At 45.2% G+C, this 142,369-nt stretch overlaps 2 protein-coding genes and 1 long non-coding RNA gene across 3 annotated transcripts; 2 read left to right on the top strand and 1 right to left on the bottom strand.

Moving 5' to 3' along the window:
* The first annotated feature begins 26,866 nt into the window (after positions 1-26,866).
* On the top strand, positions 26,867-104,833 carry LOC119453975 (ATP-binding cassette sub-family C member 2-like). Its single transcript, XM_037715998.2, is given in 27 exon segments — positions 26,867-26,906; positions 29,151-29,297; positions 29,831-29,932; positions 32,055-32,192; positions 40,892-41,026; positions 42,027-42,094; positions 43,033-43,149; positions 45,297-45,425; positions 47,630-47,792; positions 50,901-51,104; positions 54,010-54,156; positions 55,091-55,187; positions 64,103-64,323; positions 66,132-66,308; positions 67,553-67,720; positions 68,194-68,378; positions 68,665-68,740; positions 70,931-71,093; positions 74,203-74,513; positions 76,735-77,061; positions 78,590-78,691; positions 88,956-89,123; positions 90,020-90,178; positions 96,810-96,976; positions 99,776-99,914; positions 99,916-99,971; positions 100,567-104,833. Coding segments are annotated over 27 exon segments (4,038 nt in total). The 5' UTR covers positions 26,867-26,885; the 3' UTR covers positions 100,718-104,833.
* LOC125945549 (uncharacterized) lies at positions 34,239-36,249 on the top strand. Its single transcript, XR_007466978.1, has 2 exons — positions 34,239-34,418; positions 36,064-36,249. It is a non-coding gene; the product is annotated as an uncharacterized LOC125945549 (long non-coding RNA).
* Positions 104,834-106,463: 1,630 nt separating the features above from the next.
* On the bottom strand, positions 106,464-136,970 carry LOC119452976 (mucin-17). The gene is made up of 7 exons (XM_037714941.2): positions 136,693-136,970; positions 132,456-134,496; positions 121,822-122,085; positions 118,930-119,039; positions 115,188-115,305; positions 110,296-110,481; positions 106,464-108,170 (listed from the first exon to the last, which is right to left on the bottom strand). Exons 2-7 carry the CDS (start codon positions 134,211-134,213, stop codon positions 107,889-107,891), a joined length of 2,718 nt encoding a protein of 905 aa, XP_037570869.1. The 5' UTR covers positions 134,214-134,496; positions 136,693-136,970; the 3' UTR covers positions 106,464-107,888.
* Positions 136,971-142,369: the final 5,399 nt, after the last annotated feature.

Genomic DNA, 142,369 nt, shown 5'->3' with positions numbered 1-142,369 from the left:
TGCTGCCAAAAATGAATTAACAAATTATTAAGGATTCAGTTGATAACTAATAAATTTTCCGCCCATATTGCAATTTACCAATTTAGCTGGTAAGAATGCATCTTGAAACCAATTCTGAGGATGGAACAGGTTTCGAGATGTGCGCCATCAAAAGCAAAAATGCGTTAAAGTTTCACAGGATTATAATAATCTAAATAAATGAAGAAGTGGGTTCAATAATAGCGGCTTGAAAAACGACTTGCTTGAAATATCTTTCTTTATGAATGTAAATTTAACAACCTACTCACTTCCTTTGCTCAGACAGCATGGTGTTGGAGATCGGGTGTAGTTGTTTCGTACACAAGTGAAAGTTGGGCTTCAACGTGAATTGAAAAGAAAAAAAATGTTATGTCGCATCTACCAATCTGTACCACAGCCTTTAGTTTTAACGCGATAGCGTTTAGGACCCCGTGTCGCAGAAAATCCGGCGTCGGTAACCGGCGTGTGATCGCGGGTGGTGGAGAAAATCATCGAACCACATCAACGGCCCTCCACAGCCAGGCCCTCCACGTGGTGCAAGGTTTTAGTGAACAAAAATTGAATTTCTCATAGTGAAATCCGTCAGAAAAATGGTAAAGTACGACTTTACCATTCGGCGTTGGATTCGCCGTCTGATTCGCCGTCTGATTGTTTACCTGTCGGCGTCGGATTGTAATTTGAATGTACGAGAAAACTCAAACACAAACCCCTTTTCCAGCATTTCTACCAGACTTGCGAGCGTCGGGGCGATAGCAAATAATTAATGAAATAACAAAAAAGGGTGCCAGGGCCTTCACATTTTAATATAAAACTACTTATATTGCATCTGGAAAAACGTCTTTCCAGCAATGCATTTCAGTTTAAAAGTGAAACTGACTTTAAGGGGATCGGTGTAAGCTTGGTTATTGTAAGGTGGCTTTCCCACATCCAGTGTTGCAGTGAATGAAGCCTATTTGCCGTATGCGAACGATGCGACGCGAACGGGTCCCGATAACGTTCTCACGTTCTATTTTCTTTCTGGATAATAATAAACTATTGATCTAGTAACCATTGAACTAATAACGAGCACTTAATTGACCATATCAGTGATAAAGTGTGAAATTCAATCGGGTGGAAAGCGACAATAAATATCAGACTCGTATGTTTTATACATATAAAACTTCCGTCCACTTGGTTCCTATTGTCAACCACAAAACGACTACGCCTTCGTGATGCATGTCCCTCTTCCTGTTGTGCCTTTCGTTTTTGAGCGCTCGCGCGACAATCTTCTTGCAAAGACAATCAATGCAAAATGAATGAAAAATTGATGTAACACTTTTCGAGTGCAGATTTGTTTAGGTACGACGAAAGAAACGCTGGTGAACAACATGTCCGCCTTCTAACCGCAAAATTCGTGGGGCCACAACACTCATATGGGGGCGGATTACCAGCGAAGCTGTTTAGGCTGCATACATAGGCTGCATACATGGGTTGCATAGATTATCAAATGATACATTTTTTTCATACGGTACCCACTACGTCGACACAAGTTGAAGTTGAAGTTGAAGTTCGAAGTTTATTTCACCACAGTGTTTCAATGTTTACATTTTTTTATATTCATACATGAAGCAAAGATGCAATGTGTGGTGTGGAATGCGGGAAAAAATCTGCGATATAAACGCAGCTTGACGGGCCCCACATCCCAGCAATACAAGGCAGAAAAGTGACAGCATTCGTAATGTCATGTAAACAAGTAAATAGGCACAAAAATACATAGTGAAATTGGCACAATAAGGAATATAATTATACAGAAAATAAAATGCAGAAAAATTTGCACTCCTGGCAAAAAAAAAAATATCTTTCCTCTTTTTTTCCCTCTTTTTTTTTGAATCGAAAAAAATGCCGCATTTTATGCCGCATTTTTTGCACCGTGATCACCGCACCTCCCATGCATCTGCCGCAACCGCTACTGCAGCCGCGCCGGCACCTCCGACGCGCGTTACGTTATAACCACCGAAGCGCAGGCCATGTGCACAGGCGCCGTGGCCGCACTCTTTCCCACTCTCATTAGTCGTCAAACAGGTTTTGAAAGAAATAAAGCGCATGAAAGGCCAACTTGCTAGACTAAGTGCACTTTCTTATATCACCAGTCAGCCTCCAGAGTCTGTAAAGGAGTACGTTTATCTAGGTCAATTACTCACAGGGGACGCTGATCATGAGAAAGAATTTCACAGAAGAATAAAATAGGGTTGGAGTGCATACGGCAGGCATTACCAAATCCTGACTGGGAGTTTGCCACTGTCGTTGAAAAGAAACGTGTACAATCATTGCATTCTACCGATGCTTAACATATGGGGCAGAAACTTGGAGGTTAACAAAGAAGCTCGAGAACAAGTTAAGGAGCGCACAAAGAGCGATGGAACGAAAAATGTTAGGCCTAATGTTAAAATGCAGGAAGAGAGCAGTGTGGATCAGAGAACAAACGGGGATAGCCGATATTCTAGCTAACATTAAGAGAAAGAAATGGAGCTGGGCAGGCCATGTAATGCGTAGGATGGATAACCGGTGGACCATTAGAGCTACAGAATAGATACCAAGAGAAGGGAAGCGCAGTCGCGGACGGCAGAAAACTAGGTGGGGTGATGAAGTTAGGAAATTTGCAGGCGCCAGTTGGAATCAGCTAGCGCAAGACAGGGGTAATTGGAGATCGTAAGACTTCGTCCTGCACTGGACATAAATATAGGCTTATGATGGTGATGATGATGATGATGATGATGACGATTCAGCTCAGAACATCAGTTGCAAAGGCAATGTCGTAGGGCAACAACGGCTTTGTGTTTGGAGGTTGCCATTTATTGGCACTGCGGTCATAGCTGCACCGTGATTAGCACGTGATGGACCTGCGAGTATGTAGGCAGGGGACTGATTGTACATTATAAATTACCGCTCCTGCGTAGTTGGCGGCATAATTATTTCGGCTCGCACTTTAATGATGTCGCGCCGCTGCTCAGAGAAACCTTGCGAGAAAGGCGTGGCAAGCACTAAGCGGGAGGGAACGTGTCACCCTTGCCGCGACAGGGCATGAATATGTCAGAAAACCATGCGGGAAACGAAAATGAAAGAATGAGAAATGTTTTCGGGGCGCCTTGTGCTTCATGTTACTACATAATATATGCAGGATATAGCAGGATGTAGGGTGTACTGTGCACATTGATTCAGACGCGAACAGCGGAGCGTGTGGTTTTTCGCAGCGCATGCGAAAAGCAAAAGGCGCTACGACGTACGACCTACTTTCATGTGTCCAGGACACCGTTTGTTGCACATCAGAGTTGTTCTTACGCATCGTTGTGTTCACGCATCCCTTCTGTCGTAGTCTGCTTGCGCTGAAAATGTCCTCGTTCGTACACCTGCGCGCGGTCTTTGCTAATGCGCGAAAACCGCGCTCTACGCTACTCGCATTTGAACGTCAGCAGACATCTAAAAGTGCGATTTTCACTTGTTGTTGCAGCTCTAGCCTCAAGTACCAGCTGAAGTTACGCAAATGCACTGTGGAGGGGTGTATAAGTACGCCAGCACTATAGCACGCACACAATTCGCCTGCTGCATAGCCAGCCACTTGCGAAATGGGAATAATTCTCGCTTGCTCTACATTCATGTGTTCCTTTTAACAGTGGAGCACTCTGCAACCTCCTGATCCCAATTATAATAAAAGTAAAACGATACGCGGTGTCATGGGTATATCTGGTGTGACACGAAAATTTGAGGCAAAAACAAAACTCTGACGATGCTAACAGTTCGATGCAAACAGTTCCTAAAATTTGTTCGATATGTAGCGAGTTGTGTGTGCGTAAAGCTTCAAGGCCCGGCCCTATAGACGACTCGAAGCGAGCCATCGAAAATAAGGAGATAAATAAAAAGAATAAAACAAAACGATCGAAGGAAGATGCTCAGAGCATAGCTTGGCGAATTGAGTGGACGACCTTCGTCAAATCATACGCTCAGTAACGCACACGTCCCATTATCGACACTCGCTCACATGCATAACCGTCATACCCCCGACCGCTCTCCTCTACCCTCACTGATGCTGCACACGCGTTCGCTCTCACGTTTTGAAACTTACCCACATGCATAGCAGACGTAACCTTTCTGCGAATAATTTCAGACAAACTAGCTGAATACAGACTTTTCTCTGTACCTCCGCACAGAAACACGTATTCCTTGCTGATGTTCTCGAGGAGCACATGCAACCTGCCTGTTCCACAAACAAAGTGGTCGCTGCTGTAACTGCGCGCACCTCACTTACATGTACTTGCTTTCAAGTTTATTAACACACAATGTTTTACAAGAGCATCGCCGAACAAGCGAAATCAGACCAATTCTTATTCAACATCCAACATGATGGAAGCGCGAACAAAAAACCTAATTACAATGGCTGGGTAACGTTTGCATCGCCTATGGCACAGAGCCCAACACGTGACATGTAAAAAAGAAATACACTACATAAATTAAAGAACGAGTGGGCTATGGAAATACTTACATGAGTATCATTAATAACCGCCTAAGAACAACAGCAACCAAATCAGGTGGTAGGAGCACAGCGAACCAGTGTCGGTATACACAGCCGCTGTGCAGCCTGGTTTTAGTTATACGGCACCACACAATTAACTGTAGCAGTTATGCTTCCTACCATAAAAATGAGCAACATGTATATAGAAATATAACACGCATAAAAAAAAGAAAAAAAGAAATAGGGGCATTGCGAAAAAAAGAACGAAAAATAATAGCGTATTAAATGAATTACCGACTGCAGAAAGATTGCCCGCGTTTCATAAAAGTCAAAAACTAAACTTCATCGGTTTGATAACTCATTGAGCAAGTGATTAAGCGAAACCTAAGCGTCGATTTGCATTCTTAGTACAAGTTGTGCCAACGTTCCACATCAGGGTGACGAGTATCGTAAGGGCCAGTGTATCCTCTATTCCAGCGAATTGAGCTAAAGTATTACTTTGTAAATAATAGGTCGGACTCACCCTCTTGGTGAGACGGAGGGAATTTCCACAATGTTCGAACGTTGAAGTTACACCGCAGAAGAAGTAGCATTAGCATTTACAAGCTGCGCAAACTGCCACAAATGTACGCGTACAGCAAGAGACACCTGATACACCGTCCGACGGTCGCAATCTATCGCTATATCGTTATTAACAGCTGTAAACGCCACTAGTATCCTGCTCGTCGGGGCAAAATTGCGGCGATCAGTATAGACAGATGGTGGCACTACGGATAGAACAGCGCCCAGAATGCTACGCACAGAACAAATGAATCCCGAATTAACACGATTGAAAAGCGACGGAAGTTGAGGCACCGAGCTGTGCTTGTGGCGTGCGTGCGATTGCGCGCCGCCCGACGACATCTCAACGTGCGTGGCGGAAGGGGCGAGGAGGGGCGCAGTAAGCTGCAAACGATCAAATTCATGTTGAACTCTCAGGCGCCGTAGAGTCGTACATGTGAGAGACGGCGTGCTCTGTACTGTTTGCCCGCGCTCTTCGCAAGACGGCATGAAACGAACTTCTTTCCTTCATAATAGCTTGCCTCACCGAGTCACTTCAACCCGCAATACGAGAGCGTTTGTAAACGAACAACGACTAAAGCATGCAAGCAGGAGCGACGTGACCTGCGCATGTCGACAACGCGAGGAATCTAAGAGCTCGGCAGTATAAGCGTACACTCACTCATACTTACTCACCAGTATTTCTTTTCAGGCCTCGCACTCACCCGCGTTCATACTCACGTTCACGGTCACACCAACATATACTCATCGACACACATTCATGCTAATACTCGCGTTCACCTACACTAATCGGTGTTCACTAGCGTTCATACTCACACCTGCTCAGGCTCATTCTTGCTTATAGTCACTTTCAGTCATAAGGAGTTTTATTTCTCGAAATGAGCCACATTCACTCGCCCTGTACAAGAGCGCCATACAATGTAATCGAGGCAATATGACAGTCTCAGCACAAGTTGTGTTCCTTATTTTGTTACAGCCGTCAATGCTTCTCAAGAAAGAGATCATGTAAGAGATTACAAAGGAGGCTCCCTGTTTTTTCAAGCAGGCGTATTTGCTCTCCAAATTATTATTATTATCTGCTCTCTACAAAGTTTTCTTGAAGCAGTGCAGTACCCCTAATTGCCAATGTTCTAATTGCTTTTCTACTGAAATCACCACGGAACGTTTTTGAAAGATGTTCGAAACAAAATTTTTGGGCCAAAGTCGCATCAATTCGAGTGTTGCAAATCTGAAATCGTCAAATCACAATTTTAAATTCTAATATTTATCAAATGTGCTGCATCATTTTTCAATAGCTGTTGCTGTAATGTTGCTTTAGGTGACACTTAAAACAAATGTTGTAATTTCTTGGATAGCGTTGCATTTCAGTTCGAAAACTAATTTTAGCGTTTTTCTCGAATTCTGTTTACGTGGATTTTACTCATTTCGAAAAAAAGAACTCCTCTCATATTCACCGACACTCACTCGTGCACTACACTGCACTACACTGCACTACACTGCACTACACTGCACTACACTGCACTACACTGCACTACACTGCACTGCAATACACTACACTACAGTACACTACACTACATTACGTGATGCGCGTGACCAATTAGGGTCGTTTGGTGTGTCGAGGGGAGGGAAAGGCAAGGAAAGGGGGTTTGCGTGTGCTCCACCGGGCTTCCCTCGCCTCAGATCAGTTTCGGCGCCCGTATGGGATGGCCGCGCGTGGTGCGTTCCGCCGAGGAGCAGGTTGCGTTTGAGCAACGGCGCCGCGAACTCGCTCGGGAAAGGGCTCGTCGTCGACGTGCCGATTCTAGCGTGAGGGCTTCCGAAGCCCAGGCGAAACGTCAGCGAAGAGCCGCCGACCCTGAGTTCAGGGGAAACGAAGCGGAATGCGCCTGCGACAGCGTCGTCTTGCCACAAACTTCACTTACCCCCATTTTCTTGACAGGGGAAGAGCTCTGAATTTTTTCATCCTCTCGTCCATTGGGTTTAGGACAGCGTGATACCAGCACGAACGGATCTGAGAAAGGTTGATTTGAAAATAAGGTTTGATGACTTCGTTTTTTGTTTCTGCTTTAGAGGAGCTATGACATCAAATTTTGGGCTGGAATTATGCATTGCAAGGTAAAGTATAAACCTCATTTGAATGAAAAGCCACGCCAACTGACCTAACTCACTGTCGTGAAGGACGAGTTCGCTTTAGGGGAACATAGTACGTACGACTTTCCTTCTGGAGAACATCAGTGGAATGTTGAACTTGATAATTGACATTACGTGACGTTAATATAGGGGCACAGTCTGTCTTAGAAAGATAGTGATAGAAAACTCACGTACATACCAGTGGCGAAATTATACTGCGGTGAGGCCGACACTTTTGGTGCATTTCCATTGAAGCCCCGTCTGAGTGTCGTCACAATTGAAATACAAGGGTGATATTTGTCTGCTCGAGCCAGTTCTCTGTCATCGTGGGAGACATGCACACTTTTAGCGTTCAATAATATGTCCAATATGTTGCCATTTGAGTTCGGAACATGGTTCAACGCTAAAAGGTTGTTGAAAGACTTAAAATCAAGGAGAATACGTGGATCATGTATGTGAAAACCGTGTGTCCCAGCTATCGTTAGCGAAGCTTTTCAACAAAAATAAAGTTTACAAGAACACGACGCAGTGGTGTGCGCTCGTCAAATGCTGTTGCCGGTGTGTGACGAGACCTCTTATCATATCTCTGAAGACCAAACAGCGTAAGTCTTAAAATAGTATCTTGGATGGTGTTTTTGTAAACCTTTTTTTCCCATTTTTTCGTTCAATAGCTTGGATAACGTTAGCTGGGACACCCTATATAATTGTTAAGGTGAGCTTGTCCCATTGTATTCCAGGTACGCTAAAACTTCCAAGTACTATAAAGTAGTTCTTAGGGTGGGAAGTGATGATATTTTCAATTGATTGCTGACGCTCATGGAATAAAGATGGATTCGTCGAGGGTGAAATGTAAAATGCACCTAATAGCACATGCTCTCCCCCACCGCAGGACAGATCTGCCCGCACAGATTCAAGCTCGGATTCCAAGTGCGCGCGCCGCGCGCACACAAGCGTACTGAGAACAGCGATCAGGACTCCTCCTCCGATGCTCTTACCACCATTGCTCTCACAGTCACTGTGGTTGACGTTATAGTTAGGCGAAAAATAATCTGATGAGGATATAGCGGAAGAAAGCCACGTCTCTGTTAGAACTAATATAGAAGCGGATGAAAAGAAAGTGTAACGAAATTCATTAGTCTTCATATTGAGAATATTTTGATAGTAAGAATTTAGATTTCCATTCGTGATCATCATTGGTAAGGCTAACTCACTTGAGCGAAGAAGACTGTCGCGGAGAGGTCCTTCAAATGGCTTAAATAAGCAGTTATTTGGCCACACGAAGGGGTCTTGCAGACGAAGAAATGTTACTTCATCGGCGCAGACGTGGAACGAGGCGTACGAATCATGCTTCGTCTTGAGGCGTTTGCAGGCGATGGGCGGTAGTCCGACGCTTGAGAGGTGTGCATTCAGATCGGCCGACGAGGTTTCCGGAGAGGGCCCGAACACAAAAATGGCTTTCAGTCGCGGGGTGCTTTTCACCACCGAAATCTCGCTGCTCTCTGCAGCTCCAAGGTAGACTAATCAATCAATCAATCAATCAATCAATCAATCAATCAATCAATCAATCAATCAATCAATCAATCAATCAATCAATCACTCAATAAATCAATCAATAAATCAATCAATCAATAAATAAATAAATAAATAGTGGTTTATTTACCCTGCCCAGGAACAGCCCCAAGGTCTGAGTGATGGCGCGCATGCATACATTAAAAAAAGATGAAGAAACAAAAGAATAATCTACAGGGAAATAACGTATAAATACAATGAACAATTATTGAAAAGAAGAGTACATACAAGAAAGTGCAAGGTAAGTACAAAAGAAATAGGAGCAGGAAAGGCACTTGAACAATGTGTAAAACTTTGACACAACAACGCAAAGCTCGAAAAAGAAAAATGAGAATGAGTTATGATAATTAATTAATTAATCAATAATTCAATGATTTATTTATCTATTTACCGTGCCCAGGAACAGCACTCATGTCTGACCATCTGAGTGCTGGCGCCCGCATACATAAAATTAAAAACAGATGAACTACAACAACAAAAACTACACGGGAATATATTAAAAAAAATACAATGAATAAAGAGAGAATTATGAAAGGAGAATGTAGATAAAACAAAGGGCAAGATAAACGATAAATACAAAAGAACGATGGGGAGAAAGGCATTTCAGCAATGGGTGGAACTATGAATAATAATCAATCAATCAATCAATCAATCATTTATTTATCGTGCCCAGGAACAACCGTGAGGTCTAGGTGCTGGCGCATGTATACATCGAAAAAGAAATACAGCAGGGGAATATCAGTAAAAAAAGAACAATGAATAAAAAATAACAATCTTGAAAAGAAAAGTGTACATACTTGTAACCGAAGGCGCAAAATGCATACACAATAAAAAGGAGGAGAAGGGAAGTGGAATATGTGAAAATGAGACGCAACAACGGAAAGCTCAGAGCAGAACAAAGACAGAGGGTTGTGAAAATATCAAGGTCATGAAAGTGGGCGTTATAAAGACTGTTTTCTGTGGACGGTTGAGTGTTGGTGGTGACAGGCAGCGACATGGAAAGGTCTGTGTTATCTGGTGATCTTGCGCGGAATACGAAACTTGATACAGTTGAGGAGTTCGGGGCACATGAGGATACCGTGAAGGAGTTTGAAAAGGAAAAGCAGGTCAGCGCGATTACGTCGGCAGCGAAGTAAAGGCAATGGCAATAATCCAACATTGCTAGAGCAGGGCCCAGAGTCCGTGTTAGCAAAGCGGTGATGATATATGCTTAGAAACTTTTTCTGGACCCGATCTATAATGTCACTGTTGGATCTAGAAATGCCGTTCCAGACAACCGACGCGTATTCGATTTGAGGAAGACAGATTGTTGTGTATAACTTGCGGAACGGTGTAGGAGAATTGAATTCTCTCGACAGTCTGAAAACAGAGCCAAGAGTGCGCATGTCCTGCATTGCAACGCGTTTAGTGTGTGCTGAAAAGTGTAAGGATGTATCAAAAAGTACACCGAGATCATTGATCTCACGGACCTTATACAATGGTACCGAATCTAGTGAATAAGAAAAAGAAATGCTTGATGTATTGCGGGTGAAAGTCATGACTTTGGTCTTGGCAGCATTCAAGGTGAGGTTATTATCTGTGCACCATTTAGAAAAAGAAAGCAGGCCAGACTGCAGGATGCGACAGTCATCAACAGTGTGAATTGCCTTAAAAATCTTTATGTCGTCGGCATATAGAAGGAATGAAGAATGCCGAAAGGCGGAAAGAACGTCATTAACAAAAATTAAAAAAAGGAGTGGTCCTAACACTGATCCTTGAGGAACGCCGCTGGTTACCATGTACGATGAAGACGTTTGGCCGTTGACGTTAACAAAACATGATCTACCAATAAGATAACTCCGCAAGAGATTTGCAATTGACGAGTCAACACCAAAGTGCGTAATCTTGATGAGAAGCAGTGAGTGGCTTACCACATCAAAAGCTTTACTGAGGTCGCAATATATGGTGTCTACTTGCCCCCTTTGAAGTACCGGCGCGGAGATATGTGTCATGAAGCTTGCGAGATTTGTGATAGTGGAGCGGCCAGTGAGGAATCCATGGTGATTCGGAATCAATGTGTTCTTCACAGTACAAGACAATACGTTGTGAAGCGCAAGCTCAAAAACCTTACACGTGGCACAGAGAAGAGAAATCGGGCGATAATTTGAGAGATCGGTTTTACAGCCAGACTTAAATACAGGAAAAACACGAGCAGTTTTCCACATGCCAGGGAAAGTGGAAGTATTCAGAGAGCTATTAAATACAGATGTCAATACTGGGGCAAATATGCTGCCGTACGCTTTTAAGATTGCGGAAGGCATGCCACCAGGACCGCAAGATAAAGAAGGCATCATGCGCTTAAGGCATTCGCTGATCAGCTTTTCATCAAACAACACAGGATTAGATGTAGGAGCCGTTGTGCGCTGCTGACTGACACCAGCGTTGAAACCTGAAGGTTTATATAAGGAAGAGAAATGAGCAGAAAAACAATCCAATAATAATAATAATAATAATAATAATAATAATAATAATAATAATAATAATAATAATAATAATAATAATAATAATAATAATAATAATAATAATAATAATAATAATAATAATAATAATAATAATAATAATAATAATAATAATAATAATAATAGTTTATTTATTTGTCGTGCCCAGGAACAGCCATGAGGTCTAAGTGCTGGCGCACGCATGCATGTAGAGAAACAAGACAAAGAAATACAGCAGGGGAATATCAGTGAAAAAAAAAATGAATAAAAAATAACAATCCTGAAAAGAAGAGTGTACATACAACAAGGCGCAAGATGCATACAAAACAAAAAGGGCGAGAAGGGAGGTTGAACAATGTGAAACTAAGACACAACAGCAGAAAGCTCAGAACAGAACAAAGACAGAGTTGTGAAAAATATCAAGGTCATGAAAGTAGGCGTTATAAAGACTGTATTTTATGGATGGTTGAGTGTTGGTGATGACAGGCAGCAACATGGAAAGGTCTGTGTTCTCTGGTGATCTTGCGCGGAATACGAAACATGATACAACTGAGGATTTCGGGGCACATGAAGATACCGCGAAGGAGTTTGAAAAGGAACAGAAGGTCAGCGCTATTACATCGGTAGGGCAATGGCTATAATCTAACAGTGCTAAAGCAAGGCCCAGCGTCCGTGTTAGCCAAGGGGTGATGATACTTAGAAACTTTTTCTCCACCCGATCTATAATGTCACTGTTGGATCTAGAGATGCCGTTCCAGACGACCGACGCGTATTCGAGTTGAGGAAGACAGATCGTTGTGTAGAACTTGCAGAACGGTGTACGAGAATTGAATTCTCTCGAGAGTCTGCAAACAGAGGCAAGAGTGCGCATACCCCGCATTGCAACGCGTTTAGTGTGAGCTGAAAAGTGTAAGGTTGTATCAAAAAGTACACCGAGATCATTGATCTCACAGACCCTACACAATGGTATTATTATAATTTATTATAGTTTTATAATAATAATAATAAATAATAATAATTACTAGGGGTCACTTATGCTACAACTAAGACGACTTGAAGGCGAAAGCCCGAGTGCCGCTGTCTCAATGACACGATGACCACTTTTTTGCTGAGTCATCTTCACTCCTAAACCCATATCTTGCAATTAATTTTGCAAGTCATCTTTTATTCACCAAAGTCGGACCGTGACTTATAATTTTCTTGCTGATTAATCATCATTCTGAAACCACCATTTACAGTCATTTTTGCAATCATCATTTTTTTTTGCAAATCACCCTGCCTATGATTCACCAAACTGAAACCGTCACTCAGCACTTTTTTTGCTGAGTCACTTTCACTTGGACCCTCAAATCTCAGACATATTTCTTGCAAGTCAGTCCCCCACTCCATAACCTCATGATTCACTCTTAATTCACCCTTGATTCACTCTTGATTCACCCTATTACTGCTTGGTTCACCTTAATTCACTCTATGATTTCCGTTTTACTTCCATCACACTCGGTTTGCTCTATTACCCCACATTCCAATTTTCAGCACTCTTGATTCACCCTATCACCACTTTATTCACCTTCATCCACTCTCAATTTACTCTCATTCACTCTTCATTATCTTAGCTCACTCATCATTACCTTTCCTTTGATTAGTATCACCCAGCTAGACCCCTTTAATTCACCACCAATTCAGTCTTAATTCACCTCGTTCACTTCTCTGTATACCCATTTTTATCATTATCGTTGCCATCATTACCCATTACTATCATTAGTTTTCGGTTCTTGGCCACTTTTCGGGTTTTTCGACCCATTTTTTCCGCTTTGTGATGCTAATTATAATTTATTTATTGACTGTCATGATCATTTATAGATATTTATACTCCTCATGTAATTACCTATCGATTGAAATATAATGTTATGGGGTTTGCAATGATATTATTGAGTTATCGATTTCTTGTATATATATTTTACCAATTTTTCGTCCGATTTCTGGCTCCACATTTATTGCGATAACAATTATATGGACACTTCAACCGGATTTCTGCCGTCGCCGTCGCCGTCGCCGTGAGGTTCCGTATAGATAAAATCTTCGCCGCGCGCCGTATGCCCCAGCGGAAGCGTGCGGGGACGCGCGCTATCACGGAGAGCGAACGCACTCAATCTCCCACGCGCAAGCAAGGAAGCGGTAAGCCAGCGCCGGAGGGAGCGGGGGGGGGGGGGGGGGGGGCGCACTTCTACGCTGCCAACAACCGCGATCGTCGCTCGCTCGCACCGTCTCTTATCTCCACACGGCTCTGACCTTTATGCGCTCAGTTAGTTTCCGTTGAAGCGATAGACCGCACGTACGTTCGCCGCTGCGGCGTATCCGCTTGCTGCCAGAGTTTTGACGGTCGTTGTCTGCAGTCATTCAGTGTGAGCTATTCATGTTTGTTTGTGCGCGCTCACACCACACTTGTTCATTCAGTTTGTAATAGTCGGGCCACATTTTCCAACGCACGCTACACATGCAATGCTGCCCGGATCGGCAGTGCAGCGCTACAGATGTGTCCCTTCGCACGCGCTGCCCACGGGCAGCGCTTCTCATCAACACCACCGTTTCACACGCGCCTTCTCGTGGTCATCGAGTCTCTCTTCATGTCGGTCTACTTACGCCGCAGCACACCTCCTTACTTAATCAGCTCATGTTTACTACAATTCATATTGCTACCAAAGCCGCTCACCTTACTTCGTATGACATTGCTGTGTTGCTATCGCATTCATTGCTTCGCCCTTAGGGCGAAACTGTGACATTTTTTTTCAAGGTGACCTCAACACGAGACATATAAGGCTTTTGCCTTAATAATTTACCCGAAAATAAAGTGCGGAGAACTGCTATAATGTTGTTTCAATCGCACCAAAATAGGCTGTCCGCCCTGCATTCCCTCACCACTCCTGAGTGCGACTGGCAGCCGTACGAAGACAGGCACGCCTATTCTTGCTGCACAGCGGGAGGGGTCTGGGCAACTGCACAGATTTGCGGTGAAATTCTGATCGCCCAAACTTACAGTTGTAAAAATGACCTGGCCAAGGAACACGAACTTTGGTCTCTAAAGAGCACATGGGACAGCGATGACGTTGCCCACACAATGCGGACCATACACTTGCACACTTCGTTTTCAGCAAATCTTTACACAGAATAGAAAGCATGGTAAAATTGCATGGGTTGCGTCCACACGTGAAATGCATTCGACTGGTAGTGCTGGCAAGCGTGAACTTCTGTAGCAAACGAACCGGTCCTCGAATTCGTGTGCACTAGGCAAGAATCTCCGCCATTTAAAGCAGTCGAAACAGTGACCTGCCGCAAATAGTACTGCAGGGCTACAGAAAACAACTATCCACTTCCTAGCTCTTGTCAGAGGTTGTTCCTAAGATTAGTTAGCGTGGACCGTTTTCGTAAAACGCGTGCAACCAAAGCGTTGCCATATCTTGACCACGCCCCTGTCATAAAATCAGGTTCGCTATTAATCTCATGTTTTCTCCAAACGCACCCCTTTCCCCACCCACAAATATACACACACTTTTACACTGATGTGACCGACCCACGCTGCTCATTACGTGGGTCCATAGCCTCATTGAACAATATTCTCTGGGTCTCTAGGAAAGATCCCTCCCCGACCTGATCTCCTCGCCGCCTGAGGCGTAGGAAGCGATATTCCGGGACCCGAACCTGGAGGTTCAACTTCGGGCCATCAAAAGAGCCGAGGAGGTGGCTGCAAGGCATCGCCTGGTAGCCACCCCTCACTTAAGCCAAATTGACAAAATAATGTTTGCGCCACTTTGAAGCATACGTTATGGGAATGTCGAGGGATAACTAATGGTAACGGGGACGCAGCTTCTAGCGAAAACCTCAGCGCGCGCTATTATATATTATAAGTCCTGCGAGTTGGTGGGATGGACGAAAGGTCCCGCCTAGGTGGCGGCCAGGAGTTCTTGAGTCCTGGCGGCATATAATATATTATATGTTCCTCCTCCTTCTCCGTGTTTAAGTAGCAAATAAAAGAAAAGAAATAGTGTTAGGTATTGTAATTTCTTTATATTTTAGTAGATACAAAATGAAGAGCAGATTACGAACAATATATATATATATATATATATATATATATATATATATATATATTTCTTTGACGAGATTGACTTGGAAGATTTCCTAAAGCGTTCTAAGCAAACCACCTGCAGAATGAGGCTATTCAAGTTTGTGCTGCCCTCCCATGGTAGACACACAAAAAAGTGATGAATAAGGTTCGCAATAGTATTCATAGATAGCGCCACAACACCTGTATACGAGGCGCGTTCATATGAGACCACACCGACGTTAAGCTGCTGCATTATTTGTTCGATAGCTATCGGCTGGTCAGAAAGCATTAGAGCCTCCGTTTGCGCATCAGGTTGTGGTTCATTATCGAGCGGACGATCGGCCGTCTCGTCTTAGTTCGTTCGACTGCATTGAAATAATCGCGTGTGGCAGGTAGCGTAATTCTTATCGTTGAGCTGAGTTATTCGAAGAGGTGGACATTAGCAGCACGAGAAATCGAAACACATATTCAACTAATTAACTTCTTAGTTAATTACTTTACGACACGCATTGCAATTTACGAATTGTAGCCGGTGACATTGCAAGACGCATGCACTTGAAATGAATTTCCAGGATGACACCAGTTTCGAGATATTATTTCTCAATGTGTGGGACGAAATACATGGGCGTTCCAGTTACTTTTGTGCTTCAATGTATAAAACAGCATTTCGGTAAAAAGTAAGTGGAACAACAGTGCATTTTTACGGCGACTTTGATGGCGCATATCTCCAAACTGGTGCCATTCTGGAAACTCATTCCAAGTGGATACGCCTGAAAAGCTCACCGGCTATTCGTAAATTGCAAAATGTGTCGTAAAGTAAATAACTAAAAAGTAATTATAGATTTTTTTAATTAGTTGAATATGTGTTTCGATTTCTCTTGCTACTAATGTCCGCCTCCTCGAATAACCCAGCTCAACGATAAGAATTATGCTGCCTGCCACAGGCGATTTAAAAAAATTCCGTCAAGCTTAACTTTGAACACCCGGTATATTTCGTTCAATTTAGAGAGAAATGGGCTCATTTTCATGCCTACCGTGTACGCTAGTTCAAAAGTTCTGGTACCGTTATAAACGGTACCATAACCATTAGTATAAAGTTATGGTAATTTATAAACGCCCCTTGTATATGGGCTGTGCCTGGATACATTAAAATACTTCTGGTGTTTTAAGTGCCAAAATCACAATATGATTACGAATCATGCCGTAGTGCCCCTCCGGATGAATTTCGACCACATGGGGTCCTTTAATGTGCTCCCAATGCATTGGGACACATTTTAACGAGCATGCACCGGTGGGACGTCGATTCGCGGTACGGGCAGTAGCTTCTTTAGTTGGGCCTCAGATACTCGGGGGCATAGATGAAGCATTGAATGTAGTGACACGCCAGCAAGGAGCAGAATTAAACACATGAAGTTAAAAAACGCCGCACAGATAATAAGTATAGAGACCCTACGTTTTGCTACGTGAACAAGCAGGGTAATCGAAAGCAGGATAAGTGACTGGAAATTGAAACGCAGCTGGATGACGAGGCTATTAGAGTATAGGCCTTGGCTGAAACGCATCTAGGAGGTTTGGAGCTACCGCGGGTAATGGACAATTTTGTATGGGAGGGGTGCAACTAGGTCAAGCAAAGGCGTAGGGGCGATTATATTAGTCGAAGTATTAAGTGGCATAGGGTAAAATATAATTGTAAGGAGCATTTATGGATTAGCTGCAAATGGGATGAGGTAAAAGACGTGGTCGGGTGTAGCGAAGCCATGGACTGGTAGTGATATCGGAGAAGATGAAAATAAAGAATTAATTGCATGTAATATAAGTAATAATAATTGAGCAAAGCGTTGGTTCGGGCTAGTTGGTAATCCATACTTATTACTGTCCTATGTCCTATTCGTGTCCCTTTGTGCTTTTTTTGTAGATTCTGTGCTAAAACATTAATAAGTAATAATAATGATTCCAGTAAACCGGGTCAAGTGATATTAGCAGGAAATATGAGTGCTAACATGGGTGACCTAGCCGGAAAAACCGGTTACAGTTGTTCTATAGTACCGAATATTGGCTAAGAATGGAACCTCGTAGTAGTAAACAGAGAGAATAAGTGTCACGGACTGGTAACGAGGCAATGCGGAAATAGGCAGGTATGTATCTACTACGCATTAGTCTCAGAGACAGTTTGGGAACGACTAGACGAAATGATGAGGTATGATCGAATAAGGAAAAAATGGCCTGAATTGCGATTACAAACGTATAACCTTGAACTTTGGCAGAGATACCAACTCAAGATGCAAGAGCACCAGAATGAAATGAAGAATTGGACGGAAACCCGTCCTGTCGGGAACATACATGACAACAATTAAAACGAACTCCGACCACGAAAGTTTATAAAGATATGCGGTTTCGGATCCCGCACGGGAGCATTGTTCATTAGAGCGCCAGAATGTTTAAAACTGAATGAAAAGCAAGCAGCAGAGACTGCAACAAGCTGAAAGAAGGAAATGGAAGTCTCTCCGACAGCTGTAGGAGATTACAAGGAACTCGTAAATGTTTAGCAGCAGGAGATAAGACATCCACGCCTAAAAATTGTCTGAGAGGGAAAAGGACAGTATGTAGGGGGCGGGACAAGAAAATAAATCAAGCTATATATGAGTGTAAGCAGGTGTCTAGGAATCACAGAGAAGCCACAAAGTTGTGATTACACGAAGAGGTACTCTGTAGATTGAGCAAATACTGATAAAAAAAAGGGTGGCCAGAGAACTAGTGCAAGAGAACAATAATGCCGTGAATGCGGGGAACTTAATATTCGCAAAACAGGTAAAGGCGCACCAAAAAATTTTGAAACTACGCAAGGGCACTAGGAGCTGAAACTAAAAATTCGCAGACATTTATAAGGAATGAACATGGCAACGTCTTGAAAGGAAACGACGCGTTGCGGTACACGAGGGTCGTGATTAGCTTCGGCTATAAAGAAAGCGCCGTCTAGACTCAACCAGATCCAGTAACAGCAAGGCCTGAGAAATCAAAATTAACATTGAAAACTTCTACTGCGAAAAAGCACAAGAAAATGTTGCTAATAAGACGGCAGCATGACCAGATTCCCAATGCAGCTAATCAAACAGCTGGGTCCAAAAAGCAAGAAACGGCTTACTAGTGCCACAGAACAAGTTATTGAAACAAAGAAAATTCCGATTGGGTGGCGTGAAAGCAGGATGAACCTCATCTCTAAAGATGAAGGTAATAACACGAACTCGTACAGGCCTCTCTCTTTCACTCCCTCATCTCTCTCCCCACGTGCAGAGCAGCAAACTGGACATAGTCTAGTTTACTTCCCTGCCTTTCCTTCCTCCCTTCTCTCTCGTAGAGGCCAGTTACAATAACATCAGTGATATTATATAAGATGGCAATGCGAGCCATTACATGAGAAGTCAGCACTACGTTTATGCTGACGACATTGCTTCTCTTGCTATGGCTAGGGAAATTTACTGCCTCCCTTCACCAAATTTTGTAGTCGCATCTAAGGAAACAAACAGGAAGGCTGGCTGGATAGCTTGCATTTAAACCTGAATGCGACTAAGTGTGCTATCCTTGTTTTTCCCGTTAAAGACCCAGTGCGCATATCGTATAACTGTCATTTAAAAGATATCCCACAAGTAGAGTCACTCAAGTACCTCGGAGTTATTTAGAACAGATCTTTTACCTGGCAGCCGCAAATGAATATATTCCGACAAAAGGAGTTCGCGCAATGGGCATTTTGCGCAAGTTAAGCAGTCGAAGATCAGTTAGGCGAATAAAATCACTTTTGGTGGTATATAAAATGTACGTTCGTCCGGTATTAGAATTTGGCTGTGTATTATTCTCCGGTGGGCCACCATACAAGCTTCGGCCATTAGTTTTATTAGAACGAGAGGCACTACGTTTGTGCTTAGGACTACAAAAATACGTTGCAAATGCTGTAATATACCCGGAAGCGAGAATCCCAATCATTTTCTGCCGATTTCACCTTCTGAACGTCCAGGCTTGATTAGGACTACGTGAATCACTATAAAGCAGTCCTCAAACGATTGTCATCTCCGATCCAGAATTATTTTTTGCCGTTCATTGGCCCAGGTTTCACACACCACAGATTATATTTGTGCAAACATTACTTGATCCACTAAATGCACAAATTCGCGATGTGTTTCACAGAAATATGCAACCAAATTCCCTGGAAATTACGTTCGATGACATTTTTCCAAACCACGCTTAACTACTACCTTACGGCATCTTAAACGGCATATTACAAGACCATATAAACACATTAACAACAATTATGATTGCAACACATGCATCACAGTGCGAGGAAAAAACTGGCGTTGGAATATTTTGCCCCGCACTCAAACTGGTCTTTTTCTTTAAGGTTGCCTGATTCTGTGCCTATTTTCCGGCTTAGTTTATAACTGTAATCATAGCTGTACGTCAGTTAGACCAAACGACTATAACAGCTGCTATATTTACTATCTGTGTGCTCTTATGCATCTAATCATTTGCCCGTGCTAAATCTCTTTCACGTGCTAGTTCCTGCCTATCTGCAAAGTGTTAATTTGATTTGGGTACTCGGTCATAAATGTTTGTTTTTTAATGAAACCGCTGATTCCCTATCAACGATGTCACTTTTCGACTCAGTCCTTCCTGCTCTACCAGTGATAACACACGTCACGGCGGCTACATTTCGGATGCGATCAATTATGAAAGTCTTGTCAAACCCAGTGCTGACCGCTGCTCCAGATTATCAGCACCTGGCATTTACCTGTAGTAGTGAATCCTGTAACAGAAACATGCTTGAGGTCTCCCTCGCAAAATTACGTTGCCGCTTTCCTTCCCTGACCTTCTGCTTACACAAGTCGACTTCGGGGCCCTCTCCTCTCTGCTCGTTTTGTAATGAGGAAGAAAAAATCAATCCCTTCCTCCTGTCTTATCGCCGCTTTGCTGTGTCCAGAAAAATAATACTGGAAATAAAGTGAAGTCAAGTGAAGAAATGCTTCTCGAAGACTTAGAACCTGTTATTCTTTCGTTTGGGGCTTCCACGTTGGGATTCAGCCACAGGGACGTTTGCTCCGCTGTCCAAACATTTATGGAATCCAACCGAATGCCCTAATATATTCAATCTTCTCCTTTTTGTGTAATAATAAATTATTATTACGATATCAATTATATGGACACTCCAAGCGCATTTCTGCCGTTGGCGTCGCCGTGAGGTTCCGTATAACGTTCAACGGCGATAAAATCGTCTCCGCACACCGTACGCTGTGTGTGCGAGTGAAAGCGTACGAGGGTGAACTGGAAATCGCGGCTCAATGTAGCGCACACGAAGGAGGAAGGCAGGTCAGAAGCGCACGGTCTTCTATCGCGCACGAGACACAGGCGCCGTATCTTGAAAGCTATCTGCGATGTGGGAGAAGTGCGCGCCCGCGTGGGCCTCGTCTTCAAAGCGATCTGCGATGGGAACAAAGTGCATGTACCGAGTGGCGGTAGCTTCGTATGCGCTGTGCTTTCGATGTTTAGCTCGCGTTGAAGCGAGACGAGAGAAAGCGTGAAGGTCAATTTGCCCGCTGCTGCTGGCGTACTTTCTCACTGGCGTTTTCACAGCGAGTTTCCGCGCTCATCGAGCGAGATGTGTTCATGTTTATCTGTGCGCGCGTGACACCGTGCTAGTCTATTTAGTTAGTAAGCGAATGTTTACAACTTTATAAAGCCCATTAAACTACTATCCTAGCTTCTTATACCTATCTACTAATTTGCAATCGCAATTGATGCTTCGCCTTGGCGAAACTGCGACTTTTATTCAGTCGATGTGACTTTACTGATTTTATTTTAACAGATAATTTTGCGTTCTATAGCGATAAGTCCATAGATATTAGGAAATGTATTCTTCATTATGAATTGGAATAATCCACCGATTTTTGGCCAATCCCCCGTAGTGGGTAGGAAGATACTTGATAGTATATTACAACAGCAAGGGGTATTTCGGGTCCTTCGCAAGGAGACAGTCCGGTGCATCATATGAAATGATTGTGAAGTTCAAGTAGGCCAGAGAATGTGAAGGAAACCGCGCACCGGCGGCGTTGTTCACTGGTTCGTGTAAATTCGCCTTGTGATCGGTATTCACCAGGATATGTGCCCTGTCCTTGAAGTCTTACCGAATGCACAGTTTTACTTTGTTTCGTAGTGTCAATTCTGGTGTGCACAAGTATAGTGGTGTTAGACGACTTTGCTCAACGTCGAGTAAGAGAAGCTGGCGCTTGGTATTCTGTGGTCGTTGCTTGATCTTCCTTGAAACAGTGTGAATGTCTTCAAGAGATGTGCAGCTTCGGTCACGTTCTCGGTGAAACAGACACCTTGTTCTGTATTTGCACTGCTTTGATATTGCGCGGAAGATATCCGGTCTCTGATGCATCGTCGTCCTTGCTTAACTGGATATCAGCGCCAGTAGTAGTCTTAACGGTTGGACGTTGGTTGTTTGCTTCACGTAGGATTCTTTGAGAGTTGAGCAGTTAGTTATTACAGCTGGAGACAGGGTAGTGGCCAGAATCTCTTATACGTTGATTGCGCAGTGACACTCAACGGGTCTCCTGTTGTCCGCACCTGTACTGGCTGGAATTCATTTCGCTTCGGTTTGTGCGTGCGTCTTCGCGGTCATCAATACAATGAGTATGCGTCCCCTTGCCTGGACGGCACCGTGACTCTTCGGGGAAAATTAGGTATTCGTGGACTCCGTGAATGCTCATAAAGACGTTGTCGAACCGCGTGTTGCTGTTTGAACCGTTCGCATGCCCTGCACACTGTACGAAGGCTCTTTCGGTAGCCCTGTGGCTACAAGAGCTACTTCTCGTTCATCCTTCTGCTTTCGACACGTCTCTAAAGTCCAAGATAATGACAGCAGTTGATAGTTCTCTTCGGTTCCGTCATCCACGTCACTAAAAACAGGGGTTTAGACACGGCAATATTGTCTTCAGTGGGTACTTCCGTGTCACAGAAGATTTCTATCTGTATGCCATTCTTTCTTTTTATTTATTTTATTTACAAATACTGCCGTCTCACTGTGAGACATTGCAAGGGTGGGTACATAAGTAGCCTAAATAGGCAAAATCAAACATTATATAGCATACAATCAGTAGAGCATGTTACATATGTGCATGATCAGTACAAACAATATTGCGTGTAAAGAAAGGCATGTATTCAAAGCTACAAAAAAAAAAAATAAATAAAGAGTACACCAGCAGATCTTAAAACTAATGAGAGATGTGGTAGATTTCTTTCACGAATTGTGCGAGAGGTAACTGTCGAAGTGAGCCGTCAAGGCCATTCCAGAGCTCGACTGTTGACGGGAAAAATGAAAATTTAAAATTGTTCAAGCGTGATTGAAATGGAACAAGGTTAAGGGGGTGAGTGCTTCGAGTTGCACGCGCAGGACACTTCACAAATGAAACCGGTGCCGCAATAACCGACGACCCGTGTATGTTTTTATGCAAAGTGATAAGACGCTCACACGTGCGTCTGTGTGCAAGTGTGTCAAGCGATAGGTGATGGGCATGTGAAGAGGGTGAAAAACGGTGGTCATATCTGTTGTAAATATATCTTAACGCTTTGTTTTGCAGAGATTCCAATTTGTTTGCGTCACAAGAAGAATACGGGGACCAGACAACGGACGCATACTCCAAAACTGGCCTGATCAGTGTCTTGTATGCAGTTAGTTTGCAATCCTTAGTAGCGTCTTTTAATGTATGTTTTAAATATGCTAATTTGCGAAGTGCCTTCGACTGGATGAAGTCTATGTGTTTCTGCCATTCCATGTTATGAGCAAAAGTTACCCCGAGGCACTTGAATTCATCTACATGTGCAATTTTAGTCCCACATGAAACCATAATTATAGTGCAAAGTTGTTTTCTTATTCGTGAAGGTCATCGAGACTGCCTTTGTTAGGTTAGGTGCTAGTTGCCAAGTATCGCTCCAAGCGCAAAACTTAGAAAAATCTTCATTTAATACTGTCTGGTCATTTGCATTCGACACTTCGGAATGCAGTACACAATCGTCTGCGTATAACCGTAGCTTAATTGGCGAGTTTTCAGCGACCTTCACGGCGTCATTGATATAGATTATAGACAAAAGCGGGTCTAACACAGATCCTTGGGGCACATCAGATGTAACTTCGATAGTATTGGACTTACTTTTATTAAAAGAAACGTACTGGCTTCTGTGATGCAAGTAATCAACAATCCAAGTAATTAGTTGGTCATTTTTAATAACCTCACGAAGCTTCAGAAGCAGTTTTCTTTGACAGCAAGAGTTGAAAACTTTAGCATAGTCTATGAATATAGCATCCAGCTGGCCTCGGCTATTTAGCACCGTAGCAATATCATGCGAAAACTCAATAAGTTGTGTTATTGTCGAGAAACCGGGCCGAAAACCATGTTGACACGCCGAGATAACGTTGTTCTAAAATTAAATTATGGGGTTTTACGTGCCAAAACCACGATCTGATTATGAGGCACGCCGTAGTGGGGGACTCCGGAAATTTTGACCACCTGGGGTTCTTTAACGTGCACCTAAATCTAAGTACACGGGTGTTTTCGCATTTCGCCCCCATCGAAATGCGGAGATAACGTTGTTCTCTGTTAAGTAACTAACAATGTGTTTGTGAATATAGTGTTCAAGTAACTTACAGCTAGTACATAACAAGGAAATTGGCCTATAGTTAGAAATGATTTGCTTTTTACCAGATTTAAAAACTGGGACCACGTTAGCCATTTTCCAAATGCTCGGAACGGTAGATGTCAGAAGTGATTTCCTAAAAATAATTGCGAGGTAACTGCGTTCCACTCAGAGTAGCATTTAAGAAAAGCGTTTGGAATATCGTCTGGACCACAGCTTTTAGTTGTGTTGATGTTGAGTAAAAGATTAAGAACACCTTCGACAGTTATGGTAATATCGGGAAGCGCTGGGAGGGCAAGAGGGCTGAAAGGTGGATTAAGACCATCGTCGGAGACAAAAATGGATTCAAAGAAATTATTGAAAGCCTCTGAGATGCTGGAACGCTCGGTACAGGGGATACCATCGATAATAAATGACGAAGAACTAGAATCATTAGGATTGATGGTTTTCCAAAACCTCGAAGGATTCTCTTTGAGAACAGGCGCTAGGGTCACGTTGTAGTAGAAGTGTTTCGCCTCGTGCATTTTAGCTTTTAGTGTCGTCTTCAACGTACTTAGTAGACTGACAAAAGTACGTTGACCTTCTTCAATGCGCTCATGGCTTCTAGCTTTGGTCTTACAATCTCTTACCGGTTGTATTTTTTGCAACGCCTCAAGGCACAATAATAATAAGATGGTCATGCAACATGGTATTGCAGTACTAGATTTACCAGTCCTGTGTTGGTATTATATAAAATTTTCATTAAAATTGGCTATTATTTTTTAAGACGTCTCTAAAATGCTATTTTCGCTATTCTTGAACTTTGGCATTCTAGGGAAATAAATACGAGGTTCTGTGGCATACTTTTCTTTATTATTTTTTTTTGGTGCGCGAGAAACCTTTTTAAGATTACTCAGAGATATTTTTCAGCTTCACCGCTTTAGCTATAACATGGGCAAAAAAAGATCCCTGATTTCGGGTTCAGTCACAGGCAGTTGCTCAAACATAAAGTTTGGCACTTTTACAAAAGCATATTGTGGGCGATATAAATTTACCTTCCCGTGGTTGAATAGTACAAGCGATGTAGATTTGCTGAAGAAAAATTTGCGGGATACAATATGTTCTATAGAAAGGAGAAAACTACGTAAAGACGACGACACACAGAAGAAACGTGCGCACCACCACACCGGTAAATTTCTATCATAATACCACCCGGTTCGTGGCCTATCCCCCTCAGTGGGTTGTGCCAAGTTTTGAGGCATCATCATCATCATTATCATCATCTTCTTCTTCTTCTCCGATACGTTGTTGCTTTTGCGCTGTTTTCACCTTTCTATATAGATCATGTTCAACCAATTAGCCCCCCGTTGCAGACTTTTACAATACGTTAATTTTAGAGTTATAGGCCTTCGAATTTGTGAAATCTGCAAGTGGTTAAAACGCTTTGTCCCACCTTTAGAGAAATAACATTTTTTTTTCAAATTATTCGTTCTAAGTTTCGCAAAACGAAGGTTCATTCCTTTCCAGAGATATTTTCCCACTCCATATAAAAATTACGCTGAAAACTGAAAATAGTCGAGACCCACCCTCTTGTGTCCTTTTCCGAACACACCCCACTGTCAACTGAATTGTCGAGTACAGCGGATGAAAAGTTAGGTTTTCTGTGTAAGACGCGGATAAGGCTTGTGTCTTCCTTCTTTTACAGTACTGTACTACTGCAGAGTTGATAGACAATGCGTTGTCTTATTCATTGCTACTTGCGTCCTTGTCTACAGGCCTGCTTTTCAGTAACATATCACTTCAGCCTTTAGACTTTACTTTAAAGTGCGGGCAGCATATATTATTTTTCATGTAATCTAGCGAGAACATTTGGAGACTGTTGTCCTTCCATGGGCGTAAGGACGACGATTGCGTTGCACTAGTGCTTGTCAAGTCTTCTTCGATCGGCCTTTCATTACATGCCGAATGCAGCTCATAATCATGAATACGTGGCTATGCGGGATATCCAATAACGCGATAACTTGATTTTGCACTCTTGATGAAGCCCGCGTGGTTTCGAGCATGTTACGAATGCCAGCACACGCAGCTGTGAATGAGTTGGTGCGTTCCACCGAGAGAATCACGGGCAAAGCAGCTGTGATATAATGTTGGTATCTGGAATTCACATGGTTCTGTTGCCTAAGAAGAGGGGAACCAAAGGCATCAGAAGCCACTTAACCCGACTGTCTCGTACTCCGTGAGTGGGGCGTAACGTTTTGTGTATTGTGCCCCGAACGTCACAACCTAACAACTGCGCAGAAAAAAAAAAAAAATCTAGGGTTTCACGTGCCGAAGCTCCAATCGGATTATAAGGTACGCCATAGACCCTTGACTCCGGATTATTATCGGCCGCCGGGGGTTATCTTGATGTGCACCCAATGCACGGTACACAACAGTTTTTTGCATTCCGTCCCCATCAAAAGCAGCCGCTGCGGCAGGAACTCGAACCCGCGACCTCGAGCTCAGCAGCCCGACGACATAGCCGCTAATTAGGCCACCACGGCGGGGGAAAAAATGCACTCAAGTAGCCCTTGGACCGTGCGTTAACCCATTCGCACGGTACTGAACACGGGAAATGACTTTATTTTACTTTGCGTTCTTGAAATTTGCGGTCGTGTAGTATCGCGGCTGCACGAGCGCAGCTGTCGTTCCCAAATCGTTGAACTAGACCTGGCGAGACATAGCTGGTGCCAACTGCCGTTATGCAGTGGGCGTCGTTTCCGTTCTTTCGCTCATTTTAGTCTACGTCATGCCACACGTTGCCCGACCGAATATGTGACGGCCTCTTTCCTGTTCGTGTAGGCTCAGTGCGTTTCAGCGGGCACTTCGCAACGAGCCACTCATGGATGGTGACGTCCTGGAGGTAAGTGCCCGATACTGCCACGAGGCGATATTTTAGGGATATCTTGAACCGCAGCATCTCTGCGTTTGTCTCGCTGTTCGCAGCGTTCTCCGAAAGGCTTACTGGCCTCATGTGCCGTGTTTTGTAGAACCATTCGTTTCGGCCTTCACATGCAAGGGTTAGGGTTCGATCCGAGCCGCGGTTGCCGGATTTTGATGGGGGTGAAATGCAGAAAAGTCCATGTACTGCGCATCACGTCAGAGAACCCCACGTATAGTCAAAAATTAATCCGGACCCCCATGATGGCGTGCCTCATATTCACATCGTGGTAACGGAACGTGAAACCGCAGATCCTTTTTTTACCTTCACTATTGGCTCGTGCGACACCATACGCCCACTATTGCAGAGATGGCTCGCACAACGTGAAGGACGATAAGAAAGAAATTGAATCGCTCAAAAAAAAAAAAAGAAATCACCATGTTTAGCGTAGCTTAGTGGCTACGCAATCACATGTGCAAAAGGTTTAATTTAAGTACAAGGTAAAAATCACGCGCCATACCACTGCTGGGAAGATGGATTACCAGCGAAGCAGTTTAGCACACGATATAGAGAGGACACAGAATTTAGATCAAAGGTATGAGCAAATTTTATTTCTCATGAGCGGCGACGGCGGTCATCCCGAAGAAAGACACGCACACACACTTTTATTTTAATTGGCGGTCTTGATCGGCGGCATACATTCACGTGGAAGACTACCGCCACCTCGGGGAGCCGGAGGAAACTAGACACGCGCGACGGGACCGCCCCGCCGGGAGAGCGGAAGGAAACTAGTCACGCAAGCGCTTGGAACGACGACAAAGGGAGGGCATTGCGAGCGTACACATGGCCGACACGGGTCGCACAGCGGCAAATCTTTGAGAAACGCTTATTATCTACCTGAGATTCTCCTGATTTTGAAAATGGTTCCTATTGATAACTAATATACGGAAAATGCCTATCCAAGTGATGAGACGTATAAGCTTTTGCACAGGATGAGGCGATATTGCATCCAATTCGGGAGCAGAGTTTTTGCACACGCAGATGTGTTGACGGACACGAAAAATGCATAGAACCGTAGCCATAGACAGCTTCACTGTAAGAGAAAGGAAAAATGTTATGCATTTTCTTGTTGTCATTGAAATATCATGCTCTTCACTCCTTTCGAGTAGTAATCATTCTTCGAAAATAAGAAGACGTGTTTTCAAACTTAACGCGTCTGATTTACTTTCTGCTTCTGATTGCTGGGCAGCTTGCGTGCTCAATGTGCGTAAAACCTTCTTGGCGAAACTCACAATGTCGATGGCTGCGCGATCTCCACCAGCTTCAACTTCGTTTATGTCATCTATTGTATGACGAATTATAAAATTTTGGGGAGGGGGGGGGGGGGGGCTTTTGAAGTGGAGTCGTTGTTTTGTCTTCTTCATCGACAATCACGTGGATACACCAATGAGTCCGTTCAGACAAGATTCTGACAGGGTTAGCAATCTCACTGTGCCAGTACTATTTGATACTGCTTCCGAAATACATCTGTATGCAACAGTGTTTTTTGAGGTTGCGTTGCACAGTCTCCCTGACTCGGCACAAATTCCAAACTGTGGAACTCGTCGGTTTGTACTCTGTTATGCAGCTCTAGCCTAGACATTAGTACGGTGGCCTTTCTTGACCCGCAACGGTGTCATGCGCCAAGGGTTTACATTTCTTGAGAACTCTTGGCTTTCGGTGGATTACAGTGACACATACTTGAGGTCTCTTTTTTTATTTCTCGCGTTCCATCACATTCTCATTGACAGTTATTAGAATGAGTGCCACTTTCAAACCATGTGAACAATTACGTTCTTGTGGCAAGTAAAAAAAAAATCTGCTTCTAACTGTCATATGCCATGATAACGACATTTAGCTTACTGGCAACAACTGGGTTGCTTGCTGTGTTAGCATTGGCAGTAATTTGGTGCAATTTCAAAGGACTAGCTGGAGGGCCGCTCGTGTGTTGTCTCCCCTCAGCGATGTCTATCCTATAGTTTTGACATTGCTTTGTTACGTTAAAATCAATCAATCAATCAAACAAGCATTCAATTAATTAATTGATCAGTCAATCAATCAAGTAAAGAATTCGCTAGTTGATTAATTGAATAACTTATCAAAGCGAATTCGCTTCTTAATGCTTTTCGCCGCCTTTTTTTTTTCGACATTCATGTTCCTTGTCCCCCTCCTTGACGACATCGGCAGTCCTCGGCTCTCGTGGGCAAAGCTTCTTGGTTCCTCAAGTGGGCTTTCTTCGGGTGCTCCTTCCTCTCCATCGTCGAGCTGTTGCAGAGGCCCAACTTGGCGCCCAGGCGACCAGTGTGCTTCACACTTTGCGACTTGGGCTATCTGGTAAGATGGGGAACAGAAGCGCACTGGGAACACGCATTCACCCCTGTATGAGCTGCGTAGACATCCCAGACAGTAATACAAACGTTGACGTAAGTTCGTTTAGACTTGTATAGAAAGCTTTACGCCCTTATTTATGTGGATTAAGCTTCACTCTGATTAACCACGTAAGTATAGTTGTATATGTTTTAGGAAGATACTACGTCGGGCATTGCAAACGGCCACTAACACATGTCCTCCATGTAATTCACTCGCCATGCCAAAACGCACGAGGAATGAACGACGTAGAGCGAATTACGTGATATCCCACACTGAACATTTGATCGCAACAGAGTTAAAAATAACTCCTGCAGTATGTGCATGTGATGGCCATGCGTGACGTTGCCTTATTTCGTGCCCCCATTGTGCCTCGTGGGAGTATTGAGTGAGAGAGAGAGAGAGAGAGAGAGAGAGAGAGAGGGGGGGATCCGCGTTTCTCGTGCTTCCTCCCTCCGGCAGCGCGTGACTCACTGCACATGTGCTGCTGTTTATTTCAGGTTTGCAACGTCATAGCACTCGTTGCGCTCGTCTTCGTCAACGTGCTTGTTTTCAATGAAACCACGGAAGCGGCCGTGGGATATGCCACCGCCGTCGCACTCGTGAGTAGAACAGTGTCTTCTGTCCAAAACGCGCATGCTGCATGCTCTCCGATTTGTACAGTCGAATAAACAACCTCTAAAATTAATGGAAAATATGTACTTCAAAAATCGTGCAGGCCACTGCTATTTTTCGGTATCGTTTATTACAAAAAAAAAAAGAAAGCGATAAAATTCACCGCTCATGCACCCTGTACAGATGGTAAACCAGCGAAGCTGAAATGTGCGGCACCGGTATTAGCCACGCGTGATTTCTTTCTTTCCTTCCTTCTTTCTTTATTTCTTGCTCCTGGCTCATACCCGTGTTATCTCTGGTTCATACCTGCATATCCAATGCGGGTATGCGCCACACGGGGTTTTATTATCGTTAATGGGGACGTAACTTACGAGCATGGGACGTTATTGATGTCATGACCTATCAGTCATGCTAGTGATACATTCGTACTCTTTCATGCCAATTTTGATATATACCAAGTGAACGAGACGCGACTATCCGCCGCCGAAAATTGTTGTTCTACGCGTCGTTTTTGTCCGCGGACGCGATTCGCAAGAACCTAGCCATATACAGCTTCGCTGTACGAAGGCAGCAGGCTTCAGCGATTCCTTCAGCTGTGAACTCATTTACTGCGACATTAGCTTTTTGTCACAGCTTATCTGACTAAAAAGGCAAGAAAATATTTCGCGGCGGAGAAACGCGGCACACATTGTACCGCATCTAAAGCTCGCGACGTTACTATGCTCTCGCACAACAGCACGTGCGTCTCAAAGAGCTCCTTAGCGTTGCAGTATAATACAGCGACTCAAAGCTTTAGCCGCCACGAGGCAAGAATGGCAGACACTGACACGCTCCCGTTCGTGACGCAAGGGAAAGACCGTGGAAGGTCTGTGGCCGAATGGAAACCAACCTGCGTGCTATGTGACGCGACGCACAAACCAGTCACCCCAAAGAGTTATTTGCCATTCACAAAGGAAGGTGTGAGTGCGACAATAAAAAAAGAGAAGTTGGTAAGTGATTAAACTTCCACTTGAAGTCGATGAAGGACAATGTCTTCCTGGGCGAGTTGGAGGCGAGAATGGGGTGTAAGAGCCACATAATCGTTTAAGAGACGCGCCAGAGCGACAAATTTTAATCGATGTCAACTAGATCACTTTCCAAATTTTTGTCATCCGCAGTCATTAACATTATGATTGTCATCACCATAATCATCGTTACCATCGTCGTCGCTACCACATGTACCACCATCATCATCACAATCATAATCGCAATCATCATCGCCATCTTCATCATCACAATCACCATCGTTATAGTCATCAGTCGTCATGAACCCAGTGGCCTCAGTGGCCCGGTGGCACTTATATTTAGAATGCACTATATTCGAGATCGGTCCACCAAAGAGGCTAGAAACGGCCGGGTTAGATACCCGGTACGGAAAAGTGGTGGTAAAACGCTAAGGAAGCACTGTCGTATAAGTGCCGTGCGCTAACCAATTGCGCTAGACATCGCCTTGAGACGACAAATGCGCTAACAATTAGAGCATCCGGCTGCTGTGCTCTCACTCAGAGGTTCGAACCTACCATCGGACGCTTGATTTTTCTTTTTACTGAAGAGGCCCGAAACGAGGCGAGACAAGAACCCACCTACCCACCTACAATGTGCCCGGCATAAGCCAAATAATGCTTTGCTACGAAATCTATCATTATTGTAAATATTTAGTACTTAGTTTGCTACTGCAAGCCATGACGTTGCTTTCTGTGCCTAAATGGGAAATTTGAATTATCAAAGTCAGCGCAGCAAATGTGATACCGTGAGTAACTAGACCACCAGTCTGTTCTTTTGAACACACGATACGCTGAACGTAACACAAGTGGGCGTGCTGGCAGGCTAGTTTAGTTTTAGTAATGTAGCTTTAGTGCAAGCGTCCCGGTGACAGGACGAGTACTATACACAACAGGCTCACGACCCAGCTCTTTGGGTCCACTGCCTTCGCACTGAAACCGCAATGAATTCTGAATAAATCCTTGGAACAAACTCCGTATGTCTGCTATCACAGAAAAGTTGCACCTTAATGAGACAAATGTGCTGCGAGGTCATCATGCGCATTTCTTTTTTCTTTTGCGTTGACAGGTGTGGCTCACAATCAGCGCTGTCATGCAGCGTTGCAAAGGCATGAGCGCCTCCAACCTTCTCTGCGCATTGCACGCAATTTACTTCGTCGCCTCATTGAACGACTTCTTGCTTAGAAAAGACCTGACTTCTGCTCAAGTGAGTGGCGTTTCCCGCTTCTCGGACTACCTAATCGTACGCTATCGAGTAAATGTGTGGAGATAACCGACATCAACAAGAAATTAAAATTTCTTCTAGCACACCTCTGCAACGTACAATTGCTCGAATGCAATACGTTGGTTGAACACGTCGATGTAAGGCGTACCACTTTATTTCAGTAACCCGCCGTGGTTGCTCAGTGGCTAAGGTGTTGGGCTGCTGAGCACGAGGTCGCGGGATCGAATCCCGGCCACGGCGGCCGCATTTCGATGGGGGCGAAATGCGAAAACACCCGTGTACTTAGATTTAGGTGCACGTTAAAGAACCCTAGGTGGTCGAAATTTCTGGAGTCCCCCACTACGGCGTGCCTCATAATCATATCGTGGTTTTGGCACGTAAAACCCCAGAATTTATTTTTTTTAACTTTATTTCAGTAAGCATGTTCGTGCTGCGAAAAAAAAAAAAGACGTTCGCAGCAGCTGGTCGCCTATGGTTGGCTCGCGAGTGTACAAGACGCCCTCGGCATTTAGGATAAAGGGTGGAAAGAGCAACACAAGCGCTGTCATGTATTCGCATGTTAATTTTGCTTTACATAAACACAAAGAAATACCGGAAAACGAAGAAATCATTCAACTCGGCATCACGCGCAATATATTTGGGGAAGCTTGCTGCATTAAAAACAAAAGAAAAAGGTACATCTGCCGATTGTAGATGGCAAGCTTTTGACTTCGGTCTTCATTTCTTTAAGATATATATATATATATATATATATATATATATATATATATATATACACCACCAATTTGTTACACCAATTTGTTACAAGCACGGGGAAAAGGGGTTTATTTAGGCGTGCTAGAGCAGGAACAGCAGGCTACGAACAGCAGGAATGGCCGCTGCACAGTCGTCGTCCTTCTCCTCTTTCTCCTTTTGATCCGCACGTCCCTTTTAAGCACTTGGACGCAACATATATATATATATATAGTAAGCTGCAAAATTTAGGAAAACTGAAACTGAAGCTTACAACTCTAACTAAGCCATAAGAAATTACATAACACTTTTATGAACTGTACCTAATGTATGATGTAATGCTCGAAAGTATACTTATAATTTGTGATAGGGATTTTGCAAAATCCTTGCAAACATTGTAAAAATTTCCTTTAAGCTGATATATAACCTTAACGAGGGCTGGGCAACACCTGAACGAAAAATTGTGAAGTTCTGCTCCGAAAAATTGAACGTTTCAATGACTGGCGCACAGTTCGAACGTGTGCATAGGTTAGGTAAATTCATAGATGGCAAACAGAGACCCATAATACCCAAATTCATTTTCTTTAAGGATAAGCAGCAAGCCCTTGCATTTGCTAGAAAACGTAAGGCATCGCAATATTCGATCGGAGAAGATTTTTCCCTGCCTACACGACAGGCAAGGAAAATGCTGATAGAATTTGCTAAAGCACAAAAGAAGCCATTTAAACTCTCAGTTGACAGGATGTGCATGGACGGCAAAACTTATATACTCGACCGTGTCAGAAAAGCTGTTGTTTTGTTGGAAAGATAGCTCGCAACTAACACATGTGCGCGAAAGCACCACCGAAGGGACACACCACCTCTTGTCACTCCTTCCTTTCTGATATCATTTACGAACATTCGAAGCATAATGCCCAAGCGTGACGCCATCTTCTCTTTACTAGAAGACAATGATTCCGATATTCTTGCGCTCACAGAAACCTGGTTGTACCCTGCAATCGCAAATACCGAGGTTCTTGCCGATAGTAAACGCTACAACATATATCGCAAAGATCGCATCGACAAAAGAAGTGGCGGTCAGGCCTCGGAAACTCTGCTGGTATTTTGTCCACGCGAATTGCAGCGCCATCCATGAGATGGATGCGAAACCGAAATCGCTTTTCCTTTTTTTCTTGTCAACCCTCTCTCAACTTTGTCGTTTCTCTCTCGCCTTCAACTATCGGCGGCGCGGCTGGCGCGGCCCGCAGTCGTCGTCGGCCGTGCTGATAACGGCCAAAACGGCACCAATTTTTTTTTTTTTCTGGCATCATGCGGTCAGTTTTGTGGTTTTCGCCTTCCGCGCTAGCAGTGTGGTCCGTGTGGTACCCTACTGTTGCACGTTTGTCGCTGTTCGTGTGTGGTTCAATGGTGTGCGAACACATCAAGACGAAGTGAGCCATGCGACGTGAAATTCTACCGCATCCTTAAAGACAACAGGTGAGCACTGTGCAGTTTACTTCCCGGTTTTTATTTGTGATAGTAATTGTGAGCAGTCGTACATGGCTGTCCGGTGGAGAGGCAGCAGCTAGCTGATTTGAAAATACCACAACAATGCAGTAAATCGTTATGTCTACAAGCAGCGAACATAAAGCTGAATAGTAAAAACCAGTCAAAAGAAGGACAGAGAAGAGACGTGGCACACACGACGACTGGACTAACAACTGTGCCAAGTTTTCATATATGTTGACGATTTCTTGATTATTTTAAATCTTTCACCGAATGGACTTCTTGCCTGTCGTAGTAGACCAGGTCCTGACGGTTTAGCTTGTTCGAGTGTACTTTGCTTTACACATGAACTGCCTACTAACCACTCGATTAGATTTTTAGAAATTGAACTAACTTTTCTGGACGACGGCCATGTGTGCTGGTGCTTCTTGCCGAGGAGTAAGAAGGCGTTGTTACCGTACGCGTCCGCAGACTCTAAAGCCGTTAAGAGAGGGATTACTATGAATTGTTTTCGTAATGCCTTGCAAAAGATCTGCCACCACAGCATAAAATCAAGTTTTGACAACCAGTTCGAGCGTTTGGTGGCCGCTGGTTTCCCGAAAGCGCTTTTGAAGGCAGTGGCAGAAACGTTGCTGCAAAAGATTAAGAGGCGAGAGGGAAAAAGGGCTGACCCAACGGCGGCTGAACGGAATAGACTTGAAGTGATGCCCTATGTACAGGGGGTCTCCCACAACGTCAAGAAAGTTGCTGCGAGGCAGGGCGTTAACATTGTTTTTTCTGCTCCCTGCAAACTTTCAGGCCTTTGCTCACCTGTGGCGCGCGGCAGGAATAGACCCCCCGCGTGTCATAACAACGGTTACATTTCTTGTGCTACACGTGTGGTGTATGAGCTTACGCTGATTTGTGAAAAAGTTTACATCGCTCAAACAGGCCGGTGTATATTAATGAGAGGCTGCGAGAACACTACAATTCTTGGAACACCTCTGATGGAGCAAATCTGCTTCGACATTGTCGGGAATGCGGCTGCGTCCCGCTTTTTTTCAATATTAAAATTCTTGGCAGGGGCAAGGGCAAGACGGAGCGTGAAATTCTCGAAGCTTACCATATCAATTTGCAAGGGGATAATTGCTTCAGTTCTACCTCTCTCTCACTGATTCAGAAAGAACTTAGTTTCCTATCGCACTGGCGTTAGCTACGTGGCGTTTTGCAATCAACTTTGTTTGTGTGTGGGTGTCGGCTTTTGAGCTGCGCATGCTCGCCGGGTTTTCCTGGGAGACGGGTTTTTCAATAAAGCACAGTTGTTAGTCCAGTCGTTGTGTGTGCCACGTCTCTTCTCTGTCCTTCGTTTTTTGACTGGTTTTTACTACTCAGTATGTACCAACTGACCAAGACAGCTACTCTACTGAGCATAAAGCTCCTTATAAATATAGTACCACCTGTACGCATCGCAAGAAACACGTGTGTAGGTGTGCGCTTTGCTCTTATTTCTAGGTAATTGGTCGCCATCGTTTAAAAATGCATTTCTGAGAATTAAGGTTGACATATCACAACTAATACTCTGCCGCGACGCGAAACGAGCTCAGTTTTGTATGTACCAACTGCGATGTTATAATTTATGATCTTCACTGTTTTTCAGGATGGAAGCGTTTTTAACCTACGCTGGAAGGATGGACCTAATGGGTTTGCCCAGGGACAAGGTCAACAACCGCAGAATATGCTCGGCGCACTTCACGGAGGTGGATTTTATGGACCGAGCGAGAAGCAGGCCATGAGAAGCTATTCTGCGCATTGGCCATTAGAGAATTTACAATAAATGTTTTTTTTTTTACATGTGCGTACATGAAACACCATCCGCGTTTGGTTGCATTCTATAGTGTGTTGCACTATTTGCTCCAATTCTGGTTTTCGCAAACGAACGCAATAAAGTGATTCCAAAGAACTGTTGTGTTGCAAGTGGAATTATTTTTTAATACAATTTGGGCACACGCTTGCTTGATTGTAATAATGAACGCGACTGCGTGCATGAAAATGCAAAAAGAATCCACTGCGCACGAGCACGCAGCTCGAATGCATGAATGGCACGGCTGGTCAGGAGAGGAGCGCGGAGCGCGTGCTTCGGTCCGGTGGCGCGTCCCCCCCAAAAAAGTGTGCCGCGGACCGCTATATATATATATATATATATATATATATATATATATATATATATATAAACCACTTTGCGAGGCAAGAGGGGAGGGTGAAGCGAGGTATGGGAGAGGGATAGGAAATTCAAAAGGGAAAGGAGAAACGAGCGGAACAACGTTATCATAAAAAAGGAAGAAAAAAAGTGCTATAGCGAGAGGGGGAGGGTAAAAAAAATCGCGCCGCTTTTCTTCCTTTTTTCTTTTTTAACACGAAAGTGTTTTATGCCGGGGTCCACCAAACTTCACTGACGTATTTCCGTCACGGATGTGACGTTCTTACAATGTACACGAACATAATACAAAGAAAGAAACCAGAAGAAAAAGTTCCACAAACATGCAAAATTTGGGAATCGAACCCACGACCTCTCGGTCCGCGACGATAGATCGCCGAGCGTTTAACCCATTGCGCCACAAACGCATTTGCAAAGAGCTACACAGACGCGCCTTATATATCTAACACTCCTCCGTGTACCCGCGCTCTTGCTCGGGGCGGTGCCGCCGCCTACGAGCAGAAAAGAGAAGTACTGCATTATGACACTAACGCGCACCGACAGTGAACGCTTCGGTGGTCTCAGCACTACGACGCCTCGATGCCAGCATTCGAAGGGACGCTGGCATCAAGAAGCACTACCAACGCCACCTAGGTGGCGTTCACCGTACTCAGCACAGCGGAGCGTGGCCTCCGCAATTAGCTCTGAAAATGTTTCTGAAGTTGATCGCGGAGGCTGCAATTACGACGCGCTGTACGCGCTGATTTGACTCGGTGACGATTCAGTTACGTGCTTTGTCTTGCGCGTTGTATTAGTGTGTCAGTTACGTGCTTCGTCTTTCGCGTTGTGCTAGCGTGTGCAGCGTAGTGCAGCTTCCATATGCACGACGGTTGCTCATGGTCATCGACGTTGGTAGTCGTGATGGAGGAGACGTGCCACCAGGCGTCAGCGTGGGTGCATCAACGCCTAAGGGCGCTTTAGCCACAAAACACCAATAGACATTATATATCAATGTGCAATAAACATTACACTACTTCTGTGAAGACACGTTTCACTTTCGTGTTCTATACCGATTCCTATATAAGAGGGATCAACCACATTTTTTCGCCACCGTAGTGCCGTCATCCATCCGCTAGGGCCTAACTGAAGTGCGCCTTGGCGCTAGCGTCGACTGAGCGTCTGCTATTGGAGAACCAATGGGAGGTATAGGAAGATTCACCCCCCTGGTGGCGGTGTCCTTCTTGGTGTAAAAAACACGCTCACTTCGTACGCGCTAGATCTGGACTCGACCCTTGAAATCATCTGGATACTCTGTGTGACTAAATACGCTAAAATCCTAATTGGGATTTGCTACCGCCCGCCGGATTCTAGCAACACCTTTGTACACGAACTTCGTGCTAGTATCACTAATGCCAAAGATCTTTGTCCCACAGATGTAATTTATCTCTTCGGAGACTTTAATCTACCGCTAATTGATTGGACCAATTTATCGTCACCATGTAGCCTTTCAACAGAATTTATCAATTTAGCCTTAGACTTTAACCTGTTTCAAGTCATTGATCAGCCGACCCGCGGTGTGAACACGTTAGACCTGTTACTGACGAACGCTCCGGAAACACTTAAGGCAGTGTCTTGCCAAAAAGGCTTTAGTGACCATAATTTAATTGAAGTAACATTGGACTTGCCTCTACCATTCACAGGAATATCAAAAAAGAAAATCCGGAACTACAACAAAGGCGACTATAACAAAATGAACGTAGAGCTCGAAACATTTTAAAATCTAGTTTTACTACCTTCTTATGACAATCGGTCTGTAAATGAAAACTGGGCACTTTTCAGAGATAAAATGTCCTCGCTCGTTGACCAATGTACCCCAATGTACGATAAATCAAACCCTTGGTTCACCAAATCCCTTCGTAAACATAGAAACAGGAAAAAACGTTTGTACTGTAATGCGAAGCGCGTTGGTACATCTTCTGCTTGGGAACAATACAAACAATGCTTGACCAGTTACTGTTCTGCAATATGCAATGCCAAAGATAAATATTTCCACACCGATTTGCCTTTCCTTTGGCGCTTCATATCCCCTGATCAAGGCACAAACCAGCTGGATGATAACAACCTTCCTCTCTCCGAGTGTTCGTCTACATTAAATACGTTTTTCTCATCTGTATTCGTTCGGGAAGATCATTCCGACGTGCCATATGTCCCGGAGCACCACTACCAGTATATGCAGCCCATTGAAATCACGGTGGATGGTATCGCATGTCAAATTAAGGCATCTTCATCAACCGGTATCGATGATATTAACTCCAAAAGGCTAAAAAATACCGTTTTTATATCCAGCACAATATTATACCACATCTTTCGACAGTCACTGTCATCTGGAAAACTGCCAGACGACTGGAAAATTGCTAAAGTAATACTGATTTTTAAATCCGGAAGTAAGAATTTACCTGAAAACTACCGTCCGATATCACTCACATGCATTTGCTGCAAACTTCTTGAGCATATAATCGCCTCCCACGTCTACAATCACCTGGAGACTAACAAATTCTTCTTTTCAAACCAGCACGGATTCAGGAAGGGCATGTCATGCGAAACGCAGCTACTGGAATTGACCACTGACCTTCATTTCAACATGAACAATGACCATCAGACCGATTCCATATTTCTTGATTTTGCCAAAGCTTTCGATCGTGTCGCCCATTGCCGCCTCATTTCTAAATTATCTGCCCTTCGATTAGATTCTCTCACTTTATCATGGCTTCGGAATTTCCTTTCACTTCGCAAGCAGTTCACGATTGTTAATAATATTTCCTCTCATTCTTCCTACGTCCTTTCTGGCGTTCCACAGGGCAGCGTTCTAGGCCCGCTTCTTTTCCTGATCTATATAAATGACCTGCCAAATAACATATCATCAAGTATTAGAATCTTTGCTGACGACTGCATGTTATACAGAGCAATAAACAGTCCCGACGACCACCTGATCCTTCAAGACAATCTCAACACTATCTCTATCTGCATGGTGTAGCACCTGGCTCATGACCCTTAATACTAACAAATGCAAAATTATTTCTTTCGTACGTAAGCGTGACGTTTCCATTTTTTCCTACCACATACAGGGAGACAAGCTTTCGCGGGCATCATGTTATAAATATCTTGGCGTTTACGTTACACCAGGCCTCTCCTGGTTTGAACACATCACTGCTGCGTGCGCGAAAGCCTCAAAAACTTTAGGGTATTTACGACGCAACCTCCGTCATTGCCCCTCAAACGTTCGCAAATTATCGTATCTAACTTTCGTCCGCCCACAACTTGAGTATGCCTCACCTGTTTGGTCCCCTTCCGCTCATTATCAAATTAACATGCTTGAAGCAGTTCAGAACAGAGCCGCCCGTCACATTTCAAGGAACTATGACAATCATTCAAGTGTGACTCAACTTAAACTTGATCATTCCCTTAAACCATTGGCCATTCGCCGTCAAATGTCTCTCCTATGCCTGTTTCACAAGTACGTCTACAGCAATAAAATAGCCTCGTTACACCTTGAACGCCCCCTTTTCACGTCACGCAGGCCACATAATCACCTCATCTTCACGTGCATCTTTGGCAATAAGAACGCTTTTAACACATCCGCACTTCCACAAGCCATCCGCATGTGGAAGGATCTCTGATAATAATCTTAACACATTTCGCCACAAGCTTGAGGTGCATATTTTTTGTTAAATAGTGCTGTAACATGGTCTCGTCGTTTAAGTTCTTTTATTTATATCACTATAAATATATCACAGTTACCCACTTCAGATGCTGTATCAGACGCAGTTTAGAGAAGTGCAATATTTGATTTTGGTGCAGAGTTACTGAACTTTGTGTTTCAAGGTTTCTGATACTTGCCACTTTCTGGCAATCTTGGTAAAACAAACAAACAAACAAACAAACAAACAAACAAACAAACAAACAAACAAACAAACAAACAAAAAACTACGTAGCACCAAATCGGTATTCTGCGTTATACAGTCGGTAGAATATAGCGTTCTCTTTTAAATCCAGCAAATATTCTTCAAACTGGGCAGCGATTTACTGATGAGAGATTTTTTCGCTTCACATGTATTTAAACAGAGAAATTGGAGTTGACCTGACACTAAAGCTTTTTTATTTTAACTCTGAAAATGTTTTCTGTTACGACGGAAAATCAGTGAACTTTGTTAAGATTGCACAAAAGTATATTTATCTTTATTTCTGCAATGCTGTTTCCTTTAAAACATTATAAATCCATCTCTTCTTCCAGGAAGCTGTCTACTGTAGTCCGGATGAGTTGTCGTTGGCGACCACGTCGTGCTTACTGCTAATGGTTGCCGCTCTGGGGAGCTTCCTCTGCGCATTTTTTCGAAGCAGTCCCGTTTATGACAAGGATGATATTGAGGTGAGAGCGCACATGTTTTCCTTTCTGAGAACTAAACAGTGAAAAAAAAAAAAGAAGTTCCATGTACTGCTACTGGCAATATTAGGAGCACACCAGTGTCAATACAGCCGACTTCTTGTCCGCCACGCTGAAGTTGAAAAAACAACAGTCAGCTAGAAACAGGTAAGGAATCGCATTTTTGACATCATTGCCGCTCCTTGTGGTGATGCGTAGCGATTTCAATAGGCAGCTAAGCCTTCTTTATTTACAACGGCAGCGCAGATGCGCCGAAATGCTCAGTAGTCCGCAGCACAGTGCCACGATGGCACCAATTTTACACTTGTCAGCACACGCGACAATTTTCACGTGCGGTACTCCCACCTCCAACGTTGAATGTCACTGTAGGAGCAGCGGTGACCGAAACGTAAGTGGCGCTCTCTAAATGTGGCCACAGTGGCATGATAGGCCGACTGGGGAAGTGATTTAAAAACATAGTAGGCTATCGTTTAGCAATCTCTTGCGCACGCGGTACTTCACAGGTACGACAAATGAGAGCTACCTCCCTTTTGCAATATCTGTTGTCGTACCTCTGTGCGTTGGAGTAGCTTTTACTAATGCCTACTCCTACCTCATCGGAATGGGCCACAAGTCCAGGATGTCAAGTCTGTGGGTGGAAAGAGACGATTGCTCAGCTTCTGCGTGATTGTCGTCGTTTCAATGCACAAAGGAAAGTCCTCGGCAAGATTGACTACGATCTCATTACGGAAGCCAGAATTCTTGGACCCTGGTCCCAGCCCACGTCAGCAAGAACTGTTTCAAAAGCGCTAGTGTGCTTTTTAAGAGCAACGGGAATGATTGAAAAACATTAGTGTGCGAACTGATGTGTTCTTTCTTTTTTATCTTCTCTTCGCATCTTTTCTGCACTTACCCCACCTCCCTGTGCAATGTAGCCAATCGGACACTTTATCTGGTTAACCTCTCTGCCTTTCACCTCTTGTTTTCTTTCCCTCTCTTTCTACAGGTACGATGTAGTGCGAGTGAAGAAACGTTTTCACCTTTTGGTAAGGTCGTAGGCAGTGCAGCATATCGGTGAGTAAAATTTATTCTTGACGAGTGTGTCCCTCCTGTCACTCCTTTCACCCTACGACCCTAGAGAGGTTGCTCTGGTTTGATAAAGAATTGCATTGCTATTGAGTTTAAACACCTGCATAGCGGCGGAAGGCAGAACGACAGATGATGTTTCCATTAGGAAGACGGCTGACGACGCCAAGATGTTCGAGATGTATTATATAGCATTGCGTATGCACTTCCTATTCTCGCTTTTTTATGCGAAGAATACTTTTTGTTTCAAAGTATTGTAGCACTATAACGATGATGCAGGAGTCTTTGTCGTTCATCCGTTTGGCGCTGTTCAATTGCGAAAACTGTAGTGCAAGTTATAGCTGGCGAGCCAATCAGCTTTATGACAGCGTGACTTGACAAATAAAATGTCCGCTTTTCTGCCTCATTACTGCCTTTTCAGAGCTTAGTGAACACGTGTGAGCCTTTCGAAAAGGAAGAAGAATCATTTATAATTGCACCATCATGTATCGTTTCGAAACTCGCCAATGGTTCGTAGCGTTTGAGCAAGTGGAACGCTACCCAAGCTCCAGATAAGAAAAGTTTTGAACAAAACCTCGGTGTGGTAATGCAATTCTTATCACACGTATTATTTGCTTCTTGATTCGATGTAAAAACCTTACGGCAGAAAAAGTGTTTATCTTCTCATTCATGCAACCAAATTACGTATCGCCACTTTTAATGGCAATCGGCAAAAGAGCTGCTAATGACAGCCGTGATCATTGCCCGGGACATAAAATTTGGTTCAGAACTTGTGAGCTCTCGGCCATCAAACAAATCAAATATTCTGGATAAATTGCGTGGTGAAATTATGATTTCACTTGGCCACCTTAGTGCACAAATGGTTTTAGACGAACACATTCATTTAGCGCTTACCTCTGAACTGTTGGAACTACTCTCCCACACAGGCATATAATCAACGCTGGCCTTCGGTCCAGGACAGTGGAGAGCGACATTCTTCCGCTTATACGAAGGATAAAAAGCCGACTTCTTGTACGCCATTTACGTTCTTCGCTGCATAAATGGTATGAACTCTTCGCACGTGCATTACTATTAATGTACTTCTGCTCGTCATTAGTCGCGGCTTGTAGTCAAGAATCCACTGGTGATATGGTGGTTACGCAGAGCATGGTGCTCAGGAAATCTCTCTTCTAGACAACAGGTTTTAGAACTTGTTAGATGCGTTTTTTTTTTGCTCTTGTACATGCAAAGTGACACATCGTTTTTAATACGGGTCTTGATTTGTGTCCTCCGAGTCAAGTCAAACTGACCCTTCAAACCTTCGAAGCACAACGCTAATAAGTTGTTTTTGATGTAATGTGTCATTTCGCAGCAGTAGCATTATGAACTTAATTTCAACATGTCCGAAGGATGCAGATTTGCATGTTTTACGCACCTGTTTCTGTCAATATGCACGCGTATACTGCATGAATTTGCATGCCGATTTATTATAGCTGTATACAGGGTATTTCGTTTTAACTGCATCAAATTTAAAAAAATTGCCTGTAGCAGATAGCACAATTATAATTCTTGATCTAAACTACTCGATGAGGCGGCCATTACTTCCACGAGAAATCAAAACGCCTGAATGAATAATTATCATAATTACGGAGGTGGCGAAGACGGGCTTGAGGAAGTCCGGCAACAACCCAAAGGAAGTTTTCTTCACATTAACGATTTTGATAGTGGTGTTGCAGAACCGACGCGACGAACCATGTGGGTCGCAAGGCTGTCACAGCCGGGGCATGTGCGACGCCAACACGGTTTCCTCGCAATGCTACCTCCTCTGGCGCCGCCAGGCAGGGGCGATAAATAAATAAATAAATAAATAAATGAATGAATGAATGAATGAATGAATGAATGAATGAATGAATGAATGAATGAATGAATGAATTTGTATTTTGTCGTGACTGCCGCCTGTGAATGTGACGTCAAATTTCATAATGAGTATCTCATCACAAAATCATTCTGGAAATATCGAACAAAATGTATTTGTATTCGAATACGATTGCTTGATGTTTCTGACTAAGACATACTATAATCGCGATGCTAAAGAGTTACATAGCAAATTTTGTTCAATATGTATTGCTGGTTGTACTTACTTGGGAAGATTGTGTCCGCTAAAATAACAAACTATCTATGTAAGCCGCAGTTGCATAGCCAGTATAGCATTTTTATTACAATTACTGACCATTTGACATTGGAGGCCCTTATAGTGTATTGGTGTCAGCCCATAGAGCTACCCTGATGAAGACCCATTGTCGAATCGTTGGTGCCAGCCCGAGTCTTCCTTTGTGCGCCCGCTTTGTTCCCCGATGTAACGACATGCGATTGTACACCTCAAACTGTCTTTGTAAAAGCTGTAATGCTGAGCAGATAACCTTCTTTTTACAGCGTAAGCTGTTATGGGATCATTCCAATAGCTGTTTCTGGTCGCGATGATGCCGCGGCCGCCCCGTAACCGCTATCGCCGGAAATGCGAAAAAAAAAAGTACCCGCTCTCCGCCGGAATCGAACCCAGGCCCGCTGCGTGGTAGTCGGATACTTTATACGCGCCCTACAGGCAAGCGCGCAGGCGCAGACGACCTGAGCCTCCGCCAGTATGGTGGCGCCATCTAGTTAACATGCCTGCAACCGCCGCGTGGGACGAGATGCGATTCAGACGCAATGCAATTCAGACGAGGCGCGGAATCAACGCTATCCCGATGTTACATGTGTGCCACGTATTCTGGGTACCCGTTCGGTACACGTCATGGCGTCTCCTCGCAAGGTACGAATCGCTGCTGAAGAAGCGAATCGTAGACGGTTGTAGACGTGCGCGTCTACAACCAGGCATCATCGGGCTCAGCAGACTGCTGTGCAGAGATCATTACAAGCCGCAGCTCGACATCGACGCCGACGCCGGGCGGACAGTTCAGATCGTTCTCGTCAAAATCGAGGCGAAGACACTTTGTCGCGAAGACCTTGTGCGTGGTGCCGAAATTGGAGCTACTATTGCGCCGCTCAACCAGCTTACGCTGTGGCTGTGCTGCGTGTGCCGCGCAGGCCTGTGACTTTTTTCTTGATGCGGAATGAACGACAACAATTTAACGCAAACAATCTGTTGCTTTTCTCGTCAGGAATGCATAACGACGTCCACAAGTTGCTCAACCTGAAACTTATTCGTTTGCAGGACGGGACAGAATTCCGGATTCCACGTTTTATGCAGCTTCGTACGCGTACTGTGGTACGAGGCTCTCTGGGTGGTCCTTACAGGATTCGCATTCTTCGCAAATTACATGATCCGGGTGCCGTTACTTGAGTGAGTCATACCATAAAGTTTCTTTTTCTTTTTGTTTAAGGCGAAAGACTTAAGTGGGTCGTTGCAATGGATCATACCCTAACAAAAGCGGTGTCTAGGCCAGTGATGCAAAAAACCTAGACGAGGGGAAGAAAAAATATCATCATCAGCAATGGCTCATACCCGAAAAAAGCTGCGTCTTGTCCAGTGATACAAAAGATAGGATGCAAGAGATATGATGCAAGAAATATCATCATCAGGTGTGGCTCATACCCTCAAAAAAGATGCAATGGCTTAATATTAATGAAGAAATTAAAGAAAGACAGAACGAACGAAAGGTAGAACGAAAGGAAGAACAAAGAAAGAAGAAAAGACGGAAAGAAAGAAAGAAAGAACGAAAAAAAAAACCCTTAATGTAGTGCACTAGGTGCTCGCATCTGTCGTTGAGGAGGTCGACCTACAGCGCCATACGTTTACTCCACACTGCGGCTCGTAATGTCTTGCAAGAAGTCTGGCCCCGCCGTTCGTATAATTATCTTAATGCATTACCACGTGTGCAGCAGACTTGCGCCTTCACGTGTTACAGGAGTGTAACATGGTGCCGATTTTTTTTTTTTTTTACTTCTACTTGAAGGTTTGCAGTGGAGTAATTTGGGAAGGTGTTTTAGTTGTTGTTGGTTGTTGCCTCCATTTTAGCATTTCCGCGATCAGTAGCTAGACCTACCAACACAAGACAAAGCTAAACTAGTTGACAGTTTGTTTGATGTCAGAACACAATGCACTCTAGATGCACATGTAGTAACGGGGCATCGCTAATGCACATTGTGCGAAATTTTATTTCGTGTCGACAACAAAGTTTATTTAGACAGTCTTTGGAATGTATACAGAGGCTTGCCAGAGATCTGTTTAAAATAAAGAGATGTGTATTCAACGCTATGGACTTCTGGCTTGGTACTTCTACTCCATTATTAACTACCGACCTTTTGAAAATATTCTGACCACGCGTAGATAAAAAAAGGAATTAGCTTGTTAACACCGATTACGTTTAACATAAACAACGTACGCCTGTCAATATTGCATACACGAAAGAAAAAGTATATGAGATGGAACAGCGGTTTATGAAAGATCTATATATAGAAGACTATAAACCGGCTCAACTCATTCTTATACTGAAAATCGGCGTTTCTTGGCAACTTGTTAACTATCATAAAGGGCGTTGAGCTCGTACTTTAATCAAAATGATTAAGAGAAACGCCGATGTGTCATTCCCTTGACACAGAAACAGCCGCAGCCAGCGCTAGCAGTGCCACCTTACAACAGACTCTCTTCGGTGAACAAGTGAACATTTGGTTGTCTGAAAGTGGTTCCTGCGTTTCCGGTGGAATTACCTGGGTGACGCAGTGTATATAGGTGTTGGTAGAGGCCCGAATCAGGAATTTAGAGTTAAAGCAGCACCGATTAACGTTTCTCGAAGGCCGCACATTGCCAGTGAAAACGGGTGGAGGTGTGTCATGCACACGTCGGAAGGGCGTCGGCGCCCCGCTGTCAGATCTCGGAGGTTATGTTCTGCCTGTAGCTAACTGCGCGCTATGAGTCAGCGGGCCGCACAGAGAAGGCGCCACCCTCCCGAATCTAGAACTGATAGAACAGCGAGAAGAGCGAGCGCCTGTAGATTAGCTATTGACGAAAGTGCGTATTATTTTGTGTTGAAATACAATATAATTTTTATTATCGTTGGCTATTTGCCAATTATAAACGAAACGTACACACCGGACGTTGTTTCAGTCTTTTCAATACACGACGCTGATCCTGCTCCAGGTTTGGGCATTTTCACACCTACGAGAGATCTGTTCTTGTGCGAAGTAATGCTTTGGGCATGCATAATTTTAGTTTGTTGAAGTTAACACTTAGCTGTAGTATTACGGCTTTGAACATGTTGGATCATTTTTCTTAATTTCGCCTTGACTAATTTATTGCCGCTTCTGCTGTAGTGTGTACTTCACGTTTTAAATGTGTCACCACACGTGTGAAAGTTCTCTTTCTAATATTGTTTGTTTAACGAGCCAAGATAATTGTTGAGCTGAGGTTCTCCCGAATTCGAGATATGTCTATTTGATGTCCACACAAGACACCCAATTGCCAAACAACCTTAACAACGCGTCTGAAAAATGATTTCGCCGACAATTTACCTACCGTAAATTGCATGAGAAACCGTCTCCTTCAAGGTGTCTGATTGAAGACTTCGGCGGTCAGCCTGACAAAGCGTTGACAGTGCTCTTCGTGTCGACATGTGTGGCAGAAGTGCTCCTCTCTGGCTTCATGGAGTACGTATCGCTGCGATGCACCATACAACTCAAGGCTCTCATGCAAGCTGCGCTGTTCACAAAGGTTAGTCGTGGATTAAGCTGCACCACTTTTCTTTGAATTTGGGAAACGAGAAATTCTCACGCAAGAATCTGGCCGCGGCAGGTGTTCGTGACTCCGGTTCTGTGCTCTTGATTACGTTAAAAGGGCACCGACGTGATATTTCCGACTCATAATTTTTATTTTATTGAGATAGCAACACTCCAGACTCATTTTCGCCGTCGCCGTGATGTTCCGTATAAAGTGCAAGGGCGATAATACCATCGCTGCGCGCCGCATGCTGTAGGTGCGAGTGAAAGCGCACGAGGGGAGCGGATGATCGCCGCTCATTCTGGTGGGAGTAAGGCCATGCGCTCGAACCGGTAAGGAGCACGACGGTTGCAAATGACGCAGGAGGAGTGGGTGAATTTGGCTGTGGCCAATAAAGTTGGGGTGGGGTGGGGGGGGAGGGACATATCCCAGATGAGGAGAGTAACCACCTCGGCTGTATTTAGAGAGCGCACACCGGTGGAGGAGAGTTGGCAGTGGACATTTGACACAGGCTGGTAGCAAGAATGGCTGACAGACGAAAAGTGTCGGTTAAGCCTTAGGCCACTGATGCAGTAAAGCACGTGCGTAGATCTCGTTGCATGCACCTGTTGAAGAAAATACGCTATCAACTTTGCGCAATAACGTCAATAGTGTAACAATAGGCACGGGTTAGGTCTAAGCGCAGCATTTTTAATTTCATGTTGTATCATTAGGCTTTTTTGTTGGGGAGAAGGACGGGAGAGGATGAGGTGACTAAATAAGCTCAACGCATGCTCCTTTTTTTCCCGGAGATTCCTAAAAAATTATAGGAGAATTAATCTCATGATGACTGTCGACGGTAATGCGAATAGCATTCGAGCAATGTATCGGCTTACCGCATTTCAGAAGTCACTTTTTTTAACACGTGTAGTGGTAATTCTGAGACTTTCGTTGCTTCGGCAATATGGCATGTATAGTCCCATGAGATGGCGTGATCATGAAACATATATGACGACGCTGGTGAGACCACGATGGTACGACCACGACGGCGGTCTGACAGTGGTAGCCACTGTCTGACGACGACAGCATGACAAGGGCGCTATAATCTCCATTGAATGACGACAGTATGACTAAAAGAGAATTGACCGACGAAGGCGGTAGGACGACGACGGTAGACAACAGGTTGACGCTACCGAAGTGATGACAATGACAAGACGACAGCAAGACGATGATGGCATGCCAGCGACTGTGTGAAGACGATGGCGTGATGACGACGGAATGATGAGAGCGGGATGACAAAGCTGGAATGACGACGATGCAACGACCACGATGGCATCGCGGCCACGAGCCCGTACCTAGTGGCCCAAGCTATTAGACTACTTGGGTCGCTGGGTCGGCGTAAGATGACTGACTGACTGATAGATAGATAGATAGATAGACAGATAGATAGATCGATAGATAGATAGATAGGTAGATAGATAGAGAGGCAGGCAGGCAGGCAGGTATGGCAGGGAAGGTAGTGCAGGCAGGGCAGGGCAGGCAGGGCCGGGCGGGGGCGGGCGGGGGAGCGGGCAGGCAGGCGGGGCAGGCGGGCAGGCGGGCAGGCGGGCAGGCGGGCGGGCGGGAGGGCGGGCAGGCGGCGGGCAGGCGGGCAGGCAGGCAGGCGGGCGGGCGAGCGGGCGGGCGGGTGGGCGGGCGGGCAGGCAGGCAGGCAGGCGCGGGCGGGCGGGCGGGCGGGCGGGCGGGCGGGCGGGCGGGCGGGCGGGCGGGCGGGGGGCGGGTGGGCGGGCGGGCAGGCGGGCAGGCAGGGCAGGCAGGCTCAAAACGGCTGACGTAGTCAAAGGATGCTATTCGCATTAAAATAATCTGTTTGTTACTGCGCCCTTTCCAGACAACACGCATGAGTGCCCGCGCCCTTTCGGAGACTCCCACCGGTTACCTCGTCTCTTTGGTGGGAGTAGATGGCGAACAGCTCAACACCGCTGTCATCGTGTTCTCCCAAGCTGTGAGCGGCCTCCTCTGCTTTCCGCTGGTCTTGTGGATGCTGGCAAAGCGCGTCGGTGTTCTTCCCGTCATCGGCTGTGTCGCCTGGCAGCTCACATCGCTAGCTCTCTTCGTGCCGGCCTCTAAAGTGCAGACGGGACTTTGGGCAAGTACTTTGCCCCACTGATAGACGTTACCGGTTTGGAAAGGTCAGACGTCGCCATCTGTTGTAACAGGTTGCGTAACCTTACTTTAAGAACGCAGCCGTTATCACGACAGAATCAAGCCATTACATAGATTCGCACCGGTGCACATGGTGTCCGCTGGCCGACCACTAGTCTTGATGAACGGTGTATGTACACCCATGCCGCAAGCGCCGTTACTATTCCATCACAGTAGCGTCATCGGATGGTAACATTAGCGGTTGTGTTTTCTTAAGCAGTACTAAATGTCTCGCTGAGGAGGAGGAAGAACGAGAAAGCCGAGGGCAGGCGGGATGTTTCTAGATACAGGCGCACCGAACTTTCCAGATACGGACGGCAAGTGCTTCGCCCGAGCTCCACTTATAAAGTTGAGCACTCTGAATACTCGGTCAGCATTGAAATTAACGCGCCTTAAAAAAACAAAATCAGGACGACATAAGCAGTTCCATTGTATGGGTTATTTGGAAATTTCAACATACAGAATGATGCTACAAATAGATTTAAAAAGGAATTAGCCGCACCAATATATTGTTTTGGACATGTAGATGTGAATGCTTTACTCTTCATTTCAATGTATACCAGCGCCCAAAAACCAGGATGGGTAGAAGGCACGTCTACGTTTGTGCTTGTTTATATGTGTTAATGGGCATCAATAAACCCTCCAGTTGGGAGTCAGCCCTGGTTGTGTGTGTCAGTCTTCTTATCTGTCCTGGTTTTTGTGCTCTTTTATGTATCTAAATGAATTTCCAATTCACCCTAATCACAGTCTTATTGCTGATTCTCTAGTCTTTAGTGAAATACGAGTTTATGCGTGTACCTTGTCTTCTTCGTACTGCACTAAACAGGTTTATTTCATTAAGAAAGTGTGTTATTCAGCAAGGAAAATGGTTGATGTGGCTGAGCCTTTATACATTCTTGTTTGGCGCTGCATTAACAGAAGCGCGTCAACCAGCACCGGGACGAGCGGTTGAGGAAGATGGCCGACACTCTCTCGTGCGTCCGGCTGGTCAAGTTCTACGCCTGGGAAGACACAGTCGTCCGGGTGATCAACCGCTTCCGCGAAAGGGAGGGCTTCTTCGTCTTCCTCGCCAACCTCCTCGACGGCTTCATCGACTCTCTGCAGAACTCTTCCAATTCTATGGTGAGACCACGATGGCCGACTTTCAGGCGGGCTGAACGAACTGCACCTGTTGTTACAAGCGAGAGGCATCTCTACTTGTGACCAGGGGGGGGGGGGGGGGGGCATGAAACGTTTTATCACATTTAGAAGCGTTTGCGCAAGTGACAGTTATGCTTGCTGTACACTACGTTTTCGTTCGACATAGGAGTCTAGGGCTCCTTGTTCAACGAGGTAAGACCTAGTCAGGAGGCTTAAGCCCTCCTTTTGCCTTACCTCGCGGGCAAACCTTGTACCTGTTTTGCCCGAATAAAAAAATAAAAAACAAAAGAAGTCACGTGACCGCGGCTGCCCACTGTGGCCGCTTCACCAACTCTAGCTGGTCTCGCGCGTTTGAGCTTCACAGTGCTTTCTCCCACTGGTCGTGAATGGGGTTCCGAATGGGTGTAAGGATGTATGCGTTAAGGCATGCCCATACGGTGTGATATAGCGAGGTGTATTCATCACTGTATGGGCACGTGTAGCGGTACAGAGTGTGGCATATTTCGCGGTAGAGACTGAGGTGAGGGTACGTGTTACCCTCTATTCACGAGCAACGTGCTTTTATTGCGATAGCAATTATATGGACACTCCAAAGCAGATTTCTGCCGTCGGCGTCGCCGTCGTCGTCGCCGTGAGGTTCCGTATGACGTCAATGGAGATGAAATCGTCGCCGCGCGCCGAACGCTGTATGTGCGAGTGAAAGGGCGCGAGGGGCGCGCGCTTTCACGGTGAGTGAACGCACGGCGGAGAACAAACGCGCGTTCTGCGCCGTGCTCCCTTAAGGGCTGCAGAAGTAGGCGTCTCTTTCCTCCTTTACAATCAACATATGTGTAGAGCAAACGCGCCTTCTTCCAACGAGCGAAAGGCCTTGAGGGGGAGGGAAGGGAGGCGACGTTTAGCTGCGGCACCAAGTGCCTATTTATATCAGAGGCTCCGGCAACAGTCACCAACGCCGCACGCATTTTGTGCGAACGCGGGCAAAACGGCGACGGCGTCGACAACAGTTCTGCGTGTTGCCGGTGCTGCTGCATGTCGAAGTTTATACAGCTGATAAAGCTACTATCATTACTCCGTATAGCTCTCTATACAAATTTGCTATCGCAATTGATGCTTCGCCTTTCAGGTGAAACTGCGACAACTTTTTGCATGGAACACGCCGTCTCAGTCCAAGTGCTTTTATCTGTGCTCTGAAATACCACCGTTGTGAAGGTTTGGTGGGCAGTACTATTTCCCTTGTTTGCCGAAAATTTCCGAGTTCGAAAGAAAGAAGACTATTCTCACCACATGGCTGAAATCTGCTTCAGGCGTGTAGCAGCTTAAATTGTCACTTTAAAGTGTAAAATCAGTTAGCGGGTGTGCGATATGACGTAAGAGGGCCTGGTAAATAATATGAACCACCAGAGGCTCATTTACCCTAATCCACAGCATTGTAGATGAGCGTTTCTTGCAGCCAGTGTTAATCGGAATCCCGCTACTGCGGCGAAGCATCGCACCCGCTTCTTACAGTGCTCAGTATAGCAGAACAGCCACCGAGTCTCCAGGGCGGGTTACACGCGTAGTAGCGCCTGATAGTTTATAAGCGTTCTACGTAATTGCTTGGGGGACAGTAGGCGTAACTTCATCACGCACATAGCGTTAGACCGGTGTGCTGGTGAGTCCTGATGCATCACAACGATTACATTGTCGCAAGCTGCTGCTTAAGCTGTTCATAAAGACTGGAGGAAGCGCGTCCACTACAGGAATTGGCGGTGACGCTGCTCCACACCATTCGTGGCATATTAATACCGCGCGCAATGGTATGGTTACGTCACCCTTAATTTCCTGCAAACCAAGATATCAGTTTGCGGCTAATACAGGGGCAAAGTTGCTTTTCTTTTCGGGAAAGATCTTATCGAGAACGTTGGTGCCGTGGTGCCTGAGTGGCTGTGGCGTTGCGCTATACTAAGCCCAAGGCCACACGATTGAATTCCGGTTCGCGGCGGCCCGTGTACCGTGCATTTTGTGCACGTTAAGGAACCCCAGGTGGTCAAAATTAATCCGGAGTCCCTCACTACGGCGTGCCTCATATTCAAATCGTGGTATTGGCACGTAAGACCCAAAAATCTTTCAAATTGATACGCTTGTCCTCGGAGAATAGAGGTACCCTCCAGAGTTAGTATAGGAGGTGCTGATGCATCCTAAATAGTGCAATCCAAATCAGGTGGTTTAAGTAACTAACTACACTGCTTTTAATTGCAGTGATGTGTGACTCGAATAAAATGTGAGAATAATGGGACTTCTTTTTCTTTCTTTTTTTTTCTACCGCAGGAGCCTGCGATACATAGGTGCAGTGGACGGGGCGTAGTTTTTTTTCTTCTTCGATATTTTATTATTTTAAATTTAATTTTTTAAGCCCATCTCAATTTTGTCTACCTTTGGAGGTGTTGCTCTTGCGCGATTATGACGCAGGCTAGATGAATACTTGTCACCTCTGCATTTTAAAGAGGATGTCATTAAATAATCGCTATCATCATATCTACTGCATTAGGCTGACATCCGGGCAAATGAGTGCATTGCATTGTGAATTTCTGTGGCTCAACCGGTCACTTAGTATTATGAAAAAGAAAAGTAAAAGAAAAAAATGAAACACTGAAGATTTAGTGACACCGTAAGATGTGAACATTCATGTTAAAAAAAACAATAACAGAACAAGAACATGCACGCAACACCCGATGCCATGGACACAAGTGTCTCTTGCACCTTTGTACCTTTGGTTTCGGTATTGTACGAATACGTAAAGCACAAGTGCCTTCCTACTCTTTTCCTTGTCTCGACTTTTCTATTACCATCCTCTTTGTTGTTCTGCTGATATATCACTTGGCTAATAAGGAAATAATTCTGATTACAGATGACTATAATTCTCCTCGGAACGTTCGCAGCCGTTAATAGGCCGGCTACACTGACAGCAGCGCGCTCCTTCTCCGCCCTCTACATGCTGTCTATCATGGATGTTGTGGTGGTGGGCATGGCTTCAGTGCTCCGCAATCGAAGTATGGTGCGTATCGTACCCCATCTCAGTTTCAGCGCCGGATCTTTTTCGCGCATAATCCGTGTATTGCTTGTGTGCACAGGCATTCCGTTACTCGCGATTTAATCAAAACTGTAGTTGCGGGCACTTCCGGGAGATATAACTAGGAGTTAAATCTTTGCTAGCTTTATGGTCAGTCGTAGCTGCTGTGTGCAGTATCATCCGTAGTTCATCGAAGCAGCAAATGCCATTGCAGCTTTACCGCGGCGACTGTGCTGCCTCTGGCTAGAGGCGGCTACTACAAAAACCTACTCCTCCCTTATTAGAATGGCCGAAGCACCGATTTACGACACGTGATGCTTTGAGCAATTAACCTGCGTACTTATTATGACTTCGAGTGCGACATTCTTTGGACTCTGTTCGACATTCTTTGAACGGCGTGAGTCTAGACATTTTCGGAGTCTTTGTGCCGTGGCATCGTACGTGGCAGTTTCACATAGCAACGCGTGCGTGAAATCTACTGACCTCAGTGACCGATTGTAGGCGTGTACACCACTCGAAATAAATCTGCCGCTCATAAACCATCGGTGTATTCCTTAAATGTCTGAACTTTTCATGTGCTTGCCCATAGAGGACACCAGATGTATAGTGCAGGCCTGAAAATTTTCAGCAGTGGAACTACGGGTTTTAAAAACAAAGACCGACACCGCGGTTTTGAGGTAGTGCAATTACAAAACATTCTTAGGCACGCGGAAGAGCACGTACTGGTATTGCATCATTGACCAGCAAGTGTGAGCTCGAATTTGTCGGTCAGCTGTACGTCAGCGTTAGCCGGTCCGTCACATGACGTGTCATCCGCGTGTATATTACGTTTTGTGTGGAGAGACCTGCACGTCTCAATTGAAGGTGATGCTTCGTCAGTGCTGGCAAAATGATTAATCCTGGCTCAACGAATTCTCAGGCGTCGGAAGGCTTGCGAAGAATGGTGAAGACTCTCACTGCTGAGGAAGTGACCTTCGAAAGGAATAACGACAAGCAGCCCATTAACTCGAAAAAAGGTTGGTTATTTTCCGCGCTGCTGGCATTTTCGCTGACCGCCTGCGTTTACTGCTTTTGTCAGTCAAGTGTCTTTTGCCCACTAATTGTGTTGATTACGGACCAGTGGTCGAACTAATAATGTCGTTGGAGCCAAGACTTTGACAAAGGGACAAAAACAAGTCGCCTCGTAGAAGCGTTGGCTCCGCCGACATTGCTTGTTCGAGCACAGTTAATTACTTCAAGCCTCTCTCTTCCTGTGAACTCCTGCCTTGTTTTCCCGCGACTTGCTCTTTTATATTTGCTACTCCAGACGCGTATCTTCTCTAACATTTATTTCAATAGTGCAAAGGAAGCATAGAAAACAGAATGTGAGGTTTAATGAAAAGGGTGCCAGCGCACCCTTTTCACTAAACGCTAGCACGCTATAGCGTTCGAGCACGGCGGTGGCAAAAGTAAGTCAATAATTCACTCTGTCCTACGTTTGAGTCATCCTTTGCATGACTACGTGTTTTGGGGTACCTGCGACACCTACGTATTAATCAACAACTAGCGCTAGTCTTGATTAAGGTATTGACCAGGGTATTATGTCTTTGCTTAAGGATTACTTGTGACTGCTGTGGCTACTCGGGGCCTTTTGTTGCAGCATTTTTCGCATTCATATTTTTTACATGTTAGCCGGACTCTGCATTGCTCAATGAAATCTTTCTGTGTAGTTTTATAACAAGTATCGAATACTAACAACACAGTTTTTACAAGAATGGTCACTTATCTATATTGAAGTAGGATGATATTTGTTGTCTTCTGTAAACGATTATTTCGTGAGGCAACCACTTGCATCGTGCGTGATAATGAAATGTGGTGATGATGTTTCTACAAGCGGGATTAGCCTGATCTAATTGGCCGCTAATTGCTCCTCCTGAGAGTCAACTCTGTCACCATGAGATAATGAGTTCAGTCTCTTGCCCTAATGTAAGGAGCAGGCGCGACACTTACACAATATTCGTGGTTCTTCCTGAAATGTCGTGTTGGCGCATCATCTCGGAGTTTAAAACTGGTTTTTGACTGCACGATCTTTGCATTCATGCTGTAGCGAAATAGAAATAGCGACATTTGCGCTATATATAATGCCGGTGTCAGGTCTATTGTTTTTAACTTGCGTTTAAGCAAGTCCTGCAATCATTTCATTTAAGAAGGAGATTTACCTAAGGAACTCTAGCTAAATGCATGGAAACGGGGGAATTGTGTTCCTCGGCATTCAATACACTGAATTTGGTGCGTTTTTTTTTTGTAATTAATAGAAAAAAGACTATGCCGAATATAGCAAATAGATTTTTTATTTCAGGCTATCAGGCTTTTAAAATTAGATATCTCAATAATAAAGAAAAGGAAGAACCAGGAATTAAATTTACAATATTCTAACTCGGCAATGAAGGAAACGATACCACGATTATGTTAACTGCACCTATTGAGATATCTAATGCGAACATAAATTATACTCCTCCCTGAAGTTTACCAATAATTTAAAAGTACGCCTTTCGTAAAACCCTAATAATTAGTGTATCAGGCGATTTATCGATGCCACGGATCACTAAGAAAATTTCACAGGAAACTCACATAATTTCAGGTTAAGGATAAACTGATTTATCACATTGGCAACCTTCAGACGCTGTGAGAGATGCTTCTTATAGAACTGTGATATCGGTTTATGGTACAGAAACGAAATTGCAACCTTTATGCGTCAATTGTGTTTTATCCTGCTGATTTCTGCCAATTTTTGTAATAGAGTATGAGGGCAAACATGGAAATTATGTTCCGTGCAGTCGGTGGAATTCAACCTTCTCCCTTAAAAGTTATATATATATATATATATATATATATATATATATACCTATGCCAGAGCTTTGCTGGCATAGGTATGCTGTGACAGGGTCGAGTTGGGCAGAAGGTCGGTAGAACGGTAATAGTTTGAAGCGCAAATACACAGACACAAAAGAGCACACGAGACACAGACGAGCGCAAACTACTATATATATATATATATATATATATATATATATATATATATATATATATATATATATATATAGATGCAATCAAGTCTTCGCTACCAGGTGGAGCGATTGTTACAAGCTGGATACCCGTTGCATGTGCAGTGCTCTGTTGCAGAATCTTTGCTCCGAAGATTGCGCATGGAGATTAATCGATCACAGGTTTCATCCCCCAACACGCATCAGAAAGTGGCTGTCATCCCTTATATTCATGGGCTGTCACATAATATCAAAAAGATTGCAGGCCGCTCGAAAGTTAATGTTGTGTTTTCGGCACCACAAAAGCTCATTAAATTCTGCAATCAGAGGTACGTTCGTAATCAAAGAGGCTGCAATAAGCAGCACAGAGACCCTTTTGTTCACTGTACTACTTATGTAGTCTACAGTATCGCGCTAACATGTGGCAAGCAATACATAGGGCAGACGGGGAGATGTTTGAATGAACGTTTGAAGGAACATGCGCTAAACGTAAAGAAAACGGCACGTGATGGTTGGTTGGCGATGCACTGCAGTTCCTGTCAATGTAGACCTCTTTTTGAAAAGTGCGCTGTTGTCAGCAGAAGTGACCATAGGCTCATCACCCGTGAGATAATAGAAGCTGAAAAGATATCTTCATTAGGCTCAGCCTGTATCAGCACTCCTTCTGTACACCTGTCCGATAAAGAGCTATCCTTTCTTAGAAGGCACTGTGCGCATGTGCAGCGGTAATGGGAACATAGTATAAACACGTGTGGTGGTCAATAAACCTTGTTGGTAGTTTTCGCTCGTCTGTGTCTCGTGTGCTCTTTTGTGTCTGTGTATTTGCGCTTCAAACTATTTCCGATGTACAACCAACAGGCCCAAATCGCTACAATTCTGTCGGTAGAAACCGTGATGCTCGAGACGGAATCGGCGTGCTGAATGTTCTGGCGGGCGATGGAACGTTGCCTTAGCTCGTCAAAGCTATGGCATAGGTTACTATATATATATATATATATATATATATATATATATATATATATATATATATATATATGCGCGTTGGACGTGGTATTTCAATCACGAATCCGACATCGCGGATTGGTCCATGTTTACCACGAAGCTGCGGCAAATCTTCGCTTCCTCGTCTGGCCGTGCAAAAGTCGCCAAGCAGAAGCTGGGAACGCGCCTCCAACTTCCACAAGAGTATTACACCGCAAACATAGAGGATGTCTTGGCTCTGTGCCGCCGTGCGAACCCTAGCATGACGGAAGCCGAACGCGTTCGACACATATTAAAAGGCATTGGGTCTATCGCGTTCAACGCCTTAATCGTGCAAAATCCGGCTTCTGTCCAAGACATCACTTCCACGTGTCAGCGCCTAGACGAGATGCAATCTCTTCGCCTTCAACATGACAGCAGCGATCCTCACGTTACCCATTCTTCAGATCTACGTGCTCTCATTCGCACCATCATCCGCGAAGAGCTCCAAATACAAGACCTGAGGCGTTCACCTGCTGCCTGTGTCCCAACCCCCACCTTCGACTTGCGCGAGGTCGTAAAGCAGGAGTTGGCAGCGTTGACTACACCCACGACGACGCCTCCTTTCTCCGGTAGCGCGCCCCACACCTACCTACGCGGATGTTGCTTCGCTACCCACCCCTACCGTGACCTCCGTGCCTACTGACATTAGCTATGACCCTTTGGCATCGATGGGAACCAGAGCACTTGCTGCGCCATCCCACCCTCAGTGGCATCCACCTCGTCCGGTTTGTTTTTATTGTGGTATACGCGGCCATATATCTCGCTTTAGCCGCCGTCGCCAGCAGGATGAAAGACGAGGCTATGCTGAGCACGAGCGAGGCCGCAGTCGCCGACCAGGCGCCTACTATTCCGGATCGTACTCGCACCCTCTGCATCGTTCTCCGTCTCCTCCTCCCAATCTACCTCATAGTTCCCGTTCGGTCAGACGTCGTTCTCCTTCGCCTTACCGGCGCTCTACATCACCGCTTCGCCCCACTTCCCATCTTACCAACCAGCACTAGGAAAACTAACTGTTGCAGTTTTTGGAGGGGAAACTGCTTCCTATCAGTCTTGAAAAATTCCTCCTGTTCGCCCGGCCAACATGCTTTATGTAACTGTTGAAGGTGTTTCCACGTCAGGTCTCATTTATACCGGTGCCGCCGTTTCTGTTCGTAGTGATCTGTGTTCACGGCTCCGGAAAGTAAAAACGCCTTATCTTGGACCTATTTTGCGTGGTGCTAATAACACATTCATTCACCCCGACGGACAGTGTACTGCTCGTGTTCTCATCGACGGCATTCGCCACCACATTGAGTTTATCGTCCTTCCAACGTGTATCCATCAACTTATTCTGGGTTGGGACTTCCTACATTCTGCTTCAGCCGTCATTTCATGTAGAGAGGAAGTTGTTCATATGAATCATATCACAAATACAGCGCTTGCACCTGTTACGGACTCTTCACCTGCATGCGTGAACTTGGCCACCGCTGTAGACCACGTCCTGCGTCCTGGTCACGAAGACGTTGTAGCCGTAACATCCCGCCAGATCGCCGACGGAGACGCCCTAGTCGCCCCTTCTTCCCGCTGTACTTCTCGCGGAATTCTCATTGCCACCTGTCTCGTCCGGTTTTCACGTGGCCGCGCCCTTCTGTCTGCCTGCAACACGACCCCAGATCCGGTGATGCTACCCAAAGGGATGACTGTGGCAACCCTCGCCGACACTCAACCTATCTATATAGTCTCGCTTTGCCCTTCTTCATCGCCAGCACCAGCCTCGGGTTTGAATGACTCTTTCCCTTCTCCAGCCGTTCTTGGTTCTGACCTAACAGCCGCGCAGTCTGTGCTTCGCCAAGACCGCCTTACTGGCGGTCTTGGCGAAGCACAAAGCCTGTTTCGATAGCTGTTGCCCTGTGTTGAGCCAAACTTCTGTGGCCACACACCGCATCGAAACCGATGGCTCCGCTATAATACGACGACGCCCCTATCGTGTATCGCCGTCCGAACGAAAGGTCATTGAGCAACAGGTTGCTGACATGCTTGCGCGGAAGATAATACGACCTTCATCGAGCGCCTGGGCTTCTCCCGTTGTTCTGGTAAAGAAAAAAGATGGCTCCGTTCGCTTTTGCGTCGATTATCGAGCGCTCAATAAGATCACACGCAAGGATGTATATTCGATACATCGAACTGATGACGCTTTGGACACAATACAAGGGGCGGAGTATTTCTCCAGCCTTGATCTTCGATGAGGATATTGGCAAATTCCGATGAACGAGGCTGACAAAGAAAAGACCGCATTCGCTACACCAGACGGACTTTATGAATTTAATGTCATGCCTTTTGGCCTTTGTAACACTCCCGCCACATTTGAGCGCATGATAGATAACGTACTTCGTGGACTAAAATGGAAGACCTGCCTGTGCTATCTGGACGATATTGCACATCTTTTCGTCTAACTTCAGTCAAATGTTTCATCGATTAGACAAAGTTCTCAAGTGCCTTGCAAATGCTGGTCTCCAGATCAATACAAAAAATGCAAATTTTCAAGCAGAACGATAAAAGTATTAGGCCACGTCATCTCAAAAGATGGCATCCAGCCAGACTCCGAAAAGATTAGTGCTGTTCTCCAGTTTCCTCGCCCCCAGCAGCAAAAAGATATACGTAGTTTCCTCGGCTTGGTGTCATACTTTCGTCGATTTATACGCAACTTCGCTGCAATAGCCGCTTCTCTACACAAGCTGCTGGTTACCGGTGTCTCTTTCACATGGACTAACGACTGCGAGTCGGCTTTTCAAGCCCTTAAGCAGCATCTTACTTCCGGACCAGTGCTTCGCCACTTTGATGATCGAGCGCCCACCATACTCCAAACTGACGCAAGGGCACAAGGTATTGGCGCAGTACTTCTGCAACGTAATGCAGCCTCGAAAGAGCAAGTCATTGCATATGCCAGCCGAACACTTTCTCCAGCTGAGCGGTACTACACCATTACAGAGCAAGAGTGCCTGGCTATCGTTTGGTCGATTCAGAAATTTCGCCCATACCTTTACGGCCGCCACTTCACCATCGTCACCGGCCACCATGCTCTTTGTTGGCTGTCATCAATGAAAAACATGTCAGGACGCTTGGGACGCTGGATACTCCGCTTGCAGGAATGTGACTTTACAATAACATACAAGTCCGGAAAAAGTCATCATGATGCAGGCGCATTGTCTCGCTGTCCACTCTCGCTCTCTCCCGGTAACGCGCCGTCGTCTTTCCCACCACGTAGTTCCGATGCTACGCCTGCCTCTCACCAGCTCTCGATATCGCCCCTGGACCAATTTACGCTTTGATTACGCTCTGATTTGGTCTTGCTTCAGCGGGCCGACTCCTATTGTCGAACTCTCATGGATCGCCTTAGTGGGTTCGCCGAACCACCCAACAGCCGCTTGCGACGCCAGCTTCGACAATTCCGCCTGCAAGGTGGCGTGCTACACCGCTACGTTTACCACCCAACAGGTATCCGGTGGGTTCCAGTTCTACCTCGCTGCCTTCGCCTCCGAGTATTAGAGGCACTTCACGACGACGTATCGGCTGGCCACTTATGCTTCCACAAGACTTACGACCGCATCAAGACCCGCTGCTTCTGGCCTGGCCTATCCACAACGGTGGGCAAATACATTGCCTCTTGTGCGTCATGTCAGCACGGCAAAAGCTCGACATCCCTTCCTGCCGGTTTACTACAACCTCTCCCTTGCCCGGACGCACCTTTTGAATTTGTTGGCATTGATTTATATGGTCCCTTGCCTGTGACACCCTCCGGTCACCGTTGGATTGTCACTTCAGTCGACCATTTAACAAGATATGCCGAGACTGCCCCTCTGCGATCTGGTACCGCTTCTGAGGCCGCCTACTTTTTCTTGCGCTCCATCGTCTTGCGCCACGGGGCTCCTCGCGTTCTTCTGAGTGACCGCGGCAAGGCATTTATTTTACACGTTCTCGAGAAAGTTCTTCGGGCCGCTGATACCGTGCACAAATCTACGTCTACCTATCATCCGCCAACCTATGGCCTTACTGAGCGCTTCCACCGTACGCTGCCTGACATGATTTCCATGTACATCCGTCCTCACCACACTGACTGGGATAAAATTCTTCCTTTTGGGACATTCGCATATAATAGTGCTATTCAACGGACTACCGGATACAGCCCTTTCTACCTTGTGTATGGACGATCTCCTTCCATCATTTTCGACAGAGAATTCTTTTTAGCACCTTCTTCGGCTAACGCGTCCCTTCCAGAAGATATTGCTGCCCGAGTTGCACATTGCCGTCAAATCGCCCGGCAATGCATGGAAGCTACCCAAGCTGAGCGCAAACGTCGCCTTGACAACAAACGCCGCGACCTGCGTTTTCACCCTGGAGACATGTCCTGCTTTGGACTCCAGCCCGAACTCCAGGCCTCTGTGAGAAGTTTCTTCAACGCTACATTGGCCCATACACCGTTGTACAGCAAACTTCTGCAGTCAACTACCTCGTCAGCCCAGTACACTCCGTCACTGACCAGCGCCGCCGGAATGCCGAAATTGTTCATGTCTCGCGGATGAAGCCCTTCACTCCCCGTCTAGACAACCTCTAATCTGCGGCGAGGCTGGCCGCTTCCATGACGGGGGGAAGTTAGTGTAAGCACTGTTAACGTACTTCGTCGCTTTCGTTTGTACATAGCCATCATCACCTTCCCTGCTCTTCTTCTTCGCGCATGAGCAGGGGCGTTTCCTTTTTTGGAATAAAAAATGTCACAGTTTCGCCCTAAGGGCGAAGCAATGAATGCGATAGCAACACAGCAATGTCATACGAAATAAGGTGAGCGGCTTTGGTAGCAATATGAATTGTAGTAAACATGAGCTGATTAAGTAAGCAGGTGTGCTGCGGCGTAAGTAGACCGACATGAAGAGAGACTCGATGACCACGAGAAGGCGCGTGTGAAACGGTGGTGTTGATCAGAAGCGCTGCCCGTGGGCAGCGCGTGCGAAGGGACACACCTGTAGCGCTGCACTGCCGATCCGGGCAGCATTGCATGTGTAGCGTGCGTTGGAAAATGTGGCCCGAATATTACTAACTGTGGTGTGAGCGCGCACAAACAAACATGAATAGATCACACTGAATGACTGCAGACAACGACTGTCAAAACGCTGGCAGCAAGCGCATATACGCCGCAGCGGGCGAACGTACGTGCGGTCTATCGCTTCAACGGAAACTGAGCGGCGAATGCACAGCGCATAAAGGTCAGAGCCGTGTGGAGATAAGAGACGGTGCGAGCGAGCGACGAGCGCGGTTGTTGGCAGAGTAGAAGTGCGCCCCCCCCCCCCCCCCCCCGCGCTCCCTCCGGCACTGGTTTCCCGCTTCCTTGCTTGCGCGTGGTTGATTGAGTGCGTTCGCTCTCCGTGATAGCGCGCGTCCCCGCACGCTTCCGCTCAGGCATACGGCGCACGGCGAAGATTTTATCTATACGGAACCTCACGGCGACGACGACGACTACGACGACGACGGCGACGCCGACGGCAGAAATCCGGTGGAAGTGTCCATATAATTGCTATCGCAATAAAAGCGCTTGACAGCGTGGTCGGTCTTGGTCTTATAATTTATATATATATATATATATATATATATATATATATATATAAATCCAATTTCCTTATTCGAATATGTAGAAAGCGCAGAAATTATCTCATTAGGCAACCGCTGAGCCAATTTTAATATATTTTTATTTATATAGGCTCGCATTGGCCACGTATTTGAATAGAGAAATTAGAGTTGGCCCGTGTTTCCTCTTTGACCGTACGCCGAATGCCGCAACAAAGTTCATAACTGCGCTAAGTTTTCAATGGCTGCTAACTATCGTAATATTTAGCACGGCACTATCCGGTTCATAGGCGCTGTGATCCTCAGGAAGTGCTCATTCGCTTGGAGCGGAAAGGACGGAGACCGAGAGCAGACACCTGGTGAGGAGAAGCCGGTAATTTGTGACGTCAGCATTGACATCACACCAGGTGCCTTTGTCGGCGTTGCTGGACTCGTGGGAAGTGGGAAGACCGCACTTTTGGCAGCTGTACTCGGCGACCTCCGCTGCATCGAAGGAGATATCCATGTTGGCGTAAGCTCATTCATTGATACCCAATTGTGAATGCAGCAGAATTAAGCTGTAGAACAAGGGCGCGCCCTTTATTTCGAAAACAGAAGCATAGGTGAAAGCAGAGGTGGTGTTATTAAACAGAAAAGTATAGTTTCGCGTAGCTTTCCTTCTCTTTTGGGTAGCACCTTGCATGCTCAGGTTGCGCTCGGTGGGGCCTGTGGGCTTCGTAAGTGCCTACAGACAGCCATTAACTATTTAAGGCTATCAGTAGGTGTAGTAATAAGGCTTAGCCCCTCCGATTCTAGCAGAAAATGTGTTATGTCAACCAAACAAAAGCAAGCAAGCAAAGCAAACAATAACAAACAAAAAAGTGAAATCGAAAAGTGAATATGTGAAAACAAATTTGCTACTTTTCTACGCAGACAAGCCCCCCCCCTCTCCCCCCTCCACCCCCCCCCCCCCTCCCATACGTTGTCCTTTTTTCTAATTCGTGGTCATCTAGCATCGTTAACGGCATCGTAGCACGAGGTTTTGAACCCAAACAGATAATGTTAGCATTTTAGTTTTGCTTTCGCAGATATTTTTCTGCCGCTTGTTGGAATAACAGCTAAGATCAAGCCTTGCCACGCGCATTTATTTCAAGGTATGTGTGGCTGGACAGCACTGATAAGCGAAGGTTACTAATGCGACAATTATCTGTACCCTTTTTAGGATAGCGAAGTTTCGCGCCTTGGCGGACATTGTTTCTGCGGAACGGGATTAAATTCAGAACATTGAATTGTGCAACGAGATGCCGACAGATCTGCGCCAGAGCTAATGCTGGAACTTTATTATGGATTGAACCAAGACTTGAACTTTATTTCACTGCACAGTGCGAGTGGAACGGTTGCTACATCCTCATGCACCTAGATAACGTTGTCGACATATATCCTAATATCCCGTGCATATATACCATTTCATTTTTCTTCATACACTTCTAGAGTATAGCATGCTAAACGTGCCACCAGGCAAACCTCTCCAGGATTGATTACAGAGCATCTCTCTCTGCAAACACCGCGACTAATGAAATTTATGCAGTGCACGGAATGCTAAGGATCTTGTCAGTCGATCAGTAAGGAAAGCCGGCTGCGTGTTTCAGACAACGCTGGACAACTCACCTATTGTGCACTGCTGATGATGCTTCTGTGAAACTTCCATTCAGTCGGCATCGCGCAGAGGGCGATGGTCAGTGGGCAATGAACGAGCACGTTTTTTTTTTTTTTGTTTGTTTGGAACTCTAGAAATCAACAACAACAAAAATGGAAAGAGAGAACACGAAGAACACCGGACGTGTTCTGATCAATCCTATCTTCTTCATGTCGTTGGCTTATGTTTTTTCAGGCTTTAAATATGTGAAACTACTCAAACAAACTAGCCCAGTTCTCTGCCTGAACTAGCTTTCTCTCGTTCTCTGTTCTGGTCTCTGACGACACCCACAACTTTCGCAGTACTGTACGGTACTGTGAAGATGCAGCGTAGTCTATCTCGAAATGACACCCGCATAAATAGAAAGTTGTCCTATGCACCCTCTTCAACCATTGCCACGACAATGGCATTGAAGCCTGCGGGGTACATTTCTTCGCTGGCAGCCTTGTATTTCATACTTCATAAGTTATAACCAACGAGCATTTCCCTGACTCCTCACATTCTGTCCTTGAACGTTATAGTTATCAATGATTCTTACGTCTCAAAGTTAACATCTTGATTCGTTCAAAATTCGCCCGAAATTACTGCTGAGGTTCATCGCAATGCTTGTGCAGTCTTGATTCTAAAGTGATCGTTAAACGCAGGGTAGTATGGCTTATCTGCCACAGACGGCTTGCATCTTCAACATGACTATCCGAGACAACGTGCTCTTCGGCAAGCGCATGGATGCTGGCCGCTACTTGCGCGTCCTGGAAGCTTGTGACCTCACGAGGGATCTCGAGCTGCTGCCTGCTGGAGATCTTACGGAAGTCGGAGAGAAGGTGCGCCACTCTTAAGGCGCCCTGCGGCCTACTTTCTGTCTTTTATTATTATTATTATTATTATTATTATTATTATTATTATTATTATTATTATTATTATTATTATTATTATTATTATTATTATTATTATTATTATTATTATTATTATTATTTATTCGCTTATGTCTTGTCGAAATCTTTTGACATTGTGATTTTCCCTACTCACCGACTAATACTGTCTTCCCCATGAACCCCCAGCAATCTTTTTGTTAATAAGAAGGTTAATGTCCTAGGCCAATCAACAAGAGAAACTTTTGGTAAAAAGAAACAATGCACATTGTGTCAAAATGTTGTTTTTACTCATAGGTCATCCTCATTGTGCAGTAGTGAAAACAGCATCGTGAAAGAGATCGTGTTTGCAGAAAAGATTCCTTCTTGGCTTTCACTGCTAGCACTCTGCGGTGTTGCGGTTTCTCTCGCTGCATTTTCGGAGCATGGAGCCAGCGATAAGCTCATTAGAGCTGCACCTAATATGCTTTTGTGTCACTACACGAGTGGCTTGGACGTAGGCATTAATTAATTTCAACATGGGAATATGACGTTGGCATCTTAGCTTGTTTGACTAATGGAGAATACTAAATAAGTATTATCTCAGTCGCAGTTCAATCACTAAATAATAATAGGTAAACATTAAATTGTCTAGTTGCGATACTGTATTATCGCCGTACATTTAGGTCTGACAGATTTGTTGCATTTCTACTCTAGGTCACTGTCCTTTACAAGTTTAGTTTCTGTTTTTTCGCTTATATTTTACCCGTTTCTTCAAGGCTATCATTGCGTTACTCTTATTCTTGATAATGTTCTTCGTGTTATTTATCAGGCTAGCTTGGCTTGGCAAGTCAACAGGCTATTATCTTCGCAAACGAACAGCGCGAAACGGACGATGGACAATGATTCAGACAACACAGCGCTCGTGTTGTCTGAATCCTTGTCCTTCGTCCGTTTCGCGCTGTTCGTTTGCGAAGATCTCATGCATCTACGACCTCAGTTTCTATTGTCATCGCGGAGAGATGAATACGTCGCCTCTTTATTTTTGTAGCCGTAACGTCAAGAAACGCAGCGAAGCGCAGTCTGCCGAGATAACGCAATAAGCTGCATAGTCCCTGTTCTGCTATAACATGTTGCGATTATGTTACAGGCGACGGGGTGAGTGTATAGTTTGCTTGCACTGCCTTCTCTACACGACATCCTCGGGGAACTTGCAGGGCGAAACTCTGAGTGGAGGCCAGAAGCAGAGGGTGGCACTGGCACGTGCGGTGTACAGCGACAGCGACGTTTACCTCATGGACGACACTCTCAGCGCGCTGGACGTGCACGTAGCCGCCAAAGTCTTTGCGCGGGTCATCGGACGCAATGGACTGTTGCAGGACAAGGTACAGGCTTCTCGCGACCTAACGAAGGCTTAATGTTGTTCCACAAGCGACCAGTGCGGAAATTTCAGTTATCTGGTTCGGCATTTGCAGTGATAACAAATAAATAAACACAATAAAAAATAGAAAAGAAAACATGCTGCGCAGCCAGGCGGTATTCTCCAAACACATTTGAAGTACTTCAGAGAAATGGGATTTGCACTCTGAAGCTCAACACATAAGTTAATGATTTTTTACATGGTTTATTTTTATACTACATGTTAATGAGCGATGTTGTAACACTTTTGAGGCAATATAATTAATTTAGTCGCAAATATGATACGCCATCGAAAGTGTAAGCCCATCTATTACAAGTGAGAACTTCTAAAATATTCACTCAACGAAGTGCTTGTATCCATAACATCGCGCAACACAGTGAAACTAACTTTCAGAATTTAAAAAAATTAACTTACCGTTCAACCTTTCTCTATCGACAGACTCGCATCATAGTTTGTAACCAAGGCGTGTTCTTAAGGCATGTCGAACAGTTACTCCTGGTGTGGGAAAAAAGAGTGCTGCCATTCCGAACTCTGCCTGAGCTGATCAGCGACCGGAGGGCGCCGAAGACGCTGCTGTTCGGAAGCAGGCCGGGCTCATCAGTCGCTGACAGGCGAGACAGCGGGTGAGTAGAGCGCGCATCTTACGCCCTGCTGTGCTCTGCAGTACCGTTGACACAACATCATCGTCATCTTTATGTTCACTGCAGGACAAAGGTCCCCCCTAGTGATCTCCAATTACCTACTGTCGTCACGCCTCCCTTACTGTAGCGACGGCACTGGTATACCTTCGGTAGCAGTGCCGTCGCTAGAGGCCATTTGGGTGTCTGGCCTCGGATTCTGCTCAAGTGAAACCGAGAAAATGAATTTCTCGGATTCATTTTTCTACTAACTTTCTTTCTTGTCTTGCAGATATCACGAGGAGATGATGGACGAAAACGCCTTTTCCGGAAAGCTAACCGCAGATGAAACACGAAATAAAGATTTAGTAGGTATAACAAATTCTCCCCTTCTTCGATGCATGCGATACTAGACAGAAGATGATGATGATGATGGTGTCTCAATTAATGGCACGAACCCACTGGGATATAGGCCACGAACCGGGTGGTAATATAATAGAAAATTAAAATAAATTAGTTAATAAATAAACAAGTAATAAAAGAAGGAAAATAAATGAATAATTGAAGATGAGAGATAGACCGGATAATAAAAGAAATAATGTAGTCTATACTAAGGTAGTCAGCCTTGCCTAAATAGTAATAATAATAAAATAAATACAATAAAGGATAGACGTAAAAAAGTGTAAGTTAAATTTTGAATAATAATAGTAATAATGTTATAACTGCGAATTTGTGGTTTTCCTTTATGAATTTTCTAAATTTATAATTTATTGAAGGAGAAATAAATCAATCGTGGAAATGGGAAAATATTGAAGCCCACACTTCTATTGCAGCGCTTATTCCTTTTCTTCTATAACCCTTGCTGGTGAGCCTTCTCAACAAGAAATTAAGAATAAAAATTACTGGAGAAACGGAACTGGTTACTCTGATCTTGTAAAGCTTTCTAATGATTTATGTTACAGTAATATCAGTTTAGCTCACTTACTACTGTTGTTTTTTATCCACAATGACGAAAAATAGTGTGGTAATCAAGGGACGAGAAAGAAATTCGCTCTGCTCGTGCCGTGTTTCGTTCTCGTCCCAGTTGTTTATCGCGCATTTCTTCGTCAGTGTAAAATACCAACTCGCCCGTCCATCACTCAGTACTTCTTATCCACTTCGATAGATCTATGGCTGTGATATTTTGCTGCTTAGCACCAAATGTGTTATTCCCACGTATATATATATATATATATATATATATATATATATATATATATATATATTAGCTGAACCAGATTCTTAAAAATTGGTGGCAGATAGCACAATTTTAACCATTGATCTAAATTACTCGATGAGGCGGCCATTACGTCTACGAGAAATCTAAATGCCTAATTGAATTGCTTCATCATCAGATCGTTGTTTTCGCACATAGAACACCAGTATTTAACTTTCAATCTAACATAAAAAATAAACTCCACGTTAAACAATTTTGTGGAACTTTACAAACAGCCACCGCATGTTCGAAAATGTGTAAGAAATGACCGACAGAACGTGGTGGATTGGGTTATACTCAAGGACGCAGGGAGGGCAGCATAAGTGCCGGCAAAGGAGAACAGAAGGGAGATGGCCAATTTGTATAGTTTGTTGAATGAAGGCAGCAGAATGTAGCTTACTGATGACCCATTCATCGCAGCATCGTTATTAATAAGACGGAGCTGCGAAGGAGGGCCGAAATATGCAGAAAAAGAGGCAACTAAAAAATAGCCGATTGGATTTCAGCACCAAACGTATAACTCACTACATAATTTATGTTCATCAGCAATTTGTGCGGGAGAAGACTACGTTATACATAGCCAATCATAAGAAATTAAAAGGAGGTACCGCTAAGTGTTACTTAATTAGTTTGAAAAAGAAAATGTAGTTGACAGAGAAATAATGGAACAGGTTGGCAACGTCAATTGGAAGGGACACTACGCCTCCGTAAACTTTTTAAGAAGGAGTCATGCAAGTATAGAGCTGGAAAATAGGAAGAAGAGAAGGAAAGAAAGAACAAGATGGTGGGGCCACAAACACTAAAGCAATGACAAAGAATAGAGTACGGCAGTGGGAACAGAAGAAATCGCCGAGGTCGCAGTATTTAGAGAATGTTAAAACATAGCGAAATATTGTCTGATACATGGTCAATTGCAAACAAAGCGAATCAATTCAAGCAAGAAGCCAAGTAAGTTTTATTTTTCTTTCTTTCTTTTTTACAAATATAAGAAGGGTTCGAGGAGCCTGGTAGCGTTGCGACGCACAACCGCTGGGGCCGATACGCTAAGTAGAAGACACCAGAAGTACCGCAGTGCAAGCGGTAGAGTAATTAGATAGGCAGAAGTCTCGACTGGCCGTATAATGCCATCCGACTAGTGCCCTGACAATTCAAGCATGGTGAAGCAACGTATAGGTGGCGTTCAAGAGTACTACCCCTAGCAACAACCTCTCTCACAGATTGACAAAACGAATTAGCATGTCTTGATTTCTAACATAGCCTTCGATTTGATGCTCTTTGTGTCAATCAAGTGTTCATTTCGCAGAGTACAGTCGAGCTGCTCCGGGCCCTGGTGACAATGTCAGGCATCTGCTTTCCTTTGGCCTTCCTTAGCGTCGTGGCGCGTGCAGTGGCCGTGGCAGTGTTCCTCTGCTGGATCAAGATGTGGACCGGACGCGGCCGGCACGCTGGACAACGGAGGCTACTCTGACGCCACTTGGGTCGCGGTTCTGGGTGCACTTTGCCTCTGCGACTGTAAGCACGCATCTTTCTTTGCTGCCAGCCGTTCACGAACTTCTCAAGATTACGGAACAGAAAACTGGTCTCTCGAGTGAACGAGTGAACTGAACACTGCGACACAGGGCAGAAAGAAAATAATGCAGGTACAACGCGAATGGTGAAATTTATGTGAAGCGAACTTATTGGAAGGTCAGGCATGCCTATCTGTGACTCATGCAATTGCGAAGAGACGATCGAACACGTGTTGAGTTTTCGTGATTGTTATGACATCGAACGCGGCGCTCTACGGAGTGCTTTAAACCGATAAGACAGCAGACCATCGTTAGAGACAGATTCTTGGACCATGGCCCCATGCGTCGCCGGCTTACAAAGCGACGCGGACATTGCCACGGTTCATGAAATCGACTGGCCTCAGTGACCGATTGTAGGTGTGCTGTGATGGACAACCGCACGCCTTCGCGTGATAGCACTTTCCTCTCTCCCTCGCCTTTCTTTCTTTAATTCCTTACGCCCTTTCCACTCGTGTAGGGTATCACACCTGTCGATCGTCTCGTTGACCTCCCTCCCGTTCCTTACTTTTCCTCCTCATTCTCCTCCAATGTGAAGCGAAGCTTTCTTGAAGCAGTTAATTGAATGTTCTAAAACGAAATGTTATGCGTTGAATTGTGTTTATTGCCGTCCGAATGCAACGTGTAATCTCACGTAATGCTTATATGTTTATGCACTACATTGTTTTGAAGCTATATGCCGCAGCCGTGTAGCTGCGAACTAGCTTTTTCTATTCCCTCTTTCCCGTTCCCCAGAGTAGGGTAGCCAACCAGACGCATTTCTGGCTAACATCCCTGGCTTCTCTTTCTCCCCTCCTTCTCCTTGAACTACATTGTTCGGAAGCTATACAAACAGGAGTGCATGCGAATCGAGACCGTGACACGTCGACGCAGTGATGTTACGAGGTCGAAGGCGATGTTTTGTTGAGGGAAAAATAGGGAATAAGCCGAGAGAAGCACAGCGCGAAAGAGCGTGGTAAGGTTGACCATACTGTTCGCTTGTTTCATTCCTGCTTGCTTGACGTATTAGAAACCGTCGTACGCGCAAGTGCTCTTTTCGCGCGAATTCTATAGTTAGCAAGACAGCAGCCACCATGCTAAGCAAAGTGCAGGAGCATTCGCTAATAAAGATTCGCTTTAAGAGGTAGCTTTAGGCTCCGGCCCAACTCTGATACCGCACATTAAAATACATGTAAAACGCAGAAGCGCTTTTCTTACATAACCACTGGGCCGATTTTATTTAAATTAGTTGCACTTGTGAGAGATAGGTAAATTCTAGTGGCCGTTGCAAGCGCAATTCAAATTTAGGGCCTGAATTGCCTAAAAGGCATTTTCAAAAATTGGCAAGTTTGAAAAGATATAGAAGCGAGAAGTTTACAAATTTGTAGCTCTGTACCAACAAGAGATGTCGCAGTTCTGTAAATTGCATCCGTTAGAGCATCCAAAGCGGACAAATTTGATATATAAATTTATATCTTACGTGAACTCTTTACATAGTTTGCAAAGGTTTTGCAAAAGTTCTACTCACATATTAGTGGGTTATTTTAGAGACATGTATAATGTATTAATTTTGTCCGTTTTAGATGTACTATTGGGTTCAATTGGCAGAATTTTGATATAATTTCTCATTGCTGAGTTACAGAGTTGTAAGCCTTATAGTTTTGTTTTCTGAATATTTGTGATTTCTGCAAATTTTTATTGATAAATTGACAAACTAAATAGAAAATGCGCCACCGGCAGTCACCAGACTTTAACGTTTTACTTCAAGTGCAACAAACCTAACAAAATTTGGTGCACTGGTTGCCGAGAAAAACGATTTCTCCTTTTCCATGTATTTAGATAGAAGCCCCCTCTTAAAAGAGCCAGCCGAACTAGAATGATAGTGAAGGTCCTCACTGGCACCTGTAGTTCATTCATGTTCCTGCGCTGCTGCGTTTATTTCGTTCGCCTGAAGATGGGGCTACAAGCCCATATATTGGTAGCTTGATGTCCAGCCATTTTCGCAATGTATTATATTTCTTCGTAGATTATTGTTTTCGCCATTCGACAAACGGCGCAAACGAGCCAAGTAAGCGCTTGGCTTGCCGTAAGGCCTTATACGTGTTAGTAACATGTTTCAAAAATTAGCCCGGATATATATTTTTGCGAACTTTTTTCTATAATATGGTTTCTAGCTTGAATATGGTTTTGCAGTGGCGTGGCAACCTATTCCTGATCACCGAGAACTCGCACAGTGGAGTGGTTCTGAAATTCTCATGTCAAGTTTCTCTAAGCAAATCACCTAGAGGCAGATGACAACAAAATTGTATCGCCACAATTCTGTGTCAAAACTGTGCATAGGGCACATTAGAGCAGATCCTAAGGGTATAGTGTCCTGCATGGTGCCTTAAACCAAGCCGCTTAACAAATTAAATGGAGTGACAAAAGACACACATTGCAAAAATCAGTGAAGGAAGTGAAATAGGCTGTGTCGTTTGTGCGGACTCTCGTCCTCCTGATGACCACCTTCCCTGCATGGAATCCGCTGCATGGACCTTTTGTCCTAGTTTCGGCTGCTGCGAGGAGAGGTGGCGCAGGGTGGATGGATGATATGAACGTCCCCTTTGAAACAGGGGGCGGTGGGTTGCGCCACCAAGCTCCTGCTCTTATTTTGCCTAATGTCCTACCTATCTTTTGTTTAAACACACAAGGAATTCCTAGTATCAAATTTTCTGGATTGGGAACCTCGTTTTTGTACGCCTCCGTTGTTTGTGGACTCCCTACGTTTATGCCACCAAACCTCCAGTCGCATTTTGCTAATCTTTATGGCGGACAGGTTTACTTTGCCCCCGCGAGTGCCCCTTGCCGGCGCCACCCGACGGCATTGGTATACGCAGCACCTTTTAGGCAGATTGTATATCTCAGGTTTGTGAGGTACTTAAGCTGCTTCTCATCTATGCCTTCGGGTTCGCGGACATATTCCACAAACCCGTTCGGCACTTTACATCCCTCCTTTTTTCGCCATCTCGCAATGTTCCTGTTGTGTTTGCAGTGGTGTTCGGCTCCCTGGCTGGCCTTCTGCTGGCGCTGTCCTTCCGGCGTCTGTCATCACGTCTGCACGGTGCTATGCTCCGGCGCGTGCTGCTTTGTCCCGTTTCCTTCTTCGAGGCGACCCCTCGCGGCAGATTGCTGAACCGCTTCTCCAGCGACCTGAACTATGTCGACTGCCAGTTCTACGTGACAACGAAAGAAGTGCTGCAGACTATCACGGTGGTACTTGCGAGGCTGGCCGTCGTGGGAACGCAGGCTCTCACAGCTTGCCTCCTGGGAGTTGTCGCCACCGGAGTCTACCTTGTCATTGTGGTGAGTGTGACACGGAAACGCTTTTGTTGCGATAGCAATTATATGGACACTCCAAGCGGATTTATGCCGTCACCGTAAGGTTCCGTATAGAGTCCAACGGCGATGGAATCGTCGCCGCGCGCCGTATGCTGCATGTGCGAGTGAAAGCGCGCGAGGGACGCGCGCTTTCACGGGAAGCGAACGCACGGCCGAGAGCAAACGCGACTTCTTCTGTCGCGCAAAAGGCCGTGGGGTGACGGGAGGGACAGGAGGCGACGTTTAGCTGTGGCACCAAATTCGTATTTATATAAACAAATGTCGCAGTTTCACCGAAAGGCGAAGCATCAATTTCGATAGCAAATTAGTAGAGAGCTATACGGAGTAAGGATAGTAGTTTTATCAGCTGTATGAACTTGGACATGCAGCAGCACCAGCAACGCGCAGAACTGTTGTCGACGCCGTCGGCGTTTTTCCCGCGTTCGCAAAGAACGCGCGCGGCGTTGGTGACTGTTGCCGGTGCCTCTAGGGGCGGCTCTAAGGTTTTCGACGAGATCAGAACGGGACACTCGCCGAGCAACGCCGGAAGTCTTTACCACCTTCTCGCCTCCCAACATTGCGAAGTCCCCTCTTTGAAGACCAAATCCTGGCCGTCCAGCGCGCCCGTGATGGAGCTGGCAGGCTAGACCTGTCAGTCCCGTCGTGGGATTAGCCGGGTGCGCGTTTTATCGCGTTTTGCTGGACCCAATAAAAGTTTATTCACTCACTCACTCACTCACTCGCCTCACAACGTTTTAAATATAAATAGGCATTTTGTGCCGCAGCTAAACGTCGCCTGCCTCCCCCCCCACGGCCTATCGCGTGTCTGAATTCGCTCTACATATATGGTGATTGTAAAGGAGGAAAGAGATGCTTAATTCTGCAGCCCTTAGCACGGCGCAGAACACGCGTTTGTTCTCCGCCGTGCGTTCACTCCCCGTGAAAGCGCGCGTCTCTCGCGCCCTTCCACTCGCACATACAGCGTTCGGCGCGCGGCGACAATTTCATCGCCTTTGACGTCATACGGAACCTCACGACGACGCTGACGGCAGAAATCTGCTTTGGAGTGTCCATACAATTGCTATCGCAATAAAACAGCGCCTAGCTTCCCCCACACTTTCTCCAACACGTCCGTGCTGACCGGGGCCTCTCGTATGCGCTTTCCTTCCTCCGTGGGTGGCACTGACAGGTTTACTGTAAGAGTGGGCTTCGGAAATACCTCCCGGGGACGTTATCTTTAATATCGCCACTTTTAATAAATGCTGCTTCCAGTCGTTGAAATGGAGCACTATTGGTTTTCTGGGCAATGTGTTTTCCTTTTGTTCTGAGCACTCGTATTCGCGAACTGATCAACTTCATGCAGTGGTGGCTATAGCGTTCTGCTGCTGAGCGCGAGGTCGCGGGATCGATTCCCGGCCGCATTTCGAAGCAGCCGAAATGGCAAGGATGCTTGTATACTTATATTCACGTTTTTTTAAAGAACCCCCGGCGGTCAAAATTAATGTAGAGCCTTCCACAACGGACACCGTTGTGTATTTCACAGTCCTAGAGTTGATTTGGGATGTTAACCTCCACGCATAGAGGAATTAAAGAATCGGTGTGATCCATATTAGGCTTGCAAAATGGCCAATAATTTGTTTAAGTTGAGTCACGTACGAGGGACACAAGCCGTTTGTCAGGGCTCCTATATTTTTGTTTATTTATAAGTAGCTTACAGAGCCCTCGTGAGGTATTGTGTAAGGGGGGCAGTACAGTAAATACATCCCTAAATATTAAAATACAATACACTTTAACAGAGTAAAACATCGATTAGTGCAGAAAGATGCGAATGAGCAAAAAAAAAAATAAGATACACTAAAGAAGGAAGGGAGTAACAATGGCATTAAAAGTGTAAAAAAGAAAAATGACAACGCAACAACGAAGAAAAAATCAACTCAGCGGCAACAGTACTATAGACAAGGGCAATGGTGGAAGGGGCAAATTCAAAACATATTTTGGAGCATAGGTATTTTTTATAAGATCATCGCAAAACTGATCGTGATCAGTTTGCGTGATCTCGCTCTGGTGCTAGGTTCTGTGCAATGTCATTCCAGAAACGGATACTATGCTGCGTAAAAGGACTGCAATAGCATGCTGCAGGCGCGCTCAAAGGTCACCGTTTTCGCACCCTCAATGTTAGCCATTCGTGGTGGGTACATTCGCGCAGACCGTGACCGTGCGGGCTTCCAACGTGCTTCGCTCCCTGGAGAGAGCGTGCGTGTCGGGCGTGCTGCAGCACCTGACCGAGACCCGAGACTCCATGAGCAGCGTGCGCTGCTACGGTGCCGTGGCGCTGGTGTGCGGGCGCTTCTACCGCCTCCTGGACGGCGCCACGAGATACTTCTGGGCGCTGGCCGCGGCCGTGCGCTTCACGCGCATCGCCGGAGGAGTGGCGGGACTCTGCGCCCTGCTCACCTTGGTGCTCGTCATGTTCTTCTCGACGGCGCCTCGGTCACCGAGTGGAGTCGGCCTGTCGCTCACTTCAGCCATGTCGGTTAGCCTTGGCACGCTCATTCGGCAGCTCAGTTGCAGTGAACACTTGCTATTGGGTGTGTTGCGCTGCGGAAGTGGCCCAAGAGCGTTAAAACAATGCATAGGAGGTATTCTGTAAGAGTTGACCTAGTGGACATGTCCAGTTCGTGTGCTGTTGAAGTTCTGATTGGCTGGGCTGGGGTGCACGTCAGGAGGACCCAGGCACCACAGCCAATGAGCACTTCAGCAGCAGACGAAAAGGACATGTCCACTAGATGGATTATTACAGAATACCTCCCCAGACATTGCAGCATGTCCGTGAAAGGCAAGCAATTGTGGCTGTATTGCGAGCTTGCGTGGGTCTGTGATGATCGGGCTTCGCATTATAAGGGTCCGCGTGTCGGTTTGTCGGTTTCAAGCATTGCAGAAAACGATTTTGAGACGATTTTGAAAACGATAGTGACTGAAGGCCACGAAAGGGGCATTTGTTTTCGGAACGTGTGGATCGATGATGACCTCGGTACGAAAATATCAGTACGATAATCAGCACAAGATATGAATCTTTCTACGATAGAAAGAAATACAGGCGTCAAGTGACTAATGACTGTTTGTTGTGACGCTCTATTTTGTTTTATGTGAAGTGAAGGGTCGCAGCCGTGAGTAAGCAAAGTCTTTGGGCTAGAAAAAAGATTACGGGAAAGCACAAACCAACAGTAAACTACTATGCCTCACCTAATTGTTATGCTTGCTTGACCTTATCTTCACCTTTAATGATATAGTGCATACAGTTTCCTACTAAAATTACTAGAGGTAGTTCTGGCCGGGCGATGTTGGGAATGATGGTTAAGACATGAATTTATCTGATCTTCGTGGTTGTGGATTCGGATGTTATTTTAGCTTTATTTACTACTGCTCTGTATCTGGCTTTATCGACCAAAAGTTCACAAAAATCTACATTTTTATACACTGAAGCTAATAAGACTGTCCTGAGGCATCATCACAGCGAATTGCTGTGTTTTTAACCCAATATTTTGTCACAAATGATGAACTCGCAAAATCACAATGTCATTTGAAGTCAGATGGACAAAGTTTCCGCAAATCCTTGTGCTAACCATCATTGCCATGCTCGTTCTTTCCATAGACAACCAACGCCAGAGTTTCCTCTAGATAGCCATTTTTATTCTATGGTTAAATGTGTACAGGGAGCGTTTAGAACGCATTCACTGAAGTAAGCTTTTTTATTTCGGTCAGGGGCTTCTCTATTCTGGGCTTCTCTTCTCTATTCATAATTTTGACGGCTTTCAGTCTGCTGGCATTTGATTGTCTTTTAAGTAGTCTGGTGCAGCAAGAATTGAACATGAAGCCTGTAGAGTTTGTGTTACAGACCCAAATGGGCTCACGAGTCTGGAATGATAGCATTTAGGATCCATCTGTAGTCACAAGGGCCACCTTTTTTGAAAACAACCAGCACAAATTAATAACGAGACATTTATTTCTGAGTACGTATTTGTAAATCACCGACGTAACACCGTCTCTTATTTTCCCGATAGATTCCGATGCTACTGTCGGCCATCAATGCGTCGCTTTTCTTCTGTTTTATGTCCTCTATCGCATTCGAGCGCGCAGTCGAGTACACCAGGCTTCCACCCGAGGTGAGAAATGTTTTCGCACACATATTTTGCTTGAAATAACATTCGTAGTGAGTGCCCCCTTAAAAAAAAAAGAAAAAAAAAACTGCTGGCCCGTAACGCTATTGCCCGCGCCGTAACAAACCACAGGGAACGTTGCCAGTTGTAAGAAAAGGCTATGGATACTAAATGCCATGCATAGCAGCTACCTGTGATTCTCAACAAACTAACTCGCACAAATATCGATATCAGCAATGTGAGCAATTCGTAGCAACATTACATAGTGTTGCTCATGTCAGGATGAATGCTGTTGTAATTACTGGTGTTTTATACGGACAAGTAACTAAATATTTATGCTAGCTTGCTTTATTTTATAGCGTTATATTATACAGGGGGATCATCCTTAAGTTTTCCGAAATTTTAGAAATCGCCTGTGGCTGATAGCATAATTCTTGTCCTTGAATTGGAATATTCGAAGAAGGGGACATTACTAGCACGAGAAATCAAAACGCATATTGAACTAAGTAACAAACATTCACTAATTACTTCTTAATTAATTGCTTTACGGCACATATTGCAATTTACGAATTGTAGGCGGTGAGCTCACAAGGCGTATTCATTTCGAATGAATATCCACGATCACACCGGTCTCGAGATACGCGTATTATGCCCCAAAGTGTGGGACGAAATACATAGGCGTCCCAGTTACTTTTGTGCTTCATGCATCAAAGAGCGTTCTGGAAAAAAAAAAAAAAAGGTAAGTGGTGCAACACTGCATAGTTATGGTGAGCTTGATGGCACACATCTTCGCTGGTGCCATTCTGTAAATTCGTGCTAAGTATACGCCTTGCAGTCTGAGCACCTACAATTCGTAAAGTGCAATATTTTATTTTTATTTTATTTTATTTACAAGTACCTTACAGGCCTCGCAGAGGCATTGTGTAAGGGGGGGGGGGGATACAAAGTAAGAACAAAGTAAGCACAAATTGGGTTCACATCAAAGCCAGTAAGAACAAGCAGAACAAAATGAACAACAGCAAAAAAAAAAAAAGTCCAAGTAAAAAACTAGTCATATGTATGTCACATGAATGGGCAAGTTTGAAGCACAAAAGACATTCAACAGCGTGTTGGACAGATCGAATGAAGCGTAGTGAAACAGACTACGCAGTTTACCGGTACTAGTTGGGATAACAGACAGAACCTAATGCAACAGCATCACTTTGAAAAAAAAAAGGAAAAAAAGGGGGGGGGGGGGGAGGGGGGATGCATGAAACATGGGAGCAAATGGACCAGCTAAGCATTATCAGTGAAATGGTTGATGAGAAGCTCGCGAAATTTATTGGGATTACGCTGAAGGGCGATACTGTTTGGAAGATCATTCCACAGTGGTATGGCACGCGGGAGTGACGAGTAGTTAAAAGCATTATTGGTGCCGTAGACACAGGCGTAGCTGAAGTCATTGTGTAATCGGTGCGATAAGTGAGAGGAACGTTGTAATTGTGCTAGCGGTGATCGAGTGCCAGTGACATATTTATGAAAGAGAGACAAAAGCGCAATGTCACGACGTAATGTTAATGGATGGAGTGAAAGTTCGAGCTTTAGCTGGGTTACACTGGACAAGTTGTTATAATTCCGCGTAATAAAACGACAATCCCTGTTCTGAATAGCTTCTAACTTCTGTGTTAAAAATTTTTGGTGAGGTGACCAAATGGATGATGCGTACTCTAACTGGGGTCGGACAAATGTTTGATAGGCCTGTTTACGTACGTGAGGAGTAGTGGATTGTAGATTGCGACGAAGATACCCCAATGATCTAGAAGCAATAGCAGAAATGTTAGTTATATGGTCGACCCAGGAAAGATATTGTGTGAGGTGAACGCCTAGATATTTATACCATGTGGTTCTAGTCAATCTGTTGTTATTGATGTTGTAATGAAAGAGCGAACGAACTAATTTACGGGTAAATGAGATAATGCTACATTTTGAAATGTTAAGAGTCATTAGCCATGTTTTACACCAGTTGTTAATGCGATCCAGGTCACTTTGGAGGGCTTGGTGATCATCAGCACTTTTTATGGAACTGTAAACAATGCAGTTGTCAGCAAATATACGTATACAGGATGATATGTTATTTGGCAGGTCATTAATGTAGATTAAGAATAGTAAAGGACCAAGGACGCTACCTTGCGGCACCCCGGATGTAACATCGGAAGGAGGAGAGAAGTAATTATTGACAACGGTGAACTGCTGGCGGTTATAAAGAAAGTTACGGACCCATGACAAGGTTAGTGAATCTAATTTAAGCACAGAAAGTTTTGATATTAGTCGGCAATGTGCAACGCGATCGAATGCTTTGGAAAAATCTAGGAAGATGCAATCTATTTGTAAGTTATCGTTCATGTTTTAATGAAGGTCAGTAGTGAATTAAAATAACTGTGACTGACAGGAGAAGCCTTTTCGAAATCCATGCTGATTTGGGAAGAAGAAATGATTTGATTCTAGGTGATCGTTGATATGCGATGCGATAATGTGTTCGAGCATCTTGCAGCAAATGCATGTTAGTGAGATGGTGTGATGTGCAGGTTCTTTTGTGTTAATGTTTCTGGCGGTTCTCTGAGGCGGAGCCTCCCAGAACCCAATCGAGGACAAAGCCGTTTGTTGAGAAACACACACACAAACTTTTAATGAAACTAGAAACGAAAATTAACCCATAAAAACAAAGACACAACGATAACATGAAAACACGTAGCTGGAACGCTAATGATATGAGGCAAGTTCGGGCAGGCTGCGGGTGTGCGTATGCACGACAGTCTTGACGCGGCGAAGCGGAGACGAGACGACGAGATAAGCGTTGTTTGTCTCACCAAAAGGTTGCTGTCGTAACGTCGTACAGGCCACCAGAGCGTGGCAGCTCTGGCTTGGTGGGAGAAGACAGGCAGCACGGACCGACGGTGGTGACGTTCTGGTCGGGCAGCTGGTCGTAGAGCTCGGGCCCGTAGCCCGACAGCTCTCGTTCTGCCCACGGGCGCAGACGCTCACCGGCCTCGGGCAGCAGTTCTCGAATGGATGGAGTGGCGGCGCCCAGGAATGGGTTGGCAGGAGGCCCCGGCCGGGTGAAGTCCTGGTGGCTCGGGTCCGGAACCCGACGGCCGTCTTCAACTCCCGATCCGGTGGCCGACCTTGTCCTGGTGCCGCTTCTGGAACTCCTCCCCCTACTGCCAGCGCGGCTCCTTTTTCTGCTGCTCTGGTCCATTCGTCGATTTCTGATTGGCTGCTCGAGGCTTCGTGTTCTTCTGTGATTGGATTGGCTTTTCTTCTTTTGATTTCTTTTCTTGCGCCGCGTGTTCACGCGCCGGACGGTCTTCGGCGTCGTCGTTTTCGGCGCGGCGCGGTAGAGCGGCGCGCGCTCTCCTTGTCGTCTGCTTCTTGTTTGAAATGCAACGCACCTTGTCGCACACCACAAACATCACCGTCGCGCACCACACATCACAGATGGGGCGATAATTTTCGTGTGAATGCTTATTACCACTTTTGGAAACGGGTACTACCTTTCCTATTTTCCAGTCAGTGGGCAGTTCGCTTGTTGATAATGACTGTTTGTAGATGTGAAGTAAGATGACGCTGGAAACTGAAGTGGTATTTTTTAGTATTTTTGAATTTATTTCGTCGACACCGGAGGACGAAGACACTTTAAGGTTATTTATCAGGTGCACAATGCAATTAAGTGTAATGTCGACAGGTGCCATGTAGTGGTAATCAAAATCATTGACGTAAGGGGTGCTAGAATTATCTTCTTTGGTAAAAACAGATGTAAAAACGTGTTTAATGCAATGGGAATGTCAGCATCCGAATATGGGGTGTTGTAAGCATTATGTATCGAGATATCGTTTCCCAGGCTACGTTGACCTATCGTTTTCCAGAATTTACTAGGATTATTTTTTAGTAGTGCGGGAAGTCTTCTGAAAAATACTTGTCTTTGGCTTCACAAAGGGCAGAACAGTATGATTTCAGGCAGTTTTTATATTTAACCCATGCATCTGGCGTACACTCACGCTTCGCGGCATCGTACAGTCGCCTTTTATTTTTTCTCATAAGCTGATGTTTTCTCGTAAACCAAGGGTTAGTTTTATCGTTGGATATTGCGATAAGTGGTACGTGCTTGGATACTAATTCTGTGAGCTTGTCTCTAAAAAGAACCCAGTTACTTTCAACAGACCTGTTATGAAAATGGGGCATCAAGATGTTATCATAAAAGACTTGCAGTTCGGCATTAATGCAATCGTAATTAGCTCGGTAATAGTCGCGAATCTGTTTTCTCGTTACACCAGTGAAAGGAAGCGGAATGTTAATGGTGATTTGAAGTAATTTATGGTTGCTCCGTCCATCTAAGTAAATTATGTTACTGACTGTATCAGGAGCTGTTGTAAAGATGAGGTCTGGTATATTGGGACCGCGGGTAGGTTGGGTAACTACTTGAAATAGGTTAAAATCTAAAGTCAGATCAATGAGGCCTGATGAAGCAGTACATGGGGATGATAGCAGTGTCCAGTAAATCTGCGGAAAATTGAAGTCACCGAACAGGTAAGTGATATCTGCGTGGAAGAGCTAAAGTGCTCTCCCAATGCTTTCACGCAGCTTGTCTGAGAAGGAGTGATCGGAGTTCGGTGCTCGGTAACAGTTGCCTATCAATAGTTTGGTGGAAGATGTAATGCAGGCCGTCCATATGATTTCCAGATCAGAATCTGCATTGATAGCAAATGATGTTAGCGATTTCTTAATGCCAAGCAGAACACCTCCCCCTCGCCTATGAATGCGATCGCGCCTGTATATGTTAAATGAGCTGGAGCCTGAAAGAACTTCGCAATCAAGAATGTCTGGGTGTAGCCATGTTTCAGTGAAAGCGATGATATCGGGATCACTGTCTTCCAGGAAAGACGAGGCTTCAGCACACTTAGATAATATACTTCGAATATTAGTGAATGATATTGACAAGGGGGAAGACATGATGACTGGTTTCGGCTGTTTCAAGATGTGCGCACGTTCACTGCCGTAAGGTGCCGTAAGGTAATTGATTAAGACGTTAATTTGTTATTTTGATTAGTTGGTTATGTTTCGATTTATCGTGCAAGTAATGCCCGCCTCTCTTAATAATCCTGCTGAATCACTACAATTAGGTTATCAGCAACAAGTGATTTTCTAAAATTCCGGGACACTTAAAAATGATCACCCCGCATATAGTATTTTATATAAGCATTATATTTTACTTATTATAGTTCAATCTTTCTTGTAACCAGTGACCTCTAATAGTAGACAATTGACTATAACTACCATTTCAACTGTTGCTTTTCGTGAATTTGAATTTAAATTGAATTAATGCTATAACAAACTTGCGAGGATTACCAGGCGAAAAAGCTGGAGGTTGCAGCTCGAGGGAAACCAGGCCACCTCATACACAGGGCCGCTTCGTAGCGGTTGAACGAAATAACACGTTTTACATAACGCTTGTAACAAAAAGAAAAAAAAATTATACAGAAAGATTCTGATATGTCATTAATTAGAAGTGGTACATATTGTTACAGGGAGATTTACGGAAAAGGGGTTTATTCGCACTTTGTACAATGAGACTAAAAGTGGGGCAGCAACAACAAAGATGGCGAACCATAGACCTCACTTCTCCCTCCTCTTGTCTGCTTTACGCTTCAGCATCTTCTTTATCCGCCGGAAAACTGGCTCATAATATATGGTATGGCCCCTTGCCACTGCCTGCAATATAAAGGTGTGAATCTCGTCAAGCGTTATTCGCTTTTTTTTCCTGCCTACTCCATTTCAATGTTCAGAGATGAAAATAAAGCCCTTCTTCCTCTTCCAATTCTACATATTATTATTATTATTATTATTATTATTATTATTATTATTATTATTATTATTATTATTATTATTATTATTATTATTATTATTATTATTACTGCATGCTGAAAAAGCATGCTGAAAGAACTATTGAAGGAGTCATGGTGAAACTAACTTCCACAACGCTTTGTCATCATCATTTCCCCTGCTTCAACTTCTGTTTCACGTAGAATAACCAAATGTTATCTTATTTTTTTCTGGTCATTTTTTTTTTCTTTGTCTTTCTGTCTCATCAACATCTTTTTATTTACCGTTTGTATTATGTTCATGGCACGGTCCAACAAGCCAATTGAGGCTTAGACCGGCCTGTTTGTGTTGCTCTGTATTTTTTTTGGTGAATAAACATTATTATTATTATTATTATTATTATTATTATTATTATTATTATTATTATTATTATTATTATTATTATTATTATTATTATTATTATTATTATTATTATTATTGATTGATTGATTATTACCAAAACGCTCGCGGACTTCACACCAAAGCACGCGAATTTTTTTGCAATGTAATCTCATCTTCTGTTCCTATTTTTGTTATTTCTGAAACTTGGCTGTGTGGTGACATTTCGTCTTCAGACTTCTTTCCACCGCACTACAACATCTTCCGCAGTGACCGGGACTTCAGTGGATCTCAACAAAAAAGTAGTGGCGTGCTGATTGCAGTTGACAATTCACTGAGATGTGTACGGCGCATCGATATAGAAAGTGTACGGAAGTCGATATGGCTAGAAGTCAGCCTAGCCCGATGTGAAAAATTGTTGATTGGATCGTTCTATGTACAGCCGAATATTTCCCCTCTTTTGTATGATGAGGTCATCTCTTCCATTGAAAGTGTAATCTCCTCCCAGAGTAAGCACAAAGTAATTCTTCTTGGTGATTTTAATACACCAGGTATTGATTGGAACACACTTAGATATTCTCATTACAATCATTACACAGAGAAGAAATGCAGCCTGTTGTTGGACTTTCTGTCTTTCTGTTCCCTTCAACAGCATAACTTAATCGCCAATTCCTGTGGCAACGTCTTAGATATTTGCATCTCGAATGCTCAGGTTTTAGATGTCTCTCGCTCCGAAATTTTCCTTGTGCGTACCGATAAGTTTCATCCGCCACTAAAGATAACTGCCTCTGTGTCAGCACTGAGGCAGAGCTCCTCCAGTGTCGTAAATGAATCCCCACGCTTTGCTTTCAAGCGTGGTGATTATGTTGGTTTATATAATTCCTTGTCCACCACCGACTGGTCACTGGTTACCGACAAAAGCAATGTTAATGACCAAGTAGATCAGTTTACAGAGCTTGTTTTGAGCAGTATGCGCAAATACATTCCCCAGTACAGGCCTAGACGCTCTAGATATCCCCACTGGTTTTCGTCTGAACTCATAATTGCCCTAAAGCATAAAGATCGCGCACACCGAAAATCCATAATTCGGTTGCCTAATGAGTACAGAGAAGAATTCCGCTTTTTTCGGGCTCTCAGTAAACGTCTCTATAAGCGGGATCAAGATTCATATATGGCATTCTTGGAAAAAAGTGCCTGCGACCGGCCGGCAGAATTTTGGAAGTATATCCGTAAGCGCTCCAATAAACATGGAGAGGGTTTTCGCTTACTTGACTCTAGAGTGGCAGAAGTCCAAGCAGTCGCGGATTGTTTTGCAGCCCATTTCTCTTCCTTATATAAAGATGCAGGTTTCAACGCTGGTGTCAGTCAGCAGCACACGATGGTTCCTACATCTAATGCGGTGTTGTTTAATGAAGAGCTTGTTCACGAATGCCTTAAGCGCTTGAAGCCTTCCCCATCCTGCGGCCCTGACGGCATCCCCTCCGCAATTCTAAAAGCTTACGGCAGTATATTTGCTCCAGTATTGACATCTATATTTAATAACTCTTTGACTACTTCCACTTTCCCTGACATGTGGAAAACTACTCGTGTTGTTCCTGTATTTAAGTCTGGATGTAAATCAGATGTGTCAAATTATCGCCCAATTTTTCTTCTCTGTGCTACGTCCAAGATTTTTGAGCTTGCTCTTCACAACATGTTGTCTTTTACTGTTAAGAACTCGCTCATTCCGAATCAGCATGGATTTCTCACCGGCCGCTCCACTATCACAAATATCGCAAGTTTCATGACACAGATCTCCACGCCGGTACTTCAAAGGGGGCAACTTGACACCATTTACTGTGATCTCAGCAAGGCTTTTGATGTAGTCAGCCACTTGCTTACGCACTGATCAAGCTTACGCACTTTGATGTTGACTCGTCAGTTGTGAATCTCTTGCGCAGTTATCTTCTTGATAGATCGTGTTATATTAACGTCAATGGACAAACATCTTCTTCTTACTTGGCAACTAGCGGCGTCCCTCAAGGGTCAGTATTAGGACCACTCCTTTTTTTAATTTTTATTAATGACGTTCTTTCTGTTATTCGGAACTCTTCTTTCCTTCTATATACCGATGACATCGAGATTTTAAAGAAAATTCACACTGTTGATGACTGTCGCGCCCTGCAGTCTGACCTGTTTTTCTTTTCTAAATGGTGCAAGGATAATAGCCCTACCTTGAATGCTGCTAAGACCAAAGTCATGACTTTCACACGCAAAACAGCAAGTATTTCTTTTTATTATTCTATAGATTCTGTGCCGTTGTGTAAGGTCTGCGAGATCAATGATCTTGGTGTACTTTTTGATGCAACCTTGGACTTTTCGACTCACACTAAACGTGTTGTAATGCGGGGTATGCGCTCTCTTGGTTCTGTATGCAGACTATCGAGGGAATTCGTCTCCTACACCGTTCCGCAAATTATACACAACCATCTGTCTTCCTCAACTCGAATAGGCGTCGGTCGTCTGGAATGGCTCTTCTACATCCAACAGTGACATTATAGATCGTGTCCAGAAAAAGTTTCTAAGCATATATAATCACCGCTTTGCAAACCTGGACATTGCACCCTGTACTAGCACTGTTGGATTGTTGTCATTGCCTTCACTTCGCGACCGACGTAATCGCGCTGACCTTCTGTTTCTCTTTAAACTCCTTCACGGTAACCTCACGTGTCCCGAACTTCTCAGCTGTGTCATGTTCCGCATCCCACGCAAGATCACCAGAGAACATAGACCTTTCCATGTTCCTGCCTGTCATCACGAACACTCATCTGTCCACAGAATACAGAATCTTTATAGCGCTTACTTTCGTGAACTTGATATCTTTCATAACTCCTTGTCATCGTTCTTTTCCGAGCTTTGCCTTGTGGTATAATTTCGTGTATTGTTCAAGTGCCCTTCTCCTCCTTTTTCTTTTGTATTTACTTTGCGCTTTGTTGTCCGTACTCTCTTCTTTTCACAATTTTTATTTTTATTCATTTATTTTTTAATGATTTTTCCCTGAGTGTCTTGTTTTTGGTTTGTAATGTATGCGTGCGCCAGCACTCAGACCTTAGGGTTGTTCCTGGGCACGTTAAATAAACATGATTGATTATTATTATTATTATTATTATTATTATTATTATTATTATTATTATTATTATTATTATTATTATTATTATTATTATTATTATTATTATTATTATGTTGTTGTTGTTGTTGTTGTGTTGTTGTTGTGTAATATGCAGCTGCTTATGCGGTTTCTGTTTTTCATCTAATTTTTTTATCCCCCAACTGTTTTGGCAGTGACTTTACGTTTCCACTTTTCTTGTTTAACAATTTGTGCACCACCACTAAGACCCCAGTGTTGCTCCAGGGCACGCGTTAGAGAAAATATTGAATAATTGATTTTTTATTATTATTTTCATTCACAGCAGCGTTTGCAGAAGAGCCACTTAGCATTCATACCCTCAGTGGCTACTTCTCATACGACGCTAACCACGACAGAAGTTATTAAAATAGCCTGGCAATTTATCAACAGGAAATTGTGACATTTTGTTTAGAGTGCTACCGTTATTTCAAGAAGAGAATAAAATTGCTGTAGTAATTTTAAAGGTAAATTCTGTGTGCAAATACGGAGTGCACATCCTGGGCCTTATAAATCTCTGTAGTTCTGTTGTATAATGCCGGCCTTTTTAACACCATTTGTTGGATTCGAATAATCAAGCGGACGCCAGGAAATATGGGACAACGTGGGAAGAGACAACTCAGTACGGAGGGCAACAACTGCAGTCGCCCGCGACAGTGCCTCTTGTGGTAACATAGCAACTGTCAAAGAGAAGTAACTTTGTCAACATGTTACGTATTGCATTTTTCCTAATACTTCTTGCCGAAGTAGCCGTTATTAATTTAAAGTAGATATATTGAGCCTCACATCATTACTTGCTCCCATTTCAAGTACTTCTTAAGCTACCTTCAAGTGGACGTCACTTAATCTGTTTGTCTGCTCTTTCGGTTTTAGGACGGCTGTGATGTGGATGAATTGCGGGCTGAGGGCGCATCCAGTTTACACACTTCGTGGCCAGACCAGGGAAAGATAGCGTTCGAAGATTTCACTGCGTCTTACAATCCCGGCATCTGCCCGCCCATCTTGAAGAGCCTCACTTTTGTTATAGAAGCTTGTGAGAAGGTAAGCTCCGGCACTGCCTCTAATATATCGTTTCCTTACGTGATATATTAACATTATATGTTGTTTTATTGTATATGTGTATGTCTTTCTCTTCATATCTTCGTAAGTATACGCCTAGTTCTTTGGAACGTTATATATATTTAACGCCCTTCATGAAATGCAGACCAAGGAAATTAACGCACTGCTTCGTGAAGGACTCTTCGACATTAAGGTAGAGCCTTAGTCAGAAGTTGACAAGCGTCTACACTGCTTCATGTGGCAACATTGAGGCTTGAAAGCTTTGCAGAGGAAGGCGAACTTTCGTCTACATTGTTGTCATTTTAATCGAATGCAACGAATGATACGACGATTTGTTTTCTACATTTATTGTGTCATACTAATTCATTCGCAATTTGTTGCCTACCACATCTTCTGGAGGTTAATAGGACATCCGGTTCACATAATAAGTGGTACGGGTGTGCGCGCCCGTCTGTGATAATGAAATGTAGGTGGCACGGATTTTACACTCAACTACGCTTACACTTTTCGGATTTCGCACGACGCTCATACTGAAGAAGGCAAACCGCATTTCTAGACTATTTATGTATATGGTGCTTTCGTGGGAACATTTACCAGGACGATACTACCGCTCTACAAAGTTCTTCAAAGAATAAAAAATTGGCTTGAAAACAGCGAAGCTAGACGTATTCGAAATGGCGTACACAACCGAATTTCGCGCATCAGGAAAGCGAGAACCCGTTTGGTTTCCTTTGTGCTTTTATTTAGACTTCTCTTATGCAAACGGCATATGGTGTGCCTTATCTTTGAGTCCCCGCTTTAAAACAATCCTTAATATGAGCTGAACTCGTTATCTTGATGACTTGGGTGCCCTTGATCGCAACTTTTTCAAATTACAGGTAGGCGTGGTCGGGCGCACGGGAGCCGGAAAGTCGTCCCTCATTCTTGCCCTTCTGCGTGTACTGAAGCCTTCAGGAGGACGCATCGTCATCGACGGCATCGACATATCTTCGGTTTCTCTTCATCAGTTGCGCTCGGTCATCACAGTTATCCCACAGGTGGGCAATGTCCACCCTCTCACAGGAGTGGTTGGAAGACGAAGCTATGCAGGTTCAATGCACGTTTTGAGATCTGTATGAAGCGATGCTTTCGTAAAGCGGCGAATTAGTATGCCGCAAAACGGTTCACCTTCTGCAGCGGGTATTGCAGCGCGTATTGCAGCATAGCGATTAGGTGCCGGCTCGTAAAATCGGCAAGGCGCGGAGATCCACTGTCACACTGTGTCGAGTCACACTGTGTCGGGATTGGCCGCTTTTCACCACGCCATCTCCGAGGTCAGACCAGTTTACTATTGCACTACTGTCTCCAGGGCCAGTCACCTTACTTGGCAGAAAGCCGGCTGAGAAGACGCGCCGAGCCTTGGGAAGGAAGGCATAGAAAGCTTGGCTGTAATGGAGGAATTATGCCCTCAAAGGCGTATATGTGTTGCAGTTAGGACATTTACGTACCGTTTGTTGATTCACTACGTAATTCTGTAATGAAAAGAGCTGACCACCTGTACATCTGTACGGGTAGTACAGAAAAGACGACATATAAGCTGATTAGCATGAGCTCTACACACAAGTTTGGGACTGCTATCCTGTGTGCGAGCTATTCTGCTCGAAAGCGGCAGCCACGGTCAGCGACGACCGGAGCGGTTCGCTTCGAAAGCTTCGCCTTAAAAAAAGTACAGGCAGCTCGAAGTCAGAAGTTTGTCACTTTGTTTAAATATCTCCAGCGTAGCCTTAAAAAGCGACGGATATTGACGGCGAAGCTCCGTGCTGAGGCTGCAAGTTCTGCTGCCGCGGGGCATGAAGCCTTGTTTTGCAATTTCATTTGCCTTTTGTCACCAAAATAAATATTAACGTAAATTAAAAAAAGCATTCTGGGGTATAACGTGCAAAATGGTAATGAGGCACGCCCTAGTAGGGGACTCCGAATTAATTTTGACCACCTGGGGTTCCTTAGCGTGCTCCCCATGCACGGTACATGGACGTTTTTGCATTTCGCCCCCATCGAAATGTGGCCGCCGTGACCGGTACTCGATCCCCCGCCCTTGAGCTTAGCAGCCCTACGCCGAAGCCACTACGCCATCATGGTGGGAGTTAACGTAAATTGAACGCTCATATATATTGTAACGAGCATCCAAGAAGCAGTTGGAAAGAAGAGGAGGACGAAGTGCTTCTAGGCCTGGTTGCGCGCTCACCATCATCCATCTCCTGTAAATAAAGTCATTTCTGCCAACTCTCCGTAACAGTTGTGGTGGAAGGTGCTGGGTAATCGACACCCGAAGACGGAGGTTATACCGCAAGTTCTTCGTCGAAGCCGCCGCCTTGCTGGACTTCCACCGAACCCAGCGGAGTTGGAGATGTCCCGCGACGCGGAAGAGCAACGGCCTGTCCCAGCCTCTGCCAGTTCTGCCCAGCAACTACGAGATGCACGTCCCTTCGCCGGAAAACCGGGCGAAGACGTCGATGAATGGCTCATCCATTACAAACGGGTGAGCGCCTACAACAAGTAGAATAGCACTTCCCAGCTTTCCAACGTTGTGTTCTTTCTTACGGATACCGCGTTGGTGTGGTTTGACAACAACGAGGAGACATTCACAACATGGGAAAGATTTGTTTCGCAAATCAAAGAGAGCTTCGGTGACTCCGTGACGAAAAAGAAAAGGGCAGAGCAGACGCTTTCACAACGCGCGAGTACCGGGCGAAACATGCACGACCTACATTGAGGAAGTGCTAAAACTCTGCAGGATGGTGGACTCTGGCATGTCCGAGGAAGACAAAGTCGGGCACATCCTAAAAAGAATCGCCGAGGACGTTTATAGCTTTCTGATTGCTAAAGACAACCTGGCCTCTGTCGCCGACGTCATCCGGCACTGCCGCACGTTCGAGCAGCTTAAGACGAGGCGCGTTACGCCGAAGTTTGGCAGATTAGTCAACGTTACGACCGTTGCAAGCATAGATAACGACCAGTCGCTCGATCTTGCTTCAACGATCCGTCAAATAGTTCGAGAAGAGCTCAGCCTGCGCTCACAAGTGACTCACCGTGATACTTATCACCCATGCTCGTCCCCAGCTGTTGAGACAACCGTTTCATCCTTCTCCGATTATCCAGCGGAATATAGACTCCCGCCTCGACAGCCACCACTTGTTTACGAAAGCGGCGCTCCCTCTGACGCTCGATCACGATGGGCAGAGCCACGGTATTATCGCCAAGGCCCCGTGACTTATGATGCCGGGACGCGACCAGAGCAACGTCGACCCTACTACCAGGACCCCAATTACGACCGATACAACCGATCCCAGCGAACACCGGAGGCGAGTTACCCAAGAGAGAACGAACTCGCTTACCGCCCACAGAGAGCAAGCATTGGTTTTGAAGAGTATACAGTGAACCGTGACCCTCCCGTGTGCTACAGCTGCGGTTCCACGGGACACATAGCTCGTTACTGTCGCCAACACCGTCAGCCACGAAGGACACCGCCGATGTTTTCGCCACCTGGAACCCGTACTTCGCACGACCCATGGACCAGTTCACTTCCCACGGACCGTTTCTCGCGCGAGATCAGACGCAGCGATTCGCCAGCGTCTGACCGCAGCCTGACACCACCAATTAACCGTCCTTGTCGTTCTCCGTCCCCTCGGCGCCGTGCATCTTCGCCCCCGCCGGGAAACTAGCATCCGCGGCCGATGGAGGTGAGGTCGCCGGACGGTCTTTGGATGAAATACCTCTGCCTGCTGTGATGATCAAAAACAAAGTGAATGTGCTAGTTAACGGATTGCCGACCACTGCTTTAGTTGATACTGGTGCGAATGTGTCTGTCATGAGCCTCACTTTCAAGAGCCGCCTAGGCCACAAAGTTATGTTTTCATGGGACGATGCCGTTACCTTTCGTGGAGTGGGCGGAGAGTGGCTCCACCCCCTCGGTGTTTGCGCTGTAAGTGTTACGTTGGCTGGGAAAGTGTTTGTGTTGGAGTTTTTAGTCCTTGCCCGCTGTTCGCACGATGTAATTCTCGGCATAGATTTCCTTCAACACTGCGGCGCTTCTGTGGACTGTGGAAATGGTGAAATCCATGTGAACGAGGTGCTTTTACCCGCGCTTTCTGAACAAAGCTCGTGTGACGAAGAAAGGAATACACTCAGTGTGCTTGATGCAGTGCTTGCCCCCTCATGGTGCCTAACGCCCGTTCGTGTTTGTGCAACTACTGTTGACGCTCCTTGCGTTGACCTCGTGATTAGGCCCATCAGCATTAACTGTGCTAAAAAATGTATACTCGTGCCTTGCTCTGTCGTGTGCTTGACGAGAGGAGTCGCAACGTTGTGGGCGCTGAATTGTTCCGCCACGCCAGTAGTTCTGCCTCGAGGCATGAAAATTGCCCTTTTCAATGAAGCTTCATGCAGCTCAATAGCAGTACTCACAGCAGAGCCCGCTCCTGCTTACTCTCCATGCGATTATCGTCCTTCTGAAGAGCTGATTCTCGGTATGATCAGCAAGGCTCTCTGCACACCTGAGCGTCAAGCACTGGTACAAGTCCTATCTCGACATGTTGCTGCATTTGATTTTACCCACGGAGATAAGCCACTTGATTTACCATCATCACGAGCTCGCCACAGAATAGATACCGGCTCAGCACACCCCATTCGCCAGAAGCCCTACCGCGTGTCATCCTCAGAGCGCAAGGTTATCGCAGAACAAGTTAAGGAAATGATGAAAAAAGGTGTTGTTCAAGAGTCGTCCAGCCCATGGGCAGCTCCAGTAATCCTCGTCCGGAAGAAAGATGGTTCCTGGAGATTCTGCGTAGATTACAGACGCCTAACGCTGTGACGAAGAAGGATGTCTACCCACTACCGCGAATCGACGACGTCATCGATTGCTTACACGCTGCTTCTTATTTTTCGACGCTTGATCTACGATCGGGGTATTGGCAAATACCTATGGAATCTAAAGACAAGGAAAAGACCGCATTCGTGACCCCAGATGGCTTATTCGAATTTAATGTTATGCCTTTTGGCCTCTGTAATGCTCCCGCCACCTTTGAAAGATTCATGGATACAATATTACGTGGCCTAAAGTGGGAGATATGCATGTGTTACTTGGATGATGTTGTAATCTTCGGCCGCACGTTGGAAGAACATAACGCCCGCCTGAGTCTTGTTCTGAGTTGCATCGAGAAAGCTGGACTAGTTTTAAACTCAAAAAAGTGTCGGTTTGGCGAGCGTCAAACATTGGTTCTGGGACATCTAGTCGACAAGGATGGCGTCAGACCCGATCCCCGTAAGATTGAAACAGTCAGCTCTTTCAAACCACCACAGACAGCACGAGAACTTCGCTCCTTCATTGGTCTATGTTCCTATTTTCGTCGTTTTGTACCCCGATTTGCCGATATTGTTCACCCGTTGACATCTATTCTGCGACAGGATGTATCCTTCACATGGACACCGGAGTGTGACGTATCATTCTCGCAACTGAAATTTATACTAACGTCAGCACCCCTCTTACGTCACTTCGACCCATCTTGCCCGACTGAAGTGCACACCGATGCTAGTGGAATCGGAATAGGAGCGGTACTTGTACAACGTCACAACAACGCCGAACATGTCGTTGCATATGCCAGCCGTTGTCTGAGCAAGTCCGAGCGCAATTATACGGTTATGGAGCAGGAATGCCTGGCAGCTGTTTTCGCCGTGTAGAAATTTCGATGTTATCTTTACGGAAGACCATTTAAGATAGTCACCGATCATCACTCTTTATGCTGGCTGGTTGGCTTGCGTGATCCATCAGGTCGACTCGCGCGCTGGGCGCTGCGCCTACAGGAATATGACTTCGTGGTGTCATACAAGAGCGGACGTCGTCATGCCGACGCAGACTGCCTTTCTCGCATTCCTCTTGCGACTTCCGACTGCGAAGCTGAGAATTTTGATGACTATCTCGCTGCCATTACTCGTACGTTCCCCGACGCGGCAGACTTTCAGAGAGAGCAACGCAATGATCTCAACCTGGATCCGCTGTTTGCCGCCGCTCGTACTGCTCAAGGCAGCGGTCGCTTCACCATTCGTGATGAGTTGCTGTATAGGAACAATTACTCCGGGAATGGAGCACGTTTTCTTCTAGTTGTTCCCGAGAGTCTCCGCGCCGACGTCTTACGCGCCATGCATGACGATGCGATATCTGGTCATTTTGGTTTCGTGCGAACGCTACACCGCACGCAAGAGCGATTTTACTGGCCCAACATGTACCAGACAACCAAACACTATGTCGCTAGTTGTGAAACGTGTCAACGTCACAAGCGACCAACCACCGCTGTACCAGGTCCCCTGCAGCCATTGACACCACCCAGTACACTTTTCGAGCAAGTAGGCATTGACCTTATGGGTCCATTTCCGTTATCTAACAATAAGAACCGTTGGATAATCGTTTGCGTGGACCATCTCACACGGTACGCAGAAACTGCAGCCATACCCTCTTCCACCGCTGCATGTGTGGCGCTTTTTCTGCTGCGTTCCGTAGTTCTTCGTCATGGTCCGCCGCGTGTTATCACCAGTGACCGTGGTCGCCAGTTCACTGCGGACGCCGTTGAGGAGCTACTTCGTCTGTGCACTTCTGAGTTCCGTCACTCCACACCGTATCATCCACAGACCAACGGCCTCGTTGAAAGGACGAACCGAACACTGACCAACATGCTTGCCATGTATGTTTCCTCCAACCATAAGAACTGGGACGACGTGCTGCCCTTCATAACCTACGCATACAACACGGCGAAACATGAAACCTCGAACTACAGCCCATTTTATCTCCTCTATGCAAGGCTACCGCGCAGCCCTCTCGATACTTTCTTAAACTTTATTCTGCACGACGACGATTCTGTGTCAAAGACTGTGTGCCTCGCTGAAGAAGCCCGCCGAATAGCCCGCCTTCGTACTTTGGCCTCGCGACACCATTCAAAGGACCGTTACGACGAGCGTCACGGGCCTGTTTCGTTCGCCAAAGGCGACTTGGTGCTTCTTTGGACACCACAACGCAAGCGGGCCTTGTGTCAAAAGTTCCTGTCCCACTATTCCGGCCCATACGTTGTCCTGGAACGTTTGAGTGAACTTTGTTATGTGGTAGCTCGCCTCCTGGGCAATGGCCGGCGATCAAGTAGAACGCACGTGACTCATGTTGCTCGCCTGAAACGTTTTTATCCTACTGATGCCTCCTAACTCGCCCTACGGGCTTCGTCTGCTTGTGGGGGAATGCAACGAGCATACAAGAAGCAGTTGGAAAGAAGAGGAGGACGAAGTGCTTCTAGGCCTGGTTGCGCGCTCACCATCATCCATCTCCTGTAAATAAAGTCATTTCTGCCAACTCTCCGTAACAATATTTAGAAAACAATTAAATGGCAGAAATATGTTTGAGTCTATAATGATTTTCGTTGATTCAGTGCCGTTTACATTTATATGGCACTCGGCTAAAATTTAGCTCGTTTGTTTCCTTTGTTTCTCTTGTTCAGTGTCGTGCCGAGTAACTCGCACCTTGACAATAAGGACGAATTGTGGTGCACTCTTTCGTAGAAGTCACTGGGTCTTTTATTACGACAGGAAATCTCACGCATTTGTATAATAATATTAAAAATATTTATGCCTCATAGTTCACTTGTCCCCCAGGAGCCGTACCTGATGAAAGGAAGCCTGAGGGACAACCTGGATGCTACGCAGAGTCACTCGGACGAAGAGGTCTGGGAGGCGCTGGCGAAAGCGCACATGGCAGACTTCGTGTCCAAGCATCCGCTAGGACTTTTGCTGGAGGTCGATGACGGAGCTGAGAACCTCAGGTATCTCCGCGCTGTTCTACACTAGCCGAAAGATGGAAACTGATTGTCAGCATAATGTCGTGCAATGAAAGTGCCAGACGCAACCAGGCTGCTGGAATAACTAAGGCGGAAAGAAACGAGGACAGTATAAACGCAGATTGAAAAGACAGACGGTGTCCTGTCAGCGCTCTTCTTCTCGGTGTGCGTTTTTTGTCCTTGTTTTTTCCGCCTTAATTCTTCCACTAGTATGAGTACCGAACATGCTCAAGGAAAAGTTCTGCTCATCCGCAACAGTGGGCCTTTGCCTCTTCGTTTTCACGTGTTTGAGTTATTAACTAGGGACGAGGCTCAATAATTAATGCATCCTACTGCTGAGCACGGGGTAGTGGATTTCGGCCACATTTAGCCGAGGCCGCAATAAATGTACCACTCATTCTAATGTGTTTAAACGCAGCAATGAACTGCAAGGCGGTGGAAATTATTCAGCAGTCATCCTTCGTAAAGTCCCCCGTATTCCTGGTCTGGTTGACGCACGTAAGGATCGATAAGTCAAAGTTTCGCGCAACCTCTGCATACTGCGAGCAAACAATCCGATTGTTTACCATGATGACGTCTGAAAAAAGAGCGTGCCCTCATGTTTGAGACAAATATGTTTGTACAAGTCCCGTTGCGTGATGCAGTCGTTTTTTAAAGGGGCCCCGGACCACTTTTTCTCGAAGTGGATAACGACATTTGAAGTGAAGTTAGGCTATTTCAGAATCACTTTGCCACAAAAAGTACTTCAATACGTTCAGCAGAAGCGGAGTTATCGGCAATCAAACACAGCCTCCGTTGTGCTCCACTACCTCCTTCAATGCCTTGCACTGCGAAGGCTACGGCGGACTCCACGCTCCGCCTTCGAGACGTCACCGTGGCGCGCCGTTCAAATTTCATTTTGGACTTCCGATTTTGGAGCCTACGAAGCGCTAAACGTAAACCAAACGCAGTTGTCCTCAGGCCAGCCGCAGTGCGCTTAGCCAGTGGACTCGTGGCGCTACCTCGCGGCGGCCGCGGTGTAGCCGACTGCAGCGACCAATAGCAGCCGAGTATTGGAGTGTGTTTTATTACGAAATAGAAACACACAGAAAAGAGCGAGGATCATGGGGTTTTTCAAACGAGAGCGTTTGAGAGAAGGTGACTTCGCGCTCCGCTTGCGAGCTCCACGGACCACGTACGACAGCAGAACTTGGCTGAGATGTTCACAACAGCGTATGCTACCCGCGGACTACGTTATTTCACCAAGCCGGAGGGATGGTTCAGGGCCCCTTTGATATAACTTCAATATGCAGCCGATAATACATTGTGTTAGCTCTAGTTCACCTTGGCCGAAGCCTCTCGTCTGTCATAAGTTATGTAACGCGCAAATAAACAAAGCAAAGGACAAGAAAATGTATAGGTGTGCTCAGAAATCTCAGAGGCAACAGCCGTCATTTGCCAAGCGCATCTAAGACAGCGCTACCTTGCTAGGGCTAATTTGTGACCGTGTGGAGTGTGGTGATTTAGGAGCAAGATCACGTACAGTCAACCTTAAAAGTTTATGGACAACGGCACCTCAGAAAACGTCCAATTTTCGAGCAGCCTGTAACAGCAGTCAGAAAAACCGAACACTACAATGTTGTTCACATGTGCTGGTAAAGGCTGTAAATGCGAATACTAGGCTGCGGTGTGAGGCTGCGCAGACATTCAACTTTTTCTCAGATCTCGTGTTCCGTAAAATTTTATGGTTGGCTGTACGTCTAGTGCTCGAGAAGCATGGTCCTGCAAGTCCTATGATCAACAGTTCTTTCAGCCGCAGCTTCATGCTAGTGAGCCTTTTGATGATCGTCAACTATTGGTAAAAACGAACACCTGCATCTCGATTTTATGTTTTTGTCCTTCGTTCTTTGTAGCGTTCACATGGCACTCATCTACTTGCTCTCTCGACCACTCTTGACACTCAACGCTCAGTGACAGCCTCTTGGCTAAACGCATTTTGAACTAATAATGCCAAGCAGCCAGAGTCTTCAATAAACGATTCCTTAATTTCCTTCTTAGTTCCTTTCTTAGTATTCCTCTCTTAGTTTTTGAGCAGCCTGAAAAATCACACTTCCACACTAAGCCGCTGGCACACCTATCTGGCAAGTTCAGAAGTAGAAACACATTTTTCCCGCCAGCTTTATTCTCTAAAGCCTGGTCGTATTAAATGGGTTTCCAGTTAACTTTCACTGTGGAGCAGCCACCGCAAACATCCGCAATCGTGTAGAGACGAGAAAACAGCCCAACACTGCGGCTCGCGTTTAAGTTTAAATAAATATGTAAATAAATAAATAAATAAATAAATAAATAAATAATAAATAAATAAATAAATAAATAAATAAATAAATAAATAAATAAATAAATAAATAACATCAGCGAGGGGTGCGTGAGTGAATTAATCAGTCAATCATGCAGTGAGTGAATCAGCGGAACAATCTGCTAATAAATCACCAAATCTATCGATCATCAGAGAGCAAGTGACTCAAGCAGACAACCAAGCAGACAACTCAAGCAGAGAGCAAACAATCACTCAAGCAGTTAGTGAGTCAGCCAATCAATCAGCCGACCAATCTCGAAATCTATCGGTCAGTCGGTGAGGGAATCAATCAATCATGTAGTGAATGTGTCAGTCTATTCATCACCAAATCTATCGGTTGATCCATAGGTGAGTGAGTGAAGCAGTCAATCAGAGAAATCAATGAATTGGTCAATCAATCGATGCGCGAATTATTAATCATTGGATCGATCCTCTTTGGCGCACCGCAGCGCCGGTCAGCGGCAGTTGTTGTGCCTGGCACGGGCACTTCTTCGCCGTCCGCGCATCCTTCTGCTGGACGAGGCCACGTCGCACATGGACGGCGACACTGACAGGCTGGTGCAAAGAACCCTGCGCGATGGCTTCTCCCAACTGCACCGTGCTGACAATCGCTCACCGGCTGAACACTGTGCTGCACTGTGATAGGTGAGACTGACAACGCGCTGCATAAACGAATGCGCGCACAATTTGGAACAGACCTATATGTTTATCTAATCAATCTTGTAGATAGCAGTAGATAGATAGTACAGATATCCCTTGCCGCTGCTGGATACAAGTGAAACTGCGCGCTGAAGGTAGTCGAGGTGTCTCGTCGGAATTTTAATCTGAGGGATCATAACAATTTAATGTATTCAGATCCTTCAAGCATTAAGGCCGTTTGAACAGTTAAGCTTGTTTCGCTGTGCAAATGCAGAATACCATACTTTCGCATATATGCGCTTACAGCCGACCACAGATAAACAAGCAAATTTTTATCGCAGCCAAGAGAATTCTACGCTAGATATCAAAGGCACAACGTTGAATCTCATTGAGCAGACACCATATTGCAGCAACAATCTTCAGGAATGCATTTACACTACTAATCATTACCAGCCTTGTCAGAGCTCCGGTGCTCCCGAAAGCTTTAGCAGTCATTGCTACATAACCATCACTGCGCTATATAATCACCATCATTCACAAGGTTACGAGGATGAAGCAGGGTCACAATGTTTACTGATGCTTCCTCGCTTGTCTTGTGCAGGATCTTGGTGATGAGCGAAGGCTGCGTCGCTGAATTCGGCACCGTAGCGGAGCTTGCTGTGAACCCCAGCTCTATTTTCGGCCTAATGGCACGGACTGCAGGCATTGACACTTCGTCGTTGCAAAACAGCGGTTATTCCGTGCGCCTTTGAGCAACCGAGTCTACAGGCGGCAAGGAGTCATCTGGAGGTGAATGGAACCTGCATCCCTCGGGCATTACTTGGCACCTTACCTTGAACTCGGCACCTTTTGGGCATTTCAAGTGCTCTTTAGGTACGACCATGACCAAGGGACAAGTCCGTATCAAGCAATGTTAAAGAAAGCAGACGTACAGATTCAATGAAACACTAATAATGACAAAAAATATTCGTCTAAAATAGACAAAATTGATGCCTAGAAATCTCAACCTCAGTTAAGGCTAATTAGTTCATAGCTCTAAAGGTTATGTAAGTGGCGCAAAAAAAAAAAAAAAGCGACGACGGAATTTACGAGCCACAAATAAAATACGCACACGTGTGCCAACTGTCCACGCTGACTCGTTGCTTAAGTGATGGGAGCGTGCAAGGGGTTGACTACACGAATATTCTTTTTCGCGACGTGGGGGCTATACTTATGCATCCGCAAGACAAATGACTGCGCGGACGCCTGTGCAGTGTACAATAATGATGCATCCCAGCCGGCTGCGAAAGTATACACACGACGAACGAGGCAAGTAGAAGATACAGCCGAAAAACACTACTCTAGTCTCAGCAGCTTCTCAAACGCTAGCAGCAGACTGATTTGGAAGTAACGTTAAGATGGGGAGCTAGCGATGGCTGTTGGTTATGTCTGAAGTGGACTATGACGAGTATTTGCTCTGATCATAATGATCGAAGAAGAAAGCATACAGCACTTGTCGCCAGACTTACAAATGATTCTTGACGAAATACACGGTGTTCAATAACCAGAATCCGGATGGGGGAAATAGCTCAGCATTTCACGTCCGTGTAGGACGTGAGGCAGTAATCCGTCGTCCGGCACGAAACATATGTATTTGTTCCGTATTTTGGATACACTATTATCAGTATTACGTAGCCTACCGGTAGACTTGCGCAATAATAAATAAAAAGAAAGGTGGTGATTTTTCTTTTCAGAGCTACATCTTTTTAAAGGCAACAACAGAAAAACAACTTTCTTCCGATCGATGTGCAGCTATTTTCTCGAGCACGAGATACAGCAATTTGGCCATCGTTCTGGCTATTTCAATAAGAACACTTTAAATACTTAGCATTGATAGAACTTGGTGCAATTTCACGTATCTTTGATATGACTTCATTTATTGTGAAAATGAGCAACTCCTAAGCATGTGTCACACTTATCGTTGTCCCCAACTCAGTGACACCGTGGAGGAAAAAAATAGTGCTCTAATGGGCTTTCTTAACACTATTGTGTATACATGCCGATCCCTCACATGGGCAATAGCATGAATAATAATAAGAAAAACGAGCGCATAAAGGAGAGTTTGTCAACAAAGACACAATGCTGCGAGATGACTTGAGAATTTCGCTATGAATTGACGTTTCAACAGATGCTCACGAAAAGCTTCACGTGCGCTTCAAGCGTCGTCAAGTGCCGCCTGTATGAAGCAACCAGGGACGTGATAAGGGAACAGTTCTCTTTCAATCCTATTTATTTTCACGCTTCTTGAGTGGGGCAGAGTGGGTCCGCCTACGACAGCTCCAGCACCTGCCAATCGTAAGAAGTTGGTAATGCGAAAGATACAGAATCACGCGAAATCTTCCCACTACACCACTTTTGCAATATACATTAGCAATTTTTTTCTTGTGCTTGACATATTTGAAGGAGTGCAAATCTGACTTTAAAAGGGCCCTGACCTTGTAGGTCATCACAGCAAAATCTGCACCTTTCCGATTTAAAGGTATTGCAGTACAAATTATCAATTATCTCGCCCATCGCTAAGTTATAGTATAGCCACTTTGTATTCCCTATGAATAAAGTTGTGTTGGGTAAATTTCAGAGGACGCTGGAGCAATGCAAGGACAGTCCATTTCTGCAGTGAGGCGTAGTGCCGGACGCTATGCGTCCCTCAAAAGTGATAACGTATCTAGGACGGCCAATCGGGCGAGTTGAGTACTTATCCGTGGTAGCAGCGCATGGCAAAACAAGGACAAAAAAAAAAAAAGGTAAACGGGCAAGCGCTTGTCCCGTTTATTTATTTTCTGTGCCCTCGTTTTGCCAGGTGCTGCTACCATGGATACTAAGGGAAAATATCCCCAGAAGGCACTGCCTGCTTTGGCTCAATTGATCGAGCGACTGTTGTGGAAATGCGGTGGTGCCGAGTTCAATTCCCGGACTAGGACAAATTTGTCTTCAGCTACGAGGCTTACACCACCATCTGCATAGAAACGCCTTCCCGGCTGTTGTGCGCTGGTTATTTAGCTCAAGTGTTAAGTACTGTGGTGACAGGAGTGCTCTCCATAGCCGGCAGAGAAGAAAATACTGGTATCGTTGTCAGTTCCATTGGGCTGGGGGAACACCTCGCCGATGGTCTCAAAAGCGAAAGTATCGCGGATGATATCAGACATGCCGGCTTTGTTGAAAAACTCATGTTTGCCTAGTTGAAGGCCCTGCATGCTACTGGGTGAAAGAAACTATATGCAGTAATGAAAATCACACAGACATGTGCACCAGACGCATCCACGGACATACACCTTATAAGCAGCCCGGATGCACGAGAACTATTGTCTGAAGTATTACTTGAGGTGTATGGCGTGCATAGTTTCGAACACTACACCGTCCGGTACGATATCGTAGTTTTCGGCTTTCCCCGTGACCTGGGTTGTCCTGGGACGTGACCTGGGACGACCCAACATTTTTTCTAATGTTAGTGGTCGTCTATTCGAAGCTTGTAGCTGTGCCGATAGTTTCTTACGGTGATCGTCTTATTAATGCTAATTCGATTAGTGTTTATTAGTAACTTCACCTAGTTTGCGCTATGTCTGTCTGTTCATGTGACCGTTTGTCAGTGCCTATACCGTTTTCCCGCTAACTTGGGTCACTGGGTAGAGCATCGCGCTGCTGCGCTGAGGCAACGGGATTCGAAACAACTTGGGTCACTGGATATCTAACACTGGGTGTGTGTCGCTCTTCAAAGCGCCTGCACGAGCAGCAGTGGAAACTCGAAGAGGAACAACATCCCTCTTTACGTTATAGTCATTAACATTGCACATCACCACATTCGTCTGCTGTGCCCCGTAAGTATAATCTGCGAGATTCTGCCCAGCTGTACTATAAGTGTACATTGGCCAAACTGGCCACTGCCACAAGCAGCAGCGGCAGCTCGAAGTGAAAGAAGACTGCCTCCGGCTGCATAGACGCTTTATACGTACTATCGGCCAAAGAAAGTTTGCGGATCACAGGATCTCAGAAAACGCCAAATATTCGAGCAGCCTTTAAAAGTAGCCAGTAAAGCCGTATATCACATTGTTGTTCGCACGTACCAGTAGAGGCTGGAAATGGGAATACCAGGTTGCGTTTTGAGGCTGCGGAGATATTCAGCTTTTTTTCAGATCCCTTCGTCCGTAAACGTTTTTTGGTTGATAGTACATGACGCGTTTCAACGGTGTAAATACGAGGTGCTGCTACATTGCGTCGATGCTAATCAAGATAACCTCGACATTCATCGTGAGATGGGTTCTGCCGGAAGTTTTTTTTTTCTCTCTTACTTTTTTTCTTCTTTTTTTACCGTGTAGAAGAAGGTGCTCTGTATCTACGTCAGCCTCTTCACAGGATCCTATAGCGCTGTCAGTTTTCGTATTTTGTACTAGGCTGTACCTAACCGAAGTCTACTTACTTGCTGTTTGGACAGACCTGCTGGTTTTAATCGGTATACTGAGTTGTATGGCGTGGCCTATATTATAAAATGGGAATTCCTCCGTAATATTTACGAACCACGTTTGCTTAGACAATCGATCGCATATTTTTCGACACAGCTTATAAGCTACGCTCTCTAGGTATGCCGGTATACAAAGAATGCCAATGTAGAACTTTGATCCCCACACAAACCACCGCTATAGGCGTGGATGCGATCCCCGTATGTAGTGTCGAGATAGGCAAAGTTAATTGTTTGCCTACAGTCGCAGGCATGCCACGCTAACGAGCTATTCCAGGAATCGATGTGACAATTTCAGGTATTGGGACTAGCCAGGAGGATTGCGAAGCGCTTACCCGCCGTGATTGCTCAGCGGCTATCTGAGCTATCTGAACAACCATCGAAATGCGGCCGTGGCGGCCGCATTTCGATGGGGGCGAAATGCGAAAACACCCGTGTACCTATATTTAGGTGCAAGTTAAAGAACCTCAGGTGGTCCAAATTTCCGGAGTCCCCCACTACGGCGTGCCTCATATTCAGATCGTGGTTTTGGCACGTAAAACCCCATAATTTAATTTTAATTATTTACGAAACGCTTGCGGGGCAGTGTTCACCTACATACAGAAGGTTGTTGCACTATACCACAACTCCACGTATACGTGCCGCAATTTGATTCTGAATTGCATCATCTACCGCTTTCGGTCGTCCGATACCAGTGATGACGTAAGCAGAGCATCGGAACACCGTTCAGACCACGTAGTGACTAGGCTCGAAAAGGAAAAGAAAATGTCGCAGTTTCGCTCGAAAGTAGAAGCATCGATTGCGTTAGAAAATTATTATACAGCTATACGAATAAGAATAGTAGTTTTATCGGCCGTATAAACTTGTAACCATTCACTGACTTATTAAATTAACAAGCATAGTGTCACGCGCGCACAGCCAAGCGTGAACACATATCACTCGGTGACCGCAGAAACTCGCTGTCAAAACGCTGGCGCGAGGAAGAGCGGCAGCAGCAGCGACTGAATTGACCTTCGTGTTGCCTGTCACTTCAACGCGAACTAAGCGGCGAAAACGCGGCGCGCACGAAGCTAACAGCTCTCGGGTAACCTAGACACTCTATACCTATCGCAGATGGCTCTAGGGCCCGCACCATACTCAGCTGCTGCCGGAGTGGAAAGCCCCCCGGTGCCTTGGAGGCGATAAAAGACTGCGCTCTTCCTCCCGCCTTCTCTCTCGCGTGCGCGAGATCAAGCCACAAACCTCTGCTCACCCTCGCACCCACACCATATAGCCTGCGGCCACGATGTTATTGCACTTGTAGTTTAAACGGAGCACCACGGCGACGGCGGATATACGCCTGAAGGGTCCATATAATTGCTATCGCAATAATATCGATGTTAATCGAAGCGTCAAGTCTTCCCTTACCAGGTCGCCGATATGCAAAGCTAAGCAATATTAGCAGCCGGCTCCACCAGCGTAGCGGAAGCAATGGCCCTGAAAAGATCCCCAACGTTACCTATCGCAAAACCGGGTGGAATAGCAGGGCAGCAGCACCCATTGCCTGAAGAGAGAAAAATCGCAGGGTTTCTTGTTATCCGTAAGACGAGTTGAAGGCGAAAGCCCAAGTTTCGATGTATTAACGACGGACACATGACGTACACATCCCCCTTAATTTTGCCCTCTCTTCTTTTTCTTGCTATGGTGGGTCAGTCTTTATCGCGATACGGCAAGCGCCGTGCTATCATTCTTTCGATTCAGTCTTTGTGTGGTGTGCGCGTAGACTGTACTATGGGTGTGTGCGCTCTGCCATGGTGGGACTGGTGCCTGAATAATTCATGCAAACCTCGTTCTCTGCAAAATGGCCATGGAATCTATTCAAGGCCTACGGACGAGCGTGCCTCCTGGAACCGCCCTCGAGCGTGCAAAACGAATGGTAATGTGACTGCATTGTAGTACTTTTATTGCATCTTGTTTCTTTTTCTTTAATTATTCGTTCGCATTTTATAGAATCTTTTGCAAAGTTTAAAAAAAGGTAGAATCTCGCGTGTATCTGCTGTTTCTGGAAGACGGGATGCTTGGTAGCCCGTCAGACATCATTTTGCGACTGCGTTTCTTTTTGTCCGCATTTTTCTTAGAAATATCGTCATTTGTATCCGTGTGAATTCGAGCCCTCGCCATGGTGTGGGGGAGCCAACCATGGAATGAAAAAGAGCGACGTCCAGATGTCTTTTGAAGCGATAACTCACTGCCGAAGTCTGTGACCAACGACAGCAAGAATAAGAACGAACGAGCGAATAATCGTCATCAAGGCGTGCCTTTTTATTTTTTTTCATGACTTTCACTTTTCGATTAAATCCCGCACACGACGTCTGCCTGATTTTAGGATCTGGTTGCCGTTTGTTCACCGCTCGACGTTCGTGATCGTTGATGAGTACTACTAAATAAAAATCTTGGTTCGTTTGCGGGACCTGTACGGATCGAAATAGTTGAAAAGGTGATTTGAAAACAAAAACAAAAAACAGACGTCTATGATGGCCATGTTTTTGAGAAAGTTAATCAGTCATCGGATATTATTCTAACAGCTGCGATCACCACCACGGGAGGACTTGCTCATCCGGCACTCCCCGCCGCCAACAAACGCGTAGTTAGCGCGGCCGAAGTGCTTGCGATTTGTTTATTTTGGTAATGAGTCCTCGGGCGTCATGACGCCATGACGCAAGATTTTTGAATGGCCAAGGACGTTCTGGCACAAACACTTTCTATATACTTTGCCTGCCCTAAGTCGTGTCTTTCGAAGTGCAATGGATCACTTGTGCGTGACATCAGTCAGGACTGCTGTCACGCGTATTTTCTAGTTGAGCGTAGTTATCTTCATGCGCGCTCATTTTATTGTCCCGTGCTTTATATATAGTACTTATATCTCGTGCTCTTGGTAACATTGTGAGCACATGATGTCCAGTGTACTTGGGTGACTCGAAGTATATGACGCGAAGTATCTGCTGGTTTCAAAGCAAACTGAAAGTGCCTGGGCTTTCTGCTCCATCGCGCAAGATTAAGCAAGTGTAAGATGAATATTTAGAAAGTAAAGCGTACCTGAGTGCTGGAAACAACGCAAGCTAGTCTTTAAAAAAATGCGCTGAGCGCGCGACAACATAACTTCCAAGTAAAACAATGCGGCCCAGGCGGGTTTAGTGCCTCGAAGTTTGCATGACCAGAATAACGCGAAAGAATGCTGAGAGGCACTGCGCCAACTCGATAGAAACGGAATACCACGCAAGTACGCAAAATGGCGATCGAAGCGTGCGTACGACGCGTGCATAGTATCGTAGTATAGGCAGTGTCAACTCCTGCGCAATACAACTGCGTTTGATGATCGACGCGTCAATCAAGTCGTGATTTTGCCCATATATAGTAGAGGGGAACTGTCCGCAGATTCCACGTCACTTCGCTCAGCCGCTGCCCTTCGCAACAGCCGTGGTTTTCGGAGGATAGAGGACTCTGTGGATGGCGTTCAGCAGGGGACCCTTGCGACCGCACTGCCCCCGAAAGTCGTCCATGCTGAGATCCGAAGCCATAAGTCCGGCGAGCCCCATCTTGAGGGCGAAGCGCGCCTTACGCATCAACGAGCGGGGCCCGTCGAAGCAGACCCACTGGTCGCCCGAGTAGGCGTAGACGCCCGCTCTCGGGTCCATCATAGTTGTCCAACCACCAGCCTTGATAGCGCTGCATATCTGCGTGCGGGGAAGGGAATTTGAAAGTTGATAAGTAACTCATGTATAATCACAAAGTTCATCGCAACACAGCCTATACTTATCATTCAATAAGTGCGACGGTATTGAGAAACTGGCCGCTGAAACGCCCAATGTGCTTGAAATGCTAGCTAAACAAAAGCAAGAACACGCGCATAGGTACAGAAGACACACTGGGACGTACAATATATAGTTATATAAAAATAATCACAGCTAGCAGTCTGTTTTATTTAATATAATCTGTTTTACTTTAGGCTGCCGTTTACAAACGAGGCTCTGGAAGGTTTCCGGTTCTACATAATAGAATGGTCCATTAAGTTTAGTGGACAGAAAAGACAAGGGCGTCTATACGTAAACACAATGCGTTAAGTGCCTCAGAAGTGAATAGCTTTCTTTGGCTCTTTCGCACGATTTATTGCGATAGCAATTATATGGACACTCAAAAGCAGATTTCTGCCGTCGGCGTCGCCGTCACCGTCGCCGTCGCCGTGAGGTTCCGTATGACGTCAATGGAGATGAAATCGTCGCCGATGATAAGTGGTTCTTGAGGGAAAGGGAAAGGTTGGCGCTATCTTCTGCAGCCCTTGAGGGAGCACGGCTCAGCGCGCCGAACGCTGTATGTGCGAGTGAAAGGGCGCGAGGGACGTGCGCTTTCACGGGGAGTGAACGCACGGCGGAGAACAAACGCGAGTTCTGCGCTGTGCTCCCTTAAGGGCTGCAAAAGTAGGCGTCTCTTTCCTCCTCTACAATCACCATATATGTAGAGCAAACGTGCCTTCTTCCGACGCGCGACAGGCTGTGGGGGAGGGGGGGGAGGGAAGGGAAGGCGACGTTTAGCTGCGGCACCAAGTGCCTATTTATATTAGAGGCTCCGGCAACAGTCACCAACGCCGCATGCATTTTGTGCGAACGCGGGAAAAACGCCAACCGCGTCGACAACAGTTCTTCGTGTTGCCGGTGCTGCTGCATGTCCAAGTTTATACAGCTGATAAAGCTACTATCATTACTCCGTATAGCTCTCTACAATTTGCTATCGCAATTGATGCTTCGCCTTTCAGGTGAAACTGCGACAACTTTTTTGCGAATTTACACCGCCGATACAAAGGGCGCCTTCTGTCACGCCACCAAGTTGTGGCATGGGTTTGTCATCGCATGCCAAAATTAATAATACATTAAGAAGACTTTGATGCGAGAGTAGTCCTCCCAAACCTATCATTTCTATATGTGGAATTTGCAACGGTAGAATAACTATTTCGTTAAATTTTCACTAAAACCCAGTGCTATTGCGTAGGTCGCGAAGACGGACAATGCGCGACAAACCGAAGGATCACCTCCGCTCCGTTGAGACATATCGTTGGCTAGCGAATAGCGTGCCTAAACATGCTATCGTGCGACAGCATTGCTGCGTCGGAAGATTGACATGCTCTAATGAAGCGCTCGGGAAGGATATCCCTTCACTTCTCCCTCCACCTCCTCCCCCAATGGCGGCTCCGGCTCCGTCACAGATGTATTGGTTAACGGAATTATTCAATGAAACAACAAACGCTATAGCTAAATGCCACTGCAACATATGTACGCGTTCAAGCGCACGTATCATTCGTTTAATATAGCGAGTAGGTTTCTAAAAGCTATTCGCTTTTTTGACGGTTATTGTCACTGGTGTCTGCACAATGTTTTGGCAGGCTCTAGTCACAAATTTGTAAAGCGCTTTTGAAGTAGCATATACGAGAAAAAAATGTGCATAGATCTACTTCAGGCTTGTAACGCGTTTCCTTTTATTTTAATACGTACAGGGACGGGCTATAAGTGCGTTGCACGCGTTGTGGCACATGCAATGTAAAAGGCATCTATAGATGATTCTTTCTTGTCGAATACGAACTGCGAAAGCACGAAACCGGCAATATCATTCTGAAGTATGGTCACAACTGACTCAGCGTTTGTGAAACCGTCTGTCAGCAGCACGATAGGTGGAACGCCGTGTTCCGGGGTCACGTGTTTTCTGCGCTTCACAGCAACTTCTGCTCAATATTGAGCAGTCTCTAAGATAGGTTCGAGCGCGAGAGCGCGTCTCGTGACTTGTGCTCTATAGCAGCCGAGTTTTGCCTACCTCGTAGTAAGCGAGGATTCCAGGTGTACCCGTGACTAGACCGGGCTCGCCTTTGCCTTTGGCGGGCGCTCCGATGTAGTTCAAGCGAGGGTTGGCCAAAGTGTACGACCTGGCGTAGAACGGGACGCCCAACACCAACTTCTCTGCGGGTGCTCCCATAGCGATCAAGGTCTTCACAACGTACTCCTGCGATAAATTGTTATCGTCAGAGTTCTAAAAAAAAGTTCACCGACGATTACGATACTCGCTAATGCGGAGTTTGAGCGCAGCTCTATGCCATGTTTTCGTTTCGCGATATACTGGCTGACGCGGACAATATGTCTCGTGAGGCACGTTGCAAATGAAGCGAAGTGTGGCGCTACCACCTCGCTAATCGGGAGATCACGAGGCAGTCCGCTCGGTTACGCCGATCGAAGGAACGGGCGCCTAAGAGCTGCGCTCTAAAATGGGAAGAGCCGGACGGCGCGAGTGCTTGATCCTTTTGCGTCACCGTGATGTCGGTATTTTGTTCAGAGAAACAGAACGAGGCGCCAAAAAGGGGAGATTGAGAAAAATAGGCGAAAAGGAAGATGAGAAGATTCTTAGCTGAGCTGTACTTTATATTGCAACGGGCGTGGCGGCGATGGCTGTGCCCAACGATCGCATTTCAACGTGCGACACGCCGTGGTGGCTCGGTCACTATGACACTGCAGTGCCGATCACAAGGTCGCGGGTTCAATTCTCAGCCACGGCGACTGCATTCCAATGGAGGCGGAATGCAAATACCGTCGCATGCTTAGATTCAGGTGCGCGTTAAATAATCTGAGTTCGTAAGGTCAAAATAATTTGGAGCTCCCCACTACGACATCCCCAATAACCCATCGGGGTGCATTTTCGGGACGTAAAATCCCACAATTTCAATATACATTTCACCTTGTATGACGCTAAACGTGCAATAGTGATAAAATAACCACGAGTCGAAAGCTGCGATAGAAAGGACAAATGAGGTCATTGACAGCGAAGCTGTGCACGTCCCTACGTTTCGACGGAGAGAAATGCACACAAGTATGGGTTCATAGTTAAATAACTCCACTACTGTTGCGAAGTGAATCGGGAGTATTAATAAAAGAAAACCTAGGCAGGACCATGGCACCTTTCATCTTGTTGTATTATTCGATGCAACTCTTGTTCTCCTGGCACCGCAGATATTCACGTTTCCGTGTTTCTAACAGTGTCTTCGAATTCACACGGCTGTCGTGTCAGTGGTTGTGTGGTGAGGGACCACGCGCTTGGGGACATATTATTGTGCGAACCCCCAGGTACATTAGATTTGCACGTGAACTTTAGAACTTATATCGCCATTTTTGCTTTTTGCTTTTTTATTCGTTGTTTCGATCATCTCCTTGTTTTGAGAAGAGTTACTGCCCATACGCGTCAACATCTCCAACGACAACCCAAGTGACGAAAATTGTTCTTAAGCGCCCCACTATGGTGACTCTCTTGGCAAAATTGTGGCTTCGGTTCGGGAAAATTCATAATATACTTGGAATGCTCTCATTTAGTTTTTAATTAATTAGTTACAAATACGTCCCAAGCTAATTACATCGGAGCATTGCGTGAAGGATGCAGATGAATACGAAACGTTATTTCGCCATACAGAGAGCTCAATACAAATATAATTAGGAAAGATAGGTACAGCTAGGATATGTAATTGTTATCATTGGGCAATATTCAGTGCGGAACACAATTTATGAAGAGGGAAATAAACAATAACACTGGCAGAACTATAAGAGAAGATGTAAGGTGAGTATCACCGAATGAATATATAAATTATTGTAGCGGGTACTTTGAATTCAGACATAATGGACTGCAGCCCGAATGCTGTATAGATGACAGTCCTTGTAAAAATGAAAAGCCAATCAGAAATGTTTGCGGTGCGAGGTCGCATATTACGCTAGTATGCGACTCTCGGCAATACAAACTTCGTACGGTTTCATCCAGTTAAAATAAATGCGCCTATGTCCCTCCCCCCCCCCCCCTCCCTCAAAAAAAAAAAAAAAAGTCCTCGCTCTGCACTCGTTCATTGCAAACGTAAATGAACAAATTGAAGTTTTCTGAACAAGCAAGGGTACACGTATTGTTACTGTTCGGCTTTGAAATCAAAGCTAATTAGCGCTTTGAGATGCACCTTATGTATTCTTAGAAGATGGTAAAGTTATGTGCAAGTGAGGACATCACTTCTGGCGCACAAAAGCTGCAAGCCATTTCCACTAACAGGGTAACTGGCCCACGCTTGTAACGGTTTGCTGCACGGGCTTTCATTTTGGCCTTCATCGCTAACGCAGTAGAACATGCTCTCACTTTCACGCGATAAGACAGGCACAGAAACTGCAAGGCAGTGCTCGTTGTTTATTGCTAGAAGTGACGGGCTTCTAGACGACACAAAAGGTTAACGTGTGCTCTGACCATCGCCGCGCGTTTTTATGTCGCAGGAGCAATAAACAACAGCCGCCTCATGACTGTCCGCGCTGATGTCGAAACATCGTATTTTTAGTCTTCGCTGTCGCAGTAGTATTAAGGTAATTAACGTGGGCACGAATCAGTCGCTTGCGTGTAGAACTATAGCAGATAGTACGAACAGAGTCGACCCGTGAGGCTGGCTTGGTAGCTATGGCGTTTAGCTGTAAAGAACGAGGTCGCGAGCTCGCCTCCCTGCTGGGGCGGCCGCATTCCGATGGGGAGCAACTCTCGTGCTCAAGATTTAGGGACACGTTGGAGAAACTTAGGTGGCCGAAATTAATCCGGAGCATTCAACTACGCCCTCCATCATAACCCACCATGCCGTTTAGGTACGTTAAAACCCATCAATTTATTTTTGGAATCGGGTACTTAAATAATGAAATTAATGGAATCAGCCTATTCCGACGTAGTCTCCGTGGGGGTGGACATCAGATTTTATATTTTTCAGAATTTAACGAGATATAGGCGGAAAACAAGTCCTCGAACTCGAAGTCGGATGCATACCGTGCCATAATCGTGTTGCGGCTTGTTCGCTAGAAAACTGGCACAATTTGAAACTTGGTAATGTCGCCAACAAAGAGAAAGGCCCAAGAATCACAATTTGATTGTCGATAGACGACACTGCATGTAGGATGAGAAATCGACGCAACGGACCGCCATGCTATATTATATCTCTATCTACGTCTTCACGTAAAAACGAAGGTTTTAATGTGAAGAAACTTTAGAGACGGGGCCGTTTTTGTTGGGCCATAGGGAGGTGCTGGTGTTGGCAAGTACCCGTGCCATTTCAACGAACACTATGTGTTTAAGCATCAAAGATACCGGCCGGTGGTAAGAACTAACAATATTTTAGGAGTGGTGTCAATAGGCTTTTCTTTGGTATGTGGAGGTTAAAAGCTGTAAGAAGCACTTATTTTTAAAGGCGTACTGTGGTTGTTCGTTTTTCGTTTATTTTCTAGAGTTTCGGCTCTCATGTCACCAAGGGTGCTTAGGCGACGTTAGAATCAGGTTGAATGCAGCACGTTAAGCTGCCGCGATGCTCAATTATGTCCAAGATGAAATAGGAACAAGAGGTTCGAGCTCTAGCAGCTACGCATTATTTAAAGTGTGCCCATTTTTCATTGGCCCTATAACCTGTCATAGAAATTTTAACTCGTAGTGGAAAATTCCGAACCGTCTGTGGTTGTACTTAGCACAAAAACGGCAAATGTCGTGTCTCCTACGGGAACTATTTACCGTTGCCAAACTTATACGTGAACTTCAGGTGGAATAAAACTTGCTCCTACGGTGTTGGAGAGCGTTACGCACCTTTTCAAGGTTGGTGGCTAGGTGCGAATCTCTTTGGTTTGCTGCGATAAGATGTGAACATCGCTGGCACGAGCGTCTTCAATCTTGCAAAACGCGCTGAAGCTATTCGCTTTAAGGCATGGTCACAGAGTAGCTAGCCTATTTTTACACTGATTAGGTTCTTTTTCCTTTAGAGTAATTTGCCTCTGGCCACAGTAAACTCAACACTTGTCCTACAAGTCTGTAATTAATAAATGCAAACTCACAAAATGAAAACTGAAATTCAGGAAAAATTGTGACGAAATAGCATTTTCAAGAACGAGAAGGCCGAATTTTACGGAGCGTTTTTATATTTTAGATGCTCAAATTTAAAAAAAATTACCTGCTTGCTATAGTGCAACTGCGCCTCTACATTCGTTTACTAATTCGAATATTTAGATATTCGCATGTTTAGCTAGAAATCTTCAATGCCGTAGCTCAGAAATTTCTCACTAATTATGTTGATTAATTTCACTTATGTTTCATATACTAAATATGTCCAATGCTCCAGATATATCTGTTTGGAAGCAATCCAGAGATTATAGCGGGGGTTCTTCGACGGCTCTGAATAAAATTCGGGTAAAAATGCATGCCTACAACCTCTGAACCTTGATCTATCGTTATTGATATTTAAACATGGTCGTTTGTTAGGATTCATTTTACCTCACATTATCCTTTCATACAAACAATTAAAAATTGGGCAGAAGGTGGCGACATACTTGTGCCAATTCTTTAAACTATGTAATACATAATAATCAAATATATAAACATGTCCTTAAAATAATTATCTATCGCAAAATGTTGAACTCTAACAAAAGTTCTGAATATTGGAATTTTTCACGAAAGTAGTTTCGTTCTACAGAGATAATGGGGACATTAACAATCCGGTGCAGTAGTACCTGCAAGCACAGATTTTTGAGCTTTGGTACCAAACGAAAAAAATAAAAGATACATTCAGATCATGGAACAAACCCTAATGTACGCCATAGGAAAACAGCTGTTCAGCTACGACAGTAATAAAAGCCGACAAATATTTCCTGTCAGGGCTGTTTTAGGGATTGACTTACGATGCTCATCTCTGGGTTGGTCTCGCCCGTGGCACTTTGGAGGGGGGAGTAGTGAGCAACGACGGGGTTCTGGGTGCCGAAGTAGTCGTATGCCATGACGCTGACGAAATCCGTCACGCTGGATGTCCAAAAAATGCAAGAAACTCTTACTGGCACTGACTCTCAAGTTTGCGTAAAAGATAGGTCATAAGCTACAGAAAACGCAATATTAAGCAGACACTACAGCGGGTTCCCATCAAGACAAAGACGTTTCTTTTTATTGCGATAGCAATTATATGGACACTCCAAAGCAGATTTCTGCCGTCGGCATCGCCGTCGCCGTGAGGTTGCGTATGACGTCAACGGCGATGAAATCGTCGCCGCGCTTCGGACGCTGTATGTGCGAGTGAAAGGGCGCGAGGGACGCGCGCTTTCACGGGGAGCGAACGCACGTCGGAGAGCAAACGCGCGTTCTACGCCGTGCTCCCTGAAGGGCTGCAGAATTAAGCGTCTCTTTCCTCCTTTCCATATATAGCGAGCAAACGCAACTTTTTCCGTCGCGCGAAAGGCTGTGGGGGGACGGGAGGGAAAGAGGGGAGGCGACGTTTAGCTGCGGCACCAAATACGTATTTATATTTAAAAAAAATGTCACAGTTTCGCCCTAGGGGCGAAGCAATGAATGCGATAGCAACACAGCAATGTCATACGAAGTAAGGTGAGCGGCTTTGGTAGCAATATGAATTGTAGTAAACATGAGCTGATTAAGTAAGCAGGTGTGCTGCGGCGTAAGTAGACCGACATGAAGAGAGACTCGATGACCACGAGAAGGCGCGTGTGAAACGGTGGTGTTGATGAGAAGCGCTTCCCGTGGGCAGCGCGTGCGAAGGGACACACCTGTAGCGCTGCACTGCCGATCCGGGCAGCATTGCAGGTGTAGCGTGCGTTGGAAAATGTGGCCCGACTATTACTAACTGTGGTGTGAGCGCGCACAAACAAACATGAATAGATCACACTGAATGACTGCAGACAACGACTGTCAAAACGCTGGCAGCAAGCGCATATACGCCGCAGCGGGCGAAGGTACGCACGGTCTATCGCTTCAACGGAAACTAAGCGGCGAATGCACGGCGCATAAAGGTCAGAGCCGTGTGGAGATAAGAGACGGTGCGAGCGACGAGCGCGGTTGTTGGCTGAGTAGAAGTGCGCCCCCCCCCCCCCCCCCCCCGCTCCCTCCGGCGCTCGCTTCCCGCTTCCTTGCTTGCGCGTGGGAGATTGAGTGCGTTCGCTCTCCGTGATAGCGCGCGTCCCCGCACGCTTCCGCTCGGGCATACGCGCGCGGCGAAGATTTTATCTATACGGAACCTCACGGCGACGGCGACGACGACGACGGCAGAAATCCGGTGGAAGTGTCCATATAATTGCTATCGCAATAAAACGCCGCGCGCTTTCGGTGCGAACGCAGGCAAAACGCCGATGGCGTCGACAACAGTTCTGCGCGTTGCTGGTGCTGCTGCATGTCCAAGTTTATACAGCTGATAAAACTACTATTCTTACTCCGTATAGCTCTCTACTAATTTGCTATCGCAATTGGTGCTTCGCCTTTCGGGTGAAACTGCGACAAATTTTTCCCCCTTTTATTGACACGTTGTTTTCGGATAAGACAGAGCGATGGTGTCCGGCAAACACAACTAATTTTGATAAAAGTTGCATATCGTGCGCTGTTTAAAACCCGGAAATGAACTTCATTTCATTTGATGAAAAACATTTTACGAACCAACAGATGGACATGCTGCTTGTAGCATCTACCGGTTATTTCCTTAAAAAAATATGTCGTGTGAGCATATTTTCCTGTGATTTTAATACCTTAGTACACTTTTATTTTTTATAGGCAAGAAAGTGACAGATGCTGTACGTTTTATTATTACATCTTGCAAAATAAGTTTGCAATACGTTGATGAAAACACTGTGCATCGCCCATCTTGGTCCTAGTTCACACAAGTGACCGCTTAGTACGCCCTTAAAAGGAAAGAATAATAGTGAGCAAACAATAGAAGACTTAGCACGTTCATATTTCGACAACCACAAGTGTCTCGCACTTTTGTTCATAAAGATTTTTTAAATAACAATCTTATGAACGTTACTTGTGTAAATTATACGTAAAGGAAATAAATTGCTAGATTGCAGCGACTGATTCCCACAACTTAATTACTTCAAACATAACTTTTGAATCCCCGCATCCTCCATACGCCACAACCATAAAAACATACTAAACCGAGAGAGAGAGAGAGAGAGAGAGAGAGAGAGAGAAGGTAAAGGAAAGACAGGGATCGAGGTTAACCAGAGGTTATCTCCGGTTGGCTACCCTGTGCCGGGGGATGCGAAAGGAGAGAGAGAGAGAAAATGAGTAAAAATAAAGAATAAAAAAAGGAAGGAAAGAAAAGAAAATGACACACGCACACAAAACAGAACTGTTTCTGTGGGCACTGTCGCGCAGTCTGCGAAGGCGTTCTCGTGTTGCATAGTGTCAACGTTCCATCCTACGTAACACAGTGCAGTGTCACAATTTGTCACTGAGTCCGGTGTCTTTCAAGTAACGCAGCAGTGCCTTCAGGGCGGCTCGCCCCGTTGTTTGTGTAGGCCAGTTTCCAAGGATGTTATTTTCTGTTATTGGGCGTTTGTCCAGTTGATCTATCGTCGCTGAGAGTGCTGCTATCTGCGGGTTGAAACGAGGGCACTCACAAAGAAGGTGTGCGATTGTTTCGTTGCACCCGCAGGATTCACAAAGTGGGCTATTGGCCATTCCGATAAGAAAGGAGTACGCATTCGAAAATGCTACTCCAAGCCATAGACGGACTAGAAGTGTGCAGTCCCGTCATGGAAGGTTGAACGGAATAGGGAGCTGTAAATTAGAGTCCAGGGCATGAAGGCGTGCACTTGTGAAATCGGATGAATTCCATTACATCAATGTTAGCTCACGCGCAAGCGCGGGAACTTTTTTCGCTGCGTCGGCTCTCGAAAGAGGAATGGCAACGCAGTTGACACCGTCATGGGCAGATCGGGCCGCTGCGTCCGCTCGATCATTGCAATGTATGCCACAGGGGACTAGGCAAGTACTGATATATTATATCGTGCCCTTCATAAACTATGCGATGGTGTACTTGTCTGATCTCTGCGACGAGCAGCTCATGTGATCCATGGCGCAGTACTGAGAGTAAGCTCTGGAGGGCTGCCTTTTAGTCACAGAAGATTGACCATGGACGGGGTGGTTCCTCCAGAATGAAATGAAGAGCCGCACTGGAGTCACACCTAATGTGGTGGACTGGCGATACAATACGCACAAGGCATCGGTATTACTGAGGACAGAAGCTTTCGTAAGTGATAAAATGGCGTAAACGTACGACCGCTCTCGTACTACGGCTGTGAAAATGCGAAACGGACTCTGCCCCGAGAACTTGAACTGTGCTCTCCGAAGACTTCGACAGATAGGCAGTGTCACTGTCACGTGACGAAGACAAAAACTCGTGGACAAAGCCGACGCTCTACGTAACGTCCGGCTTTATCTACGTAGATAAGTTACGGGTTCTCACACGATACAGCTGGTGCATCGCGTTCTTTGAAAAGTATTGCCTTTCATTTTACATTGCGTAGCACCACTGTCTAAACCAAAGCGTGGCGAACGTACGAAGAGTCGATCGAACACAATTAGGCCCATTTTATGCAAATTGTTGTTCGCAGAAAGAAATAGAAGGCAGGATATTCTTACTTGAACATTTCGGCCACATGATAAGCTTTCCTGATGACTTCCACATTTCCGGCTATTGCAGCTGTCAATAGCAAAGGTGGGTTGAACATGTCGAATGCCTCCCTGATGTCCTTTAGAACAAAAACAAAAAGAATAAACATCAACTTCTCTAGCACCAAGCTCCAACCTGCCTTTTCTCTCCAAAAAGATAGAAAGAATGGTACTGTGCTCTGTACTGTATTGTGATAGTGCTGATGTTGAGTCATGTTAATTAGTCAAGTCTGTAACACACACGTACGCTTGCGACCCACACACACACACACGCACACACACAAGTACTAAATTTACACGAACACGTCGGTTCACTTGGTAATTGCTTGCAGAACCCCACACAATGCTGCATAGCCAGCTGCAGTAATGCTTCGCATGACATCGATTCCCACAGTGCGTGGGATCTGCACATTTTAAAAACTTTTTTATTTGTCTGTCTCATATTGGGAGACTTATTTTTGTTCATTTTAGGCACAAATGAAAACATTGTACCAATTACGCCTGACAGTACACACACCTAACTTTCTCCTCCTCTCTCATTTATTCAACTATAAAATTACGTTCAATTAATGTATTTTCCCTTCGCCACAAAATTTTTTACCCTTTCCCCTCATTGGATATGCTCCATGGTTTGAGGTGATCATCATGACCATCATCATCAAACCGTCGCAGCTGGCGCCAACGGCCAGATTGACTTCAATGCCGCATGCCAGATGATGTCCAGTTAGTATGGGTTAGGGCTCTGTGACCTAAGTGGAATGTGTTAGCTTACTGTGGGAGCACTCGGACGTACCAAATCGTATCAAGAAAATATTCGCACCGCCAGTCGCCTCACGCCAGCCTTATCGAAGAGTGATAAGCAAGAGCGGAGAAGAGTGCCGGAAGCTGGGACGTTCCGATGTGACCTCATCTCACAAGTGCGCGCCAGCGACCTAATCTCCCAACTTTTGCAAGCATGCATGGCATGAGGTGAATGGCGCGTACATGCGAGATGAGGTCATGTTGTAATGACAGTTTCTGGCATTCTACTGTGGTCCCGCTTATTACTCCGTGATAAGTACAGTTGAAAGAGTGGTTTACCACGACTACGTCATTCTCGGAGCGCTGTTTTCTTCAAAATATGAGTACTGTACTAATATGAAAAAAAAAAAACAATGGATCACCATCTCCAGCGAAGTATCGCGGATTGACACCGCAAACAAAAGGAATCCACCGTCATTCAAGTTGGAATAATTATTTTGTAGCATGTCAACTTCCATCTGGACGAAACTGGAATACTGCATTGTTTCAGGACAGTTAACATTTTTCAAGGGTCTGTAAATGAAAGCGTCCAAACGGGTCACCCTACTGTGGACGGGTTTCGCGTTTCGTTTTACCATTAAAAGGATTGGTGTAGCATTATACAGCCGCAAACATGAAAGGCAGGTGAAGACGCCAAATCAGACTTCTTGGAGCCATAGCGTCGTAGGTTGTGGCAATGAGTTACCGAACCTGCGTGCTCGTTGATTGCAAAAAAATTCTCACTATTTGTGCTGGCACAGATAGAAATTAAACCAGGAAGTTTCTGATAGCGTTTTTTGATTTAGCGACTATACTTTAGCCGACTCTCACTGCACTACGCCTTCATTCACAGTGATTTCACACATTACATATCATGAATTAACACGTATTCCACACATTTTCTTCAATTCAGAACTTATTGATTCGAGCCATTAATTACTTCGCTTCAGTTCTTTCCACGCCGATGGCCTTGCATTCATCCGAGAATATAAAATAATTTCAATCATTCACTTGGGTAATTATCACCTAGTCATCACCCTATTGAACATGTAATCAGCCTTCACTGCACAAACGTATTTGACAAGGTAGCCCTTCATAATTTTATTAGCACCAAAATTTCCTTGAATATTAGGTTTTTGTTGCCAAAAGTACGCACTATATAAGGTACTCACAGGGTCGTTCTCAGTGTTTTACCACGTTGAATGATAGTTCCACACAAACATAAAAGAAAACATCGAAGAGCCAAAGTGGGACGCGTCTTCACACTCTGGCGATCGCAGCGCATAAGGAAAAACATGACCTAATTTGCCGCAAAAGTGTTTTGGATTAGTCGTATAATGGCTTAAAACTATATTCACCTTTTAGTAAACTTAAAAAAAAAACTGTGCCTGTTTGTAACGTAAAGTGTGCAATTTGCTTATTACCTCTACTACTAGAGTTATGTTCTCGCTTTGTTTTACTGAACAATGTACCAGTTGCATCGTCGCTGCGTCACTAACTTCCCTCCAGGCTCTCCAAAATAGGAGGTTCCCTTGCAGCGCTGACCTATGGGACCTCCATCTGTATGTTCGACCACATGACCTTTTGCAGACAATAAAGCCTTTGATTGATTGACAGCCTAATTGATTGATTGAAGTGAGACTAAAAATGCATCAGAATACCGCATGGGTGTAGGAAAGGCATCAAACACAAGTGTAGCATGAACACAGTCACTGTACAGCATGAAAACATCGCTCGCGTACAAACACAATAGAGTTCCCCATGACATGCGTATTCTGATTCCTTTTTTGCTAGATATTCTGCTAAGTTTAGCTGCTTCTCATGCCACCATGGTCCTTCTGTCATCGTTCTATTTATGATTTCCTTTTTTGTCTTTTACTGCTTCAGTGATGGGAGGGCGTCAACTGGATAAGGACATTTAAGGCTGATGTGTGGCATCAGTGACCACTGTTACTGCATCATTAAATGTAGGTGCCACTGACTTCATGTCATCATTCTCGCTCGTATTGCTGTGTTTATTTAATTTTCATTTGTTTAGTGGCTAGTGCACGTGGACTGAATCAGTCGCACTTGAAACCTTACCTGCAGTAGCAGTACAAAGTTCCTCTTGTCCGGCGTGTTATCGCGACATTCGCCGCCGACACAGTTCGGGTATTCCCAGTCAACGTCGAGACCGTCGAAGCGGTGTTCGGCCACAAAGGTCGCCGCGTGGCGCGCGAAACTGCGCCTGGCAGTGGAATTTGCGGCAAGGCTCGAGTACTTGTCCTCGCTGGTGCTGCCGTCCCAGCCTCCCAGGGAGAGCAGAACTTTCAGCCGACGGTTCACCGCCTTCAGTGCTAGTGTCCTCTAGGTGGAAAACAAAAGTGTGAAGAAATGACGCAAGCACGGTAGAACAGATAAAAGACACAACACACAGCGATGCACATGCCTGCAATTGCGCTAAAGCTTTCTGGCTTTACAAAGTAGTAAGCATAGTACAGAATGCCTTTTTCGTAGGCTAATTCTTTCGTAGCAGAAGGTAACACTACTTCACAAATCATCATGAGCCCATCTTATGTCCACTGCAGGACGAAGGCCTCTTCCAGTGATCTGCAATTATACTTGCCTTATATGCCAGGTGACACCTCGTTATGCTTGAAAATGTCCTAATCTTATTGCACCACCTAACTTCTGGGCATGCCTTTCTGGCATGCCTTTCTTCTCTCTATACTACTCTCGGAAACCACTGATCATCTGCTTGACGCATGCACAACTTGCCCAATTGCACTTTTTTTACATGAATGAATAAGGTGATCGCGCCGACAGATGGTACAGCTACTCCTTTGCACATGAACAACATGAAATCTATGACACTACATCACAAAGGTAAACAAGACAATACGAAACGACATATTCTGAAAATTTTGTGCAATTCTTTATCCTAACGTCAACTAGAATACCCTTTATTTGCATTTGTTCCCTACTCCCTACTGCTTACCTATCCTGTCTTTCGTTTGCTCTTTTTGTTTTCTCTCTCTTTCCCTGTCTATTGCCGTTATCACCAAACGTTCCAATACTTGTTGCCCCGTCCTTAGTTTCTCAACTTTCTTTCTGATCCTCCAAGCTTCTGCCCCATTGATTGATACAGGCCGAATATCTCAAATACTGTAAAATTCCAGGGCATGGATAAGCGGCCGTTGTTGCCTTGAGAATCCACGAATTTAGGGCAAATGGAGATATAAAAGAACAGCGTAGTATTGGCTGTTGGCGCTACTCTTATTTGTCCTTGTCTATCGTGCGGTACTAGTACTGTCAGCTTTAGAGTGATGCACGCACATTACCGTTAACGTAATAACCTTACGCCTGGGCACGAACAGCTGGCACTTTTAATGCCTTTGAAAACTATTACAGTTTATTAATATAATTGCTCCTTAATGTTGTGATATTATGTTGCATAAATGTTTCGGTTGGAACCCTACTTATGTTTGACGTTGTCTGTGACATATGGACTGAACCTTTAAAAAAAAAAGGCGAAACCTTGCACTAGGCCGCGCAAAGCTCAAGACAAAGCGAAGCTGGCCGATTGATTGCGTCTTGATGGCTTACATATTGATGGCTTGCGTAGCATGTTGGCACATGCGCAACACCAGCGTCACGAGATCTTTCCTGGCCTCGCAAGACGGACTCACGGCAAGTTCTCCACAGTCGTACTTCGTCAAGCTCAGTAGAATCCGCGCACCGGAATCCTCTTCATGCCTGCAGTAGGCTCGCTGCGCGTTGCATAGCGCAGCTTGCAACACCAACACCGCGTTCCAGCAGGCACACTCTGTGAATGCGTCTCTCTCTCTCATTTTCTTTATCTCTCTCCAGAGCATAGCGCACAAAACCTCTTTTTACCCTCGCAGAGCATTGGCACGAGTGCGTGCGAACGCGCCAGCTGTGAACGAAGGCAACGACGCTCTAACGCAATCATATGGTTCGTATAAATACACGTTCTGTAAGCGTGGCTGTATAGCCTGGAAGAAGAAGATGGCGTTCCAAACGGTCGCGCTTTGATGTCCTACGCTAAAAAAGATCAATCGGCCTCTGGCCGAGGTGCTGCCCAGGCTCAAGCCAGCAGTAATGACTATCATATCGTCCTGCCTCGTCTCCCAAGTGGTAAGCTCGTCACCGACTCCGTTTTTCTACATGCTGACCTAGCCGGACGCCCATATAGTGCTCAAGACTTCAGAGATGCTCTCCGGAAGATTATAGACTTGAGAGAAATCATCTCAATCGGACAATTTCAGATGTCCCACGTCTGGATGGTGACATGCAAATCGCCGTCTGCGAAAGCCAGATTAGTCACCTGCGGTGAATTTCTGGTTAAATTTAAGAGATGTGTTGTGGATTGATCCAGAGCCAGTGGAAGTAAAGATTAAGATGTTATGGCTTCCTGAACATTTAGAGAATGCTTACATACGCGAGGCACTACAGACTTTCGGAAAAGTGCTGTTAATATCCAAGGAAAGCTGGAAAGTATCAGATATGGAAGAAATGCGAACTCTCAATCTAGATGTTGTTCTGTCACTTGCAGATGGTGTCAGTGTCACCGATATCCCACACTTACGGACAGTCTGCGGAATACAAAGTCTTCTACTCATCCCTGGAAGACCACCAGTGTGCCTTCGCTGCCACAAAGTTGGTCACATTCGCCATCACTGTCGCACGCCTAGGTGCGACGATTGCCGACGCTTTGGGCACACGACTGCAGACTGTGTAGTAACATATGCTGACAAGCTGCGACATCGCACAAGACCTTCAGATGACGCACTGCAAAAACACATCATGGATGTCGCAGAGGTCCTAGATGCAACGGGTGATCTGCCAGCTGACACCAGCGAAGTTCCGCCACCGGTCAGCGCAGAAGCTAGCGAGACTGCATGGACTGAGATCACAACGGCACAGTCTGAGCCTGTAGAAGAGGCAACAAAGGAGAGTGAAGAGCCAGAGACCGTTGAGGCAGTTAGCAGCGAACTCGCAAAAGAAGATATTCCAGTTGCAGAGACCGCCACTGCTCAGCTACCGAACCAGTGTCCTACCCCTATGGAGAACACACTCTCCAACAACACTTTGCTGAAGCGCCGTGCCTCGACAACCTCCGTGTCGAGTGAGGAGAACAGCACGCCACACTTCCAGACAACTGTGTCGCCGACGTTCACCCAAACATAAGGAGAGGCACTGACGGTCAAGATCTAGAAGGCCTGGTGTTGGTGGAGGAGAGGAACCTCCTCCGTCCTCCGCACCTGGTCTCACGCAGCATTGACAAGAAGCGGTGTGTAGGCAACATGGCGCTCTCGCAGCAACTATCTTTCGCAACACTAAATGTACGAGGGCTTCGGTCCCGACAAAAGCAGTTGCAGCTACGCCGACTGTTATCTGGCAAACGACTCGACTTTGTCGCCCTTCAGGAGACAAAGATCGAAAGTGATTAAGACACTGCAAGGGCATTAGAGCCCTTTTTGTCCGAGTACAATGTTTGTGTGTCTCATGCAGTGGGGTTTTCGGCAGGTTGCTCTTTGTTTTTGAGGAAGACCCTTCCATATACCGCATTCACTTATAATGTAGACTCTGAAGGGCGGTGGGTATGTTGTGATATTTTGTTGCGTAGCGTACGATGGCGCATCGTTAACGTTTATGCGTTCAATGATTCTGCAAAACGAATTGCCTTATTTGAAAATCTAGCTGCTTTATTGGATTTTGACCGTACTGTTGTTCTTTTAGGAGACTTCAACTGCGTGTGCGGCGTGAATGACCATTCATTACGTGAGTGAGTGAGTGAGTGAGTGAGTGAGTGAGTGAGTGAGTGAGTGAGTGAGTGAGTGAGTGAGTGAGCTTTATTGGGTCCACAATAGACGCGAGTAAGCTCGACGTCACCTGGCTAGGCCCACTCGGGGACCATCAGGTCAAACCTGATGGCCCTCTCGCGGGCCCTCTGGACTGCCAGGATTTGAGAGGTCTGATCCTGGGCCTCAATAAGCATCATCATTTCCTCTTGGGTAACACCCATAAGGACAGAAGTAGTGAAGTGCTATTTAACATCACTGAAAATGCCGGCCTCATAGATATAGGAGCATCAGGGCAAATATCTTGTTCATATACGTACACTCAAGGAAGTTCACATTCTAGACTCGATCGTATATATGTTTCGACATCGTTGATTTCTCCTATGCAAAACTCCTATGCAAAACTCACCATATTTGGTTCTCCGACCACTGCATGGTAATTACGCGACTAGGCGGAGACACTCGTGCTAGTTTCCGGTCTCAGTGGGCACTCTGGAAGTTAAATTCATCTATAATTCGCAATAAAATGTTTACTGATTAGGTATGCTTAGCACTGAAAAATTGCTTCTCCCTTGATTTACCACTATTCGCTGCATGGGAGCTTTTTAAGCAAAAAATCAGATGAGTTGCCATTGAACTTGGTTCTATTAAGTCGTTCTACAAAAAGTATGAAGAGAAGAAATTGTTGAAAAGTCTTTATAGTCTTTATGAGCTTGAATGTGAATCTCCTGGAACGTACGCTGATTACACTGCAAATGTGAAATGTGGCTTGCAAAAGTTTGACGCAATGTGCTATACATGCGCCCATGTTAGGTGACGTAATAACCGTGCCTTGCTTTCTGAGAAGCCGACCCGTCAGGCTTTGATTGATGAACGGCGCCACGCTTCTGCGAAAATTATTACCGACATGTATTCGAAAGACGCATTAGCCACTGACGCATAAATGCATGTTCTGCAAGCGTGGCTGTATGTTCGGTGCTCTTCAGTGATGCTTCTGGACACCAGAATTTCAAGCTTCTACAATACTTTGCGTCTTTAATAACTCCTCTAACTGATGAAGACTGCTCAGTGATTAGCGGTCCCTTTACTAAACAGGAGGTACAGGTTGCCATTCATCAGTTACCCATGTCAAAAACTCCCGGACCCGATGGTATTTCGGGTGAATTTTGTAAAACCTATAAGTCCTTTCTTACGCCTGTTCTACTGAAGATATTGTTAGCAAGTTTCGAACTAGAGGATTTACCACAGTCTTTCATAAAAAGCCACACAGTGTTAATACCTGAAAGTAAGGACAGAGAAAAATTATGTTCTGTTGATGGTTATAGACCGATTACATTGTCAAGCGTTGACTACATATTTTTTGCTAACATTTTGTCAAATGGGTTGTAGGTAGCGATTTCCATTCTTATTGGTCCTCATAAAACCTGTGGTATCAAAGGCCGTTCCATACAAATTAATATACACGTCGCTCGCACAGTTCTTGAGTACTGTTCGACTTCTTATGATCAACTTGCAATGCTCCAGATTGACCTCGCAAAGGCATTTGATCGGGTCCGGCATTCGTTTTTATTTTCTCTTTTAGAACACGCCAATGTAGGATCCACAGTGCTTAATGGCGTTGGTCTTTGTTATAGGCATTGTACAACCCGATTTGTTGTCAATGGTAGCCTCTCAAATCCCGTCCACATCCGTTCTTCCGTGAAACAAGGATGCCCTATGTCCCCACTCCTCTTTGCCCTTTACTTAGAACCACTCTGTTTGAGCATTTTGAACTGCAGCAGTGTTCGTGGTTTTAATGTTTTTGGTAATGAGGTAAAAGTGTTAGCATACGCTGATGATATTGCATTCTTCTGCAAAGACAAGCCCAGCATCGATAAAACTCTTTCTATCATAGAAGAGTTTGGCTCTGTTTCCGGTGCGCGGATGAGTAGCACTAAGAGCTCAGGGCTATGGTTTGGATATTGGGGCATTACACCATCACATTATGCTGGCATTGAGTGGTCCTGTGTGCCACCTAAATATCTAGAAGGTCCACTGCATGCCTGCAAGTTCAGTGCACACTACTGGAGAGAGCGCGTTCCAGCCCTCCAGCGTTACACAAATACCTTTTTCCCGCACCGTCTATCAATATTTGGAAGAGCAGAAGCCTGCAACATGTTTTTGGCAACCAACGTTTTCTATGTTTTTCAGGTTCTTCACTGCGCAAGGCTTTACATTCAATGTTTTCATAGGATTTTTTCAACGTTCATATGGTCTTCCAGTTTTGAACCTTTGAGACGCGGCAACATTTTTCGACCAGTGAGTGCTGGAGGGTTTGGCTTGGTGCATTTATATGTGCGACAGTTAGTCTCGTGCTTTTTCTTTTTTCGGGATAGCTCTCATCCTGTATTACGAGCTTTCATGCACGTTAACCTGGTTCATGTCCTGCCGGAATTGGTGGTGCCCTCAAATTTAATTTCTAGACCTTGTTTATGGGGCTTTATGCGTGAGGATTATTTTTCTGTTTCTTTTCTGACTGTTCGCTTTTCTAAGGATTTTTTGTTTACTGTGTCACGAAAACATCTTTACATTGATTTAATATCGATGTTGTTCCCTACGCCGTTTTATCGATCCGTATACATCTCATCACCTGGACATGATGTGCTTGCGAGAGTGCGCAAAATGCCAGTTCCCCCTTCTACAAAAACTTTTTTTGCAAATTGCACACTGAAACATTGCCCGTTAAAACAGGGCTGCATAAAAAGAATATTTTCGTTTCATCAGTTAACTGTTGCCTATGTGACGTGCCTGAAACCATTGAACACTGTTTTATTGTTTGTAAAGATGCCATTTTATTTTGGAATGTTATTCATAGCAATTTGCAAAAATATTTTGATCTAAATTCTCACAGTATTCGATATCTTGTTGCACCGTATGATGATGTTCCATTCGATATGTTTTTTATTGATAGGCCTCATAGCCTATGGAAATCTCGTATGCAAGACCGAAATGCATAAAAGACAATTTCCTCAAGATCGCATTTCGGTCAGATGATCATGCACTTAAAGGACATTTACGACCAAGAAGAATGTCAGCCGGCTTGGTATCCACTCCTTTAATTTCTCCTTACAAGTTTTTGTTGTGAAGGACAGTGTTGCTGTGTGTGACGTTTTCTTCATATGGACTGCTCGTTGACGTTTGATTACTTATGTCCACCTGGTGCTCATATTATTGTAAATAGTTCCTGTATATACAACATTTTATTTATTGTAATAAATACCATGTTAAAAAAGTGGCTGTACAGCCTAGTGGTTACGACGCTCGCCTTGGGACCGTGGGTACGCGGGTTCGAATCCCGCCTCGAAAAAAAGTTTATCTTCTTTTATTTCTTCATTGCTGATGATGATAGTTTCTTGATACGAACCACAAATTACGGCTGCTTAAACAGCTTCGCTGTTAAAATGGGAGGCGACGAACTAGATCTTCTATGTCTGCTATCTACTTTTCTATACTGCAAACAAGCACATTTAATGGCATGGAATGTCCTGTGCGTGCAAAAATGTCACCATATACATTTTGGCACCGTATTTGTCCACCTAGATCTGCCTACGTGTCTTTCATCTCTCAAAAGCAGTGTTATTGGCGATACCTGTGAGGTTGCATTCAACCAAACTTGCGCGAAGCCAGCCAGAAGCCGCCAAGTTTATCCTAGGTTGGTGATGCAACCTAAGCAGTCGGTGAAGCAACTAGCTTTGACTTTCACCAATAAGATGGAAATGCTGGCATATAGATAGTGGTGCATATACAGGTCTCATTTTCATCAGACCTGAAGTCGGACACGCTGGTATGAATTAACGGAGAACATCTCGCGAAATCATTGTAAAGCTCATGGTACTCATTTAACATGGGCTTATTGTATGTGGCACTGATTAAATAAAAAAGGGACGAAATATTTCGTCAACGACTCCTAAATTGATTGGGAATCCTGCCTGATTTTAGGTTTAATGTCGGAACGAAATCGACAAAAGGTGGCGTTCAGTGGCACTAGAGGTTTGCTTCAGGCCATGCGGTCGTGAGTTAAACACTCGGCTGCCGCGAAGCATTCCATTTAAGCAAACTGCAAATTACCTAGAAAGCTTTACAGCGCTTGCAGAGACAAGTGTCTGACACCCACAGCACGTTGTCTTCCTTCTCTATCTTTCTGTCGAAAGTCGGACATACGCGACTTAAGTCCTCTGGCGTTCCATTGAAAGACACATACATTCTGGATCTCCTCTCTGAACAATGACTTCTGGCGGGCCATTGCTTTACCCTAGTTTGTATTCGTAAATAAGTTTCCCATTATTGTCATTTGTGAGCCAAACCTGTCATATCCCTTCAGACTGTCCGGGTATGAGTACATTACGTCCTCCACCCAGGGGCAATGCAGCAAGGTTATTGTTTTCATAATGCCGTGACTTGACATATGTTCATCATCCAGTGCCACCTGACAATGAAAACCAGTAGGTGTGTTTGACTGTGAAGAAGAGTAAGGTCACCTTCACAATTCTGGGAGCGTACTTATCACCATCAAGTCGTCTAAACTGCGAGCGCTTACGGGAAATTTTTACAACGACTCCACAGCCATGGGTTATCACTGGGGATTTCAATGCCCACCATTACCTCTGGGGGAACTCCAAGATTAACTCGAGGGGCAGAAGATTGGTGTCTATTGCTTCTGAACGAGAACTTTGCTTGTTAAATGACGGAAGCGCCACCTATCTGCGAGGAACGGCGAACGGTGCTTGGAACCTGCCAAGCACCGTTCGACTCTCTATCTACGCCGACGACATCTGTATCTGCACTTCGGGGGTCACACGGCTTCAGCTTCGCACTCGGCTTCAGAAGGCGGCCTCATCGACATCATGCTACCTTCATAAACAAGGGCTGGAGGTGACGTGGGAAAAGGGCGCAGTGGTGGCATTTACCCGGAAGCCAATGTCAGGCATACGGTATATGAATCAACGGACAAGTGACATCGTTCAACAGGAGTCACAGGTTCATCGGAGTTGCGATTAGCAGAGATCTGTCCTGGGCTCCTCACGTCAACCGCGTGAAAAAGCTCCTGATGACTATTTGTCATCTGCTCAAGTTCCTCGCAGGAAAGAACTGGGGGGTGTCCACACATTCCATGTTACAGCTATACAGGGTGTTGTTTGTTGTGCTCCTCCGATACAGCCTACCTCTAATATCCACCACATGCAAAACTAATTTGCGTACAATTCAGAGCATTCAGGTACAAGCTATTAGGATATGTCTTGGAGTACCACGCAGTGCGTCAAGGGCTGAAACTATCGCCATTGCTTAAGATTATGCAATGACGATGCACATCGCCATCGAGACAATGCGTGCACATGTCCGGCACATTGCCCCGACCCCTTGCCACCACCTCGCCGCAATCACCGTGGAAAGACCCTGCACGTCATATAGAAGAACTGTCCGTGCATATCATACCTCGCTTACATCGGGGTACGCACCAACAGCCAGGACGGTATCTCCTCCATGGTGTTTGTGCCATCCTGAAGTACAGCTCAGAATTACAGGACTTCAGAAAAAGTCAGATCTATTACCGTCTGCGCTAAAACAATTGAGCTCACTCCTGTTGTACGAGAGATACAGTAGTCACGCACGTCTATACGGACGGATCGACTACATCGACAAGTTCTGGCGGTGCTGTGCTTATACCGACGAGATGCGTAACACTGGGATTCAAGACGTTACATGTCACGACGCCCACGGCTGCAGAGCTCACGGATCTGCGCAGTGCCCTTCAATTTATTGACGCAGAGAGTCCTGGTACATGGGCCGTGTTTTCCGACTCGAGACCGGTTTTACACAGTATGCAGCCAGTTCTACGACGTGGAGCTCATGAACAGCTAACGTACCAAATTGTCAAGCTTCACCACGACGCCAAACAGAAGGCCACGAAATTATTTTCCAGTGGCTACCTGGCCATTGCGGGATCAGTGGAAACGATCTCGCAGACAAAGCTGCCCGAGAGTCACATGAAGAACAACACAGCGTTCCCATTCCTCGTTCCAGCACAGACGCTGGAAGGCAGCTTCGTCACCTGGCACGCAAGCTCTCTTTAACAGAGTGGAACATGCCAAATATAAGGCGCCCCAGGCTACACGAACTGAACCCTTCGCCCCAACTGCGACCTCCACCCGGGATTCCCCGACGTGAGGCATCGCTTCTATACCGGCTGTGGTTGGGAGTGGCTTTCACGGAGGCGTACTGTGCTTTGATTGGAATGACCGAAAGTGCTACGTGCGACGTCTGCGGCAGTGAAGAGAACATAGAACATTTATTGTGTCACTGCGATCGATTTCAGTCGGAAAGACAAACATTATCGAACGCATTGCGATGACTTGACGATCGACCGTTGTCCATGCAGGTGCTCCTTGAAGGCCGTCCCCATCGCTCGTCGGCCCACAAAGCTGTGGAGGCACTGTTGTCTTCCTTGAGGGCGACTGGCCTATGCTAACGCCTTTGAATTGCTCAGGCCCTCCGCGTGCGTGCGCGAGCTCACCGTGTCCTTCCTCCCCGCCTCCTCTGTCTATCTCATCTTTCTATTCCCTCTTTCCCGTCCCCCAGAGTAGGGTAGCCAACCAGACGCATTTCTGGTTAACATCCCTGCCTTCGCTCCTCCTCCTCCTCCTTTCACTTCTCTCTGTCTTCGAGTGTTGTAATGATTTACAAGTTCGTTTACCAAAATGCCTAACATACAGCTGTTCTGTATAGTATCTACGTGTCACAGTATAGCAAGGCAACCTAAAGAATCACAAGGAGACGAATTATTGTGGTGCTTCTCGTAGATTTCATGGCATACAAGTCTAGAAAAAAAATCATCACTCAGAAAACAACAGTAATAACAACATTGAACGTACTCACATTGTATAAGTTGTTCTTGATGTCTGCATTGTAGTCAGCACTGGCGATATGGAGCGAGTCGTTGTCCAAGGACGCGCATGCATAGATGATGTGCGTGCAAAGCAGCGGGTCAATGTCCTCGGGTGTGTAATGACCCCTGCCACGCCGGAAGAATGACCACGCGTGGAAGTAGCAAACAATCTTTGGGCCTTCAGGTTCCTCAGGTGTGGGCTCCGTAGTTGTTGCCAATTCAACATTTGCGAAAGGAGATGCGATAAGTGATGACGGCGTGGTGCTGTCTTGCTTGTTCAGAGAGCTAGAAGGTTCGAACAGGGGCTCCGACGCATGCGTCGTTTCTTCTTGGTGTTCAAGGCTGAGATCCTTAGTTGTTGACTCCATAGTTTCCACTTCTTCAACAAGGTTTACTAGAGTGGGTGTAGGAAGCGCTGTTGTAGTCGCAATGTACATATCGTTTGGAGTGGTGGGTGACTCGGGAAACGGAAGGTATGCATGCGTATTTTGTTCTGATTGAGAGACGACGTCTGACGCTGGAGGCAGCACTGTCTTCAGGTTCGCTACTGTTGATGTATAAACTGGGAGAAACGAGGACAATTCAATGGTGCCTCGTTGATCGTGAGACTGGACGAATGTATAGGGCGAGCTGATGTCCGTTTCAGGCTGTCGCGAGGGAATTCCGGACAGAGAATCGGCAGTCGGAACATCTTTGGTCTGAGCCTCTGACACTGTATTACGCGGCAGTGGCGCCACCGTGGTTTGTTTTTCAGTCTGCGCATCGAGATCGGTGCTGGTTTTAGAAGCGCTAGGCAGTTCTGTCGAGTGCTGCACTGACACGTCAAATGTTGAAATACTAAAATTAGCATCTCGTTCCAGTTTACTCGGTGCTAATGACGGTTCTGAAGGTAGCGACGTAGTCGTTTCGTGTTCCTCCATATCAGATTCAACTGGTGTTGTTGATTGTGAAAACTGTTGCTTGTCCCCTTGCCTCAATACAGTGGGCAGACCAGAAATGGTACTGAGCGCTTCTTGCTTCTCTAAATTTGAGTATGTTGTCTCTGGAGTCACAAACTCAGTGGTAACGTCTTCCCCTGTAGCCGGAAGTAAAAAAGAAACTGTGCTAATTTTGACCTTGTCTTCCGATTTTACGTCAAACTCCGTGACAGGCTTGCCATTAATCGTTTCTCTCTGTTGAGACGTGGGATTTAAGCTTGAAAATGGGATTGTCGTTATCTCTCGATCCAGGTCGTTCGAAGACTGGAGTATGGGTTCTGTTCTCAGTGTTGCTTGTCGATCTTGATGTTGGTCTGCTATGAACGCCGGTTTAGGTGTCATAACTTCTTTAGGCTTTACGTTTTTGTCTGAGACAGAAAAGTAAGTTGTCCCAGAATCTTGATTTAGATCCAATAAATTATCGTCCAAAGATGCTATTGTGTCTTGTTTTCGTTGAACACTTAATAGAGCTTCTGAATATGTAGCTTTTCCACTCCACCCTGTCTGGTACTCTTCGATGTGCGATGAAATCTGGCTAGTATAAGTGGAGGCATCGTCATTTGAAGGCCAGGAGTCCGTGAGAAACTGCGTTGAGGCCTCGGATTCTGTAGCCTCCACGTTTTTCAGCGTCATGACGGGTGGTGCAGAGCTGAGTGTTGTAGTCACTTCCTGTTCCGGTTCTTCTTGAAGTCTTGTAGATGTAAATTCGTCATAATCTAAAGGCCACGACTCTGTCGAAAGCACGGTGGAAGCTGGGAAGGACCGTCGCATGTTGATCTTCCAGCGGTGCAGCGATGGTCGGCGTTGTCGATGCCACTCGTTGCTGTGACAGTAAAGCAGCACAGTTCAGGAGTGGCGATGTCAGCGCCCACTGCCTCACTCTCTCTGGCACAGAAGAACTGGTTAGCCATGAGCACAGGGCTTTCACATCATCACCCTGCCTGCCTCGCCGTGTTGCAAACTGGGACAGTGAAAAGAAAGCCGCTGCGGCGCACAGTCCGAGCGCAATGCAGAGCTTCGCCATCCAGGAACCAGTGAGTTTCGGTTGTCCTTTCTGCGAAGGCACCACAACCACGATTAATAATGAGGGACAGGAAGATTAAGCTGGTTTATATACGTGTTCACCCTTCATGTCTATATATTTATATATAAGTCGTGCTTAGGAGCAGGACCCTTGTTTTGAACGAGTATTACCGGTAGTAGTGAGAACGTCCTGTACCCGTATGGGCCAATACCGGGAAAACACACTCTTAGGGCCATGCCACTCAAAACCCCTCCCAGGCAGCAGCTGCTTGCTCCTTATTTCAGCTCTAATATAGAGACCATTGTACCTCCACACGGAAAAAATTAACTCTTATTGAGCACAAGCCGAATAAATATAGTGTAACATGTATTATTAGCGCTTTCAAAAATGGACTTGGGTTCACACACGAAAAGCTTTGTGGAGCATAGGACGTTGTCAAGAAAGAAATACTGGACACACGCACCAAGTGTGTTGTCATTACTTGAACATAGTCGCAAGTACCATTTCAAGTTACATATTTTAGGCAAAGATGAATTTCAACGGACAGCATTGTATAGCCGTGTAAAGTGAAGATATGATAGTTGTGTTAGCAAGAAGGCAGTGAACATGGCAAGAATAAAAAGGGACTTCATTAGGCACAGCTGGTGAAACACTATGCTATGAGATTTTAAAGCAAAGTGGCATAGGTTACAAAGTGTAAAGACGCAAAAGTGGAAAAAAAATATTCAGCAGAAACAGCAATAGCTTATACATCGTATCGAAGCCCCGCATGGAATCGGCAAGAAAGGCTATGGTTGTCCGCAGTAGTGCGCTAACTTGGGCGATTTTGTGCATGGACACTTGTTCTGTTGTCAATCACAGCATACAGAAATGGCTGACGCATGATCTTGTCTATTGAGACAGATTTTAATATTTGAATGCATCAAGAAATAGTTTCCTATAGCTGAATACACAACAAAGGAAAATTTTGCTTGACGAAGTAGGCTGCCAAAACGTACGACCGGTAGTTTTGTTGGCCAGCGCACAGGCACCAGCGAGGGTCTAAGAAACGGAATGCATGACGAAATAAGCAGCAGCGTTATTGAGAATTCAAGAAATTTCACCAATATTATGTCTACTCGGAACATTTTTCACTTAACCTGCTAGCGAATTTTTCAAAATAATTTTGAAGCGCGAGCATACGAGCGTCCAGCCAGAACTGTCTTCTGCCTAAAGCTCTGATGTTTTTGAGGCCTCTTAAATGTTGCGAAATTTTACAAAGCGAAATTTTGGTTAACTTTTAGCTCGAGTGGTCTGTCGTATCAGATATTATCGAGAACGTACCGTATATACCGGTTTGATAATATCATGTCAGCGTATGTGCTGCACAAAGGAGTTATAAGTGGGCTTTGCTGTGATTTATGACTGCCGTGGAGAAAGTCCGGCACTACCAAGAAATACCAAGGTTCATCAGCGACAGGCCACCATTAACTCGCTTTCGGATCATTTCGTCGTTGTCTATAATAACTACACACGTAGATTCTTAGATAATTTGTGCCCTTCTCAAAATTAAGCACAAATTACATCGTCGCTGCCTAAAGTGTAATTTTCGCTTTTATTTTATTTATTTTTATTGCTTGGCCTATAGTAATGCCAGGGCCCTTGGTAGTGTTCTTGATACGCGGAAGCTAGTTATCATTCCTAGAGATAGCACATCAAAGCAATTATTAACGAATTCATAACTGGACTAATTTGGTTTTATTCAAATTACAATTCACAGCTTTTTTTTTCTACACATATAATCTCTATAGATAAACAAAAATAAAGGTGGAGTATAACTTGTTCTTGGGCGAGTCGTTTAACATTTGATGAAGCCATTGTAGCACAATTAGGACAATAACAAGGAACCAGACACCACGGGTGCTGCAGGGTGCCCATGGTGTCAGGCTGTCTGTTCTATGTCCTTGTCCTAATTGTGCTACAATGGCTACATCAAAAGGTGGACAAGTAGTTTTAATTTTCCTTGATGTGTAACTATGTTAGGGCATTACAGGGTTAAGCGATGTCCATCTTTTATGCCCGAGAAGCAATAATTGAAAGCAGTTGCTTTATCTCCTTGAGCACACACGCCCATATCTTTCTTCTTGACCAAGCGAAAACACCGAACAATGCAAGTGCACCAGAGACACCTTTCTAGCACGGAAGGACAAGACGTTTAACCAGACATAGAAAAAAAAATGCACTTACCTCAGGTACTGAGCGCTTCCTAGCTCACTCGAGACCCGCACTGACACAAGTGCATGTGAGACAGCTTCCGCGCATATGCTTTTGTTTTTACTACCGCTAATCCGCAGTCTGCCGCTTATCTATGCAGATATACGCTTACGACCCGAGATGGCTGCGCTAGAATAACGATCCACTCGGCGTAGTCCGTGAACATCTTAAGCACACAGCGAAATGGCAGCAGTGCTGCCGAAGCGGAAGCTCATCGCCACAGGACGTGACGAAACGCACGCTGTAAGACTGCTCATTTTGAAAGACGCGAGAAAGAAAAAATATATATATATACGAGACGAGAGAAAACCTGTGTTTGCACAGTGGCTTCAGCAAGAGCAGGTAATCCCCGTCGCAGTCATTGCCTCGAAATAAAGAAAGCGTGGACCGTAATCTTTACGGCGCTGTTAGGTACAGCGACAACAGGCATGGCGAGAAGATTTCACTCGTTGCCTGACAATTGTGAGACGCCTACGTCGGCAACACTTGTTTGTGTTTGTCCGCATCAATGGCTCTTAGGATTACAGACCGGAAAAAACAGCCTTCCTTTGGTAAGGAGTTCCGCGGACGGAAAATTGCAGTCATCGGCAATGAGTTAGGAAGTGCTACTTTAGGCGGGTTTAGGATGAAAGAAAAAAACTAATCACGGTGAGGCGGTATCAGCCTGCAGTGGCACTTAGAGTGCACTTGGACAACGTTACGGAGTAAGAACGGACGCGCGTGCACCCACTCTCGATGTTCAGGCGTCGTGTTTAAATTCCCCGCTGTTCTCGGCTTGAGGCACACGCTGAAAGGCGGCGCTAGTTTACCGCGCTGCGCACACAAGAGAGATTGGTGTTGCGAAGAGGAAGCAGCGCTATAAATATAACACACAAAGAACGCGGAGTAAGAAGACGAGCCCTCTTATTCGTCCTCCTTTCTTTGTGCGTACCTTGTTTCGCGCCAATTTCCTGATAATAGTTTGAAGAAGAAACTGCCCCTCGGAAACGTTTTGCGAACGAGACTCCCAAAGAAATGATCACTGTAACGTGATCTTCTTATGATGTACTATCGACCAAGAAAGTTTACGGACCAAGGGATCTGACAAAAAGCTGGACAACTCCGCAGCCTCAGAACGCAGCCTGGTATTCCCATTTCCAGCTTCTACTGGTATATGCGAACAACATTGTGATGTAATTACTGGCTACTTTTAAAGGCTGCTCGGATATTTAGCGTTTTCTGAAATCCAGGGGTCCTTAAACTTTTTTTGGTTGATAGTACACCGGACTTTGTCGTCAGCCCTTTGGCCATGCAGTTCTTTCCACGCATCGGGATTAGGAAATTTGTAGCACTGACAGAAAATAATTCAATGTACTATTATCGCTTTCATCTTTCTTTAAGGGGAACTTTTATCCGAAAATTTTGTACAATTCCTACAATATATAGTGTTCGCGGTTGAAAGACGACGTACGCCTATAGAATGACGAATATACGCATATTGGGATGTGCTTGTCGTCACCTTTCATATCGCTGTTCGTCTTAGGCTACATGTATCCGTGAAATAATTTTGAATTGTACGTAGCTGAGTTCCAGTGAGGTATCCGTGACTTGCAACAGGCGTAACAACTTGCCCTCTGAGTAAAACATCATTGCCGCCACAGTCTCGCTCAAGGCCTACACTTTTTAAAAGTGATGCGTACGGATCTCAGAGTCTCGACGGATGTCCGGAGTGTCAATGTTGACTAGTCTCTTGAAGGTTGCCAGAAGATAAACCACTGTCAACTCCGGATGCCTCTTCCCACGACGTCATTCTCGGATCATTGTCACGTTGCCTTATCATGTCGCACTAGCGTCGGCCGTAGCGGCGAACTGAAATTGATACACGTTATGTTTTATAATATATTCTCGATAAGCTGGTATTCCACGCAGATGTTCTCGCAAGGAATAAACAGACGCTGAATGCAACGAATAAAATGTATACCGGTTGAAATACTTAAACCCTACAAACATGCTATAGCAAAACAGTTTACGTAGATATTCGATTGCAGTCATAGGCAGGCGTGCAAGTCCGTCGCGGAAAAACTTCTAAATAGCGTATAATAGTGCCGAACTAGTTTGAATACACAACGAAAACTTTTGTTAACGCACTCGTTCCACACAGCCATTTTTATACGCTAAACACTTGTGGAAGTAGATGTTGGTTCAGCCCGCACAGCATTAACATATACCTAGTTGGCTGAACATATATCCCGATAAATTGTGTAGTAGCAGTACGAACGTCCGCGTTTTCGCAGCGATGTATTCGTGGCCTACGAAGGGGGGCCACTACGTGGGAAGACGCGTATTTCATTTAGGACGGGAAGTAGGCGAACTTCTGGTTATTTATTTATTTATTTATTTATTTATTTATTTATTTATTTATTTATTTATTTATTTATTTATTTATTTATTTATTTATTTATTTATTTATTTATTTATTTATTTATTTATTTATTTATTTATAGAATTACCCTCAAAGCGTTGGGGCATTAGAAAGGGGAGTGTTTACAATGTTAATAAATGTAATACAACAGCAGCAACTACACAAACAATGAAATACAATTGACAACTATAACCGGACTGACGCAACAGTTACGTAGTTATTGACAAAGCAGGTTTGTAGCAGCATTTCTAAAAGCATTAATAACTCTAATGGCGCCAACAGTTTGTGGAAGGCGATTCCAGTACGAATATGTACTGGGAATAAATTAATCGTGGTAACAATGTGTTTGAAAATGGAATACCGACTTTATGATGGCGATCAATGCGTGTGCAACTGTAGGGTGGTTTTGTTAGTAGCGTATCCTTAAGGCATGAGTTATGATAAATCTAATTAAATAAACAATGGCGGAAAAGTTGTCTACTATGAGAAAGGCTGAATAAGGAAATTGCGTCCTCCATAGCTGTAAGGCTAGCGGTGCGTGATAGTTGATAAGAACGAAACGTGATCGATGCATGGTTTTGTACCCCTTTTAAGTCAGCTACGAGTGATTCGAGACCAGGATCCCATATAGCTGCTGCAGATTCTACTTTAGCTCGGACCAATGTTTTAGGAAGCTGCAACTTGAGAGACACAGGGGCCGGAGAAAAAGTTATGCGGAGCTAACCTAACATAACACTGGCATTATTGTTTGTAATCAATGTGAGTTTTCCAAGATAAGTTATACGAAATGTGCACGCCAAGGTACTTGTATGAGTACGCAGATTCCAAATCAGTGCTGTTAATGTGATATGTTGGGTGAATATGTTTTCGATAAACACGCATTGATTTTAATTTGTGAATGTTTAATTTCATGTTCCATAACTGACCCCACTCATAAACCCGGCAAATATCAGGCAACAGGAAGACTGCATCTAAGTCACTGTTAATTTGCCTATAAATGGCGCAGTCATCGGCGGAAAGACCGATGGAAGACGTTATGTTTGTGGGCAAGTCATTAATGAAAACCATAAAGAGCAAATGACCTATTACGTGGTACGCCTGACGTAACTGAAGAGTGAGAGGAGTCCATGTTATTAGCTCATGCAAACTGGCAAATATTTGTAAGTGGACCTTTCAACCATGCGAGAACTTTACTATCCAGATTAAGACTGTGTAATATAAGAAAGGACAATTAATGTGTTACTGTGTCAAACGCCTTTGAGAAATCTAAAAATATGCACTCTATGAGGAACCATGGTCAAGAATGGAATGTAATTCATGAAACACAAAAGTGCATTTCAAACAAAAATGTTTTGCGGAATCGGTGTTGAACAGTACTAAAAATGAATTGTCTTCCAGAAATTTCCTCTGTAAGGAGAGCCGACACCCCTCCCCCCTACGGCCACAGGGATACTCCCGCTACTCACAACGAGGTGACAAAATTTTTCTACATGTCCAGAAGGGTCTTTCCACCCCCTCACCCCAAATTGAATAGGGCGCAAGCTGTTTCGCTTAGACTTTTACAGACCGGCACATATCCGTGTCTGGCCGTTCTGCACGAAGTTTACCCTGACGTATATCGCGACGACGCCTGCCCATCCTGTGGGCAGACCTCCACTCTAGCACACATGCTCTGGGAGTGCGGGTCGAGATACCCCAAGTTCAGCAAGGATGAGTGGGACTCGCTTCTGCGTAGCCCCGCTCTAGACAAGCAAATCCTGGCTGTCCGGTGTGCCCGCGACCGGGCTGGTGGGCTAGACCTGCCGGTCCCGACGTGGGACTAGCCGGGTGCGCGACGAGTTCGCGTCCTCGCCGGACCTGTAATAAAGGTTATTTCACTCACTCACTCACTCACTCACTCACTCACTCACTCACTCACTCACTCACTCACTCACTCACTCACCCCACTCACTCACTCACTCACTCACTCACTCACTCACTCACTCACTCACTCACTCACTCACTCACTCACTCACTCACTCACTCACTCACTCACTCACTCACTCACTCACTCACTCACTCACTCACTCACTCACTCACTCACTCACTCACTCACTCACTCAGGAAATGACAGGTTCCATAATCTTGCATGGTATGCTGCTTATTGATACGGGTCTGTAATTATAAGGAAATTCCTTGTCACCTGGCTTGAAAACGGGGATAACTCTCCCCACTTTCCAATAATGAGGAGAACAGCCAGTTTCAAGTGATTGCTCAAATAGTTTTCAAAGGGTAATAAAACTGTATACTTTGGTACTATTGAGATACTTAAAATTGAGTCTGTCCACTCCAGCTAACAGGATATTTCCAGGCTTTCAATTATTTTAACACTGCCTGCCGAACCAAAACAAATTAAACGCATCGGCATGCAGAAAGTCAAAATTAGGATAGTCGCGACTACAAAAAAAAAAAAAAAAAAAAAAGAAAATGCCGGCAGATCCCACGCTCTGTGGGAATCAATGTTATGCGAAGCAGTGTCCTGGGACTCCCGCCTACCAAGTTAACGAAACGACCATTGGAGCACCGAGGCGTAGGCGGCTTTTTCATGACCCACATGATACGCATGTCATATCATGACCTATAATTTATGTCCGAACCCATTTCAGTGCGTTTTGAGTGTTAATCCTTTTTCGCTGAGTCATTGTCATTTTTGCTGAGCCATGCTCATGACTATCACTTCTACCATCAGCCTTTAGTGTTTCCTTCACTTAGTAACCATGTCCGAACCCATTCTAAATGCATACCAAGTTAACGAAATGACCATGAGAGTACCAAGACGTAGGTGGCTGTTTCATGACCTACATGACACATCTCATGACATTTATGTCATGACCGATCATTTATGTTCGTCACACACTCTTGTTATACTATCCCAATTTTGGTACCTACCAAGTTAACGAAAAGACCATGAGAGCACCAAGACGTAGGTGGCTGTTTCATGACCTACATGGCACACATGTCATGATATTCATGTCATCACCTATAATTTATGTAATAGATAGATAGATAGATAGATAGATAGATAGATAGATAGATAGATAGATAGATAGATAGATAGATAGATAGATAGATAGATAGATAGATAGATAGATAGATAGATAGATAGATAGATAGATAGATACCGTCAAAGTGGCCAATGTTCGCCAAGAAATGCTTCGCATTTAAAACGGACTCGTTAGAGAATGCTGATGAAAACGTAGCCCCTAAGAC

The sequence above is a fragment of the Dermacentor silvarum genome, chromosome 5, assembly GCF_013339745.2.
Source record: "Dermacentor silvarum isolate Dsil-2018 chromosome 5, BIME_Dsil_1.4, whole genome shotgun sequence".
NCBI classification, from domain to species: domain Eukaryota; kingdom Metazoa; phylum Arthropoda; class Arachnida; order Ixodida; family Ixodidae; genus Dermacentor; species Dermacentor silvarum.
This window is presented reverse-complemented; position numbering and strand designations above follow the sequence as displayed.

What these genes read in the sequence shown, in the direction of transcription:
- LOC119452976 (XM_037714941.2), bottom strand. Translation starts at nt 134,213, where the DNA reads ATGCGACGGTCCTTCCCAGCTTCCACCGTGCTTTCGACAGAGTCGTGG. An exon ending in TCAAGAACAACTTATACAAT is followed by an intron (nt 122,086 to 132,455) that starts GTGAGTACGTTC and finishes TTTTCCACCTAG; the next exon opens with AGGACACTAGCACTGAAGGC. An exon ending in CCAACCCAGAGATGAGCATC is followed by an intron (nt 110,482 to 115,187) that starts GTAAGTCAATCC and finishes AATTTATCGCAG; the next exon opens with GAGTACGTTGTGAAGACCTT.